General features: G+C 38.1%; 8 protein-coding genes, 6 long non-coding RNA genes, 1 other non-coding gene and 4 pseudogenes across 20 annotated transcripts in view; 9 read left to right on the top strand and 10 right to left on the bottom strand.

Annotated features, from left to right (window-relative positions):
* LOC145220427 (uncharacterized) overlaps positions 1 to 5,700 on the bottom strand; it is a 5,723-nt gene extending 23 nt beyond the window's left edge. Inside the window, exons 1-3 of the long non-coding RNA XR_013858168.1 lie at positions 3,893 to 5,700; positions 2,431 to 3,555; positions 1 to 2,194 (exon numbers count right to left, since the gene is read on the bottom strand). The exon at positions 1 to 2,194 is cut by the window's left edge and continues 23 nt beyond it. This is a non-coding gene — a long non-coding RNA (uncharacterized LOC145220427). The remainder of the gene's footprint in view (positions 2,195 to 2,430; positions 3,556 to 3,892) is intronic.
* Positions 5,701 to 10,849: 5,149 nt separating this feature from the next.
* LOC145219676 (protein FAM200C-like) lies at positions 10,850 to 12,284 on the top strand. Its single transcript, XM_080087004.1, has 2 exons — positions 10,850 to 11,212; positions 11,517 to 12,284. Exons 1-2 carry the CDS (start codon positions 10,850 to 10,852, stop codon positions 12,282 to 12,284), a joined length of 1,131 nt encoding a protein of 376 aa, XP_079943130.1.
* A 4,430-nt stretch (positions 12,285 to 16,714) lies between these two features.
* Positions 16,715 to 17,264, top strand: LOC145219675 (uncharacterized; annotated as a pseudogene).
* Positions 17,265 to 35,416: 18,152 nt separating this feature from the next.
* LOC145220421 (uncharacterized) lies at positions 35,417 to 41,192 on the bottom strand. 2 transcript variants are annotated; one of them, XR_013858156.1, is made up of 4 exons: positions 41,131 to 41,192; positions 36,477 to 40,337; positions 36,176 to 36,281; positions 35,417 to 35,832 (listed from the first exon to the last, which is right to left on the bottom strand). It is a non-coding gene; the product is annotated as an uncharacterized LOC145220421 (long non-coding RNA). The 2 variants fall into 2 exon arrangements; XR_013858155.1 differs by lacking the exon at positions 41,131 to 41,192 and adding an exon at positions 40,599 to 40,660.
* A 21,505-nt stretch (positions 41,193 to 62,697) lies between these two features.
* LOC145220370 (uncharacterized) lies at positions 62,698 to 64,510 on the top strand (annotated as a pseudogene).
* A 3,673-nt stretch (positions 64,511 to 68,183) lies between these two features.
* Positions 68,184 to 69,970, top strand: LOC145220390 (uncharacterized). Of its 4 annotated transcripts, none has more exons than XM_080087629.1 (4): positions 68,640 to 68,703; positions 69,348 to 69,454; positions 69,529 to 69,630; positions 69,826 to 69,970. In XM_080087629.1, exons 2-4 carry the CDS (start codon positions 69,361 to 69,363, stop codon positions 69,951 to 69,953), a joined length of 324 nt encoding a protein of 107 aa, XP_079943755.1. In that variant the 5' UTR covers positions 68,640 to 68,703; positions 69,348 to 69,360; the 3' UTR covers positions 69,954 to 69,970. The 4 variants fall into 4 exon arrangements, with proteins under 4 accessions (XP_079943753.1, XP_079943755.1, XP_079943756.1 ...); XM_080087630.1 differs by lacking the exon at positions 68,640 to 68,703 and adding an exon at positions 68,710 to 69,054; XM_080087627.1 differs by lacking the exon at positions 69,348 to 69,454 and having other exon boundaries at positions 68,184 to 68,703.
* A 5,937-nt stretch (positions 69,971 to 75,907) lies between these two features.
* LOC145219673 (uncharacterized) lies at positions 75,908 to 76,933 on the bottom strand. Its single transcript, XM_080087003.1, has one exon. The coding sequence runs from the start codon at positions 76,880 to 76,882 to the stop codon at positions 75,908 to 75,910; it is 975 nt and encodes a 324-aa protein (XP_079943129.1). The 5' UTR covers positions 76,883 to 76,933.
* Positions 76,934 to 78,192: 1,259 nt separating this feature from the next.
* On the bottom strand, positions 78,193 to 78,945 carry LOC145219672 (zinc finger BED domain-containing protein 5-like). The gene has a single exon (XM_080087002.1). It carries the CDS (start codon positions 78,943 to 78,945, stop codon positions 78,193 to 78,195), a length of 753 nt encoding a protein of 250 aa, XP_079943128.1.
* A 267-nt stretch (positions 78,946 to 79,212) lies between these two features.
* Trnas-gga (transfer RNA serine (anticodon GGA)) lies at positions 79,213 to 79,286 on the top strand. The gene has a single exon. It is a non-coding gene; the product is annotated as a tRNA-Ser (tRNA).
* Positions 79,287 to 79,402: 116 nt separating this feature from the next.
* LOC145219671 (uncharacterized) lies at positions 79,403 to 89,574 on the bottom strand. The gene is made up of 3 exons (XM_080087001.1): positions 86,408 to 89,574; positions 83,458 to 83,515; positions 79,403 to 82,990 (listed from the first exon to the last, which is right to left on the bottom strand). The coding sequence occupies exons 1-3, from the start codon at positions 87,019 to 87,021 to the stop codon at positions 82,301 to 82,303; spliced, it is 1,362 nt and encodes a 453-aa protein (XP_079943127.1). The 5' UTR covers positions 87,022 to 89,574; the 3' UTR covers positions 79,403 to 82,300.
* A 5-nt stretch (positions 89,575 to 89,579) lies between these two features.
* Positions 89,580 to 91,203, top strand: LOC145220411 (uncharacterized). Its single transcript, XR_013858142.1, has 2 exons — positions 89,580 to 90,067; positions 90,309 to 91,203. It is a non-coding gene; the product is annotated as an uncharacterized LOC145220411 (long non-coding RNA).
* An 11,017-nt stretch (positions 91,204 to 102,220) lies between these two features.
* LOC145220373 (uncharacterized) lies at positions 102,221 to 103,904 on the top strand (annotated as a pseudogene). The gene is made up of 2 exons (XR_013858121.1): positions 102,221 to 102,626; positions 103,105 to 103,904. The product of XR_013858121.1 is annotated as an uncharacterized LOC145220373 (transcript).
* An 851-nt stretch (positions 103,905 to 104,755) lies between these two features.
* On the top strand, positions 104,756 to 105,612 carry LOC145220417 (uncharacterized). The gene is made up of 4 exons (XR_013858149.1): positions 104,756 to 104,820; positions 104,877 to 105,006; positions 105,326 to 105,381; positions 105,449 to 105,612. It is a non-coding gene; the product is annotated as an uncharacterized LOC145220417 (long non-coding RNA).
* A 2,109-nt stretch (positions 105,613 to 107,721) lies between these two features.
* On the bottom strand, positions 107,722 to 108,481 carry LOC145220412 (uncharacterized). The gene is made up of 3 exons (XR_013858143.1): positions 108,399 to 108,481; positions 108,196 to 108,319; positions 107,722 to 108,076 (listed from the first exon to the last, which is right to left on the bottom strand). It is a non-coding gene; the product is annotated as an uncharacterized LOC145220412 (long non-coding RNA).
* Positions 108,482 to 111,015: 2,534 nt separating this feature from the next.
* Positions 111,016 to 111,617, top strand: LOC145219670 (uncharacterized; annotated as a pseudogene).
* A 1,637-nt stretch (positions 111,618 to 113,254) lies between these two features.
* LOC145219669 (E3 SUMO-protein ligase ZBED1-like) lies at positions 113,255 to 114,367 on the bottom strand. The gene is given in 4 exon segments (XM_080087000.1): positions 113,255 to 113,461; positions 113,534 to 113,816; positions 113,818 to 113,974; positions 114,040 to 114,367. Coding segments are annotated over 4 exon segments (975 nt in total).
* A 6,811-nt stretch (positions 114,368 to 121,178) lies between these two features.
* Positions 121,179 to 121,666, bottom strand: LOC145220387 (uncharacterized). Its single transcript, XM_080087623.1, has 2 exons — positions 121,555 to 121,666; positions 121,179 to 121,494 (listed from the first exon to the last, which is right to left on the bottom strand). Exons 1-2 carry the CDS (start codon positions 121,656 to 121,658, stop codon positions 121,179 to 121,181), a joined length of 420 nt encoding a protein of 139 aa, XP_079943749.1. The 5' UTR covers positions 121,659 to 121,666.
* Positions 121,667 to 125,711: 4,045 nt separating this feature from the next.
* On the bottom strand, positions 125,712 to 127,556 carry LOC145219668 (general transcription factor II-I repeat domain-containing protein 2A-like). The gene is made up of 2 exons (XM_080086999.1): positions 126,437 to 127,556; positions 125,712 to 126,043 (listed from the first exon to the last, which is right to left on the bottom strand). Exons 1-2 carry the CDS (start codon positions 127,554 to 127,556, stop codon positions 125,712 to 125,714), a joined length of 1,452 nt encoding a protein of 483 aa, XP_079943125.1.
* Positions 127,557 to 140,936: 13,380 nt separating this feature from the next.
* LOC145220431 (uncharacterized) lies at positions 140,937 to 141,638 on the bottom strand. Its single transcript, XR_013858172.1, has 2 exons — positions 141,538 to 141,638; positions 140,937 to 141,235 (listed from the first exon to the last, which is right to left on the bottom strand). It is a non-coding gene; the product is annotated as an uncharacterized LOC145220431 (long non-coding RNA).
* Positions 141,639 to 144,179: the final 2,541 nt, after the last annotated feature.

Below are 144,179 nucleotides of genomic sequence, written 5' to 3'. Positions count from 1 at the left end.
TCAGAATAAACAAACAGCACTTTGCGGAGATAATTTCAAAAGCAAAACACAGCGGACACTCGGACAAAAAAACTAACCACAACCCATATTTGGCAGGATCGATTGTAAAAGAAATTAAGAGCAAGTTTCAACCTGGTGCAAAGTCTGTGGAAAAACACCCAACGCACCGCACGTCACAGAAAGGTTTGGCAGTTAATTACGTAAAAAATAAAGCCGTTCTTTTACAGTATACAACAGGTTTTCTAAATTATCGCATGCAGTACAACTTTGCCCAAAATCAAGATGTTCATGCAACAGTACTGGCAAGTGTTTCCACATTTACGCGGTAGAAATGTCAATCGGAGTTTCACTTCGAGACAAAACAACTATTCTCTCTCCATGTTACGCAAACGGTCTAGAAGAGGCGAGGGAAAGTCTGGGAGAAAAAAAACGATATGATTACGACACCCCATTATTCAACGCCTATCAAAGAAAAAATAAATTCTGAGTTCAGTAAGCCAGCGAAAAGTCCAGCAGCATCTCATATTCTTAAGAAAAAAAATCATGGTGGACAAAAATGACACCGATGCTCTTTTATTGGACGAGCCTCAAACAGAACCTCATTCTTCCACAATAAACAACCAAAGCTTAAAGGATCAAGCTGACAAATCGTTAGATGTAAAGGAAGAAAGCAAAATACCATACCCGTGGGAAAATGTTTCAGATATGCTCAACAAAAAAGTTGAAAACCGACAACTTTGGAACAGTATAGAGCTGGTTAAAGAAAGTTGCATTACAGAATTTATTAACGAGTTAACTTACAATGCCTTAGTTGTACCCTCCCACATGTTCACTGCGTTGGAGCATAATCGCTTAGACCAGTGTTTTTCAACCTTTTTTGAGCCACGGAACACTTTATACATTAAAATATGTTTGCGGAACACCAAACGAAATTTTGATGCAATGAAACAACTATAGCCTCAGGGTGACACTAAAACGCTAAATCGCACATCACGTAATCACTAAAACGGATGAAAACGCTCACATAGCGCTATTAAAGTCGGGGGAAGTTTTACGAAAACGTATCATTGAAACTAGTACCTACATACAATATTCGCCTAGCACTGACTGTTCCGTGATTCATCGTTTTCCGCGCAAGCAATTATGCTGAACGTCAGAAAATTTGTTGAATCTCGTGTCGACTGAAACAGCGTTTAAATGTTATATTATTTTTAAAGATCACCCAAAGCTAAATTGCACCAACGGTCAGCAATTTACCCGCGATTCAGCTATTTCATTATTAGACAACGAGTACACAACAATAAATGAAGACAATCACTACAGAACATTCCAATCGGGGATGGCGGATAATTATTTTCATAAAAGAAAACCTATTTCCGCCTATTGTATAAAACCAGTGATTTTCGACCGGTGTTTGACATAAAACAGTATTCAAACCACAGAAGTCTAAAACATTAGAATCGTATATTCAAACCAGCAAATTTCTCGCGGAACACCTGACGATCTTTCACGGAACACTAGTATTCCGCGGAACACCGGTTGAAAATCACTGGGTTAGACTACATCATTGGATTTATTCAGCGATATGCCCCGGTTAATTGGGATATCTTCTTTTTTCCACAAGGATAAAAAACATCGGTCAAAAAGTTTTGAGATTCATAAAATCGTTTTATGCTGCCGCTGGACTTCTGCGTGACATGGTTTCCTGGTCCGTAATTCGCTGTAACTCCGCACCCCAACAGCTTTGATTGTGGAATTCATGTCATTGTCAATGCCTATTGTATTTTATCAAAATGCCCACTTGCCTCATTCGATTCAACTTCTGCAAGAAATTGGATTGTACACACGATGTTGACAAGAAAAGTTTCATCCACCCCCAACCCAATCGTCAAGTTGACAGCACGAGAAAAAAAATTTGTGGGGCAATAACGGCGAAAATGTTTGAGCCTAAGGTACGCATGTGTTGAATTTTAAACTGCAAAACCATTAATCGCGTTTTGTTGGTATAGGTCATCACTGAATCAGGCAAATTTTTTCTGGCCGACAACCTTCATCCCTCCATTAGTGGCTGGTCTGATTGTTCAGCGCCTTGGTGCAAAGGAGGTTTTACCGACAAGGAGATTCAATACATGTGTTGTGTGTGCCGAAGATGGATTCACTCAACATGCGGAGAAGTTTCGTCCGCGTCATTTTTCTATGTGTGTAAATTGTGCAATTAATACTTCCCAAAATCGGCCACAGCATGTTCAATAAATACATTTCGTTTTGTGTTGACCAGGTGTTTTATGCAAGCAGTACATGGTTGCAAACTACCTACCCTCAAACTACCTTTTTTATTTACATATAGAATATTTTGGATCGTTTGTAACTAGGTTTAGAATAGATTGCTCTAATTTAAAAAACGATAAACGACACGTTAATAATACTTACTACAAAAAGCCTTTCCGCTTATCTTCTGCGCAGTCAGGCTTTTCCCAATCGACAATCACCCAAGTCAGGTCATTATATTGCAGTCAGGCCTTTTCCAATCGACAATCACGAAAGTCAGGTCTTCTCTGATGACGGTTTACGCAGTCAGGCCTTTCCCAATCACCCAAGTCAGGTCTGTTATATTGCAGTCGGCCTTTTTCCAATCGACAATCACGAAAGTCAGGCCTTCTCTGATGACGCTTTACGCAGTCAGGCCTTTCCCAATCGACAATCACGAAAGTCAGGCCTTCTCTGATGATGCTTTACGCAGTCAGGCCTTTCCCAATCGACAATCACCCAAGTCAGGTCTATTATATTTTGTTGAACTTTTTAGACTTTATGACAGTGCATTACCCAGATTTAAAAAAGAAGGCAGTCAAGCAGCTTAAACTGAGAGTGACCAATTGGCTTCAGCGTCAAAGAATAAGAAAATAAAAGCGCTCCCAATATGTGAAATATAAAGCAAGGATATCACTAAAGGGACTGCCAGCACCTTTTGCTGCAATTTTGAAATATGAACAATCTGAACATGCAAAAGATTGTAAAAAATGTTAAAAAACACCAACTTAACATTAAATCCACTTAAAATGGTTTGCGGCGACATTTTTTCCAGAATCATATGTAAGCTGGTTGCCGCTCATCTGTAATCACAGGAATGACAATCAAAGAACTCAATGATTTTTCAACAATGCAAGAAGGCCAATACACAATCATGATGAAAGAACAAAAAAGACCTGGTTGCATAGTCATATCCCAAGCCGAACTAGATTCACTGTTGGCCACTTCCAAGCACATTTGGAAACATTTAAAAAAGGCCCGGAGCCTGACCAAAAAGCTTTTCCTTCCTTTTCAGGACAAAAGATGGGATAGAAAATTACTCCATCGCAGTTTAATTCATTTTTTCAAGAAATAAATTTTCACAACAAATTTCGGTTACACAAGTAAGGAAACTAATTACAGCAATGAGAAATTAAAGCAAGGATGCACAAGAGGCAGTAGCTCGTGCAGAAGGGCATTCCATTTCCGTTGCTGGACAATTTTATAATGTCAACCATCCAAGTGAGCTGGTTTCAAAAGCACGTTAAGCTATGGAAAAAATAATGCGGTAATAGAAAACACACATAGATATCTGCATAAATCTTGCAATTAATCTAAGATACCCCATCTCATCATTGAAATAACACATACTTATGTATACATGGCAAAGTTGTTTAAATTCCCAAACTTACAGGTGTCGAGACTGTGCAACAGGTGCTCCCAACAAAAGCAGTAATTAATTTTTAATCTCTAAACATGGATCGTTGTAACACTTTAACATTTCATAATTGTTTATTTTTTATACATGAACATTGCAGGTACATATTTTACAATCAATGACTACTTTTGTAAACTGATTAACATTTAATAAAATAGAACCAAATACCTGTGTTCTTGGCGATATTAGCAAAAACCTTGCAGTTTTTCAGATTCAGCACAGTTAGATGAAAGTGACGCATCCAAGACAGATGGAAATTAAATTTATGTCACTCACTATTATAAATGACAGCACTTACATTGCACCTTTTTGAAATCACAACGTAGATCGTTATATCACTTTGACAGTTCATGATTTGTTATTTTGATTTTGTTAAGTTGTACATTGATAAATTTTAATTTAGTATAGTTTCGTCCCTCATCATTGTGGTTTCGTCTCTCAATTGTCAAAGGAACATATAAATTACCAAAAATGACTTTTGTCACCAAGTTGTACGCAGAGATCCATGTTTTTTATATACTTATGCGGACATGGAATAAATCTATTAAGCGTTTGGCTGTCCCGTCGAACCACAGTTTGGCAAGTCACGTATTTGGTAAAAGCACACCGAGCGTTAGCAAAAAGTTGTGTTATACATCAAATTATTTGACCCCTCCCAAAATTTTTGGCTGCCTACGCCACTGTTTTTGACCACACTGAGTTAAAATGATATATATGTACATATGTATATAGTGTGTATTTAATGTTTGTGCAATTTTCGGATAGGAGTTTTGTACTGTGTTTCAAATTGCTATTCAGACACAAACAGCAATAGTACTCGTTTATCTGTCAAGTACATACTTGGTATGACACAAGTAAATAAAAGCAAATAATGGTGTATTTCATAGGATTAATGTAAATCTCATATTGTATTAGATTCTGAACATTTTAAAATGACAGATGAACTTGGTTTCCCTCAGCAAAAAAAGTGGTGAAAAACCTATAGCCTTAGTATTTTTTTATGCCTGTGTATCACTTTTCAACAATAGATTGCTCTTTAACTGTGTGTGACTTAATCACTGGTGAATTTTCAGTGCAACTCTGATTTGATGATTACATGATGTTCTACCAAAGGTTCCCCCGCCGCACTTCTTCCAGCCGCATGATTGCATGCAGTCAGATAAAAAAAATTAAACCTGACAAAAATATTTGGGAAAAGTATCGTTCAACACAGACAGGAAGATTGTTTTCGGACGGTTGCTGAAACGAATCAATTGTTCAGGAAATAAAAACCAACAATAACGTTTTTTGCACTTTTGCTTTAAAAAGGCACCACGTGAAGTCGATTCAGTCAAAACGCGAGGATTTGGATCTCTTCAAATGTTCTGGACATTGTGTCTTCACCGATTGTCCGGTACAGTTTTCTGTCACCTTCTCGTCAGAGGAAAAAGGAAAAGTATTCTTTCAGGGCAACGTCAAACACAAACCAAGGGAATTCGCTGCTCGTGTTACTGGCAACGATAGAATAAAACTGGTGGAAACGATGCAGCACACTCTTCCTAGGGACGCGTTCTTCAACAACCTTCGAAATCTTACGAAAGCAGAATATGACAGTAAATGCAGCGACAAATGTCCAAGCAAAGCAGCCCTAAAGAAAATCCGTACGGAAGCCCGTAAAATAAAAAACACTTCACGAAAACGAATAACTGGCCTTACAAGAACTCCTCAAAAAACCTGAAAGTAACCTCAAAGCAGTTTTTATACATTTCACGAGATGACAGTGTGTATGCTGATGCTGCTGGCAGCATCATCCTCGGTGAAACACACTATGAAATTGTTGTGCGCCACCCAATATCTGGAAAGCCACCACTCGCCGTTGCAACATTTGTTTCTTTTCGGCACAACATCCGCTCTATCTAATTTTTTGAACACTTTTTGCCATGCCGTAGCAAAAGTTTACATGACGGCCATCCTTGTCGAAGACAGTGCAGCACCTTCCCCATGGAAAAACATCAGAGATCTCGCGATCGATCTTACAAAAGCAGAGGAGGAGATGCTCGACGACAACAATTTCATCGTCGCAACGAACTGTCCTCGGGACACCCGGGTCTGCCTACGGGATCACAGGAAACGTTCCGAGGAACCGAGCTGGTGTTTCCGTTTGGGCGGGTTTCATTTGGCCAGCAGAACCTGCGGGTTCCATTACCGTCTTATGCAACCGGACGTACCCCGCCAGGCTCGTGCGGTCGGTTGCGATCCTACGGCAGGACATACCCAAAACGGAATTCAACCACTATTCAAATAACAGGACAGGCCCCCTATTCACACACCTCAGCAAAAATTTGTTCCAATCATAAATGTCCAGGGCAATCACTGGGTTACTGCGCCCAATGTATTTTCAGACAATGACCCCACTGTTATGATTTACGATAGTGGGGTGGTAATACAAGATAGAAGAACAACTCCCCATTTCAAAACTCATTACCCGTAACAACAAAAATATTCACCCTTTAACTGCTGAATTCTTTTTCTTAAAATTCTGTATTTAGACATGGTCATATGTTATGAAGTTTTTAGAAAAATCGGTAAGAGATGGAACATAACTTTCTCTGGGAAAGCTGTTGTGTATGAAATTTTCTAAAAGTTGAAAAAAAAATTTTTTGATGACGTCATCATCCAGAAAATGACGTCATTTTGTTTGTATTTTTTTAGGAAAAATAGCATTTGCAAACGTTTTTCAACATAAATATCAGTTTCAAATTGTTAAGCAGATCGTTTAATAAAAAAGTCAAGTGCAATTATTTTGATGACGTCATTAGTTAGCGTGTGACGTCATAAACGTAAATTTTGGTTTGTTTGATTATAGTGCTGGACATCAAAAAAATGTTTTGGGTCTTGAAACTTGTGTAAAAACATTTTTATTTGTCATTTTTACAGTTTGCGGACTAGTTATTGTGTTAATTAGTTAATTATACCCATATTGCTGTCAAAAGTCATTTGGAAAAGCAGATTGTTTATTAGATAGCATTGCACACGAAAAGTAGGATGCACAACACAAATTCAAAGAATGTAACGGCAGGGAACCATAACATGCATTTGAGAGTCCTTTGCATTGTTTTTGTTATATTTCCTGTTCATTGAATTAGTGAAATTTCCCATCGTTTGCAACATGTAAATGCACTCCAAGAGCCAGTCACAACTAAAATGCAGGCCATCAGATATGGACTTTTGAAATTAGTAGTGCTATTACAGCAGTAATTTTCTTCTAAAATAGTGGTTGTCAATACCTAAAGCAAAGCTGAATTGATTTATAAACCTATATTTGCAAGCATGAACCAACAAATTTACTGCTAACCACTACCTAGTTTCTTGCCGTTTTCGGTTTAGAACATGTCAAACTGTACACAAAGTTAGCCGCAATGTACCAGCAAAACCCTCAAATAGCCTTCCAAGTAACTGTATGGTAACCACCCAAGCGTAAAAAAACGAAAAAACGAAGTTAGAAAACAAAATTCAAAAATATCCCTTTTTTTGTTTTTTTCATTTTGTCCTTGGTGTAACTAATTTTTTTTAAATACAAACCTATCAATTTTTTGACGTAAATAGAAGCCATTGTACATAAGCTTTCAAACGCACCTCAGTTGGGAAAAAAATTCGTACCGGTTTGATTTCTATCGCGATTTACACATGACCATGTCTTCGAGCCAATTTGTTGGCTCGCCGTAGTTAAAGGGTTAATTGTGTTTTCCCCAATGTATCTCGACAAAGAGCAGGATCAGGAAACTACGGTCCGTTCGGGATAGCATTTGCTGCTGCGATTTGCATCGGTATGCAACCTGACGACGCGGTGTTTGAGGAGGTGAGATGATTGGAAAGTGTCTGGAAAACTGAAAAGTTTCTCCGAACGAAATAATTTCTGGACCGGCAATTACAAAGCGCATCAGGGACTCCTTTGAGATTCCAGTTTACTGCAAGTGTAGGTTAGCTGACAATAAGCAGTTTTATACTGAATGCGACAAATGTAATGAATGGTACTACCCTGGCTGTGTAAAGGTAACAGTTCCAAATAATACTTGTGACAAAAATGTAGTCTGGTACTGTGACAAATGCAGTGTGCAAAACGTTTAAATAAAATTGATTATTTAATGGTTAGTATTAGGGCTGTTATCAAACAAATAATTATTTGATTATTTGAAATTAAAAATTATTTGAAAATTTGTCAAATAATTTTTACCAAATTTCAAATAATCAAATATTTATAAGTTATTCCTAATTATGTTAAAAATATCTTTGTTTAAACAAAGTAGCAACCTTTATGCGAGTCACAAATCCCAAACGGCATTAGAAATAATGCTTTTTCCTTTATACCTTGCCAAATACCAGACAGACGAGACAATGAGACTGTTGCGTCATACGCTCTGCCATAATGAAGGCAGGTTAATCAATTAGTTATGCCTATGTTGCAAGGTTGTTGAGTTAACAGTTGTTGTTATTGTGGTGTTGTTGTAAGTATGGCACAGTGGAAAGAACTGTCTGGCAAACGATCAGATGTTTGGAACCATTTTTTGTTAAATACTGATGAATCGATGGTAAAATGTAAATATTGTCCTGCTTGCTTCAATCTAAAAAACTCCAGCACGTCTCCATTAATTTACCATCTGGAGAAGAAAGAAAAAATTATATCAGCCTGCTGTCAAAAGAAAGATCCTCGTGAATTAGTTCTTGCTAGATTCGCTGCCTTTTTACAAGCTTGAGAAAAGCCGGGATATTCAAGCATTTTTCAGGGATTTGAACATACCGTCATCGAGACAGGGCATGAGAGCAATGTTTGTGACCTATGCTCAAAAAATTAAACGTAAACAGAAAGATGATCTCGAAAAGATAGCACAGAGGCCAACGCTTTTCTCTCTCTCTCTTGACGAGTGGACATCAACTAAAAATGAGTATAGATACGAGTGATGGCTGGCTGGTCAAGCTCTCCGATTGTGATCATCACCCTTTTCGGGAGTATCCCACCCTCTATTAATTTACGAAGATACCCACGAGCTACCCGTAATCGCAAAATTAGACAACTTGAGCTCCTGTACTCTCGGAACCACATTATTAGTGCGGGCACTGGCTTTATCTCACATAAATCTGAAGAAGGATAATTCACAGTTTCAGATAAAATCTATAAAATCATTATCCAAAAAACTATCAACGCGACGTTCCGGATATTTCACTTTGTTGATGAACTCGTTAGCGTCCTCCTGAGCGTGACAATGCCAAGCACTACTAACATGGTTTCGGGTAGAGTTATGGAAATCATTATACTTCATACATGGAGCACTGATGAATGCGCCAGTTGTGCCACGATGAATAGGCTGCCGAAAGAGCACACATAATTTGCACATGGGCCATCGTAGGAGAGGAGAATACGCTAGCCACCGAAAGGGCAGTGCGAACCAACCTTGACCCCCCCTAACCGAAAACCTGCGGACGCCCTTGAAGAAGGGTAATGTGGATGTACTTGATGAGCATGAAGCTGATGGTAAAGAGTTAGTTGATGTGGAGGGGGACACAATTTATGAAGAATGGGATGATGAAAATGCTCAAATAACTTTGGAAGAATCCATGAATGACAATGAACCTCATGACCTCCAACTGGGCGAAAAGGTTGAAAAAGTCATCAATAAGATTCGCACGGTTGTTAGACTCTTTCGCAGAAGCCCTGTAAAGAATGATGTGCTGCAGTAAAACTGTCAAGCAGAGTTTAACAAAGAACTTAACCTTATCACGGACACCAAAACTCGGTGGAATTCATTGCTAAAAATGCTATCTAGATTCTTAGAAATTCGTACAGCTGTTGACAAAACCATGAACGATTTAGATCATGGATCAAAATGTTTGAATGAGAATGAGGTATGTTTGGTAAAAGATTTAAAAGAAACCCTTGAAATCATTGAATTAGGGGCAACAGCTCTCGACGTGACACCCCGGTACTTAAAAGTGGGAAGATTTTTGAATTTATGATTGAAAAACTAAGTCAGGAAAGTGGGACAGATCGGTGAGGAGATGAATACACTGTTGCTGCCAGGCATAACGTATTAACAGAATTTTTAGCTCTTCCGGCAGTTTTTTATTGTAATATGCCAACGTTTCGATGTCCCTGATGAAGGTGTTTCGTATGGGACATCGAAACGTTGGCATATTACAATAAAAAACTGCCGGAAGAGCTAAAAATTCTGTTAATACGGTGAGGAGATGTTGACTGCCGTGTTTCGGAGAATTGAGTCGAGACGAAACAAAAACCTCTGCGGTTTAATAAGATATCTTGAATCGCCACAAAACTACAATCAAGTCATTCAACAGTCTAGATTAAAATACCCAATAAAGAAGGACCTTCCCAAATTTGCCAGAGATTTGTTTGTCAGGTTGTTTTCAAATGAAGTACTTGAAGAAAATAATGAAAAGGAAGATGAAAATATCGAGCAAACTACAGCCAAAAGAATGAGAACAAAGGCAGAAGAGTTAAATGACATTCTTTGTACAAATTCAGCATTGGATTGTAGTACCATTCAAACACATGTTTTAACTCACATTAAAAAATGATGTTTTATGAAGCGACGCAGGAATGCCCCAAAGTCCTTAAAACCTTAAAAACTTGCTTGGACACACTTCCACCATCTTCAGTTGAAGCAGAAAGATGCTTTAGTGCTGCTGGACTCTTTATTGCTAAGATAAGATCTTCCTTGAGTGATCACATGATTGATATTTTGTGCTTTATGCGCTCTCAATTGCAGCAATAAAATGATAAGGGTATATTTACGTCCCGCAAAAATTTGTCCAAAGACAGTTGAAGTTATTCGGCGAAGGGTTTAGGGCAGGGATTCTTAACCTGGGGTCCATGAAGCGAAATACAATTATTCCGAAAAACCATGTATTTTCCTCTGTCCATAAGGTTTCCACTAAACCAGGCCACAACGGCAGCTAAACATGCACATGGAGTAGTTTGAGCAATTGCAAAACCGCCTTTGTGATGCAATAATACATAATGGCTACTCTACTATTGTAAGTTTGGCATTGTAGTGTATGTGGATTCTGCTGTGAAAGGATCATTTAGCAGGCAAGTTAGTAAGTTGAAAAATTTAGCAGATCATAGAAGGAATGTCGAAGAAGAGAAAGTATAATGAAGACTATGTTGCCTTTGGTTTTACCTTCATTACTGGTAGTGATGGCAGCGAAAGACCGCAATGTTTTCTCTGCGGTAAAGTGCTTGCCAACGCCAGTTTAAAGCCAGCAAAGCTGAAAGAGCACCTCATATCTGTTCATCCTAAAAATGCAAGGGATAGTGTTGATTCTTTTCGTTCCAGGAAGGCTCTATTTGAGAAAGCTGGGACTTTGCCAAAATACGGGTTCGTTACAACACAGAAGCCGTGTCTCGAAGCATCTTACAAAGTTGCTTATAACATTGCTAAGCAAAAGAAAGAACATATGATTGGAGAGACATTGATAATACCGTGCGCCCTGGTAATGACTGAGCTGGTTTTGAGGAAAATATAGGTAGTTTATGTACAGACGGAGCACCCGCAATGCTCGGAAAAACATCAGGATTTGTTTCTTTGGTAAAGAAGGAAGCTCCTCACATCTCTGTAACTCATTGCTTTCTCCACCGGCATGCATTGGCGTCAAAGGTTCTACCACCGACCTTGAAGGAAATTTTGTACACTTGTGTGAAGGTCGTCAACTTTATTAGGGCGAGGGCTTTAAATCATCGCCTGTTTAAAAGGCTTTGTCAAGAAATGGGTGCAGAACATGAAGTTCACTCTTGAAGCGTTTGGTGGAACTGAGAAAAGAAGTTTCACTTTTTTTGAGGGATAAACAAAGTCCACTCTCCGAGAAGTTTGACTCTGAGGAATTTACGTATGCTTTAGCTTACTTGGCAGATATTTTTAGTCACATGAATGATGTGAATTTATCGATGCAAGGACCAGCTGTAACAATTATGGACGTCACCGAAAGACTGCAAGCTTTTCAAGCTAAGCTTCCACTGTGGAAAAGGAGATTGGAGACAGGCAACTTTGCAAACTTCTCAATGCTCGAGGAAACGCTCTCTCAAGACAGAACCAGTAATGGAAAAGCCATCTCTCCTTCACTGCTTGCAAATATGTCCGAAACTTTGGATAGATTCCAGCAATCTTTCAAAAGCTATTGCCCAGATGATTTGAATTATGAAACGTGGATTCGTAATCCATTTCTTGCGGATTTATCTACTGTACCTGATGACGACCTTGCCAAAGATGACCTTATTGAGTTGAGGACAAGGCAAATGCTAAGAAGTGAATTCAATTCAAAGAATCTTGAAGAATTCTGGTGTTCCTTGGCACAAGTGTATCCCTGCCTCGTAAAGAGAGCCATGGCTGCTCTTGTGCCGTTTGCTACAACCTATCTCTGTGAGGCGGGATTTTCAGCTCTTCTTACCATCAAAACGAAACAGCGAAATAGGTTGGACGCCAAGGATGACATGCGTGTTGCTTTGTCAAAGACCACTCCACAATTTCGTGCTCTCGTTGAAGACAAGCAACAACAACCTTCTCATTAAAAAAAGTTTCGCTCTGGGTTTAACTGTTGTACGTGCTAGTGTTTCGCCCATCACTATGTTGATTAAAACCGAATTTCGACATTTGCAATATGCTTCTTGCAAGGGGGTCCATAGCCCTTTAAAGTATGTTTTAGGGGTTCGTGATCCAAAAAAGGTTAAGAAACACTGGTTTAGGGTGTTTCTAGATTGAAAACTGCAAATCAGTTAAGCAGATGCATTAAAGCGAGCAGTTATAATGAAGTCAAACAAACGTCTGAATAACACCCTATTAAATAGTGGTGGTAATTTGCTCAGAAAATGCAATTATTTTGAACCTAACCAATAACTGCAGCATTATTCCACTAATTTATCATTTAGGTAAATTCAAAAAGCTTAGATGTAAATGTGCCAACAATGAGCGCAATCCCAACGCATATTTTGAATTTTTAAAGAACCCCAGTTCGATAACGGAGTGAAATAATTTTGGAAAAAAATTATTTGATTTGAAACGCAAAAATTATTTGATTATTTGAACAATCTGAAAACCTGAGCTATATCTCGATATTGCAAATGTGGCGAAACCGCAGGGGAATTGACAACTTCGCCTACTTTTACATGAGCTTATAAGCAACAGAGTATTTATTTCCCTGACGTTAATATCCAGAATTGATACATCTAATAAAGGGATTTCCTCGAAAAGCTGAAGTTCTCTTACGCCTTCGTGAGCACGTACGTGTGCGAGCAAGCATTTTCTTTCCTTGTTAACGTGAAAACGAAAAAAGGAATAGGCTTACATGTGAAAGTGATCTTAGGTTGGGCCTTTCGGAAACAAAACCAAAACTCACTAAGATTGTCGACGGAAAGCAACAACAAAAGAGCCATTAAATTTCGTTTAACTTCCCTTTTCTGATTCGTCTTTCGTTTATTACGTTTAAGGCCGTTTTTATGGGTCGCAAATCTGTATCATATTGGGGTTCGACGAAAGTTTGCAGAAAGTCGTGTGGGTTCGGCATATCAAGAAAGGTAAGTAACCACTGCTCTATGGTAACCTGAAACATAACAAACGATGAGTCAATCAGAGATATAGAGGTTACGATCACCACAATAACCAAAACATTTTTTACCGTAATAAAACAGTCAAATGCTTGGTTACATTTATTGGTTAGCTTTATTATTTTTAGAACTTCAGATTTAAACGCGAATAAATGATATGCGGTAGGGTAACAGAACGAATCAACAACACATCTGCTCCAACGAGTGTAATATGATATTATGATTACTTAACCTCCCTACATGGAAAAATCTTCTGTCCAATCTATCCTACTGTTGTTGTGCAATGTTGAAGCTAGAAGAGAAAATGACACCAACAGTCCATAGCCGACAACTAGAATGTTGACCAAGGTTTATTAAACGATAGACAGACACGACAAGAAATGTAGAAGTATGACGTAGGTAACTTATCTGGTCTTAGTGTCGGTGAAACTGGTATTAGTGTCGCGGTGAAACTGCTCTTAGTGCCTGTCTCTCTGTAAGCGTCTCGGTTACGTTAGCAAACGCGAATGTATATTCAAATGACAACGTGTTGTGTTAAATCTGGGCAAAAGTCAAAAACAAATCATTATGTACATGAACAGTTTGTAAAGACATAACAACACACATTTTATTTCATGGGATGTATAAGATAATACGTAGCTGGTAGTATTTCTGGCCAAAATATTTTACCCAAGGAACAGTGATAAGGTTCTCTCTGTCAAACATGTTTGCCACTAAACATTCATTGTATGTCTTTTAAATGTTTTACTAACTATTTACAAATATTACATTAATGACAATTCAGAAGTAATGTTGACACAGTTTTCTTTAGTGTGATGAGATTTCGGAATAATGTGCGTCGACATCGGGCTTCTTAAAACTTCTTTTCAACCGCGTGGATCAACGTGTGTCTTTTCAGAACTCCACTACGAGCAAAGCTTTTTGCACAAACATCACATCGATGAGGTTTTCTGGCGGGTGCGTGTGTCAACATGTGTGTTTTCAAATTTCCACTTTGTGCAAATCTTTTTTCACAAACTTCACATTGATGAGGTTTCTCATTGGTGTGTATCAACATATGTGTTTTCAAATATCCGCCTCGTGCAAAGCTTTTTCACAAACTTCACATCGATGAAGTTTCTCATTGGTGTGTATCAACATGTGTCTTTTCAAATCTCCACCTTGGGCAAATCTTTTTTTACAAACAAGACAGAGATGACCTTTCTCTTCGGTGTGTCTTAACATATGTCTTTTCAAATTTCCACTTTGGGTAAATCTTTTTTCACAAACACTGCATCGGTGAGGTTTTTCATTGGTGTGTACCGAAATGTGTTTTATTAAAGTTTCTCGATGGCGAAATCTTTTTTCACAAACATCACAACGATGAGGTTTTTCGTTTCCGTGTGTTATCATGTGCCTTTTCAAAATTCTTCCTTCGCGAAATACTTTTTCACAAACAGTATAACGATGAGATTTTTCGTTGGTGTGTCAACATATGTATCTTTAAATGACTACCTTGAGCAAATCTTTTTTCACAAACATCACATCGATAAGGTTGGTATGTGTCAACATGTGTCTTTTTAAATGTCCACTTTGGCCAATTTTTTTCTCACAAACATCACATCGATGAGTTTTCTTTCCAATGTTAAGATTTGACTTCTGTGTTTCCAAATGTTTATCATTATTACTATTCTTTTCACAAACATCCCAAGTGTGGACGCAAGGGTGATTTTTGAAAGCATTTCATTTTAGGTGGTTGCTCAGATTCCGAATCCAGGGTTTTCATCTTTTCTTATTAGTTAAACAACTAAACACTAAACATCTAATGTTTAAAACAAGTCGACAGTTAACTCTTTTGGCAATTAAAACAACTAAGTCAACTTTCGTCGTCCCACTTAATAGAGAAAAGATCAGGCCCGCCGTTGTTTGAACGGTTCTCCTATTGGATGTTAGAAACCTAAGCAGATCCAGATGGAAAGATTTTAACAACCTACTTGAGATGCTCTTGCACAGAAAATATCAAGTACATGCTACACTTTTCGATGATTGTGACGAATTCACACTAGCGTAACGGTTCTATCTTCAGGGGTAACCAGCCAAATACCCGCAATATTTTATGGCTTTTCTAGAACAAAGGCACAGAGCCGCGTTAAGCAGGCTAGAAAACTAGCTTCGGATAATACCTACTACTTTGGTTCAATATGCGCCAAATTTATCCTGCCCAATCAATATTATGTTTTTGACCGTTTTTGTGAAACATTACCTATATCTTCAAATATTTAAATGAAGTTTTAGATTCTTATGTATTTTTGCGTTAATATCTAATTACCGTTTGTCCCTACATTCTATTTGAAAAAAAACTTTAATTATTATTCTTCGTAATTCTTTTCTAATAATTCTTTTGCTAACAACGAAATAAAATAACAAAACAACAATGTAATCAACCTTTCCGCTAGTGTATACATCGTCGCACTCACCGAATAATGTAGTAGGCCTTTTCACGCACTTTTAAAGTCGACTGTTCTAACTAACCTATATGTTGCTGTCATGCGAGTGGAAATACCAGGACTTTAGGAAACCTCGCTTGTGATAATAAGCTTCTTTCGCCAAGACTGTAACAGCAGAAAACCCTAGTGTTTTGCTTTATTATGTCCACATCAGCCTATGTATTATGAACTGCAATCGACTGCTCATTTGATTTCCCGCGGTGTTTCAATGCCATTGCTGATGTCGCAAAAATGTTGCTAATACTGCAGGATCTGTCACATTATTCAGTTATTTTAGCTTGTAATAGAAAGGCATTTGCAGAAACAGCTGGTGCCCAAACAAAAACATCACTTTTGCTTTAGAGACCTTTTTTCATTTTCTTCTAGATATGGGTGTTAAAATGTTACATTATGTGTTTGTCGCAAAGCAAAAAGATTTAGAATAGGTATCAACTAATTAGTGAAAAGGTAGATCAAACACATAACGATACCAACATCCTCCTTACGTTCTAATTCTCCACATGATTGTCGCACCTTTTTTCCCGTTTGTTTGATTTGCGTGGGTAAATTGTTTGTTACTTGATACTGATGTTTTAAAGCGTTCTAAAGCAATAGGTCTTACACAATCTTACTGACGGTAAAATATCGTTTCAGTAAAGTAATGTGCGCTCTTACAGGAAGTTATAGTTAAATGTCAGGGTTCTACACTACAGATTAGGAGTACACGTTGGGGCAGTGATTCTCAACTCGTTTCAGGCCATGGACCACCGCCCCAGTCATAATAATATCGTCGACCATCTTTTAGCAAGATCGAAGTACGCTTACAAACTACTATTTGGGTTTGAAACAAAATTGTTTAAAACCGATTTTCAAGAAATGAGATACAATTACTAACTGCTAACATTTTGATACTCTTTTAACATGTAATAATATGTAAGTGCTTTTGGAAACTTAAATATGTTGACTCACACCAAAGAGAAATCTCAGCAATGTGTAGTTTGTGAGAAAAGATTTAGTTCGGCAGGTTATTTGAAGACACATTTATTGATCCAGAGTAACGAAAGACCGCATGAATGTAACATTTGTAAAAAAAAGATTTAATCGCCGCGAAAATTTAAAAACGCACATATTGACTCACACGCGTGAGAAACACCACCGATGTGATATATGTGAAAAGGTATTGATCACGGGCGGGTTGTTAAAAAAACACATGTTGACCCACACCAATATCAAAAAGCATCATTGCGACCTTTGTAAGAAAAGATTCAGGCGCAGTGGGGATTTGAAAAAACACGTGTTGACGCACAGCAACGAAAAACACTATCGATGTATTGTCTGCGAGAAAAGATTTGGCTTAAGCGGAAGTTTGAAAAGGCACATGTTGACACACACGAAAGAGAAACTACACCATTGTGAGATTTGTGAGAATCGATTCTGTCGTAGAGATACATTAAAACGGCACATGTTTGTAGTGAATTTGTGACGTATTTATACGCTTGGGTGGTTTTCTACTACGTAGTCTTTCTTGTACCTCTCCACCTTCTTGGAGGTCATTCTAGTTACGCGCGCATGCTGTGCGGTTGTGCTTTTGGCTCCTGGCAATAAAACACTACATGGTGTCAGAAGTGTTGGATTTGCAATGGAATTTCCAAGCAACAAACAAAAATGGATTTTCACAATGGAAACGTTGCTGAGAATTTTCGGAAATGGCGACAAACGATTAAACTGACTTTTTCTGGTCCTTTATCGGCAAAATCTAATGTGGAGAAATGTAGTTATCTTTTGCTTTACATCGGCCAGGATGGACGGGACATTTACAATACATGGGAACTCAGTAATGATGAAAGAAAAAATCCGAAGGTAATTCTTGATAAGTTCGATGCATATTGCAAACCTAAACGAAATCTAGCTATGGACCGGTATACATTCTTTGTAAGAAATAAAGAGGATCGTGAAACAATTGATGCTTATGCAACCGAGCTAAAGCTGTTGGCAGCTAACTGCGAATTTTGGGACATTAAAGACAGTCTTATTAGAGATCGCATTATTTGTGGCATTAGAAATGATAGAGTGGTTCAAAGAATGTTACAGGAACCGGACATGCCGCTAAACCAATGCATCGACGTGGTTCGGGGAGACGAATTCGCGCAGAGGCAATTAACTTCTTTAAACAAGGACGAAAGGTCTCCAATTGATGCTGTGGGGATGGTACCTCGATATTCTACACGTGCTCCCCTCAAGCACTGTTACAAATGTGGAACAAGGCATAGTCGTGAACGGCGTTGTCCCGCACAAGGAAAACGCTGTTTCAGCTGCGGTGAATGGAATCATTTTGCAAAGGTGTGCTACAAGTATAGTCAAGGTGAGATTTCATCTGTTGAAACATTTTCTACCACGATGGACCAAGTTTTTGTGGATATATTCTTTAATGGACTACGTTTATCCATTAGATTCAAAATAGGCTCTGGGGCACAAGCCAGCATCATTTCTCACAGTTATTTCAAAACAGCAATGAAGGACATTCAACTGGAAAGAACAAATGTGACTTTAATCGCTTATGGCGGATCAGTAATCCGCCCTGTTGGAAAAGTTAATTTAACATGCACGTACAAGAATAAAGAAATCACGGAAGTGTTTTACGTTGTCCATTCAAATTCACCACCAATTTTGGGGTTAAGACCAAGCATAGAGTTGGGCCTAATAAAAATATTGATGCAAATAAATAAAAATATTCCCTGTCAAACTCCCGACTATCTGTGTAAAGAGTATTCAGATGTGTTTGAAGGTATTGGATGTTTTTCAGAGCCTTACCACATTATTTTAGACAACAGTGTTCAACCGTCCGTAAGTCCACCAAGACGTATACCGTTTGCTATTCAGGAAAAAGTGAAAGACGAACTCGACTACTTAGTGAAAAAGAAAATTATTGAACCTGTATGTGAGTACACTGACTGGGTAAACGCAATTGCAGTTGTTAAAAAGAAAAATGGTAGTGTTCGCCTTTGTTTGGATCCACGTCCTCTTAACAGAGCAATCCAAAGAGAACATTATCAACTACCAGTTATTGACGACATTTTTAGTAAATTATCTGGTGCCAAATACTTTTCGATATTAGACGCACGATCGGGCTATTGGCAAATTCCGCTCGACTCAGTTTCCTCAAAACTTACTACTTTTAACACTATTTTCGGAAAATACAAATTCTTAAGAATGCCATTTGGTCTAAAAATGGCCCAAGACGTTTTTCAACAGAGAATTGAACAAGCCTTGCATGGTTTACCCAAACAAGCTGCCATAATCGACGATATATTGCTATGGGCGGACACGTTAGATGAAGCAATAGATAACTTGAGAAACAAGGTATTAAACTAAAGAAATGCAAATTTTGCTGTCCGAAAGTAGAGTATTTTGGACATGTGATCGGCCAGAATGGCATTCAGCCCAATCCGAAACGTATTGAGGCAATATCAAAAATGAAATCGCCAACATCCGTAAAGGAACTTCAGTGTTTTTTAGGAATGGTTAACTACTTGCGCAAATTCTCGCCGCAGGTTTCCGAAGAGACTTCTGTGTTAAGACAATTACTCCAACACAAGCAATGGTGCTGGGAAACAGAACACGAAACAGCTTTCAACGCTATAAAGAAACAAGTTACTCAAACTGGTAAAGTACTTAAATTTCACGACTCTAATTCGCCATTAAAAATTCAAGTGGATGCATCGCAACATGGTTTGGGCGCTGTCTTGTTACAAGACAATGGTCCTGTCGAGTATGCATCCCGAGCATTAAGCGAAACTGAACAAAAGTACGCACAAATTGAAAAGGAAATGCTAGCAATAGTTTTTGGGTGCGCAAAGTTTCATCAATATATATATATGGCCGACATTTTTCAGTTGAATTCGATCACAAGCCTTGGGAAATCATCTTCAAGAAACCGATTTCGACAGCCTCTGCTAGACTGCAGCGAATGATGATAAAGATTCAAGATTACGATTTTGCTGTTTCGTTTAAACCTGGAAAAGATATCCCGATTGCAGATGCCCTATCTCGAAACCACCGTCAAAACAGTGACGAATCGGACCAATGTGACAACAATTTGCATGTTAATTTTATAGATTTGCCATCAGATGGGATTCATGATCTCAAAGAAATTCAACGCGCTGTTGAGATGGACCCATGCATGCAAATGCTTAAAAGGTATATTCTTCACGGTTGGCCCACCGCGCGAAATTCATGCACCCAGCAGACACGTGATTTTTGGGGATTTCGAGACGAACTGTCTGTAACAGAAGATGTCCTGTTAAAAGGTGAGAGAATCGTTGTTCCTTCGTCTCTGAGACAACTTGTAACAAAACGCATTCATGGTGTACACATGGGAATTGTAAAGTGTACAGAAAAAGCACGAGATTTGTATTTCTGGCCCGGAATGACAAATTGCATCCGCGATTACATTGCCAAATGTAAAGTTTGCCAATTGTTTCAAAATAAGCACCCAAAAGAACACTTAGACCAGGGGCGGGCAACATACGGCCCGCGGGCCGGATCCGGCCCGCGACGGGATTTTGAGCGGCCCGCAGACAGTTACCGGTCTTACATGATAGTTTGGCCCGCGGCCACAGTCTGTCGCAATTCCCCACTACTTGCTTACTACGTCAAATTATAGTTGTAACGGACAGTAACGCTCCCCAATAGCAAAAAACTTTCCCGCCGTTGTTACCATTAGTTGTAAAATTTTTAAACATTTTGCATCCTAAACCAACCCTCTTTAGCCGCTAAATAAATAATTCAGCTCTTTACGCCACTTATCGAAAATTAAGCACTTTTGGATCTCCTAGGAGGCACCACGTCAGTAGCTCTACCGCCTGCTTTCAGGTAGAACTACTAACACTGTAATTTGGCTGGCCCCTGGTTAAAAATTGTTCGATAGGTGGCGCAACGGAGCATAGGCGGTTATGGTGCCGACCGACTGTTGTTGCTGTTTTCTTTTGTTTCGATGTTAAAGTTAATGATGTCCATTTTTACTCGTCACCTGTTCAAGCGATTTTCTCTTTTTATAGTTCAATTTCGTGGAAAATTTCACGATACCAAAATGCACATCTAACATACGACACACGTGTAAAATAAAATAGACTATGGTGATTAAATTGTACCTATTAATGATTTAAATCAGAGAGTCGAAGCGCTTGTCATATGGGTTCAGGTTCGGTTCGGGTTCACTTGGTTTTGTTTTTAGGGGTTCGGTTCAGGTTTTTAAAAATGTTTATTTTTGGGTTCGGGTTTTGTTCCGGTTCGGGCAAATTATCCAGTCCGAACCGGAAGTTTTTTTATTGTTTGAAACTCCAAAATAATTTTGCCCGTGCACTGTTATTTTTGACACGCCCTATAAGTGTTGTCTCGTGAATTCTGTAGTGCGCTGTTTTGAAAAAAAATCACAAAACATGAAACTGACTGCATTTTTTACTGGCTCGGGTCCTACGCCAAACAAAATATGGGGTTCAACTCCGGTTCGGGTTTTTAGAATATCGTAATTAGCGGTTCGGATTCGGTTCGGGTTTAATGAAATTAACCGCTCAAACCGGTTCGCGGGTTCAGTTCCGGTTCGACTTCCTGATTTAAATGATTACGATGAGTAAATCTCAATTCTTATCAAATGTTGATTAGTTATTCATAACTTAAATTATTTGATTCAGCTAAACAAGCCCAAAACGAATTCATCAATTTGATACAGTCCCATCTTGTGCTACTTTAAAATAAAATGACTGACCCGGGCTCAATATGAAATATATTGCGCCACCTGGTGGTAGACTGTGTACACCTCTCTGTTAGCACCTGTTTTGCCTACTTAACTCACAATATCAATTAAATGCTGGTTAGCCTAAAGCCCTATGAAGCCCTTACTGTTGCTGTAAGTAACAAACGTTATAGTCACGATTCGATCTTATACATCGATGTACTAATACAGAAATCGACCTGATGCACGGCTGCTCAACAGACGATTCCAGTCACATATATAGACATTAATTAGCTGACAAATTCAGCACACACTTAAATCAGTCTGTATATTTCTTATGCGAAACACTTTGGAAATCGATTTCGCCCAAATATATGGCATCGTCAGTCCTAAACAGGAAACAAATAAATCACGATGTAAAAAGATAAAAATGTAAAAGAATAAAAACGGATACAGGTATTTTGCAGTTAAACCACACAAGACCCTGCTGCAACGGCTACAACAGCAACGGCTTCTAGTTTTTCAGTGATGTTATTTCTTTCGTTTTCGGTGTTATCTACGTTCATTGTTGCTCTTGTATTTTCGGGCTTTGTTGTTCTGCTCCTCAACATCGACATTTAATACTGCCACTTTTCCTTTGTTTCTAGATCGATAATAAAGGGTCACTGACTCGATGGCCAGTGTTTGGCCTTTCAGTGATCCCGTTACGCAATTGCGAATTTTCCAAATATTATTGCAATGTACTTTACTCTAATGCAGTGGTTCTTAACCTTTTTTCCTTGCTGCACCCCTTTCAAATCACTAACCAGTTTTCGCACCCCCTTTCAAATCACTAACCAATTTTCGCTCCCCCTTCTGTAATTGCTTAAATAGAATAGACCTAACCAACCTTAATGATTCAGCATCCCCGCACCCCCTAGGAACAGTTCTCGCACCCCTTGTGGGTGCGTGCACCCCAGGTTAAGAACCCCTGCTCTAATGGGTGACAAAATAAAAGAATTGAATTGAATATTGGCTAATCAAATATTTTCTTAGACAATCGCCGAAAACAATCAGACGTAGTGAATAATGGAAAAATTGCAATAAGAGTTGAAGAGAACCCGGCTTCGCGGGCGCAAATTTAAAGAACTAGCGGAGTTCGTACAAACTCAGCTGACAAATACAGGACCAAACCGGTAAAAAAAGGGTATTGTTAAATTATGGCAATTTGGGGGTCTTAAAACAACCACTGTTAAATTCTGACTGTAAACGTAACCTTAAAGTATTTTCTAACTTTTCTTTTTTTTCCTTTTAAGCTTAATGAATGCAATGAACTCGCAAAGGAAACTTGGGCGAAACGATCAAACACGGGTGGGAGTATATTTTCATCCTCCCCAAAAACTTGTTTAGTTTGAATCAAAAGTAAGCTTTTACAGAACTGACGATGCCAATAGGCGAAATATATATTCTTAACCAGCGTTATCGACTGATTCTGTTTCTTTGGAAACCTGTTTCCATAATTAGAGTTGTACTTTCTAAGCTTAAAAGTAAGTCATGTGCTTGTTTTACCCTTAATTTTTATTTCACTTTTTTATTAACACTTATTTTCATTTTGACAGAAAACTGGTGAAGTGAAAGTTATAGGATTCAAGGAGGTAGGTTTGGGCATTGTCAAAACTGCATGTTATTGATAAAATTTAGAAGACTATTTTACTAGGTTCGAGATGGTATCGTCGCTTCAGAATGGGCACGACATTTGCTTCGTTTGTTTGTTCAATGCGTTGCAGGGCAATACCTGGTTGGACAGTGAGGTAACTTTCATTTTCGTATACCGATTAATTCTATTGCTGGAAGAATACTGAAAAAATTATAATTGATGATTATTTCCAGGTTCATTCAAAACGACAGTAATATGTTTGTGTTAGATACATTCGTTGTTGGATGATGTTCTACTTAAACGAAATCTTTATTCCAAGGTACATGTTTAGCGGTATACTTTGAAACTAACTTTTTGAAAAACAAAACAATACGTTATAAAAATTTTGCGTTTTTTAGATTGACTTTACAAAGTTTAATTCCATCATTGGGTTTTATAATCTACACGGAAATCACTGGAACTTGTTGGTAAGTTGGTGTTCGTTTAAATTTTGTTTTGTCTTTCTTCTGTTTTTATTAACATAACTTGTTTTAGCACATAGACATGCTTTTAACAAGTGTCTCACTAATCGACCCCATGCGAACTAAAGCTGTGGAATGTTGGAAGTTAGTGGTTTTCTTTCTTTTTTTCCTGTATACAGAATATTTTAACACGACGAACCTGTTTAGAAACTACTTGAATTTACGAAATGACACACGTAACAAGAAGCCATGGCGACCGTTGTTGGTAAAGCATTCGCGCCAGAGTGATGGAAAAAAAATGTTAAGCAAAGTACGACTGGAACACTGCTTAATAAAGCGGCTCAGCGAAAACTGCGAAGAATACGACGCTCGAATCGTCAATGCAACCGGTTTGAAAAATAATTTTTAGGCATATTTAACCGAAAATTTAAAAATTACTGTTATTTTTTGAATTAGAAAATTACCAAAACATTTGTTGTGAGTGTGGGAAAACGGAAGGTCCCGAAATTGGATTCTGGGTACGTATGTTTTTCAAACAAACTGTCTTCTTTATATTTCAAGTTATAACTTACGTTAATTTTTTCAACAGATTGGATGCGACGATTGCAACAGATGTTTTCACTCCAACTGCCTGGGAATGGCAGAAAAAGTTTACTATGATGCTGTCAATAACAAACATTGGAAGTGTATAGCGTGTTAACTAGAGCTGTGTTTAATAAATTTGAAAACTCATACAAGCGTCTTTTTTCGCACTTAGCTTTGGACATTGCTGTCGATAAGGTGAGAAGTTTGAACTTCTATAACTTTTGTTAGACACATAGGTAGTTAATGAAATTTTGCACAAACATAGTTGTATACACCAATAATAAATGCTGTAAATTTTATAAATCGATCGTTCGTAACAGTGTTTTATTTTAGAAAGTTTTTGGTAGGTCGTTATGACGGACAGCTGCTCGTTCTCCAGTAGGACAACCTAAATTTTGATCATGATATCTCCTCTGTACTGCTGTTTAGAACCCAGATAAAAAACAAATTGAAGAAAATGAAAGAAACCAATCATGACTTAAGTGGTGGTGTTAGCAAATCAGGTGCTGCATTCAGTAAGGCATTATCACCATGGACAAAATCTTAGCATCAAGACCAAGAAGTGTGGTAAGTTGTGTGGATTTTGAAAATGAAGATAATACCTGTTTCAGCATTTTGATTGACACAATTGACCTAATGTATCGAAATATTTGTTAACATGTATGTTAAAAATTGGTTTCAAAAAAACCTTTACGAAAGGCTGGGGGCTGGTATAGAATTATTACATTGTTTATGTTAGGCATGTGGATCGGGGGGGAATAGAAACCATTCCAATTCCTAAAGATACTAAGGTGGCACCAGCACCATCTCCACACCAACCAGACTTGACTGGGGACAACATAAATGTTACTGAACCACCAGAGGAAGAGGAGACATTCTCTATTTTGGAATCAATAGGTAATAGACATGAAGGTTTTTGTCAATGTGCATTTGCTGAATATCTGCTAAAAAAATTGAACAATTTGAACATATTTATGCTTCATCAATACATTAACAAGATACTTCAGGTAAATTGCTGCACTTCCTTAGCAATGCCACATTTCGGAAATAATAAAATTTAAAGTCTCAAAAATCGAAATGGCCACTTTCTAATTAACCTCAGAATTCGCATTATTGACGCAATAAATTTCAAGCAGGTCAGTCTCACATAGGTCAGGATTCGATGCCTTTTTCCGACATTTAATGAAACACTAGTGTGATTCAGTAATTGACCAAAGGTGTATGCACCGTTGTTATGCTTGATCTTAAATGTCTTGAATTGTTTTAAAATCATATTTTTTGTTTGTTTGTTTGTTAGTGTTTGTAACCGTCACTTCATTGTTTTATTTTTTTCGTTGGTGCCACCCCTTAATTACGTTTTTTGCTACGGCACCATCGCTGCTTTCCCTTAGGGGTGATTTGTTTGTAAACCGTTGATTGTGCTGTTCCGCATGCCATCGGGCGTCGTTAGTCGACGATAGGGTTTTTTCTCTGTACGCCGTGAAACGTGGAGGTGTTGGTAGTGGGTTGCCACGTGCCTGTCCTAACATTGTGTTTTTACATTGTTTCAAAATGTAAGTCCGCGCCTATAAGCTAAACCAGTGTTATACGCAGGCGATCAGAGAATAAGGCCCATCAAGTCAAAGAACCCATTCAAAGAGTCGGAACCGGGTGCTCTTTTCGTCGAAGTGTGTTTCATATTTGTGTGACTGTGTGCTTTGGGGGCGCACCTCTAGCGCCTAATAATAATCGACGCAAGAGTACAAACCCTGCGTTCGCGAGCGAATGTTATGCAACAACCCTGTTATGGGCAAAAAAGGCCGATATGACGTTTTGGATGTTGATGGCGCTGAAGAGCCCTTTTTTTTGAAGCAGCTAACTGAAGTTTGTAGGACGAATTCAGGTCGGGGGGAAAGTAGCGAAACTTTGTTTGCTTGGTGGTTTTTGGCACCTTAGATAGGTTTTGTGGTATACAGGAGGGTATAATGATGTCTACTTGTCAACTGTTGAAAAATATAAGGCAAGAGTGGACAGATGGAAAATGGTTACATCTCTTCAACATGCACGCAACTGTCCATCTGCTTGTGTGGTTGGAAATAAAAACTATGTTATTGGAGGGTAAGAATTTCCCTAAGGGATGATCGACGATAGCGGTGTTAGTATCGGTAGTGGGTTGCATAACGTTTTGTTTTCAAATTGTTTTAAAATATAATTCCGCGCCCGTAAGCTAAACCAGTGTGCGGGATTAATTGGCTTCAGTGGTGAGCCGTTATTGCAAGATTTTAAGTAAGCAGAATTGTTGCATAAAGATTTGGCAGGCCTTCCGAAATAATTCATGAGCGTTATTGCAAAAACATAACACACTGTAGGCATTCTACTGGCAAACAAATGCGAGCCTCCTATCATAAGTGTAACCCGCCCACGAGCTTTGACAGATACCATTGCCAAAGATAAAGGTGAAACTTTGGATTAGAAGGATAAAATGGTGGAAAAAGGTTAAGTACAAAACGAATTACTCAGTTTATTAGTGCATCTCCAGAAAATATAGCAAAATTTGTTTCGAAAATTCGGGGATAGCATTAAGTAATCAGCAAAGACTTGCTAGGTGTGTATGCGGTGAAGAGCTCGAAAATCCTTCAAGACAACCCAGTTTTATTGCAACATATCAACATGCTCCTAATTTCGGTTTATTTTACGATCCAGTGTTCTCTCGCGTTTCCCGTTTCTTTAAATACTGCGCCAAACCAACATTTTCCAGTTTCTACTCTGTATTCTGTTATAAAGCGCGGGGTAATATTCTAGGTGTTTCCTCAACTGCTGCGTCGTTGAAACCTTGAAAGTCGGTTGTTTTATGTTAGTTTCTAACAGTTGTTTAGAGTTCCTATGCTCAGTTCCCCCACCATCGGTTGTCGGAAGTCTTATCACAATGGGGTTTTCCACATCACTTCATTTGGCATATAAAATCCCTGTATGAGGATGAAACAGCGCTAATTCAAACTGCAGCAGGACTTTCTCAAACAAAACGGTGTGTTTTCCCACTTTAATTTGCACGTAGGCCTATGTCAATCCAGGGTGGATATGGTGGCATATTGATGAAAAGCTGCACAATCCACGATATGCGGACGATGCAGTCCTGCTTGCTGGATTCATGCAATTACTTTAACGATCTTTCAAGCTGGTGGAAATACAATGTGAAAAAAAAAATGTGAAAAAAAATATAAAATATGTCTGCTTATGAACATAAAGAAAACAAAAATTATGGTGGTAGCAAAACATTCCATAACAAGTGCTATTGTAACTTCCTCTGGAAGTATTTTAGAACAAGTCCACAGTTTCATCTACTTGGGAGCAAACATAAGTGATTCTGAAAGTGAGTCGCAAGAAATCAGTCGGTGGCTAGCTGGAGCAAGAACAGTCACACACAATCTTTACTCTATTTGGAGAGATACAACCATCAGAAAAGGCCTAAAGGTTTGTCTAATTAAATCTTTGGTTTGTTTTTTTGCTACTCATAGGCACTTAAGAGCAACTGATCGCGCCAAGCTTGAACGTTTTGAATTGTACTGCTATCGCTTGCTAAGAATTACAAAAAAATAATGAAGTACAACGGACACACAAGGGCGTCCGCAGGTTTTCGGTTAGGGGGGTCAAGGTGGGTTCGCACTGCCCTTTCGGTGGCTAGCGTATTCTCCTCTCCTACGATGGCCCATGTGCAAATTATGTGTGCTCTTTCGGCAGCCTATTCATCGTGGCACAACTGGCGCATTCATCAGTGCTCCATGTATGAAGTATAATGATTTCCATAACTCTGCCCGAAACCATGTTAGTAGTGCTTGGCATTGTCACGCTCAGGAGGACGCTAACGAGTTCATCAACAAAGTGAAATATCCGGAACGTCGCGTTGATAGTTTTTTGGATAATGATTTTATAGATTTTATCTGAAACTGTGAATTATCCTTCTTCAGATTTATGTGAGATAAAGCCAGTGCCCGCACTAATAATGTGGTTCTGAGAGTACAGGAGCTGAAGTTGTCGAATTTTGCGATTACGGGTAGCTCGTAGGTATCTTCGTAAATTAATAGAGGGTGGGATACTCCCGAAAAGGGTAATGATCACAATCGGAGAGCTTGACCAGCCAGCCATCACTCGTATCACCTATGCTCCCCCCCCCCTTTCAGAAAATTGCCTATTTTTGCATGTTCTCGCTTTTTCATTTGTCATCCAACAATTTTCCAGGGGGGGTCAGCTGACCCCATTTGCCCCTATGTTCGGACGCCCTACTACACCAGGCATATAAATAACCATGTCAAAGTTACTGAATTTTATTTGGCGGTTGGTTGCCAACGCTGCCCAAATATGGCTGCATCACCTTTCTGGACGTGCTTGTGACCAGAACAGGAAATGGAAAAGTGCCCACGACGGTGTATCAGAATCCTGCACACTAAATGGGCAAGTTTTACGCCATTACATTCCAAGCGTGCGTGCCGACTATCAAGTTCTTGTATGGGGTGCATGCGAGTTGGTTATCTTGTGCGTTTCATCAACAGCTGCATTTCCCTTTTTTTAATAGAAAGTACCATCCGCAGCGGGTTCGAGAATCTCAAGAAACTGTTAAGTGAGGTTACCTTTTCTTGGGCCTGTTTCCCATTACGCACGACGCGCAGAGGCATGTTAAGCACATTTCCTAAGGCAAAGTACACGTCTACGCCTTGTGCTTGTAACACAAAAATTAAAATCATATTTTCAGGTAAAGGATCAAACTTCAACTCGACCGTGTGCGCCCATTTGCAGAGCAACCCAACACACAAGGTGAATTTCAATAACCCAGATGTACTGGCGTCGTTTAAAGATTATACTCGGCTGCAGCTTTTGGAATCCCTTAACATTCAAGAACACAGCCCCGAGCTAAATGTTGACCAAACTTCGACCCCATTGTACCTTTTTCTCACGTGACCATTTATCGCCGTGATCCACACGTTGTTACCTGCCATTGTGTACCCAATTAGTGATATTGCGGTAACCACCGCTGTAAACAATCGCCAAAAGAGGTTGGAGGCAGTTGCAGACCAGCATGAATGCCGATATCACAAGAAACAATACAATTCTAAAAAGAACAAAGCAGGTGTCAAGTGGTTTTAGCCTGGTAAGGGTGTGGCTTGTGTCCCATAGAAATACAACAAAATTCCCTGGTTAGCGTTTGCACGGTCTCTGTTCTAGTGCTGGCCCTCGAAAAATTGAAACAGACAAACTTGCGCAATTTTTAAGAGCGTAGTAAATATTTGTCAACAAGCCAGAAAGAAAACAGTGTCAGTGAAAGCCTTCAAAGGTGTGTTGAGAAAACGTCCTACTTTGACCAGAGACAGTTTTTCAAGACAGAACTTGTGGCCACGTACATCACAAATTTACATATCAATTCAACACTTTATCAGGTCTTTGGAAGCGACGCAAATGAAATTAATGGAAAAAAGCGCATATTCATGTAGCTGCTTTCAGGAAAAGACAGGAATTTGTGAAGAACATAAAAAAGAAACGTCGACAAGTACGTAATGGCCCTACTTACTGCAGGATCTATGGAGGAAATAAAGAAGTTGTTTACCACATGACAATTTTGTTTGCAACGAGGGATGCGCTTCACGCAGAGGACAACTGGAAGATTTTGCTGACAAAAAGTATTTGCAAATACTAAGAACAAGGTACAGTGAAACTAAGATTCCCACCAATAACTTTCTTAAAAATAATATTTTGAAAATTGCGCTTTGTTCAGGATTACTGGAACACATTTGCGTCTAAAATTTATTCCGATTTGTTTGTAACGAAATAGAATTTTAGAATGCAAGTTGTTATCGAGCAGAGTCAGCAAGTGTTGAAAAAAGATTCAGGTGTCAAGAAAGGTTTTCCCGCAGCAGTTTGTACAGCTTTATGCCACTTGTTCGACAGTACAAAGATAAGGCCTGAGTAGGAGCAAAAAAACAACAACAGAGTCGTCGGAGCCTGAGAAAAAGTAGCTACTACAACAAGAATTACAAGCAATATATGCAGGCCTCCGTAAATAACAACCTTTGGCGTTGTACAATTAACAGGAAACAGATTTCAGACAAAGAGCAAGATAGACGTACATGTTACATGCTGTGCACCCAAGATTTATACCAAATTTGTGAATGAATTCTAAAAATTATTCGGACTTTCTGCAAACAGATTAATGGTTAACTGATTCGCACATCGACACCGTTTCGTCGTTGACAATTGTAGAATACAATTGACCAACTTTCAATTTCGGCTGTACTGACCAAGTCAACCATTTACTACGATCCCATCAACAAAAAGCTTCGCAGTGTATTTGGGATTATGTCAAACTACAACGAACATAGCTAAGGAATCATTAAAGGATCTCGATTATCAACCCATACACACCCCCTTTCTTGTATCAAAAAATTTCTCGGAATCGCTGAAATGAAAGGGACACAGGCTGATGTGATCTACACAAGTAAACAGAACTACAAGCAGGCTTGCTGAAGTACAGTACATAAGAAATAGTCTGCTTTACGAAAGTAATATCATCAACGTTGCTGAAGCATTGACTCACCATGATGGAGAATTAAAAAAGATCCACAGAAAGGACAAAGAAGGTCTACTATCAGGTATGCTAATAGCATATATGCACAAATCAGTGTTTTGAAGACATGTTGTTTCCTGGTAATAATTTTGACAGCACTCCTGTGCGTTTTGAAGACGTGATAAGAAACACTGATGATAAAGATCTTGAGAGTCCTTCACCCGGAACGATTTATGTGGCCCACGTACATGTCTGCAACATGCTAAATGCGAACAGGAGCATATTTTAATTACGAAGAATGAGGACAATAAGTGTGACTTGATTTATGACAGCGATTGTGCACCTACAATAGATTTAATGATCAATTCGTACAAACGCACTCTGCAAAAGATTCCGGCGAAGAACGAGAGTTGTATGAAATAGATGCTAAAATCAAATAGACATTTTACAATTTGTATAGAGGATCAACATAGTAAAGATAATGTAGAAAATTCTGAAATACCTACCATCTTCCCCGAGGAATAACCCGCCGCAGTTTTTAGACCGTGCAAGGCAACAGTTTTACGAACGACATCCAATTTGTGGTATTTATAATTTTCTTTGTGATGACCTGGCACACCAGCTGCGAATGTATTTACTCCGTTATTTTACGCAACCAACAGACAGATGAATTCCGCTAATTACCAATATAACTTCTCTGCTTCCTTCTGTTTTGTAAAAGTGGTTTCTTGATCAAGGAAAATAATACGATTTGCTGTATTTGTACAAGCGTTGGTCCGCCCATGTGCTTTTAAAGGTGTACAACTTACAGATTTGGTCGAATTGGAAGTTTTTTTACCAGGTTTCTATATCAGTCTTTGAACTAGTTCAAATACATGATGAAGTAGTCGCGCGCCTCTAAACTGTTTTCTAAATTTGTACGAAAAATTTACACAAAATGTCTTACTGGTTTTAATAAATTTTGATTATGTATTAGCTATTTCATCACACGCCTATGAAATACTGCTGCAGAAATACCAACAACTTAAATCAGCTATAGAGCTAAAATTGGTGACACAAGCAACTATTGAACGTATGGAATGTTTGTGTAAGTATTTACGAGTATTACGAGAGTCGCCTGTTTTTGGTTTTAATTCTGGTCGGTATGAATTTGATTTCACATACGAAAACAGCGCCGTTTTGTCATGAAAAGCAACAAACAGTTTTGTGTTCGACTACAGATAGTTTCAAAGTTCCTTGATGTAAGCAATTTTCTGTCTCCAAAGCTATGATTTTTATCTAAAGGCGTATGACGCTCAACAGCTAAAGGTTATTTCCCCTGTGGGAAGTGATGCGATTAACCGGATTACGAAAAAAACAAACAAAGTGCTTTTACACTTCCCCAGCAGTTACAAAATTGCTATGACGCTCAATTACGGTTACGGAGCAGGATTTTCTCAGTTTTGTTGAGAATAGAACCAATACTCTTTCAAAACAAGATAACCACTTACAGCGCCATGCTTCGTAACTGTCGTGGGTATGGTGCAATCGCTCACGTGTGTTGAAAAAACATTAGCAGCGCACGCCGCCAGATCGCTTGATTATGTGTTACGTTGCAAGTGCCAGGAAGAGAGTGGCGGAAAGCTAGTTTTTCTGCTTTTCCATATTAACTCCTTGACACTCTAGCCGTCTTCGTACTTGTATCAAGGGCCTGTATAGCACTTCTAAATTTTTCGGTGAAATAATACCTCTAGCGTCAGACGAGCTGCTCGACATACTTTCACCATCTCTGTCAGAACTGCTTTTCAGATTTTCTTTGCATATTTTGACCAGGGGCGGCTCGTGTGAGGGGGCTGCGGAGCTACAGCACCACCTAGATATTTATACTTAATATTCCTACCACAATATTACAGATAATTTTCATTAATTTTTTTTTCTTTAGCAATATATAATAAGTATAATTTCCACCTTGATCGGCATTTTTCCCCTTTTTTTTAAAAAAAAATCATTGTATTAATATGTTATTTATGGTGGAGCTGCAGCTCCAGTTTCGTGACGTTTTCAGTTGTGCGCATGCGCACTTGGAAAAGCTACATACCAGGCGAAATAGGCGACAGCGGGCTGTGGCTCGCGCAGCCCCTCCCGTGACGTAGCGCTAGTTGTGTTGTCTGTTTCGCGTCAGTGAGCTCCAAAGCCAAACCCGTGTACTACGTTCTTAAGTTCGGCAGTGAGTACAGTTAAATAATTATTTTGCCATCTTATAATTTTTTTGTTTGAAGGTTAGTCGTGACTTTTTAAGATGACTGGGGTTTAAGTTTTTGCAGTCATCATTGAATTAAATAAGTGTATCTAACACCTTAAAAAAGAAAAAAAGGTCATCTAACACATTGAAAAGTCACGATTAACCTTCATAATAAATAACTGAATTGAAAAGTTTTAAGAAAATATGGGATAAAACATCTGCTACTCCAATGCCATGCAGGAATAAGCAACAACAAGAAATACTTAGTTTTAGTTCTTAATTCTACTAAAGAAAAAACAAATTTGTGTCTGTGAAGTTAAATGCCTCACTGAAATATCAAATGCAGAACAACCAATGGCAGAAGCAACAGGATTTTTAAATACCTGAGTGAAGACAATTTAAAGTTTTGGTTTCTTAACACACCATGTGGACAAGTGTAATTATGTGTACTGATATAATGGACATGTACTGTTTGTCTGAACAGTAGCTGCTAAATTGCTTCACAGGAAGCGTTTCTTAAGAATGAACATTCTACAGACAAGATAGTAGTGACCACCAAGCACATCCTATTGTTGACAAAGAAACGCTAGTTACTGAAATGAATGATTACTTTGAAAGTAATCTAGATAATGTTTCGACAAGTGAAATTACTAGGATGAAAAATCCTTTTTGCTGTTTCCATGAGTCCTTCTAAGGCAGCGGTTCCCAACCTGTGGGTCGCCTGACAGTTTGCCTGGGGTCGCCTAAGCTAGTGATTCCCAACTCGTTTCAGTTTATGGACGAGCCGGATCCGGCCTCGCAAGAGTAGTGTTAATATACACCTTTAAAAATACCTAAAGCTTGAGTTAACTGTTGAAAGAAAATTAAATGTAAAAGTATTTACGCAACAACATGTAGGATTAATTTCACTTAATTAGATCCAACGGCAGTTTGTTACATAACAAACCGTACTGAAACTATCAATGCCTTCATTATTGTGCGCGAACAAACGCCTTCCTATTGTTAATTGTGATGAAGTAAATGAGTTTTGTCGCTTTAAGACAGGGGCGGGCAACATACGGCCCGCGGGCCGGATCCGGCCCGCGACGGAATTTTGAGCGGCCCGCGGACAGTTTCTGGTCTTACATGATAATGTGACCCGCGGCCACAGTCTGCTACAATCCCCCACTACTTGCTTACTACGTCAAATTATAGTTGTAATGGACAGTAACGCTCCCCAATAGCAAAAAAACTATCCCGCCGTTGTTACCATTGCACCATACATCCATTGTTACGACATAACTGCCAACCATGTGTGTGGCCACGGTTTCCTTTGTTTCCACACGTGTAGCCTAGTTAGTGTTTCAGCAGTATCTAAGTTTGTGGTTTATGCATTAAATTTGCTGTGGTGAATAATTTTATGTTATATCAGTTAGATTGTTTGGACTGTATTGTAATTGTGACGTTCTTGATTGTATTTGGTTTAGGTCAGTGGTTCTTAACCGGTGATCGATCGAACCCCAGGGGTTCGGCAACGCCGAATCAGGGGTTCGACGAAGGTCTTTTTGAAGTACAATACAAATACTCGTTTTTGTCAAACTTTAGGGTCTATAGTCGCTAAAAACGGCAATTTGTATTTGCTTAATATCGAAACACTGGAAGGTTAAACTTAGGCATGTTTTAAACTGCTCTAAACAGTTTTTGTGGTACTAAAAAGAGATTACCAGCCTAATAACCATATGTGTCAGACTTTTTGTACGCCTATTGTGTGCCAACAATGCGAACAAAACAGGCACAACAAGCATCACAATATAGATTATGACATCATAAACACTTAAGACTGATCTCCTCGCTGTGCAGCTCAATCTATGCACCGAGCTAGAAATTAATCTGGGCTTTTTGGGCGCTATTAGATGGTAAATGCATGATATAAACCAAATATTTTAAAACAAAAATAAGCAGGCAAATGGCGGCCGTTGGTAAAAGAAGATTCTGCGACGCGGCCGTCCTAGCAAAATGGTTGTGCAACCCTGCACTAAGGTTTTCTTTTCTTTTTTTGACGTAACAAAGAGCATTGTTCGCGTTGTTCGTAAGCAGAAAAACAACGAAATTTTGTTGGCAGCAAAAACTTATTACTTCATCTTTTTCATGTTAGTGTACAGATGCTAAAAATACAATGCTTCATTTTGGTAAAAACTAAAAGTTGCCGGAATTAAAGCAATCCTGAAACAAGTTGCTTGTATTATGATGTCAGAATTTAACAAAATGACAAACACACTGTAAATTTAAATACAACCCTATAGGTGGTAATTGCCACCTAAAACGGTGGTCCCTAAAAAGTGGAACTGACCACCCTAAAACATAGCGTGGAAAAAACCACCCTATACCTTTCCACCCCTAGAGTGACTACGTTCCACCTTTAAAGTGTGTACTAAAGGGTGTGAATTTCCACCTCTTTTGAAGCATGTTATTCTCCACCCACAACAAAAATACGTCATGATATTTTATTGAGACAATGTCGCGCCATTTACATACAGATAGGCGAACTGGATCAAGTCTCGAATTGACATGATAAAAAAGAACCAAGGAAAACAGGGAAGTGAAACGTAAAAATACACATAATGCATGGATACATAGCACAAAAAGGATTTTTTAAAAGCACTACAACTTGGAGCCATTTAATGACACGTTGAAAATACATATTTATGTCTGTTGGTATCTTCAAAAGATAACTCAAACGCTGAAAAGTATTGTTAAGCACTTGTGAAAATTAGACATCAAAAATCCAAATGCACACGCATGACAATTGCATCATCAAAAAGCAATCACAGTTGCACATCCAATATTTTTGTGCATAAATCCCCAGTCAAAACTGTTGGACGATATGGTGTGTCCAGCTCTTCATCCTAAAAATGCATTAATGAATATAAACTCAAAAAAGATATATAAATATAAACTCAATATAGTTTTGCTGTTCATTAAGCACTACACATAAGCATTAAAGGAACAACACGGAGGACTTCAGAGGGACCTTAAAAACATTTAATTTATCTTCACATAAACATGCGCTATTACTGACAATAACACTACACTAACGGCGGTTTATTACCTGATTTCTAATGACTGAAAATGGGAAGTGAGTTATTAATAGACAACAACAGCAAATGTAACTAGCACAACGGAGTACAGACCACAAAGTAAATAATACAATATTTACTTCACAAAATCTTTAGAAATGAAAATGCATACCTTTTCCTACAATTGCTGAAATCACTTTTTTCTAATTGTTGGTTCCATTTTGTGATACACCCAGGTGATTTTCTTGGTTGAAAAATCGTTGAGCCTCACCCAATACCTGACAAAAAACGGTTGTATGAGATTGAGAATACACATAAGAATATGTTTACAAATATGACTAGAGACAAAAATGTAGTACAACAGTTAAATTTTGACGTTAAACTGGCGACAAAAACAAAATTATATTCACCGCCATTTTAAAAACTAAACATTATAATCTCACATGGCATTAATTAACTCATGGAATACTCACCTCATCCAGAAATTGTAACGCTGGGTATTTTCAATTAGGATTTACACGGCCAAGGTTCCCTCACGCACTTCATTTCTTTAAGATGTGTAAGTTCGTGTAAGAACTTTTCTTTTACTACGTGAGACTTGTTTCAGGCAAGCAACAACCTTTTTCGCTATTAACCACACATTAGCACGAGGACGCAGTATTTCTATAGTTTCTATACCTTATATCCTGTATATGCGACATATCTACAAATATATTAAAACATTACTATAATATACTATCCAACTACGAACTTTACATAAGCACATATACTATCTTTCATTTCTCAACAAACCTACTACAAACTGTGGGTAATGCGATCTATCACCAGACTAACGAGACAGCTACTTCTTCACTCCCGCTACAAAGTTTCAAGACAAAAATCCGGCGCTTCACTGCCATGGAATAGCCTCCTGTTGTGCTGAAGCTTTGGTGCCTATTGTTCGCTCACTATTGAATTATGACCTCCTTTTACTATCAACCAATCAGAGCGTTGTCTTAACTTGAACGTTGTTGGCGCGCTTACTTCTCAACGATTGAACAGCGCAGTGGCATTGCGAGTGCGAATTAATGTTATTACAATTTTGCTGGATTTGTTAATTGGAACCCTTTGTCCGCTTTCCTTGTTTCAAAAATTCCATGACATGTGTTTAGCATTTGCCGAAATTCAAATACTGTCTGTATGTAGCGACGTTTCACAAACGCGACGCTGCCACAAACATCTTGACGTTGGAATATTTTTTGTGATGATTAAATTTAACAACTGAATGTTGCTAATTTAAATGTTAATGTCGTTTGAGTATGCGTGGTATTCCCCACGTTTAAAGGGTGTGAAATTCCACGTTGAAAAAATCATGTATTTTTGTGCCAGAGGGTGGAAATGTCCACCTTAACCACCATACGGTGGAATATTCCACTCTATGTGTTGGGGTGGAGTGGCTTTCTCCACCCTTTCAGTATCAGAGGGTGGAAATTTCCACGCTTCAAACCTCGCTATGTTGGTGTTGGTGGAAAATTCCACGCTTAGGAGTTTTATTTCCACCTTTTTTCAAAATATGGTGGAAATTACCACCATTTTTAACAAATTTCCACCCTGAGGTGGATTATTACAACCTCCAAATTTTACAGTGCAGTAACTGTTGCCACTACGTTTAAACAAAAACTAATTATGACCCACCAAACAAAATGGGTTAAAAACCTAGGATGTAACTTGGGGTTCGACCAAAGGCTGAAGAATATAGTAGGGGTTCGGCCGTTATAAAAAGGTTAAGAACCACTGGTTTAGGTGGTCAAAAATCCGTTTTATCACTGGATAAATACGCGATTAATGTATCGATTCAGGAATCCGGCCCGCCAAGTACTTCATTTTCCCATATCAGGCCCGCCGACTGGAGAAGTTGCCCGCCCCTGCTTTAAGAGATTCCATAATTTTAACACAATTTTACTATCTACAGTAGCACGATCAGACTCCAAAAAACAATTAAACTCTTTTTGGTCCCGGAAGGACGCTTCGTGAACCACTGCCTGGAACGGCTCTGCGTTAGGGTATGCAACCTATGTGGCCCTCGCAAAATATTTTAAATCTTATTCGGCCCGACGTAAATAAAAAATTGACCCATGGTCAAAAGCAGTGGTTCCCAACCAGGGTGCCAATTGCAATGCTCAGGGGCGCCACGAGATATTGATATTGCAATAATGCGACCCATTCTTTACTTTAACCCGTTAAGTGCGGAATTTATTTCTAACCGAGTATAGTGTGTATTAAGTTTTGCAGTTTTCCCAGCTTCATTCTGGAGAGTCGCTTCGTGGGTAAGTCGCTGTCGGTAAGACAATTCGCGTTAAACTTTTGTTTTCTCGCCCAAGAAAAAAGCAAAGTTAAAGAGATTTCGACTCGTTGCGTTTCCTTCCATAAAGAAGTTTGAATAGCATAACGATGGAAAATTTAAGCTGATGCACAAGCAGATGCCTCTCGACGCATATAATAATTGAAAATGAATATCTTTGCGTTGGAAATAAGTTGCAGTTTTCCAGTCATACCTATGTGAGAGTGGATTTTCCGTATTAACGAACATAAAAACTAAAAAACGAGAACGATTACTTATAGTCGAGGAAGAAATGCGATCGGTTTTATCGAAAGTGCCTTCACATATTAAGGGACTTTGTGCAAGAATCCAAGCCCAAATTTCACACTGACTTTTGAACAAATACATTTATTTACGCGCGCTATACTGTACAACTCATTCTGTGTTGCTTCACACAGTTATTCAAATTACAGAAGTCTCATAATATTGATCCAGTTTTGCCAGGGTGTCGCAAACTATTTGTTAACAATTAACACAAGAATAGTTCTCAACATTTTTTCCGCCATTTTTCGTTAATTAGAATTTAAACTATCAAGTACAGTACAAGGGTGGATCTTTGAAAAGACTTAATTGTTTTCACTAAAAACTTATTATTACGTAATTTTTCTGCTTTACATATTTACCAAGTCAGCACCAGCCAACTGAAAAATATTCTCTAATTTATAACAGTCAACGTAAACTGCCTATGATGCACCAAAGTATTAGGAAGAGAAAGTGTAATAAGGAATAAATTTTCGAATATTTATAAGTCAAATTTACGGTACATCCTATTAATTTTATCTTTGGGGTCACCGCAACTTTGCAAATGTTATCAAGGGGTCACCACACTAGAAAGGTTGGGAACCGCTGTTCTAAGGCAAACAGATCTTTTTAACACTGAAAAGGATGCAAACCTTTCACCATTATTTCCAAAAGACTTGCACTTGCAGTGCTAGTACTACATAGAAAAACAGTTTCTTAGTTGTCACTTGGAATCAAGAAAGAAGCTATCAATTATCATGCCCAAACTATAACTTTATGATTCATTTTGGTTGTAAAAAAGAAGCACAAGGTTCAATAATATGGTTTAAATTTAAGTGAGAGTGTTGTAAATTTTAAAGCTTCGAGGAGTTTTGCACTTAAAAAAGCATTAATAAGCTATTTGCCAGCAAATAAAGCAGCAAGCATAGCAGTTAAGAATCTGAAAGACAAATAATAGTCTTTACACAAAAACTTGAAGAAAATATGGTAAAATAAACAAGTTCTGATACAAATGTAAAGTGGTTGTTAAATTTGTCAGTTATGATACCAACAAACAGCTGTATGGCCAGTTTTTGTGTGTGACTATAAACTGTGAAGTGGCATAAAATATGTTGAAAACGCTGACTGTGACTATAAGTTATTTAAATGAAACATGACCATTTTTTTAAATGCTGTCTAACTGAAATACTTTAACCTTTTTTGACTCATTACTTTTTGTTCTTATATTTTTTTTCTATATTCTTGTTGTGTTTTACCGTATTTACAACCGCTTCGTTTCGAGTGTGTGTCACGTGTGTTTTTGTTCTACGTTATTACTGCATGTTATTGTGTTTGGTCCGTCGCTGTGCAAGTTAACAAAATATACAAATGATATTGTCTGCTGTTTACACTCGTGTACATTTTTGCGTAACAAAAATTACGTCACAATGGAGCTGCTAATTAAGATTTGTATTACTTGTTTTTCTACACAAAACGATGGCTAGAAAACTAGAAATGTAGCTTTTCTATATATTGCCAACTTATATATATGTTCAATAATAGCTAAAATGTGGAGCAGCACCCTCAAAAATTTTAGACACGAGCCGCCACTGATTTTGACATCACTTGGTATTGGTACACCTGCACTTCCAGTCGTCCATCATTGGCGTTAATAAACGGCAAAAACAGGTGGAATATCATCTGGCATCAAGTATAAAAAAGGACCGAGCCACTGTTGCTGTTTCAGTTTCGTCAGCTTCGAATAAGAGTAAAAGTTTTTGTAGCATGCGTCGTCGGTAAAAATGCTTGAAAGTTTTAATGATGCCTTGATCTAGTTCGTGCTAGTTTGCATCTGTTTGTTTGCAATAACAATTGCTTACTAGGAAGGTGGCTTTTCTCTATATAATGGGAGTTTTATGTTATATATAGGCTAAAAACTAGGAGCAGCACCCCAAGTATTTATAGACCCGAGACGCCACTGGTGTTAACAGTGTCACAAGTGCAAGTAATTGCATACCTTTTACATTGGATGCATTCAAACAAGTTATTTTCACGTCTGTATTCCGGCTGCAGTTAGGCGCAGCATGGTATCAGTCTCATTTGAGCTGCGCACTTCGCTTTGCAGCATGCAACAAAAAAAGAGTCTGGATCAACAAAATTTTTGCATTTGTGCCACGGGGATTGTAAATTCACAAAGGCTTTTGGTTTGCTGTCAGGGAATTTGCAAGTGTGGGAAATCTTCTTGTCTCTTTAAGCAGTCACTGGTTATGGCCTTTCACAATATTTGCATGTTATTACTTGTCCGTCGTACGTTACATACGGGATATTTTAGGTTGAATTTGTTCATTGTAACAATTTTCATTCATGAAGACCCTCGTTATCTTTTCTGTGTACGATTTTTTGACAGTACCATATTCCTCCCAAGTTTTGTCAGCGAAAAAATATTTTTAGTACGAGCTCCAGACAATCAAATAGCGACAAATAGAACTAAAAGGCTGCCCGCTTTACCTCAAAGTTTGGGAGTTTATTAGTGTCCAATATGTACTTACATATTCTGTGAGTGACGAGGAAGGGGAAAGGTTCCACAAGACATTAGTGAAGTGGAAAACAGATATCAAGGAAGGTGGGATGATATGGTGGCTGATTACTGCTGGTCTATTAAGCGTGACGATGTTGATGCCAGACATTGCCAAAAGTCACAGAAGAGGAAGTTAAAAGTTTATATCTGCCAACTAACTATAGTATTAATTTTTTTCTGTTATTGTGTTAATTTCTGTTCTTTGGCAGTGTGTATCTGCAAGATGTAAACTTTATTGGAACTAATAATGTAATTCATTTCTAATAAAATATTTAAAACAGTCACTGCTTAGTTTGTTTTGTGGTGGAAGCACTGAAATTGGCTAGAATGAATTGAAACAATACTTAACACCACAAGAAAGTTTTTTTTGTTGGCTAGTGATGTGTTGTTAAGTTTAACAGGTATTAACAATATTGTACCTAAGCGTTGAATGCAAGAAGAGAACGACTGTATCTGGCCGCCACCCACAAAGCTAGGCAACATACAGGTAAACGTAAAAAACGACATTGAACCACAGCACGATGGGGTGTCACTCCCAAGGTTTGTGCCAAGCAAGTATTAGTGATGCACAGTTTCTGGTTGGCCGAATATGCTGTTTTCCAATGTTTCGGTTTCAGCCGGACGAACTTTTTGATTGTGGAAATTAATACCTAAAACTTTCATTTTCGCCAATACGAAACATCATAAACCAACTATTTGGTGTATCTATAAAATACGAGCCACGTTGTGCAAAATAATAAAAGTTTAGTGATGCTCACACATTGTGAAAGTGACGTTGGTTTGTCATAATTGAGCGTACTTGCATCAACACACGGTTCCGTTGAAAACAAACATCCATAGAAACTGGGATTTTAGGTTTTAGGTAATACAGAATTCGGTTTTGGCCCGAACCTTTTTAAGTGGGTTCGGTGCATCACCAGCAAGCACGTTGTTTGCAAGATGTATGCAGAAAGGAAGCAAACACCACTTATTAAGCAAAGATTTTCTTGTACGAACAGGCCAACAAGATATATTTAAACCATTTTAACTAACCACACTTAAGCTTAACGTGCAGTCAAACTGGAAAATAATTAATTCCAGTTGTTCGTATTGCGAACAGACGATCCACAACGTTACTCTGGGTGGTAAAACGCCAGTCAAATCAGCAGCACATATTCAGATAATATTTATATTGGTTTGTAGACATTAAAATCGGCGTCGGATTTGTGCCCTGGTCGATAGTGGCACTTCGGTAATCGCAATTTACAAGCGCGTGTGGGACATGTGCTAGTGTAAATTGCGAGTAAGACCAAGACTGTCAGGGCAACAGACAATGCAACCTACCAATTGATATTACAATATTGAAGAGGATTGTACTTGGTTTAGACTTGTTTTTCAGTGAAACTAGTTTTACCTTTGTTACGAGTACAGTGGGACAAGAGTTGCTGCTGCTTCTGCTGAGTTCACGAAGCAAGCCGAATCGTGTTTGATCCGATAAGCAACAGCACCGATATATCTGGGGCAAATTAGACCTCGTCGTGGGCAAACAGAACCTTCCCATAAACACGACAGTCATGATAGAGAAGCTTTCCAGTGTATCTTGCGAAAAAACTATAACTACTCCATATGTACGTGTAACACTGTGTGTAATATATTGACACACTGTAAAAAAGTTTGTTTGACACAAGTTTTACCAACACACTGGTTCCGAATACATCTTTTATGGAGTTCTATTAGTCTCACAAAAAAAACATATGTTATAAATGTTCACTCTCTGGATTTTGTGGATGTTCACAATAGCTTGTGGACTTTTTAAGGATATTTGTTTCTATTGATTCCAATGAAAAATTGAGGCAGGTTCAAGAAGGTAGAATAAATATGCATGGCATTTTATAACAGTGCACTTTAATGCAGTACTAATCTATCGAATGGTCAATTAAAGAGATTTAGACGGTTTCTCAAAACCCTCGAGTCGGCCGATGACTGCTGTAGCTGCTGCAGCCTCACAACCTTCTTCATCTACTTCCAAAAATTCTTTCACCACTTGGAGATATTTTGCTGAGGTCCGCTGCTGAGTCAAAAACGTCTTTTATTCCAAGTTTGCCAAGAACCTTTATTAATTCTAGCCTCTGACCAATTGTAAATATTGGGACTACAATTTTCACCTTGACCTTTTGAACCTTAGATGCCAGATCAAGAAAAACTTGTGAGTTCCTTGGCAAAACAATGATCCTTGAAATTCACCAACATACGGGAGTTCAAAAACTTTTCAATTTTAGATTTTTGTCTTTTAAGTATGGCCAGTAGCTAAAATACGACATCATCTTGACTGGGTGGGATTTAAATCAACCAGTGTGAAACTTTTGTGTTTTGTTTGTCAAATTGGTTCAACCAGTTGTCTTTCAAGTATATACTGGCGCCTTGCACATCATCACTTGACAAAATGTTCTTGATTTTGTGTTCTCTTCTACCCATCTGCTGTTTGAAAATCCAAACCAGTTACATCACAGCCGTAAAAACGTGCTTGTAAATAATCTCTAGAAACTCATCACAAAGCCTGTACAAAGCACCAGGGAAAATGCTGCTTTGGCTGTATCTAAAGTCCCACGATTCTTTGAATTGTTTATGTTCTCGTTTACATTCAAACTTTCCTGGTTAACATTTGTGCCTAATGTATCTTTGTTAAATCCAAGACCTTTTAGTAATTGTTGTTGGGTTTCTCCATCAGCTCCGGCCAAAACCATCTGTTGTATTCGCCACTCACGCGGCCACGCCGTAATTCGAATAAAGTAAAAACGTCACACATAGTGAAATGTGAATACACTGTTGCTGCCAGGCATAACGTATTAACAGAATTTTTAGCTCTTCCGGCAGTTTTTTATTGTAATATGCCAACGTTTCGATGTCCCATACGAAACACCTTCATCAGGGCAATGACATACATTGCAAACACAAGTTATTATAAAGCGAAAAGGGCGGCGAAACACACACAAAAAAGGCGATAGAAATAACGCAGTGCGCACCAATGGTCGTGTGATAACACCTGGCTCAATGGTGCAAAAGCGACCGATAAGTTATCGGCATTAGAACGTCCGTTTTAACGTTCATCGTGTTGGTGTGAGAATGTATGTTCCACGACTCCAGGAAACCTCGCTTGTGAAAATCGGTTTCTCTAGCTAACACCTGGGCAGCAGAGAAGTTTATGGTGTGACCGAGGGTAGTAGCATGTTGTGCTAATGCCGATTTTTTAGCATCTTTTTTGGCTACATCCCTCTCGTGTTCTTTACGGCGCGTATTCAGATAGTGAAATGTGGTAGGACGCAATCATGCGTGTCAATAATAAATCATGCGTAAAACAATATAAATGACGCTAATGTTACGGTTACGGCAATAAATAATGCGGTAACAAAATTAAATGTACAATAACACAACACCATCTATAGTGCACTAAAAATTATGATTAAAAAAGTATGAGTATCTTTCCGTCAGAGTGGAAAAAAGCTACAATAATCCCACTGCATAAATCTGGACCAAAACATAATGTAAAAAATTATCGACCAATTTCGCTCCTACCCTCCCTATCAAAAGTTTTTGAAAAAATTCTCCACAAACACATGATCACTTATTTGGAATCAAATAAACTTCTGAACCCCAACAATTATGGATTTCGCAAAAATCATTCAACCATCACCAATCTGCTTTACACAACCCACAATATTCACGCTTGTCGTGACCAAGGCATTGACTGTCGAATAGTTTTTCTTGATATCTCCAAGCTTTTGATCGTGTTTTGCACCACGGTTTGCTTCATAAGTTACAACAAATTGGGATAAATGGCAGTTTGCTTCCTGTACTAAAATCGTACTTGACTGGTCGTGTACAACAAGTTCGCCTGAACAACATTCTTTCAACCTTACAGCCTACCAATGCCGGGGTCCCACAAGGTTCAATTTTAGGTCCCTTGCTTTTTTTGATTTATGTTAATGACATCTCCAATAACTTACCTCTAACATTTCACTTTTTGCTGACGACACTGCCCTTTATTATTCGGATAAATCTCCAAATCAACTTTAAACAATTTTACAGCGAGATCTCAACCACCTCGACAAATGGGCTTCCACTTGGGCAATTAACTTTAATCCCTCCAAATCCAAGGTACTATCGCTTTGTAAAAGTTCAAATTTTCCTCAAATTTTATTCAAAGGTGTAGCTCTGCCTGAAACCCGTGCACATACATTCGCTACATATGCCACAAAGCACAAATCAAAGTTAACCGATTGCGCAAAGTATCTAACATAGTCTCCCGGCATATCATCCTGACCCTTTACAGGTCCTGCGTTCTTCCTACACTTGAATATGGCGATATTGTATTTGATAACTGCAACCTCTCTGACTGTGAATTACTGGAAAATGTGCAACACCAATCGGCTAAACTCATTTTAGGGTGTATGAGGACAACCTCATACAATAAAATATTACAGGACCTTGGTTTGACACCCCTCCGTGTTCGTCGCAACGTTCACTCTCTTATTCAATTTTACAAAATTCTCAATCGCATAGGGCCATCATATTTACAAAACTGCATTCCTGAATACATTAAAAATTCAGTTAAACATGACTTGCGTAATCCCCTCAAAATCCATCCCATTGCGTGCCACAGAAATACCAAATTCAACTCATTTTTTCCCAAAACTATCCGCTTGTGGAATGATCTCCCAAATGAAATTCGATCGATAAAATCTGTCTCAGTTTTTAAAAATAAGGTTAAAAAACTTTTCTTTACGCATCGGGTCAGAACCTTGCATCTGTATGGCTCTTGTCCAAGGACAACTGCCCTTTATTGCATGCTTCGACTTAACCATAGCCCACTCAATATCAATCCCAGGCACTTTCGGCCTTGTGCATGTCAGGCCGTAGAATCCACGCAACATTTGTTTCTCTATTGTCCACTATTGGTTCGTCATCGCACAATTTTGTTCTCTACTGTTTCGAATATTCTGAGAGAAAACGCTAAGTTCAACGCATCATTTCTTTGCAATCTTTCTCCTGGGGCATTTATTCGTTTCATGCTATTTGGTCATCCTGATTTAACGGACGCTCACACACTGTCATTATTCCATGCTGTTCACAAATATTTGCGTGCCTGTAATAGATTTTGATTTCTGCTGCCGTTTTATTGACGTTTAGCCTATTTTGTTCGCTTTTCTTTTGTTTCCTATTATTGTCGTCCATCGTTTATCTGAAAATACGTTTATTTCTCGTATGGTGACACGACAAAGGACAGTTTTCAGTTTTCGGACTGTAGTCTGATTGTCGTAAAATAAAAAAAGTATGATTAAAAAAGATGTTGGTTTTGCCATTAGAAACCAAACAAAAGATTTCTTGCAAAATAAAGCGATCGCAATTTACAAACTGTTGTCCATTTTCTCTATTTTATGTGATCCAGCATTTACCGACATTTTGTTGTGAAAATCTGATTTATTGACCTCTTTTTTAATTGCCCTAACTTACCCTCATAAAATCTTATTTAAATTACATGTCTACTTTACCCTGTTGTCATGATTTGTCGATCCTATGTTTTTGGCGTGTGACATTGTGTGGTATTACTATATACTGCAATGTGTTTTGATGATTCATGTTCAGTGTCGTTGTTTCCAGTCCCATTCAACGGCACTTAGGTGAGACATGTTTTGTTTTGCCCTGTTACTCCCAGCAAACTGGAGTGCCGTTGAATGGCTACACTAGCCAATACACCCGATATCTCGTCACCAGTTGCACTGATGAGACCTTGTAGGTCGAAACAGTGTGCACTGTTCGGCAGCATATCATTTATTGGTTCTCTGCCTTTACATTGATTCAAGTTAATTCACAAGTCGTTTTATACCAATCGTTTATATATATATGAGTAAACGAAAGTATGTATTTACAGCCGATTTGTTTCACTTTATTGTCCTTTTCCAACGATGATTTCTTCAGTGTGAGTCAACATGTGGCTCTTTAATCTGCGAAAGAATCGTTTTTCACAATCCTCCGTATGTTGTCGAATAGTGGCATACACCATTTGCGCGATCGATATGGAAATATATAAGTGTGCAGCCTTTGGTCAATTTTGTCGACTCCCATCTCTGTTCTTGTTGTATTCAGCCACACACTTAGGTTTGATCTTTTTTTTCTGACACTCCAGATACATGTACAGTGTCATGCCACGCACAAACAAGTACAGCACTCTCCTTCATGATCGTCTCCCCTTTTCAGTCGAATTTGTGCTCGATTGGCTGGGCATTCCCTTTCTATTGTAATTTACTGTCCCGCAAAAGTTGGTGTATTTTCTGTTTAAATTCTTTTGCTAAATATGGGTTTGCAATAACTGTTCATGTAACATGATGATTTTTTTCAAAATATGGTTGGCACAGCTTCCTGACTATATTGTGTGTTTTACTCCCTGTTGTGTCTTCGTCTTCATGTTTGCCGGTATACAAATCCCATTTTAGAACATAGCCACTGGTTGCCTCTGCACGAACAAATGCTCTGCAGCCCCATTTGTGGGGCTTATTTGGGTTGTACTGTTTGATTATTGATCGGCCTTTGAAGGCAATTGTCATCTCATCTAAAGAAAGTTCTCTCGGTGGCTTGTAATATGTTTCAAACTTCGGAATAATCAGATCGAAGACTTTGGGAACTTTGATTAATCTGTCATAAGTGGATGAATTTCTAGGTTTTGGAGCTTCATTGTTTTTGAAATGTAGCATAGAACGGAGCAATAGAAACCTGTCTCTGGGCATCACTTTAGAGAATGAAGGTATTTCTGTTACCCAGAATTTACTCCAATAGTCAGTAATTTCAGATTTGGAGCAAGTGCCCATAGTGAACGTGTCATGAATGCTTTTATTTCTGCAATGTCAGTATTTCTCCAGTTTCGGAATCTAGAGTGAGGTGGAATGTTTGGATCATTCAAGGCTTGTGCTGCATATCTGTTGGTTTCTTCAGCCATGAGATTCCAAAAAGACTCATGCAAAAATCGTTCCAAAAACTGTATCAGAGAGGCTTGTTGATTGATATTTGGGCCACAATACCCAGATGTTTCAGCAAAGGGGGGTTATGGTTGGGGTAAAATCAAAACCAACAGATTCCCACAACAACTCAGGTTTGTTGGAACTGCTTTGTCCAGATTTTTGTCGCTTTGATAATGTAGCTTTTTTCTGCATTTTTGGTCGCTTTGAGCCAGCAACTGTTACAGTTGAGGAAGGTACTTATAGCTGTGAGGGACCAGTTCCCTATCTGAAGTTACTGAAGTGTGGTAATATCAAATAAACTACTGCTGTCACTAGCGTTTGACAGTGAAGTACAACTACTGGCTGAATCACTGTTTGCTTGCAAAAGTAAAGCAGCTTCATTTGCAGTATATTTTCTTTTATTCATTGTTTGCACTTTGCAGTTACACAGAAGCCAAAATGTAAACAAAAAAAGCCACAACAAGCCGGTAACGCAAAAAAATAGATTTGTGTATCTTCATTCTGGCATGTAGTCGTCGATGTATAGGCGGCCCTTGATGGTAGTAACCTTGCTTAAAGCAACATAACCCATACCTTGTGTAAACATTTTTCCCATATTTACAACAATTGTATCCACAGTGCCCCTTGAGAAAGCTTGATGGGATATTGGTGCCGTACATAGGTTTTTGTTCCTGCCTTAATTTGGTGGCTTGTTTGGGGTTTAATCAAAACTGCTGAAGAAGAACAATAGTTAAATTTTGTGACTTTTTCTACTTGATCTAACTGAAGGGTTGTCAAAAACAACTGTAATGTTATCGGGTAGATCAAACCGTTTTGGGCCATCGATAATTTTTTCCACTGTTCCCATAACTCCATTGAAAGTCCATCTGCAACATCAATGTTAGCATTTATCATTATTCTCGCACCAACAGCAACATTTAGTTTATCTGGTAATGGTGGGTGGTCTTTTTTACAGTACTTTGCTGCGGTAATGTTGGCCTTTGTTATTTTTTTACCACATCGACCGCATACAAACTTGTGATTGATCCTTAGAATTTGCACAACATATTTTGATTGTGTTTGTCGACTTTGTTTTTGTGCCATACAAATGGAGAGCATCTTTCGGATAGTCATGGTGCTAGGTAATCATTTTTGGTTTTGCTCGTAATCTATTTAGGAGTGTAGCAAAACCTTCATCTTTCTTTTGTCTCATGATTTGATGTAACTCAAATAGTTGAAATTGAGCCCACAAATCAGGATGGAGAGAATCAGGCATATGTTTTAATAATGAAGAACGATTTTGGAAAAAATCATGAACAGCTAAAATAGACATGTTGCCAAATGATGAGTCTTTGGCTGATGTGCATCATAAGGTTTTGAACCATTGCAACCTGCAGAAAAAAATCATGAATGAATGAAAATGATACAAACACACATCATGATTCACATATTTTTGGAAGCTTACCTCATCTGTGACAAGAATTTTCAGATGTGCCTGTTTCACTCGGAGTGATGTAAGTTTTTCTTCAGAGAGTGGCTTATACTGCTTGATTGGTTTCACAATGCTCAAAGCGGAATAAATAGTAGTTCCACCTTTGTAAGATCAACAATTATGGCTTCGAGTTTGAAAACCGACACATACCAATGTTGAAAGCAGCTGTTCCAGTGATTGTCGTCAACAACACCATTGCATCATCTGGTGTGTCAGAAAAACTACCTGATAACTGGCATACCTCATGATGGATGCACTTCACCAGCAAACTTTATCCAGTTTCTGCCCCACCAGTGAGAAACAGACGGAATGGTTCCCTTTGGTGTCCACTTTTCACTGCCAAACACGATCTGCCGATAAAATTAAAAACATCTTGTTGTTGGTTATTAAGATTGTTTTTTATATTGTATGCATCAGAACAGGAAATTTTGGTATTCGATGACTCAAAAGTACTATCCTTAGCTTTAACATCTGTGTTATGCTCATTTTTTGTTGCTGGTGCTGGTTCTCTATGTTCAATGCCTTCCTCTTTTTCTTCATATCTTTGTTGCTCTGTTGTGGGTACAATTTGTGCCCAAGCATCTTGGAGAGGTTCTGCATTATCGGGAAGAGCATTCAATATTTCGTCGATAGTAGGTTTTTACATCCTTGTCACGGCGAAATTTCGGAAACCGAATCACAGCCAGTTTCCCATGTTGTTAGAAATTTGAAAAATGTGTTGTTGGTTGGTTGGTATCGGTATCAAACAAAATTCGGCAAGGCTTCGCGTAGTCGCAAAATAATTCGGTCTTTAGACGATGGCAATATCGATCTCCATTGTCCATTGATTTGAGGGTTTTTAATGGTAAGCTAAATTTTGCAACAAAATCATATGGTAAGTGTTTGTAAAATTGTGACAGGTTGCAACTTTGCAAGACAAATATTTACACAACACTGTTTGCAGCAGTTGAAACAAACACAACCGTCCTTGAAGATTCTTGACAAACCGGTTGCCCTGCATGCTGATTCCATTAAACTGATTTCACGGTGTGTTAGATATTTGTTTCCGATCAATCGAAGTTCATGAAATGCATCCAAATTTCCTTCCAGTGCTTCTTATTGTGCCTGTTTAATTAAATTTCCAAATTCTCTTTCACTTTTTGTTACATAGAAAGTATATACATGATACAGCTTTCGGATCTAATACAAACTGAATATCTATATTGGCTGTCCATGAACGGAGTAAATGTGGGTTGTATGCATTAACCCAGCACTCTGCTGGATCCCTCTTCAAGATAACTGAACTTTTCTGCGTTACAATACAATGTGCGTGACGATACTCAGGAAATGAAAGTTCAGCATCCTGTGAAATTTAATCCAGGTGATACATGTTAATGAGAAATACTTGCAATTTTTAGGCCGTAATACCTGAAGGAGGGCTTCAGCATCCTTTTCAGCTGGGGGTAGGTCAGAAGAAAGTAGGCTGCAGACTTTTTGTAAATTTTGTGTTGCCTGTGTTAATATTTCATTTTTTTTTTTTTGTTCCGGCAAATTGTTGTGGATATAAATGTTTTAGAACTGATAGGACGGGGAAAATTGAACCTAAAAAAAAACTTTTCGATAAAGTTGTCAAACACATACAAACAATATTCACATCATACCTGCATCCTTTTGCCACCTTTTTGGCATGATTTGGAATGCTTTTTACTGTGTGTCTGTAATTTTTTCCAATTTTGGGTCATCATTTTGGTTAGGAATTTTACATGTTACATATTTGTCAAAAAAATCAGTTAAATTTTTTTAAGGGGTTACATAAAGTACAATCTTTAAACTCGGGCAACAAGTCTTCATGTTCACTTCTTCCTCGGTTGCGACTAAGTGCACCAACTGATTTTCTACAAACGTGTATTTACATTTTATGTCAACAGCAATAACAAACCGCGTTAAAACAAAAACTTCCTTAAGTGTTCTGTTAAAATTAGTATGGATAACCAGCAATTTAATTCATTTGTTGCAGGAGAAATGATGGATGAATAGTGATGTTTTTTTAATATTTGGTTGGTGCATTTTATCAAACATGTTCATCCATCAACTGTTAAAAATGTTTTTGTAATTTTGAATGGGCCATAAACGCCATACACACAATTTTAAAGCAACATTTCTCCAGTTGTGTTGTTCTTATGTTGTCCCTGCCTCCACGAACTAGTCAATCTCTTGATCAACTTTACAGAGGTCTTCTGGCAATTGTATTTGATGCATTTCTTACCTCTTGATGTTGCATTTATTAGACACATAACCATCACAAACAGATCACAATGTGGATGGCGAGCACATCCTGTCAGTGTGTTAAATGACAGACTTTAAATCTGAAGGGTCACTGATCGACCAAACCCAATGGAGAATTCAAATTCATGCGTTGCTTCAAAAGCTGCCAATTTGTTAGTTCCGTCTACCACTGAATGAAGTTTGGCCGATTCTTCTTTCGTAAGTGTGTCTCATCTACTGCAAAAACACACATATTAGATGAGTCCTCTTCCAAAAAAGATTTACGGAGATGGGAAGAGAAGAAGAAAAACAACAAAGTTTTGACAAGTTTACCTCATTAACGAAGTGTTGCAGGCAAGAAAAAAAACCGAAAATACAGAAAAATAAGACAAAACAATTTCTACCTGAAAATAAACAAACATCAACATTCTTGTTTTGTATGTGGTGAGATCCAATGTACACAATGTAATGAAGAGTGTGCATATATAGAAGACCAACAATACTATTACTGTGACAACTGTGTAGCACATAAGAACAAAAGCAATTTATTTATGCTCCAGTAAAACAAAAAATAGTGTCGTTTTTACCTAACATGTGCATTTTACTGTTTTGAAAAATTTTCAAAGGTTTGGTTACCATAGTTTGCAGCAGGCATGACAAATCACCTGAACTTGCAGAGAAAAAGGCAGAGCATTTCACATTTAATGAGACAAATGGGAGGTTTCTGGCCAAGGTTAGTTTTGTTCACGGAAGGTTTGCGAAAAGAACGGTCTTTACCTTCTGTCAGATAACCAAGAAAGAAAGTCTGAATGCTGATTTCACGGAAACATAACATCACTGTCCGTGAACAGATTTGCGGATTTTCCAAAGTTAAATAGTCCACTTGCGCTTTTCAACAATCCTATTAGTACACAGCCATATGAGATAACTTTTGAAAGTGTGTTTCTAATGAGAGGTTTCCGATTCTCCAATATAGTGCCATAAAGTTATACTGCACTTCATGTTTAGAAGCACTTACATTTATTAATGTGTCTTTTTAGCAATGAATGATGTCAAAAATAGAAACAAACTTAGAACCAATGATTTCCACCAATACCTTCGAACAACCAGCATTATCGTGAAAACGCAAGCATTGGCAAAAGTAAGCTTTTCGACCAGAGAAGTCGCATTAGTGTTGATTTGGAAAATATACAAATAAATGTAGTGTTTGGATTTTCAGAATGTAATTTACCGGTTTGTGGAGTCTAGTAACAGTTTATATAAGCCAGTGGTCCGCGAAGTAAAGGGCTAGGATCAATGCTATATTTTTGCAATAATGATGAACAGCCAAATGAATCTTTTTTAACTATGACCGTATATGCAAAATTCGAAAACTGGTTGATTTGATCATACCTAAGTTTGCAACCAGAGACAAGGAACTCTCGTTGGATGAAATAACCTTCAAGAGCCGCTCGAACAAACCACGCAAATTGTGCTACAAGGCATGTTGTGGCTGAAGCAAAAACAGGCTATGTATTGCAATGGAGTGTGTATGCAGGAAAACGTGAAGAGGAAGATGATGCTGCTGTCAGCAAAACGCGCACAACATTGTAAGGAAACACTGTGCACCATCACCACGTACACAGAAACAGCTAGTATTCAAATTTATACTAATAGTTGACTCAGAAACATGCCTTAAAGTCAGAAACATCTTAAACAACCCAAGATTTCGCTCAAAAGGGACAAAGATCCACTATACATGGAACAGAATTAAATGATGGTTTGTGCTTTGGTCTGACAGCAAGCGCCTAACTCTGTTGTCAAACATTTATAGGTTAGGTTCTAGGCCAGGGGTGGGCAACCTTTTTTACTGTAGGGCCAATTATAAATGTCAAAATTGGATCGAAGGCCGCACATGTACATAACACAAAGTGATTTTGCTTTGTTTCTTACCAAATATGCTTAACTACAAGTATAATTCGTATTTGATTTCAGCCACATTTTGCCAGATCGCAGAAAACTAGTGCATCAAATCACGTGGTCTCTCCGGATTAATCAGCAAACATCTGTTCTTTTTTCCAAATTGCTTTTTGTAATTTATATTTTTCCCTTTTCGTCGACCCTATTAACCTTGAGTTAATCAAGCGTAATGACTTTGGTACATTGATTTCTAATCCCCGTGTGTCCAATTTCTTATCTCTCGGGTTTCATCATCTGTTGTTCAATCAAGATCGCTATCGAATTTTTTGAGTATAAATATCGGACCACAAACATTGAGATTCATTCTAATTCCGATTCTAATTCCGATTATAATTCCAAGTCTCATTCTGGTCAAAGTGCGAATATTATATTCTGTCATTATTCGCTTAATGTACGAATCGCTCGTCAACTTGATGTTACGTTGAACTTGTAAAAGTAAGTTATCTGTGTTCGTCTGTTTGTTATGTTGCTTGTAATAAAACTCGTGAAGTAGATACTTAAGTCTGTGCTATGCTCAGTTATTAATCGGACCCAGCTCAGCAAACGCTACAAAATTGGTTCGCCCTCTCGTGATTTAACGAACACGCAACTTTTAACCTTCTGAAAAAATAACTGCGCATAGTCATTTTTAAAAAGTAACCTTTCTGAGAAATTAACTGTCAAATATGAAAGCAACTGAAGCAATAACGTATCAACTAAGCATAGTTCTAACTCTGTTAATCATGTCAAGTAAGTTTTTCAGGAGTTTTAGCCAACAAGGCTGCATCTTATTCTATTCTGGTTTGAAGGCCAAAGAAAGATACAAAATTCAAAGGCTAATTCGGTAAGTTTAATTCATAAGTTTTACTTTGTTGTGTACATTTTATGTTACTAAGTCACGCCTAACGATACGTTATGTTTATACATTTAAGTTTAACGCATGATAACTTACCTATGGGGTCATGTTACAGCATATATTTCACGCCACTTGCCTTGCACTTGCTAATCTACTGGTGAAAAACTACTGTACCGTGTCATTAACTCTAACTTTTACTAAGAAATATGTAAAGGGTACGTTTGATACGATTGTAGAATAATCTACGTGTCTGATTTAACGTAGAAATCCTCGACTCACTGAGGTATACAGCTTGCGGGCGCTGTATTTTAAACAAGGCAACCACGTATCTCATCATTTTCTACAAACCCGCAGAACGATACAAGGTCCTTGAAAACATAGGGTGTAGATTGTTTTATAGTTCGTTTTCATTCTTGCACGAGCATAATTTCTAGTTTGGCCCGCTCTTCAATATTTGACAGGTCAGTTCGCTTCACTAACCATTAGCGCCGCAACGTCGTGGCAGCTTTAACGTCTTGAATTTCAGAATGAGAATCTTATTGGAGTTGAATTATAGTGATACGAAATGTCTAGGCCTATGCTAATACGGCTACGAATAGCGAAGCACTAACAAAAGGTAAGAGATTCGATTTATTGATTTTGAAACTCCGCCGGACGCGGATAATTTACTGACATGAATATATCTGATATGACTACCCTAAACTGACATGAAACTATGCCGATTATGTCTTTAATTATAACGGATACGGCTAAAACTTGACATGAAAATTTATCGGACATGGAAATTATGCACCTTTGATGTTATATGTCGTAATATTAAGGACAGACTATAAAAATGATTTTAGATTTGCTTATTGTCCACCGTCCCAAAACGATAATACACTTTTTATTGATTAATTGATCAACGTGTCGAACGGAAATAAAGCAGAAGTTTAAAAACGGTAAAACAGGTTATAGCAGACGCTTTTGGGCACCGCATTTTATTGCGGACGCGTTCTAATAACGCAACCACGCTCCTTGAGCGGACGAGTTTTCATCTCGTGTTCCAACAAACAATAAGTCGCTAGGCGCTACGAACGCCTCAATGCAAAACAGTCCTATCGCAGGCTGTAAATAAAACACCTAGCATTTGAACGGTAGGCGCAAAATATCCCAAAAAAAAACTTGTCAAGAGTTTACCTACCGAGTTCTTTTCGCATTGGTGACACACAACAAGCGACTTGACCGCGAAACGCATGCACAACCACTTATATTAGCGTCGCGTGTCCAAAGCCAAGCCATTTGCCAATTTTTACAAGCCAATCACAAGAGCCCACGCCTAAAAAAAAACGTAAAAAAACCTTAAATCTGCAAAGTACTAAGACTCGTTTGATCTTCTCTTACAGAATTCGAAACTTTAGACACGTGACGAAATGCAAATCAATTATCATTGTTATATAAATCCTAGATGTTGTGTCATGTGGGATTAAGGGTCGTAAAAACATCCAATATGTTTTTATGTCCCGCTTATATTAAATGTCATCATATCCCTTAAATGTTAGATGTTTTGTAGGGCTTAGTTAGGGACCTTCAACAAAGCGGTTTGTAAGATTTTTCAGACAAAACAAGGTGAACAACGGAGATTCGACCGGGAGTTGAAACAGCGTAAAACACATCCGGCAAATTAACGGAAAACATTATTCGACGAGGGAAGTTCTGCATCAAATCACGTGTTCAAATCACGTGGTCTCTCCGGATTAATCAGCAAACATCTGTTCTTTTCTCGAGATTGCTTTTTGTAATTTATATTTTTCCCTTTTCGTCGACCCTATTAACCTTGAGTTAATCAAGCGTAATGACTTTGGTACATTGATTTCTAATCCCCGTGTGTCCAATTTCTTATCTCTCGGGTTTCATCATCTGTTGTTCAATCAAGATCGCTATCGAATTTTTTGAGGATAAATATCGGACCACAAACATTGAGATTCATTCTAATTCCGATTATAATTCCAAGTCTCATTCTGGTCAAAGTGCGAATATTATATTCTGTCATTATTCGCTTAATGTACGAATCGCTCGTCAACTTGATGTTACGTTGAACTTGTAAAAGTAAGTTATCTGTGTTCGTCTGTTTGTTATGTTGCTTGTAATAAAACTCGTGAAGTAGATACTTAAGTCTGCTCAGTTATTAACCGGAGTCAGCTTTGCACACGCTGCACTAGCATCAGGCGCATTAATCAGCTCAAAAATATGTAATAATTGGACCCGTTTGCCAGTACTTTTGAAATCCAAGCGTCTCTGTGGGCCGCACAAGCTTTAATAAAGGGCCGCAGTAGTGGTGGGATTCAGCCGGTTCGCACCAGTTCTGTTACTGGTTACTGTCAATAGACTTTTTGTAACAGAACCGGCTCAAAAATACGACTTTTGTGATGTAACCGGCTGGCAAAAAAATTGAATCCCACTACTGCCTAAGGGCACTTAAAAAGAAATCAGATCAAAAGCTTTACAAACACAAATCTTAACAGTGTAAAAGCCAGATTGTGTTGTTGCATTACAAACCAATCAGGAAAATGGTACATGACAACTATTACGGTCACTACTACTGCAGTGGCCCTGTCAGGTCTTTCAAAATCAGCCTGAAATTTTTTTTCAAGACTGTGCAGTTACAATGCTAACAAGATACACATTTACCGGAAGACGACCAGTAGAAACATCTGGGGATCCCCAGAAATTTTACCATGAACTGGGAAGGGTGGTGTTGCCCAAACTGTGTGGTATGCCGCCTAAATTTCAGAAAAGTGCCGAGAGGAAGGAGCCACAAACAAATGTGTACGATGTGACGTTCCACTTTGTGTGGTTTTTTGTTTCAGTTTATATCATAAATTAAAAGATATTAGATCCACAGACTGTAAGTTTATATTTTTTGCTACATATGCATGTTGCTGTTTCTATCTTTCACTATATGTATTCCTGCCAATGTTTTTATTATTGTTAACTTTTTTGTTCTCATTGGTGCAATTTAAATTCACACATTCCTTTATCACGGTTTTGTGCAAGAGTTAAATTAATGTTTATTTTGACAACTAAAATTTTAGCATATATTAAAAACATACTTCGTTTACCCAATCAAGTCAGCTTCCCGTGTGACAACATGTGTTTTTTCAAAGTTTCACCTCGATTAAATCTTTTTCCACAAACATCACATCGATAAGGTTTTTCATTGGTGTGTATCATCATGTGCCATTTCAAGTGTCCATTTTGACTAAATCTTTTATTACAAACATGAAACATCACATCGATGAGGTGACTCTTTAGTGTGAATCAATATGTGTGTTTTCAAAACTCCACTTCGGCAAAATCGTTTTTCACAAACATTACATTGATATGGTTTCTCTTTAATGTGAATTAACTTGTGTGTTTTTAAATCTCCACCTCGTTTAAATCTTTTTTCACAACATCACATCGATGCGGTTTCTTATCGGAGTGTGTCATGTGCGTTTTCAAAACTCCTGACTGGGTAAATTGTTTTTCACACACAAACATCACATCGATGGGATTTGTCTTCAGTGTGAATCAACGTGTGTGTTTTCAAAGCTCCACTTCGGCTGAATTGTTTTTCACAAACATTACATTGATATGGCTTCTCTTTCGTGTGAATTATCTTGTGTGTTTTTAAATCTCCACCCCGTTTGAATCTTTTTTTACAAACATCACATCGATGGGGTTTTTCTTCAGTGTGAATCAACGTGTGTGTTTTCAAACCTCCACTTCGGCTAAATTGTTTTTCACAAACATCACATCGATGAAGTTTCTTATCGGAGTGTGTCAGCATGTGTGTTTTTGAAACTCTTGACTGGGTAAATTGTTTTTCACAAACATCACATCGATGGGGTTTTTCTTTAGTGTGTGTCAACATGTGTCTTTCCAAATGTCCACTTATGACAAATCTTCTCTCACAAACGTCACATATATAGGCAGGGTTGCCATCGACATGAAACCAAAAATAAGGACAACCGAAAAATTAACTTTTCATGCGAAACGAAACAAACGTTTTTGAACAAATATTTGCATGTATACGAGCCATGACATATCACATGCAATATTTGGACCAGAAACAATCTGTTCCAGCAACTCCTTGTTAATAAAGAATACTTCGTGCACCTCACAACAGCTCAGGTCTAGGTTTACTTTTATTTATAGCAGGGATTTGACTGTCATTTCACTAAGTTTGTTCCTTGTAATTGTTGAAAATAAGACAAACAAAAGGACGCAAGTCAAAAAGAAGGACATTTCTTAGAAATAAGGACAATAAACGTTTCTAAGTAACCCTTCAAAATAAGGACAAATCTTAGAAATAAGGACGGTATGGCAACCCTGTATATAGGGTTTTTCCATAGTGTATATCAACATGTGCCTTTTCAAAACTCCACTTCGGCTAAGTGTTTCTTCACAAACATCACATTGGTACGGTTTCTCACTGGTGTGTGTCATCGGTGTGTTTTCAAATTTCCACCTGGGCTAAATCAGTGTCAATTTTTTCTATAGAGAAGGTTGTTCCCGAGTCCAAACCCTGGGTTTTCACATCCCTTCAGTTTAGTTAATAAACTTATTTTCACCGTTATTACGGTTGTTTTGTCGATGACCTGTTTAAAACAAAGAAATATTACTTCCTATATTGCATGTATTCAGTTGATGCTCCTGAAACTGAGTTAATTGGGGACAAATGCCACCACATTATTATGTTTTCCTCTATTTACCCAAGATCAAATACAAAAAATATGTTCCATGCCATTTGTTGTAAATCTCTCGCAGTCCACTTTGCTGAAACAACTTGACCCGACATTTTAGCAAAACACTCTAATACTCACAGTTACAGCGGAACTAAATGTTGAACTAAAAACAGGGCCAGAAACACACTGTCCTTTCTGAGACTACACATAACCGGCTTTGGTCGGTCTGGATTTTTTACCAAATCGCCACCTCTACCATCCATCTACAGCAGGGGTTGGCAACCTTCTAGGCGACGCGTGCCAATATACTTGTCGTTTTTCGAAATAATAGTGGTGCGTGCCAGCAGATATCAATAATAAAGAGAAAGCAGGGCGTTTTGTGCAAGAAAGGCTAAATTTTAAGACAATGCCATGATAAAAACTAAAAACAAGCAGTGTAATAGGTTAATTTGTTATTTCATATAAACACGCAAATCGGTTGGCGTGCCATGAAAAACCACCTCGCGTGCCAGGGGTTGCCGACCCCTGACCTACAGCTTGTGACCTCAAGATCATGTCGCTTATCACCTGCGTTGAACCGTAAGAGTCTCATTGAAAAGTAAGGCATGTCACAATCAATAGAAAGCCTGTCATGTCGTTGAGATAATCATTTTCTATACAGGTCGCCCTACAGCCCGTTACTCTATGTTAGGGCTGGTTTGTTATGTTGCAAAGCCTTACTCATTACCTGACTCACTGGTAAAACCTTGTTCCCCATCCTACAAAATCAGTACACAACTTCAGATTATAGTGCATTGGTTATAGCTCCGCTGTGTTTGACGCTACAATCCCTAGTGCGCACGGTGCGCATTGATGCGTGTAACATTAGCAAAGCGAGGATATGGGTAGTTGTCGTTAGGTAGACATAAGCAATGTGATTGTGTTTGTGCAAGCTTGGACTAAAATGGTATAAACAATCATTGACCTGATTAAGTTGTAATGGCGTCAGTTTTTACAATACAAGCATATTTATCATTGCCACATTGTACAGCCTTACTTGGTTCAATTGAACTACTTCGTTACGCCAACATGAACATATCAGTACATTTGTGACACAAAGCTAAAAGGTTTGCATGAACTAACAGGACAACGCACCAAGATGAAACCTGTGCCTTTTTTCTTTTAACAACAATTGGTGACGGGTCAATGCACACGTGTTGCGGTTGCGTTTATGTCAAATCGTTCGCGTACTAACAAAGCCAATAGCGCACAAATAGAGTCATTTCAAGCTCATCTATAACAATGAGAAAAGTTACATGCATGCTGTGATTCATAAGTCATGTCCAAGTACATTCTGATAAAATTTGATTGAACACATTACTTTTAGTTTGTCATTATCTACTAAACCCAAAACACAGCTCACATATTCAATTCTGTCCCTTTTTCTGGCTGATGTTCACATCGAGGTGTTTATCAGTTTCACCAATGCAGTGATCACATTTTAAATTGCTTTTATTAAAGTTGTCTTGTTGTCTACATCAGGGGTCCTCAAATAGTGGGTCGCGACCCAAGACCCAAATTTGCGTGTTTATATGAAATAACAAAGTTGACGGTGATTCACACCGAAGCACACGTTTACAGAAATTATATCAATATTTTACTGAATTATAAGTTATATACACGCACGCAGCTTTACATGGAATATACATCGATGAATTAACATAACTAATTAATTTTGAAAAGTGTTATTAAGCGAATAAAATATATATTTTACAACACAGAAAATGGTCGAGTGCAGATTTCACATGCACTTACTTAACAGAGGAAAAGATGTCAGTCGGGGCGACCGCGTGAATGTCATTTTCGTGACTGGCGTTCGATCGACTTGTTCTGGAGGAGTGCTGTCGCTGCAGGCGGTTGTTGGAGATCACTGGAGCAGGAGAGCGTGTCCTGATGCGTTTGGGAGTCAAAGGTCGTCTCATTTTCGGTGATTTGTTGGTCTGTCTGGTGTTCTGTCTTTAATCAAGGTAGATGAAATCCGGTGACGCGAACGCCGAAATGTGAATAGAATGAATGAGGTATTCTTGGTGGGAGATCTCCTCGTCCACAGTAGAAGCCCATGAAATCTCAGCAGCCTCGTATGTGACCAATATGTCGGCTTGCTCAGGAAATGAGTTTGGCAAGTTCGAACCTCTGGGGTACCAGTTTGTAACGCCTCCTTCTCTGGGGCCCGTTAGGCGGCAAGTATGGCGTCTCAAGGGAATAGATAAGTTGATGACCGAAGACTCGTCTTCCTCAGGACGTGACCACAATGGTTTTGAAGGTGCTGCGTGCTGTGTTACAGACAAACGATTGACCTCGCGTCTAGCAACAGCAGAGAGCGACGGTGTACGTCTCTCGGCTCGGATAATGTCTTCTTCTTCGTCTTCACGATTTATAGCTCGTCTATGATGCCTGGAATAGTTAGAAAGTCTTGCGAACCTGGCGGACCTACGTCGAATCAAACCCCTTATCTCAGCTCGTTGCATCTCACAATCTCAAATGGTTAGGCACACACAGAGCTGATATATACTCTGTTTATTCTTGAATAATTGCATCATTTTCGCAGTAAAAAATAGAAGTTTTCACGGTGAAAATAGAAGCCAAAAATAGAAGTCCAATAGAAGCCCCAAAATAGCCGGCCGCAAACATCAAAGTCCACGCTTATATAACAATGCGAAACATAAGCCGGTGTACGAATTCTTTTTCTCATATTACTTATATTATTTATTTTAAGGCAGCCATGTAATTTACACAGGGTGGAAACGACGCGTTCTACACGAATCACGACTGCGGAAACACTGCAAATGCCGGCGGAAATATGTGTCAAAAGGGAATAAATACTATGTTTACTGTTAGATCTTTCTGGAACCCGAAAAATGGCTGAAAATAACTTATGACTACCATAGAAACGGAAATATAAACATTAGTCTCTGCAGAAATGAGGGTAACCACTTCCTTTTCGTGGTGTGAAACGTTATTGCGAAATAACATGTTACCGTTATCATAAACATTGCACAATAATGTTGCAACCGTTACACTAGGAAGGAAGTGTTTAAAATAATTTCAAAGTTTGCTCTAAAGTTTACAATTACAGGACATATCGACTTAAGATATTGCCGGTTTCTATAGTAAACATCAACTTCACTTAACATCACAGGTTAAAATATACTGATTGAGGGTTCTAGTTGATAATAATCAAACATGTGCAGTTCGCTTTTGCAATGTAATTTTGCGCAGATGATTGTTGGCTATGAATTTTGGTTTGCTTTATGTTGAGTAATTCAGCTGTGGTACGTTTAGAAAACAAAATCTTTTCAGAGAGCAGTAGAACATAATAAATCATTTTGTTCTTGCAGATAAACAAAAGTCAACTATGGCGACCCAGAAATTAAATTTGGAGCATACCAATCTGCAATGAACAGATGCTTCGGATCAGCTTCAATTATACGAGAGATCTAAAGTACAACAACTTTCCAAAATAAATGAAGGAGACCAGTTTCAATGTCAATTTTCAGGAATTAGCACTTTTTCTAAAGAGGATGCCTTCAAACGAAACAAATTGACTCGCACCAATAAAACAATCTTTCAATGTGATGTATGTGAAAAGTTGTTCAACCGCGACACAGGCTTGAAAAGACACATGTTGACCCACACAAAAGAGAAACCCCATCGATGTTATGTTTGTCACAAAACGTTCAGTCTTCGCTCAGATTTAAAAAGACACATAGCAATTCACTCCCCCACGAAACATTATCGATGTGATGTGTGTGAGAAAACGTTCAGTCAAGGTGGAAATTTGAAAAGGCACAAGTTGACTCACACTAATGAAAAACAACATCGATGTGATGTATGTGAAAAAATGTTTAGCCAGGACCAATATTTGAAAAAACACATGAAAACTCACACAAAAGAAAAACCACACCAATGCTGTGTATGTGAAAAAAGATTTGGTGCAAGAGGAGATTTAACAATGCACATGACGACCCACACGAGAGAGAAACCCTATCGATGTGGCATATGTGAGAAACCATTTAGCCATCGAGGACATTTGAAAAGACACATGTTGATACACACGAGAAGTAGACACTGTTAAGTTACAAGTCTTTTTTTGGCAAGTATTGCAGCATCACACAGTTGGTATCCCTGCCTCGTTTTGTACATTTAAAACAAAACGGTTTTTGTGCCATCTTGTTCAGCTAATGTAACGACACTGCGCACGTTATGAAGAGAATCGAGCAAGATGAGATGTCAGGAACTAGGTGTGCAAACCAAAAAATCGTAATTGTTTTAAACGACCAGGCAATAACGAATAAAATGTAATAATCCCATACCCGGTATATGGCACTGAACTGCACCTGTTCCCCTACGACTGGCTCATCGCAAACTTTGTGTACAAAGTCAGGGTCCAATTACAGAACATCAAGACGATTTATAGCCGATGTGGTGTAGAATTTGTCTGGCACTTTCTGTTGAACGCTGTAACAACGCGACACACGCCGCCAAACGTAAATTACAATGTTCGAAATGAGACGGTTTTGTTTCGATAAGTTATTTGTTACACTACCGCTTAACGTAATTGGTGATCACTAGCCAGCCTCGATCATAACAACTAAAGACTTTTTGGAACGGCAACGTTTTAACTTCTGGGTGAAAGGCGATAGTGTTCTGATTTTACTCTACCTGGACACAAAACATGCCGTTTGTTAAATGTCGTTTGGGAAGACCGTTTTTGTCATACAGCATACGAAACATTGTTGCAGTATTGGGTTACTCAGATACAGACAAAACCGATCGGTATTTTAATTTGGCAAAATTTTTATAATAGGTCAAAAATTGTTTACAAACTGCATTGTCGTGGTGTTGTAGAGGTTGCACTGTCAGTAAACTTTTCATTTCACACCTTGTAGCCTACTTTTTACTGTTGTACTGTTGCCCATTGTCTACTTACTGTCAATCATAAACCATTAAGTGAAATAATTAGGTTGATATGGTGTGTTGAGCGTTTAAAATTTTGGTAGGTCCCAAGTCATTTCACGACAGCTGCAGGTTAGGTGCAGCTCTTGCTTCGGTTTTAGATACTTCGTGTATTTATTGTTTAAACCAGTGTTTCCCAACCTAGGGTCGCCTGAAAATTCTGTTTTGTAGGGTAAATAGCTGAATTGCAAATAACTTCGTTTTAAAGGTATTCATAATAACCATACTTTTGTAAAACTGTTTGAAAGTAGACATGGGCAACAACTATCGAAGCAAACAAAAGTTCCTAATCCCTTTTGACGAGATCCGCTAAAACGCAAATAAAATTTGTTTTGCGTCCTATCAGAGACGATATAAGCAGAAAAGTCCGATCGGACCCACAGCCATGGAAACAGGATATAGGTCAGTGTTTACAGCACTGCACGCTTCTTCCGACTTTAACATAAAAATCAACCGAGTTGAACAAAATAATTGTTCTGATTTGCCCCGTTTATCCGTCATTGTATTCCTAACAAATGATAGGTGACCATTTGAGAACCGTACCGACTAACCGTCAAAAGTTTTGAAACGTGTTTTTGATCTTCGTAATAAACTAAAAACAATTTTGAATCTAAAATCCAAAGCACAGTTTTGCGCACTGTTCGGCGACAAAAACCAACTTCACAGAATTGCTTACTTGGCTGACATCTTTGCAATCTTAAATGAGTTAATATGTCTCTCCAAGGACCAAACGCGACACAGGGTTGCCAATTTGGCGGTTTGGCGGCCAAATACCTCAAAATTGGCTTTTTTGAATGTAGTTGGCACCAAAAATAGCAACTGGTGGTTTGGCGAAAACTTTTGTAAAATTTGGCGGTTTATGTAGTTGGTTGGCTTTTTTAGCCCTGTTTATTTTGGGCGTTTTTGCTTTTTTTAAGGTTTGCGCTTCTGAAACCACAAATTACGGCTTAAATCCGTTAACTGCGCCATTATAATGGGTAGGCTCTGTTTCATTGAATTCCCGTATATGTTAAACAAGCCCTTTTCGACAAATCAATGCTACAATTGCACTAAAAGAAAAAATATTAATTGTGGGTTAGGCAGAGCTTATTGGAAATCATAAAATTTGTGTTCCGAAAAACGTGTCAGCGCCGGCAAGTAGCATCGAGTTTATTTAGTTTAAAAAGTTCAACAATGTCATGTACAAATGGAAACAATCGTACGACAGCGAGCGAAAGTAAAAACGGATATTGTAAGGTTTGCCACTGTACTATTGGGTCACGGTTAAGCATTTTAAAAAGCACGAGGAGACAGTAAAGCACAGGAAAAAAAATACCACTTGTCATTGTGCCATTGTCTTTTGAAGCTACCGTAATACACATTTTCTGGATGAATACCCAAACACAAAGCGGCTGCAAACTTTATTAAAAATGGACAATTTTCAGAATCTTTTGATTTTTTGGCAACACCAGGAAAAACACATGATGGCTGTTTATGTTCACATGCAACAAGTTTAGATAAAACGAACTGATGATCGTAAGGGCTATACTAAGCTTTAGGGGCGCTGTCATACACAAAATAGAGAAAGGCTTTAATCCATAAGGTAGTCCATGGGCCCCGCAATCAGCAAATCGTGAAGTGAATACATTTTGAGATCCATGAAAGCTTTTTTCGAATGTCGGCGTTAAAAAGTAAAGGGCACAATTGGTGGACACGCTAGAAAGTAAGGTTGGGGCATAGCGGTTAAATATGGTGGGATTCAAATAGAAAAGAAACGCTTCCAGTACTTATGCTTACACTCTTAAATACTGCACACTTTAGATCAGGGGTGGGCAAACTACGGCCCGCGGGCCGCATGCGGCCCGGCAAAGGGGTATATGCGGCCCGCCTTGCTAATTTTAAATGTTAGCAAATTAATTTTAAATGTTAGGGGGGGGGGGGGGGTGCGACATGCCGATACCTATACCGCGAGCAGTATCTGTACCCGTACGATACTTTGGAACTAAACACAAATACTTTTCACGTGCTTCAGCCTGTTGTTTCTGCCACGTTATTATGCTAATCGTCACTTGACCAAATTTCTTCGTTCGATAAATGTAAATATAAGTAAAAGCGTTTCACGTTTTCAAATACAGCTCACTTTGCACTGTTGACGCCAAAACTTGGGTCACTTTGGATCAAGTGCTTTGCAAACGGATTTTAAACACGGCATTAAAATCGTTAACACAGACCTGCACAACACCCAAAGATGAATATTAAAAGCGGGTCGCATTGTTTAATGTTGGCGCATGGAATTTATTGACAAAAAAACGTGGTTCAGCTTATGTTGCAACAAATGCTTGTTTTTTTGAAACAATTACAATGATGGCGTTTCAACCAATGTTTGTACAATCATTGAAGTGACAACAAACGTATTTGCACTAATATTTTGCGCTAAATCAGGGGTGCACAACCTGCGGCCGTAAACTATTTTGCCAAATATTTTGATTTTCAAACTGCAAAAATAGATTTCGTAGGGCTAGAAAAGAGATTACCAGTCTAGTAACCATATGTGCCAGGCTTTCTATTCGCTAATTGTGTGCAAACAATGCGAAAAAACAGGCACTGCAATCGTCACAATACAGCTTATGGCGTCATAAACTGCTCCGTTCAGCTAAACTTATGCACAAGTTAGAAATTATTAATCTAAGCATTTTAGGCGACTTTAAATGGTATATATATATATATATATATATAAACCTAATTCTCTACACCAGTTATTTTAAAACAAAAAAAAAACAAGCAAACAATTGGCGGCCGTTGGTGAAATACTATGCGGCCCAATTACATTCTAAACTTTTGAATGCGGCCCTTGCACTGAAAAGTTTGCCCACCTCTGCTTTAGATATATTGTGTTTAATGAAATCTAGTGAAAGAGTAAAGATTTGTGCAAACCAAACAAAAAACAAGGAATGGCGTAGATTGACAGCAGGTCACTGCGATGCCTTGAACGGACACGCTTCAAAAAGATGTCCTTGTGACCATAAAAACAAACAGTAGAAGGTGACCAAGTCCACGATATACGCAATATCTCTACCCAAAAGATGTAGCCGTCATAGGAGAGTGAATTTGTCGCAAAACGTTGCCTTCAACGGAAGTCGAATAGTAGATTTTTGTTTGGTATGCTTGCGTACTCAACTAAAGAATTTACGCTGTCGTACTTTCTAGAACTGTGACAAGCATTTTTACGGTTCGATAATGGCATCTTGATTTGGCTTCCTACGTGTGGGTCATACAGTGAATTTGTGTATCCTAACAGATTAATAATTTGGCAGTCGGGGCAAGGCCATTGTTATGCAATCAACATCGTTTAAGCTGTGGTTGCTTAATGAAACATTATTTAACCTAGCGACTGTAGCGGTCACGTGCTTTTAAACCATCATTTTGACACTTTGGTTTGGCTAAGCATTAAGTAATGGAAAATTTTAACTTTGCAACCATGACTTTTCGTTCCATGGAATTTATATGCTGCTTTTGCGACATATGGTATCGAGCGGTGTAACTTTACTGTTCCATGTGTTCTCATGATTCAGTAACTATTGGAAGCACATATTCAGTGTCGTTGTTACATGTTCCCGTCTTCCTCATATGTTCCAACAGCCTGACCATAAGACAGGCTGTTGCGTAAACCGGGTGTTTCGAAATAGTTGTGCAATCCATTGCAGTGCTGCAAATCTTTGCAAGCGTTTAACTTAAACAAACTAATAACTGATGTGAGTAAAGGAAGGGGTACTGTTCTGGAATGATCGCACGAAAAACGAGTATCAGTTTAAAAGCCAATGTTTATCGTTGATCTCTCTTTCTTTTCCATCGTATCCTTTCCTTGAGATAAATGAGACTTGATGTGTGTTGCGTAACCAGAATAAAAGACAAGAACTAAATTGATCTTTTGTGGATCATGTCGGCTCTATGCAGCAAGCGTTGATAATCGTAATAATGAACTTACTCGCTACTGCAGACGACCGATACGAGCCACGAGAAGCAGAAGAAGTATCAAGCTTTCAAGCAAACAATAAAGCCTGGTTTACACGAGCTTCTTCGAGCGCGAACGTTTTGTTTGTTTTATTGTAACTTGCGTAACGCGCGTCACGCTTGCAACGCTCAAGAAGCGATAAATTCTCGAGTCACGCTTGTTGCGCCAGACTGTCGTTGTGTTGTCGGGAAACTAAAACAGGCAAGATGGACCAGATTTCGGATGAGGATTTCATCCTGCAAGTTGAAAAGCACGAAAATTTATACAACGTGGCAATCCACTCCTATAAAGACAGAAAAAAACGTGAAGCATCGTGGAACAGGATAGCAGATTTTTTTCACCTGGAAGGTTGGTAATTATACAACCAAGTTTAACCAGTTTGAAATAACTAAACTTTCTGATGGCAGTTTGTATTTGCATGGTTGTTTAAAATAAGAGACACATACAGCTGGTTGAATAGTGAATCAGCTACCTTTACAGAAATCCAGCAGTGTAGCAACAAGTTGAGTAGAAATGTGTTTTAGGTTCAGACAGGGTAAAGAAATGCATTTTACGGTGGAAATCAATCAGGGATAAATATTTACGAGAAAAAAAGAAAGTAGAAGAGGCTTATAAAAGTGGTTCGGCAGCTTCATCTGGTTCAACTTGGCCACTTTATTCTGTTTTAAGTTTTATATCTCCATATGTTCAGCCAAGAAGGTATTTAGTTGGGCCAAAAATTTTAGTATTTGTCTCAAGAAACTGTTTACAGTCTTGTATTGTTGTGCTGTCAATCAATCTATGTTTTTATTGTAAATTGTTATAACTTTTGATAAGATTGATCTATAGCTAAATAAATGAAGTTGGAAAGTTAGACCTAAATTTTAACTGAAAAATTAGTATAACCCACTGAGGCTTTGCTGTTCTTGGATTTGGCTTGCAGCTTGGAAAAGATTAAGGACCTGGTTTTAATAGTAAGTAACTTGTAACAAATATTTTGTTGCAATTTTCAGCACTTCATCAAACATGGTTGATCTGACAAACACCATAGAGGTTGAGGCAGAAAATTTTATAATTGAAGATAATGACACATTGTCATTGTCAACAACTAGTGAAACAGGTTTTAAATGAAAGCACTGTAAAAAGCATATACCAGATGATTATTGAATTTGTGTTAACAAACATATGTTGCAGATTTTGTTGAGTATGCACCTGCACCAAAAAAGAAAAAGAAAAACAAACCACCCAATGAGTTTGAAGCAAAGCTGCTTGAATGTCTCAAAGAACCGCCTCCAAGTAAGTAACAAAGTGTTTTGGTTTTCACCTTAAATGTACTCTTTCAACATACTGTTATAATTGATCATGTTTTAAATCTCTAACTATTCGGGTTTTTTGTGGCACTATATGAATATGCAGTCAGAACCATCAAATACATATTTTTGCATTTTAAAATGTTGTGCAAGTGTAAAATATGGTCTTATACTTTTGTAGATGTCAACAATGATGAAGATCAACTTTTTATGTTGAGCTGTGTGCCACAACTAAAGTTACTTCCCAAAAATCAAAAAAATAACTTTAAAATTGAAGTCTTAAAACTGCTGTCTGCTCTAAGTGAATAAAAAACTCATAAACTCAACTTATGTTCAAACAAATGGTGTATGTTTATATGTTACAAATAATACACAAGTTTAGAGCTTGGGGAAATTTAAGCAGCATCAGAAGCAAATATTTGTCTTTAAATCATTTCGTTTTGCCATGGCAATGAACCAAAATCACTATTAAAATATTGCATTAGGTTATGCCTAACTTCTTCAGCTCTGTTTGAATGTCGACGTCCAGTACGATTCAATGGTCGCCATGCTGACTGTGGTTGGGTATCATGGTCACTGTTCTCGAGTACTGTGGAATCATTAGAGGTTTCCTGCCTCAAAAAATTGTGTAAAACAGTGCAGGCCTTGACAACGCTGTCTGCCCGACGGGGAATGATCGATAATGGCCGACGAAAAACACGAAAACGCGACGCTAGAATACCGAACGCATTTTCAACGATTCGCCTTGCCCGCGAAAGTCTATAGTTAAAAACTCTCTTATCACAACTGAGGCCGGGGCCAGGAAAAGGACGCATAATGTTGTACCGCAAAGGAAACGCCTCATCGGCGACAAATACAAAAGGCATTTTATTTTTTAGTCCAGGCAACAATTCTTCACGGGGAAGATCCAATTCCTCGTCGATCAGCTTACGTCCAAAAGTAGAATAGCGCAAAACACTGCCGTCGCTCTGACGGCCGTACGCACCAACATCAACGACAATAAAGTTGTAATCGGCATCTGCCACAGCCAGCAAAACAATACTATGACATTTTTTATAATTAAAGTACAACGATCCACTGTTAGCTGGGGCTTGTAAATGGACGTGTTTTCCGTCTATACTTCCAACACAATGTGGAAACTGCCAGATTCGTTCAAAACTGTTTGCCACTTTTTTCCACATTTTCATGTCGGGAGTCGGCATATAGATTGGCTGCAACGTATTCCACAACATTTGGCAGGTATGCGGCACGATTTGAGAGATGGTCGATTTATGAACACGAAATGAATAGCCAATGCTCTGGTAAGAATCCCCTGTAGCCAAAAATCTAAAAAATCTTTTAATATTAAAATCAATGCCGATTGGAGAAGTATAGGCCTACTAGTATAGGTGCCAATTTACCTCAACGTAATACCCAGTCGTTCTGCTGCTGAAATAGGCCTCCTCATATTAGTGGTTTGCTTGGTTATACTGGTTTCAATCATTGCCAAAAGTTTATCAAATAAAGACGGAGACATTCTAAAATATTTCTGAAATTCTTCCGGTCTCTCATTCCGAAGTTCCTGTACCAGTGTATGAAACTCCCCTTTTAAACAGTAAAAACAGTTATAAACACACATTTGCTATGCACCTTTTTATTGTGTTAAGTTACCTTTCTGGTGGCGGCGTTGCAAAATGGGATGCACCCAAAACCGCCTCTGCCGTCGCTTGGCCAACAAGTAGCAACAACTCAAAACTTTTTTACGTCGCACATACCATCTGTTTATTGAAACTTGTGCATTCATGTTTTTGTTTTCATTCATTCATACACATTAACACCTCAAAAATACCATACAAGATCATATGTGAAAATATAATGTGACACGCCAAAGTTACTACAGTCACGCTTGACTTAACATAGTGTATACGCACTTCGCTTCGTACGCGTCATACGCGTCTCTTTTCGCACGCGCGAACATTGTCCGTGTAAACCAGCCTTAACACGCAGCACACGGGCGCGCACCCTCGTCCCCGCACGACTGTTTGCAGTAGTGCTTCGTGAACTGTGCTCATTGTATATATAAAACTTAATTTGAGTCAATTTGGCATTGGGTACACGTCGGCGCGACTTTGGCGCAATGGATCGAGTTGCATTTACGTTAATAGCATTCCCCTGCATTTTTCCTTAGCACGTGTAGTTGGTTAAAATGTCATTTTTATCGCTTTGGTGTGTCACATTGCAATGTCGAATTATTTTGCACGGTTTTAACCTACGAGGTTTAGTTGTAGATGATTCAGGCTTCCTTTGCGTGACACATGTCACTATAATTAAAATGCCTGTCTGAGAAAGAATATTTCAAAGAAGCGGAATCAGTCCATAATATCTAAGAAAATATATATTTTGCCTATTGGTATCGTTTCTGTAACACCATGCATTAAAACAACAATAAAAAGGTAAAACAACAGCGAGCAAATACCAACGACACAGAAAAAAAAACACTTCACAGGTAGAGAAGCGCTGACTGTGCGCGTTGGGGTCTGGCAAGCAACATTGCAGCTTTGCGAGCATGTCGCTCAGCGCGATTATCGAGGCGGGTGAAGTGGGAACCAACCGTAATCGGCCCCAGTTCCCAGTGGTCGTCGCACTTTGGAATCAGAGTGGTCCGACATTTTTTGTCCACAGTGGACTTCGCCCAGCCTCCAGTAATGAGTTGAACAGAGCAGTTAACGTGGAAACGCCAACTTTTCGTATTCCTGCAATGTTGATTTGGTTCCTCGAAGCGAGTGCGGAACTCGACCTGTATCTTTTAGATTGATGGAAAGTTATCTGGGTTAATGGGAGCATTGTTCAGAATAACCTTGCCCAATCTACGCTTGTTCGTTCGCCATAGAGATTACAGCATGCAATTCTCCTGTCGTCTTCTCGTGGAAAATCTTCCTTCTACACTTTCGGGTGGTGCATTCGAATTTTCGCGTCTAGCCGTACCCATGGCACCTGCAGGCCGATTTGCCCTCTGTAGCTCGCCCACGCAAGCTAGGAATTTCCTCCAGCAGCTAGTTCTTCCTCCGGAGAACTGCCGAGAGGGTCTGCTGTAGTTTCACTGCAAGAAAGATAAACTTCATTGCCATGCTTTGGGTCTCCGCTAGGGTCGATTCTTTAATCTCGTCCAATACATTCCCAGTCTTTCTCATCTGTTTTATTTGCTCGCGAATACGGTTCACAATCTGAAGTCGCGCAAGTTCAAAACTGGACTTTACTTGCCCGCCTGAAGTCTTGTCCCCGAAGTTCTGGTACTTGGTAAGCATGTCGCCCCGTTGTATCCACTTCTTCCAAACTCTGGTTGTAAGCCAATGTGGATGAGGCCCACGTTTGGTGGAGCAAGTGGCGCCGATCACAACAGAAAGAACCATCACAAGGTTGCTCAGTTCCACGTCTTACAACCCCACTACTTCAAAAAAGTGCACAGCAAGGCGTCGCCAAACACGACCGCACTTACTTTAGGATGTGGAGTTGCGTATCGCCATCCGTACTGCAGATGACCCCTGTACTAAATCCCCGGCTGCTTTGAGCCGGTTCCCTGTTTGAAAATCAAAGTGACATTATCGCCGTCCGATAAACAAAATCAGACCGTTTTTTTTTTCGTATGGTTTTGGGAAATCAGTAAAAACTTAAGGAATTGGGCCGTACGCCTTGCAACCCATATATTGTGGGGCACGCCTCGCTGTTGTAGGGGCTATGGGAATTGCCCTAATAATTAAAACTTTTACCGGAATCAGTCCGATGATTACCTCCGAAGAGAACTTTCGTATGGCCTTAGGAGGAGGGTCTGGACTTATTCAAAAATAGTGTTCGGCTTATCATTAAGCCGCGGCGGTGAGGGGTCATGTCGCATATTTTAAATTGAAGGTTTCACTGCCACGCAAAGGACAGCTTCCCCTTCGCAATGCATCATAACGAATGGTATTCATGACCTACCTACCTACCTACCTACAGGGCCATCAATAATCGAAAGATTTTTAGGCTCCCTTTAATAGCCTGAGTCTGCTTTTGGTACCCGCCTGCTTACCTAGTTGATGGATTGATAGTGAGAGAGCTCTTGCCCCTTCTGTTGTTGAATGGGACTCGAAGGAAATCGGAGATGGTGTTGCAAAGAGCGCGGTATTTCTTGAACTCGTTGATCCGCGCTCTTACCAACGAGTCCTCATCGCTTTCGTAGATGAAAGCGGCATCCTAGATGTAATGCCTCCTTCTGGGCATCTGGCATTTACGTCGGGTTTAATGACGCTGCCCGCAGGAGTTGGGTTAGTTGGCTCAGTTCTTCTCTTCCAGCAAAGGTGGTCTATCACCACCTGCAAAACTGCGTTCTGATCATATTCGTCTTATGGCGGCAGATCGGCAGGAGAGGAGACAGCGTCCCGCCTGGTAATCCGCAAAGGCGGCATTCCGGAGTTGCCCCTCTTCTGCTTGTACTGGTGACTGCCTCGCGGGTTGGGAATGTTTGGGTGCGGAGTGCACAGGCTTGGAGAAAATTTCTGCCCGGCATTATCTTCGCTCCCGTGGGCCAAGCATTGGAGTCTTTGTCAAGGGGTGCATATGACTTCACAAATGCCTGCAAAAACAAAGAGCTCAAATCAAAGCCCAACAAACTTCCAATAGAATGGAACGTGCGTCAAAATTTAGAAATAAAAGTAAATGTTTGAAGCTGTTGATCATTGGTTTAGCAACGTTTAAAAAAGTTGTCGAGTTGTTGTTTCTTTGTAATACCTGAAATAACTATTTTTTTGTTACAACACATTTTTGCATTGCACACAATAATGGCCAGGCACTGACGAACAATTGCTTTAAATGTCATTCTGAATGACACATTTAAATCATAACATGTTTATATACCATTGTTACGTCACTTTCATCGGTAACCAGGGTTGCCATACCGTCCTTATTTCTGAGATTTGTCCTTATTTTGAAGGGCTATGTCTTAGAAATGTTCATTCTCCTTATTTCTAAGAAATGTCCTTATTTTTGACTTTTTGTCTTATTTTAACAATTAGTAGTCAAATCCTTGCTACAAGTAACATTAAACCTAGACCTAAGCTATGTAAAAGCATAGAGCGAATAAATGATAAGCTGCAGACAGTGTACACTGTTTCGACCAATAAGGTCTCATCAGTGCAGCTGGTGACGAGAGATCGGCCGCATTGGCTAGTGTAGCCATTCAACGGCACTCCAGTTTGTTGGGAGCACAGCTGCACTGATGAGACCTTATAGGTCGAAACAGTGTGCACTGTCTGCAGCTTAGACCTAAGCTGTTGTGAGATTCACGAAGTATTTTCTACAAACAAAAGTATTTTTTACAAACAAGTAGCTGCAGATTGTTTCTGGCCAAAATATTGCATATGACATGTCATGGCTCGTACAAATGCAAAGATTTGTTCGAAAACGTTTGTTTTGTTAGTATGAAAATATACTTTTTTGGTTTTAAGTCGATGGCAACCCTGTCGGTAACAGTAACGGCATGTAGAGCTGCACAACAGTGCGTGACCATTACCTCAGTATTTTTCCATTACGTCACTGCGGTAACGGTGTTTTTGTTTGAATATACTGTGTTACCGTTACCATTAAAGTATCTATTAAATATATGTCTTGATTAATAGATACGAAGGTAGTTTGCCCGAGAATTGCTACGTCATGGAATATGGTAGAGCCTTCTTTTCTATCTCTGGTCCAATTCAATTCAATTTTCAATTTATTTTGTTTTCAACGCACAGAATAAACGTTACAATTTTTTCACAATGAACAGAACAAATAAATGCGTTGCAACAAAAAAGGATCAGCTGGAACCACACGTGGTTATGAATTTTAGCTGACCCCGACTATTTGAAGTAATGTGTATAATGGTCGGTAAAAAAATAAGAAAAACGCAGTTTGAAAAGATTTTTATCTCTTAGCGCAGGTAATATTGTTACTGACGTACTGGCAAATAAATAACTAAACATGAAGCACTGTGAGTATAAATAAACCACATGATGAACCAAGAGAAAGAAGCATGACAGTGTAATACAAATCAGCAAAGTGGGTTTAAGGCAAATTTGTCGTTCTGCAGACAAAAAAGGAAAAGAAAATTGAATTAACTTATCGGGCAGGGTAATCAGTAAAGAGCGTCGGAAACGAGATAAGAAGTAATTAACGCAAAGCACCCTGTGGAATGTAAACAATACACCTCGTGGTGCTGCATACCAAACATACCAGGCAGGTACCACGTGCACAGTACTGCGGGTTTGTGAACTTTATTTCGATTGTTGCTTTGAGTAAGAGGTCACAAAAAAGACCTTCAGATTGCGCTTAAACGCTGCCAATCCGTTTTTTTCATTGGTAATTTTGTGAGGTAAATCGTTCCATACTCTTGTGCATTTGTACCGAAGAGTATGTTGGCCGCGACTGGTAAAGGCTCTGGGAATAAAAAACTTTTGTTGGACAGCATTTTTCATCATGTCTGCCGCATTGTGGATCGCAATAGTGGCTGATGTTTCATTCTTTTTGAGCAAGATGACTCCATTTCTTGTCCATATGAATTTAAATCCATTTTGCCTTTTAAATTGAAGGCATTGGTAGAACATTTTTTTGTTTGCCTTAGTTAAACTTTCATTAATGTATATCTGTGGCTGGTGTGCATCTGCTTCAGAAACCCTTGCTTTGAATAATTTCGACCGATTGGTGAACATTTTATCCCTGATTTTTCTACTTGTGAATTTTGCAATTATAGGTGCGGTGTGTGTGTTTTGCTCCTTATTGTGTACATACCCAAGTCTGTGGGAGACGCTAATGTCTTCCTTCTTAAGTGTGATGTTAAGGCGTTTAGCAACAGCAATGACAATTTCATCTGTGCATTCGTTATCAGTGTGTGGCACTCCTTTTATTTCCAAGCAGTCTCGTCTGCCGTATTGTTCCAGTGCATTTATTTCATTTTTACTTTCTTCTATGTCTTTTTTCATCTGCTTCATTTCCTCTTTTAATAGAATGTTTTCTTTTTTAATGGTTTTCAGTTCTTGTTCAGTGCTGAGTAGCTTCTTTTCAATAAAATCATATTTACTGGACAAAAATGTCTGGCTCTTTTTAATAATTTGAAGCTCAGTCAAAACAGAATTTAGTTTGGTGGACATTTCGTCTTTGTTTTGACTAATTTGTGACAGCAATACATCCACTTTAGCTGAGACGCTACTCACATTCGAAGTTGCATTTTTCTTTGGTGTTACAGGGGACATTGTACAGAATTTTTTTTCAGGTTTAATTTACACATTCAAATCTTATTCAAATAGAATCCATCTTTAATTTGCCATGGAACTCCATCACTGAATCTGCGTTCAGCTCATCTTAGATCACAAACTTCTGCTATTCTTGTTAGGTTATGGATGTTATTACTGCTACGGTTGCTGCATTTTTCTGTTTTGAAGAGTGAATTTTTGCTTCCCAACTATTTTGATGCGCACTTAGGATTTCTGAGTTCTGCCAAAAGGGGTCACTTGCGTCATTTATTTTTAAGACTATGGCCTGTTGCCATCTCCATCTGTCCTACTCCCTTTGCGTCATTTGGCATAGTAGAAGCAATGTTTTTAGGGAATAATATTTTGACCAGCGTTGTATTGCCTGCTCCAGCGTCTCCTTCTAATAATTAGATGTTTACTTAGCTCAATGTCTTCTGTTCTTCCTTCAAGTGCTGCGTAGATTAATGCTAGTTCGACTTCGTCTCTGTTTAAGATTGATTCTTATGTTTTTCCTACTTTAATGTTGTCTAGAATTTGGTTGAACACCTTCATTGCTATTTGTCCAGTCATCGGTTTTGCTTGTCTCTTCTTTAGTTTGTTTAAGATGTTTTGTAAATTGCTGCTTGATGTTTTTGTCCAACTTATGTAACCTCCGTTTATTTTGATTTGAGAGTATCCTAATACGAATTTGTCTGTGAGGTACTTGCTCCAAATTTTTTAAAGCCATCTAGTATATACTGATCTTCATTACTGTACCTTGCACCCTTTTCACCCCAATGTTGGATCCATCTTTTTAATGATTCTGGTAATTCATCCCATTTTGTTTATACATATAGTTTACATATTCTACTTTATTTCCCACTGGTTGTAAGTATTCTGTTCTTATGTCCATATGTAGTATGTTACTAATTCCACCCATTCTCCATAGTGAACTGCTCTCTCTTGTTCTTCCGGGCTCTAATGAAGTAACCAGCCCACGGGCTGCTCCAACTTGGCCATTCTCCATCTCGAATGGCCCTATCCATATAGTGCAGTGGTTCTCAACTCGTTTCAGGCCATGGACCACTTGCCCAATTAAAATAAACTCATGGACCACTTTATTTTTGAGAAAGAATATACAGTATACACACACAAGCATTTTGGCTTTAAATGTATTTTTTAAACAACTGAAACACACAAGAACAGAATTTTGAGTATACGATACAAAAAATTAACGACTTACTATTCGCTGTAACATGATTGTTTTTTAAATGAAAACTTTAAAATTATGTAAAAGTATGCATTTATCATTAATTTGAATAATTCGGTTTTTACTTGAAAACAGACTTTTGGATTCTCTTCTCACCAACAAGTTTCTCAATGTTAGGAGCGGTGCTTGATAATGCACAACAAATATCACTTTCCACTGCTAGCCGATTCCTCTGTTTCGACTTGATGTGCAATAAACATGAAAATCCACTCTCACACATGTATGTTGATGCAAAAGGCAAAAGACTCTTAGCTGCATGTGAAGACAAGTTTGGATAACTGCCGATCATACTGGCCCAAAACTTTTCCATAGTAGACCGCTGGTACACGTCTTGTGCCGCCAAATCATTCTTGAGCTCCAAGAACTCCTCCTGCAGATCTTCTGGGACACTCTTAACATCTGCTGTAAATGGAATTCTGATAAAAGATAAATCATCCCTTGTCATGTCTATCTCCGGAAAGTATCGCTGAAATTCGTCCTGTAGCTTTCGTAGATGAATTACAATTTGCATTTGAATGTGTTTCTTTTCTCCTCGTATCGCATCCACAGCTGGAAATTGAACTAGGTTGTTTACTTGAACTCGCATGATCCATAGTTCCAATTTTTCAAAAGCCTTGATAATGCCTTGGTGAGAAAACAGATTTGCACCTTTACTCTGCAACTGAAGATTCAGTTTGTTTAAGATTCCAAAAATATCAACGAGGTATGCAAGTTCTAATTCTGACTGTGTCAGCACATTTCGTAAATCGTCTTTTCCTCGATCCTGGAGAAATAAAGTTAATTCTTCTCTGAGATCAAATATTCTTTTCAGCATGTTTCCTGCTGACTTGTTTAATCATTTACTTAAGATGAACATAAATTCATAACTGGGATCAGCCCTGAAGCGTCTATGCAGACCAGCGATCACGGCACACTCATATATAAATCACAGTACGCCAGGCCCATTGAAGGCGCTATACCGAATCAGCCGGTCACCAAGCATTCACCACCATATGGCATCCCCTACTACGAAGCTGACATGTGCAGCATACGAGGCAGGCAACGGTGCTTGTGATTCGACTTTCGGCGGATTCTCCACTGGGCCTGTGTAGCTCAGTTGGTAGAGCGCGAGTCCCGGAAAGACTCCTGTCGTGGGTTCGAATCCCACCGCAGGCTAGATTTTTCTAGCCTACGCCTTGCCATATGGTGGTGAATGCTTGGTGACCGGCTGATTCGGTATAGCGCCTTCAATGGGCCTGGCGTACTGTGATTTAATCATTTACATCCAACTATTTCCCGTTTATTAACAAATATTGCGGATGTCCTGTGGACCACCAAAAAAGCCCTCATGGACCACCAGTGGTCCATGGACCACCAGTTGAGAACCACTGATCTAAAAGATACAGGGCGAGTTCCGCACTCGCTTCGAGGAGGGCCGAACCAAATCAACATTGCAGGAATACGAAAAGTTGGCGTTTCCACGTTAACTGCTCTGTTCAACTCATTACTGGAGGCTGGTCGAAGTCCATTGTGGACAAAAAATGTCGGACCACTCTGATTCCAAAGTGCGACGACCACTGGGAACTGGGGCCGATTACGGTTGGTTCCCACTTCATCCGCCTCGATAATCGCGCTGAGCGACATGCTCGCAAAGCTGCAATGTTGCTTGCCAGACCCCAACGCGCACAGTCAGCGCTTCTCTACCTGTGAAGTGTTTTTTCTGTGTCGTTGGTATTTGCTTGCTGTTGTTTTACCTTTTTATTGTTGTTTTAATGCATGGTGTTACAGAAACGATACCAATAGGCAAAATATATATTTTCGTAAATATTATGGACTGATTCTGCTTCTTTGAAATATTCTTTCTCAGACAGGTATTTTAATTATAGTGACCTATGTCACGCAAAGGAAGCCTGAATCGTCTATGACTAAACCTCGTAGGTTAAAACCGTGCAAAATAATTCGACATTGCAATGTGACACCAAAGCGATAAAAATGACATTTTAACCAACTACACGTGCTAAGGAAAAATGCAGGGGAATGTTATTAACGTAAATGCAACTCGATCCATTGCGCCAAAGTCGCGCCGACGTGTACCGAACGCCAAATTGACTCAAATTAAGTTTTACATATACAATGAGCACAGTTCACGAAGCACTACTGCAAACAGTCGCTAGGTTAAATAATGTTTCATTAAGCAACCACAGCTTAAACGATGTTGATTGCATAACAATGGCCTTGCCCCGACTGCCAAATTATTAATCTGTTAGGATACACAAAATCACTGTATGACCCACACGTAGGAAGCCAAATCAAGATGCCATTATCGAACCGTAAAAATGCTTGTCACAGTTCTAGAAAGTACGACAGCGTAAATTCTTTAGTTGAGTACGCAAGCATACCAAAAATAATCTACTATTTGACTTCCGTTGAAGACAACGTTTTGCTACAAATTCTCTCCCATGACGGCTTTTGCATATTACAAGCAACTTTATCAACAAACACCTTGTGTCGTGTGATATTCCGGCTACATCTTTTGGGTAGAGATATTGCGTATATCGTGGAATTGGTCACCTTCTACTGTTTGTTTTTATCGTCACAAGGACATCTTTTCGAAGCGTGTCCGTTCAAGGCATCGCAGTGACCTGCTGTCAATCTACGCCATTCCTTTTTTTTTTTGGTTTGCTTGTGCACTGATATCTTTACTCCTTTACTAGATTTCATTAAACACAATATATCCAAAGTGTGTAGTATTTAAGAGTGTAAGCATAAGTTTATGTGTCAAACAACTACTGGAAGCGTTTCTTTTCTATTTGAATCCCACCATATTTACCCGCTATGCCCCAACCTTGCTTTCTAGCGTGTCCACCAATTGTGCCCTTTACTTTTTAACGCCGACATTCGAAAAGAACTTTTGTATGCTTCGATAGTTATTGCCCATGTCTACTTTCAAACAGTTTTACAGAAGTATGGTTATTATGAATACCTTTAAAACGAAGTTATTTGCAATTCAGCTATTTACCCTACGAAACAAAATTTTCAGGCGACCCTAGGTTGGGAAACACTGGTTTAAACAATAAATACACGAAGTATCTAAAACCGAAGCAAGAGCTGCACCTAACCTGCAGCTGTCGTGAAATGACTTGGGACCTACCAAAATTTTAAACGCTCAACACACCATATCAACCTAATTATTTCACTTAATGGTTTATGATTGACAGTAAGTAGACAATGGGCAACAGTACAACAGTAAAAAGTAAGCTACAAGGTGTAAAATGAAAAGTTTACTGACAGTGCAACCTCTACAACACCACCACAATGCAGTTTGTAAACAATTTTGACTTTGAAAACAATTTTTGACCTATTATAAAAATTTTGCCAAATTTGTGACTTTTTTTGACAAGACAAAAATTAATCGCCCTACTAACCATATGTATTGTTTTGATACAGACAGAATTCAGGTAATCGGAATAACCGTTAAAATTTCTCAACAAAATGAAATACCGATCGGTTTTGTCTGTATCTGAGTAACCCAATACTGCAACAATGTTTCGTATGCTGTATGACAAAAACGGTCTTCCCATACGACATTTAACAAACGGCATGTTTTGTGTCCAGGTAGAGTAAAATCAGAACACTATCGCCTTTCACCCAGAAGTTAAAACGTTGCCGTTCCAAAAAGTCTTTAGTTGTTATGATCGAGGCTGGCTAGTGATCACCAATTACGTTAAGCGGTAGTGTAACAAATAACTTATCGAAACAAAACCGTCTCATTTCGAACATTGTAATTTACGTTTGGCGGCGTGTGTCGCGTTGTTACAGCGTTCAACAGAAAGTGCTAGACAAATTCTACACCAGATCGGCTATAAATCGTCTTGGTGTTCTGTGATTGGACCCTGACTTTGTACACAAAGTTTGCGATGAGCCAGTAGTAGGGGAACAGGTGCAGTTCAGTGCCATATACCGGGTATGGGATTATTACATTTTATTCGTTATTGCCTGGTCGTTTAAAACAATTACGATTTTTTGGTTTGCACACCTAGTTCCTGAAATCTCATCTTGCTTGATTCTCTTCATAACGTGCACATTAGCTGAACAAGATGGCACAAGAACCGTTTTGTTTTAAATGTACAAAACGAGGCAGGGATACCAACTGTGTGATGCTGCAATACTTGCCAAAAAGGACTTGTAACTTAATAGTGTCTACTTCTCGTGTGTATCAACATGTGTCTTTTCAAATGTCCTCGATGGCTAAATGGTTTCTCACATATGTCACATCGATAGGGTTTCTCTCTCGTGTGGGTCGTCATGTGCATTGTTAAATCTCCTCTTGCACCAAATTTTTTCTCACATACACAGCATTGGTGTGGTTTCTCTTTTGTGTGAGTTATCATGTGTCTTTTCAAATATTGGTCCTGGCTAAACATTTTTTTACATACATCACATCGATGTTGTTTTTCATTAGTGTGAGACAACTTGTGCCTTTTCAAATTTCCACCTTGACTGAACGTTTTCTCACACACATCACATCGATAATGTTTCGTGGGGGAGTGAATTGCTATGTGTCTTTTTAAATCTGAGCGAAGACTGAACGTTTTGTGACAAACATAACATCGATGGGGTTTCTCTTTTGTGTGGGTCAACATGTGTCTTTTCAAGCCTGTGCTGCGGTTGAACTTCTTTTCACATACATCACATTGAAAGGTTGTTTTATTGGTGGGAGTCAATTGTTTTCGTTTGAAGGTACCTTTCTCAGAAACAGTGCTTACATTTATTTTAGACAGTTGTTGACGTTTGGATGTCTCAGATAATTTCTGCTGATCACAAGCATCTGCACATTGCAGATCGGTTTGCTTCAAAATTAATTCCTGGGTCGCCATTATTCATTTTTGTTTATCTGCGAAAACGACAAAATGGTTTTTATGTTGTACTGCTCTCTGAAAACATTTTTTATTTGGGCGTTAAAATCAGTTGATAACAATTTTAACATATAGCAGTCCAAAATCCACAGCCAACAGTCAAAATTACATTGCAAAAGCGAACTTGTTTCATTATCATTATTATCAACTAAAACCCTCAATCAGTATATTTTAACCTCTGATGTTAAGTAAAGTTGATGACTACTATAGAAACCGGCAATATCTTAATTCGATATGTACTGTAATTGTAAACTTTGGGGCAAACTTTGAAAATATGTTAAACACTTCCTTCCTAGCTACAGTTGGGCATACAAGGCTTTAGACAAGTGCAACAAGAAAAACTATGTGACAATTGAGGATGAAGCGAGTTACTTTGTCTGTTCGCTGATAGTCTATTATTTACCATCATTTTAAACCAGTTCTACGCTTACCAGTAATTCGTCTGGATTTTGCAAAAGATTACATAGAAATAGCCGAAATCTCCCGTACCTGCAATCATATAACACTGTTCGCAAACTCAGAAGATCTATTCTTAGCGAAGCTTTTAGTTAAATATTCGAATGTTCTGACAATTGCCTTAATAATGCTACACTGATTTAACACCTTGAAAATATCCCCTTGGTACAGCATACAACAGAAGGTTGAAACTAAAAAGAACTATCAACGTCTAAATCTAAAAGAACGAAACACTGCGGGTTGTCACAAACGGAAAACTGAATTGCTTCCGACTATAGTCGCAGCTGCACAAACGCCACACGGCAAACTACATCTAGTAGAAAGAACATGTTTCACAAATCGTTTATTTTTCAATATAGTTGCTGCAGACCAAAGTTTATGAAGTCTGTACGTTATTCTTTTCTATTACAGTAAAACTTTAAACACGTGGGTGACTACAACACAATTTCTAGAGTGGACGAATACATATTTGTTTTGTTAAACACTATTCTACAAACCGAGCACTCTAATACCCCTGCGTGAGCTTCGCGCATAGCATCTGGCACATCCAGCGCACAAACATAACATTGAATATCTTGAGATGGCCTAAAATTTACACCTGCAGTAGTATTAAAAAATATTTTAAAATAAAAGCACTGGAACTTATTTAAGTCGCCCAACAACGCATCAGTAAACACGAGTGCATTGACCTGTAACCGAAAGAAAAAAGGGCAGGTCGTTGAGCGCCAGGTCCACTGTATGATGTGTACTTTTATAAAAGCAATTTAAAATGTGATCAGTGCATGGATGAAACTTTTCCGTTATCGTCATAGTTAAGCTAAGTAATTTTACAACGATAATATTTGTCTTGTGTTATGGGAAAAATAAAACACGCCCTTTGCTTGGCTAGTACGCTAACAATTTGACGAAAACGAGATGGGTTATGTTTTAGCGCAATCCAGGGTTTATGGAGATCAGTGGGAAAAAGCGACAAATCTGTTAACGATTTATATGTTGAATAATTACATTGTATCGATTTTCGATCCACTTTCAACCTGGTACTTTGATTTGCTTAAGGATTTCAAAGCACTCTGGGACCCGTTTTCCAATACGTATCTCATGAACATACAAGGAGTTTTAAACCAAAGGAGATACTATATAAGGGTATTGTACGAAACAACTCATCGGACAATGTGTAGAGAAAAATATGACTCATTATTTTTTATTAGAATTAATTGCGTTGAAAAAACAGATTTGTTAACCACTAGACGTGCCTTGAAAACTCACCCAAGATGCCACGGTCCATTTAGAGACCGCTGCTTTAATCCGTCCCACATTGCATGCTCTGGTTTGCAACAGGAAATTGAATTGCTTCCTGTCTGACAAGAACGCCTGCATTCGCCGCACAACGATTGACTTATTATGTGTGAAAAAGCAAAGGAAGGTTTCGGGTTGTATGTGACATTAAACGTAAAGTGTAATGTTGGGCTGCGCACTGAAAGCATATTTCCAAAATGTTTCCGAATTCGAACCACAGGCTTTTTCAGCCAATCACAAGAGCGGAATTCTGCGGGTTGTAGTTACGTCACGTCTAGGTTGCTAAGCGGTTACTTTAACTTCTTAGATCAGTGGTTCCCAAACTTTTTCATATTTTTTTCAAAACGGTCCCTTTGCCATTATTTCGAGGGCTCGCGGTCCTTAAGCCTAAATGTGTATTACATAAATACGAAAGTTGATTGCACTATTTTAGCTAGTTATGCCAAATTTGCGTATAACAATCATCCAAAGACAGCATGTGACATCACAAACAGGACAAAAACATTACTATTGTGCGCGAACAATTGCCTTTCTGATAGTTTTCATTTATCTCTTACTGATTTTCTGTGCTATGTGGGCTGAGCAAAAGAAGTTCTCGAATAATCGATTTAAGGCAGCAATGCAGAAAATGATTGTACGAAAATACAGACCTTTGCACTTGTTTACTGTGCAAGTCTAGGCACTTGATTGAGCTATATGTGACGTAATTTTGTTTGTGTGATATCATGTGATTTAGACAATGCTAGAATATCGATATATTCTTAAAGGTTATGCGGGCTATAAAAGCCCGCGTGTCAGCAATACTTAGTGTTACATCATTGGTAATTGGCCAGTCAAAAAGCAGTTTGAATTTCATTTAGGCTACTTAAAGTAAGGATTGTTAAGTGTGAAGCCTCCATTAAGTCTTCAAAGTAGAAGCTTTTTTGAGCGTCACGCTTGTGCTTTGAAAAAGATGAGACTAGATTCAAGTGGGACATACTAGGAAACAAACACAAATACAATTGGCTGAAATTGATGACGATGAGCTGGATTTATTACGAAATCCATTCACTTTGTTGGTGGAAAAAGTTCCCGATAAAAACTCAAAAAGGATTCTTGCGCAAGAGAATTATTAAGGGAAAAATCGATCACTGAATTTTGCCCATTGATGTGTAATTCCTATCCAAAAGTGGCAGACAGAGCTATTCGAAGTATCCTTCCGTTTGTCTCCACTTATCTATGTGAATCAGGTTTTTAAACTCTTTTGCAAATGAAAACAAAACAGAGAAACAGATTAAACGTGGAGAATGATATTCGCTGTGCTCTTTCCAACACTCTTCCACGCATACATGAGTTTTGAATATATTCTTTGAATAAAACATTTTTCAGTAAAGGTCATAGTACAAAGAAGAATATTAAAGGCTATAAAGATTATAATAAAGAGTTTAATTTTAGTTCTAAGAATTAGATTAAAATGTTAATGTAAACGATATTTTAGCAAACTAAACTTGTACTGGGGGAGGGGAATTTGAATGGAATATCTACTAAAAGGGGGCACAGGACAAAAAAGGTTGGGAACCACTGCACTAGAGCGAAAAAATAAAAACATACTTCGTGACGTCATCATTTAAATGAGGTAATTTACCCAATCAAGTCAGCTTCCCGTGTGTCAACATGTGTTTTTTCAAAGTTTCACCTCGGTTAAATCTTTTTCCACAAACATCACATCGATGAGGTCTTTCATTGGTGTGTATCATCATGTGCCTTTTCAAATGTCCATTTTGACAAAATCTTTTATTACAAACATCACATCGATGAGGTTTCTCTTTAGTATGAATTAACTTGTGTGTTTTTAATTCTCCATCTCGTTTAAATCTTTTTTCACAAACATCACATCGATGCGGTTTCTTATCGGAGTGAGTCAACAAGTGTGTTTTCAAAACTCCTGACTGGGTAAATTGTTTTTCACAAACATCACATCGATGAGGTTTTTCTTTAGTGTGTGTCAACATGTGTATTTTTAATACTCCACAATGGGCAAATCTTTTCTCACAAACATCACATCGATGAGGTTTTTCGTTTGTGTGTGTCAACATGTGTCTTTCCAAATGTCCACTTCGGACAAATCTTCTCTCACAAACATCACAAATATAGGGCTTTTCTGTAGTGTGTATCAACATGTGCCTTTTTAAACCTCCACTTCGGCTAAATGTTTTTTCACAAACATCACATCGGTAAGGTTTCTCGTTACAGTGTGTCAACATTTGTGTTTTAAAATGTCCACCTTGGGTGAAGCTTTCATTACAAATATCACTTTGTTAGGGTTTCTCACTGGTGTGTATCATCAGGTGTGTTTTCAAATTTCCACCTTTGCGAAATCTTTTCTCACAAATATTACATCAGTGAAGTATCTTATCAAAATGTGTCAAAATTTTTTTTTTGAAGGTGTTGTTCCAGAGTCCAAATCCTGAGTTCTCATCCGTTCAATTCCGGTAATTAACTTGTCTAATTGATATTGTGATCTAAAAACAAGATTTCGTTATTTTCACCGCTATTTCGGTTGTTGACCTGTTTGAAACAAGGAAATAGTACTTCTTATATTGCATGTATTCAGTTGACGCTACTAAAACTGAGTTCAGTTGGGGACAAATGCCACCACATTATCATGCTTTCCCCTATTCACCTAAGATCAAATATCAAGCAATAAAACATATAGGTTGCCATTTGTTGTAAATCTCTCTCAGCCTACTTTGCTGAAACAACTTGACCCGACATTTTAGCAAAACACCCCAATACTCACAGTTACAGCAGAATTAATTGTTAAGTAATATCAGGGTCACAAATACACCGTAGTTCTCTAACTACACATGTAGAAAGTAACTGTCACCTCTACTAACCATCCACAGTTCGCTTATCGCCTGCGTTCAACCGTAAAAGTCTTATTGAAAAACCAGGTATGCCACAATCAACCTAAAATAAAGAAAGCTTGACATGTCGTCGAGATAATAATTTTCTATGCAGGTCGCCCTACAGCTCGTTTACTCTATGTTAGGGCTGGTTTGTTATTTTGCAAAGCCTGAACGCAACTACGTACTAATTGAATCCAAACATAAAGTTTGTGTGATATATAAAACAATTAATTCGTTTATGGGGGCGTGCAGGAAATTCGATATGCAAACAGTCGCATCGTCTAAGGTAAAAGTATTTAAGTTTAGTAATAACGTAGCATATTAAGCATGCTTAAAGGGAAACATTCTCGAATCTGACGCAACATATTATTAGACCACTGGTGAAATATTGAACCTCTGTGTTGTTAACATAGTAAACAAATAAATTGTCGTAAGGTAACAGACGCACAACAACTTTGTCTTGCTACTGTAATGGTCTTGGTAGCTCCTGGAACGTGTACGTAAAAATGAAACATTAACCAGTTGCGCAGCTGCGACCTTAGAATTTTGTATATTCTGATATTAATGGACGAGAAATTAACTATAACACGTAGTTGGTTACAACTTGTACTGTGTAGAGTGCATAAGAAAAAAAACACAATATACTTGCTCAAACAAATCGATACAACAGCCCCCACATCTCTCTAAAAAAGCAACACTAAAAATACAGCATTTGTATCACAGAAAAAACTTTACCTATAACCTTTCTCACTCCCCTCTTACGAAATCATTCCACCGTTTAAGCTAATGCCACTAGATCAGGGGTTCCCAACCTGTGGTACGCGTACCACTAGTGGTACGCGAAGGGTTTTCAGGTGGTACGCGAGTAGCTTCTGTTTTGTTCACAAAAACCTCGATTTGCAACTTTATATTTTGTTTATCTGGTTTTGTTCACAAAAAAACATTCCCCAGGCCTATTGTCATTGTTACGTAATAATTCCTGTTGTTTCGTATCATTACGATCTTCAAAATACAGGTCAGTCAATTCTCAACAAAAAGCATAGTTGCCATGAAAAGTCGAACAACGCTGTGGCACAGTGGACGTTAATTATGTCAAATGATTGCTCTTGATAGATATCATCTACTGTTTTGTAGCTTAAGCTAGCGTTGAATGAAATATGATTCGAACAAATTAGTTGTTCTGCAAGAAGTAGTAGTACCATAGAGCACTATGGTGGTACGCGTGGCAATGCAGAGCGTCCAAGTGGTACGGGATCGTAAAAAGGTTGGGAACCCCTGCACTAGATTGATAATAGCTTCGCTGTGTTTGACGCTACAATGCCTGTTGGTCTGTGCGCATTGATGCGTGTAACATTAGCAAAGCGAGGATATGGGTAGTTGTCGTCACGGTTAAGTAGACACAAGCAATGTGAGAAAAAAGAAACTTAAGCTTACATTCAGCGCTGGCAGGCAAATGTTTCGTCTGGTAGTTACGCAAATGTTTCGTCCGGAGGCCTTTCATTATGTCACGTTTGTGTAAGCTTTACCCAAATTGTACGAACAAGCAATTTACCATTACCCGCTTTATAGCACCTCCACACCTGCCACAGTGTATATAGCACATTATTCAATCAACATATATCAATCAACATTACGTTTTTAAAAGGAAGCAACTGATGGTTAAGGAAAACAGTAAAGTAAAGGTAATTTTTTAAATGATCATCTGTATACAGTGTTTATTCTTTTGCAAGATCGTCAAAAGCTGATAAGCTTATATGCGAAGGCTAATTACTTGGTTTAATTGAAACTACTTCGTTACGCTACTTGAAGATTAAAATACGCTAACATGACCATGTCAGTACATGTGACACAAGGCTAAGAGGTTTGCATTAACTAACACAACAACGGACCAACATGAAACATGTGCCTTTTCACCCGATTCGTCAACAAGTGCTCGATTAGAAGCGCTTGTGTTATGAAAAAATCCCCGTTTCTTATCGGGCGGTGTTATAATTTTAGAACATGTGTTATAACACAGCCCGATTTTATCGGCAATGGTAGTGAAGCATTAAATTTATTTTTTATTGAAAAATATTATATTTTCTGTGGAAATAATCGCAGGTGAAATGAGTTTTACATGAAATTGGCAGTTAAATGTGAACTGTTATGACAAAAGCAAACGCATTTTAAGCAGTGAAATAGCAGCAGTACCAGATTCTCCTCGATTGTAAACTGTAAAATACAAAATGGGCCAAGGTTGTTGTATCTAATAGGCATCCATGTTTTGATAACAAATGGAGTAATGAAAAGTGACAGTTCAGGGTGGGGGAAGCATTTCTAGTGCTTCATGAAGCAAACTAAGGCCTAGCACACTATCAAATGAAGGACTTGGGACATTGGATTTGAAAAGCAATGATACATGGTAAGTGGTTGTCAATTGTCATGATATGCTTGTCATTCTCAACTGTTTCTATTATTTTAGCAGATGGTAATTTGTTATTTGTTAGGCATGTTTAAAAATATGGTAGCTCATCTCTAGTGTGATCCTGGTTTTGTAAAACATTGGCTTTCATTTCTACTGGCCTAACTCAAGCATTTTTGTGTAAACTCCTACTTGTCAAATTAAATGTTGCCTACACTTTTTCTTTTATTTTTTGTTGCAGTTCAACATCTGGAAAACTGAATAGAAGCAGAAAATAGCAGCAGAATCATTCCAAAGGTAATTCAAGATTGCCTTGGACAACATGGAAGAAAGTAATTGATTGTGGAAGAATGGTGTGGGTGAAATGAGCTGACTGAAGTGTCAGCTAAATCATTGATGGATACAAAATGCTTCTTGCCTCACTTGCAGGGGAACATTTTATTTTAAGATATTCACCACACTCTTCAGTTTTACATGAATCGAAATATGTGTGTTTTTTGCCGCTGTACTACCCGAAGGCAGGTTTATTTAACAATTCTTGTGCCCAATTTAAAGCAAACTTGTTATGTTAGATGTGTTCAATGATTTGCTGGTGTTATTTTAATCTCGTACCCAAATTAAGGCAAACTTGTTGTGTTGGTTAGATGTGTTTAAACATTTGTTGGTATTAACGCTGTCTTACCTACATGACATAATCATGGCGTCGTTAAAAAAGCATCTCTTGGGTAAATATTTATACATTTTCACTTTGATGTAGACTCTTTCAGTAAAAGTGATTCATCAGACAGGAATGAAAAACCTTTATTTTCAACCAGTAATCTCTATGATAGCTTGTTTGATACAACCTCATCTTTCACATGGTAGCTGGTTTAATTTTATTTCAGTAACTCGCAACACATTGCATTTTTAGCTGAATGTTGTTTCACCTTTTTTGTTTCTCAGTCTGTTCACTTGATGACCCCTTTTTAGTGTACTCATTGTAAATGCAGGTTTTTGCTTGATAAATCAATCTTCTAATTATTTATCCTCTTCACATTTATTTCTTCTTTCATATAACTGTGGCACCCAATATGAGTATGTTATTGTGTGGAAATTGGGTTCATTTTTTCATTAATAAAATGTTGCCCTTAACTGTGCATTTGTTATTTCATCATTTTAAGTACTAGTATTAACTGGTTTAAAATCACAAAGGCCTTGATGTAAACAAAAACGGTTTTCACAGGTCAGCTCTAAACTACATCTAGTAAACGCATAAAAAATATCTTTAGAATCTAACCACCACATGATAAATGAGAGGCGTACATCATAAGCGAACGAAGGGCATGACCGCTTTAAAATGATTTTTCGCGCTGACGACCCTTGTAGCATATACAGGCTCCAGATCACAAGCGGTATAAGTTAAATGAAAACGGTTTTTACAGGTCAACTCTAAAATACATCTAGTAAACACATACCAAATATCTTTAGAATCTAACCACCACATCATAAATGAGAGGCGTACATCATAAGCAAACGAAGGCCATGGCCGCTTTAAAATGATTTTTTTGCGCTGACGACCCTTGTAGAATATACAGGATCCAGATCACAAACGGATTAAGATAAATGAAAACGGTTTTCAAAGGTCAGCTCTAAACTACATCTAGTAAACGCATAAAAAATATCTTTAGAATCTAACCACCACATGATAAATGAGAGGCGTACATCATAAGCGAACGAAGGGCATGACCGCTTTAAAATGATTTTTCGCGCTGACGACCTTTGTAGCATATACAGGCTCCAGATCACAAACGGATTAAGATAAATGAAAACGGTTTTCACAGGTCAACTCTAAAATACATCTAGTAAACGCATAAAAAATATCATAAGAATCTAACCACCACATCATAAATGAGAGGCGTATATCATAAGTAAACGAAGGACATGACCGCTTTAAAATGATTTTTTGCGCTAACGACGCTTGTAGAATATACAGGCTCCAGATCACAAACGGTTTAAGATAAATGAAAATGTTTTTCACAGGTCAACTCTAAAATACATCTAGTAAACACATACCAAATATCTTTAGAATCTAATCACTACATCATAAATGAGAGGCGTACAAGCGAACGAAGGGGATGACCGCTTCAAAATAATTTTATGCGCTGTCGACCCAGTAGCATGTACAGGCTCCAGAACACAAACGACATAAAGTATTGAAAACGTTTTTCACAGGTTAACTTTAAACTAGACCTACGTCGAGTGAACGCATGCAAAATATCAATCAATCATTATCATTACCCTAAAATCAATAGGCGCTCATCATCACTATACTTTGAGATTGTATTCTACGCGCTACAAGAAATTTACATGCTATAGGCCTACATGAAATCGACAGCACTAGCGGTCGTGCCCTGCGCTCGCTTATGATGTACGCCTCTTGTTTTTGATGTTCTTCTTAGAAGATAAAGATATTTGGTATGTGTTTACTCAATGTATTTTAGAGTTGACCAGTGAAAACCGTTTTTGTTTACCTTAAACCGTTTGTGATCTGGAGCCTGTATATGCTACAAGGGTCGTCAGCGCAAAAAATCATTTTAAAGCGGTCATGCCCTTCGTTCGCTTATGATGTACGTTTGTCATTTATCATGTGGTGGTTAGATTCTAAAGATATTTTTTACGCGTTTACTAGATGTATTTTAGAGTTGACCTGTGAAAACCGTTTTCATTTATCTTAATCCGTTTGTGATCTGGAGCCTGTATATGCTACAAAGGTCGTCAGCGCATAAGATTATTTTAAAGCGGTCATGCCCTTCGTTCGCTTATGATGTACGCCTCTCATTTATCATGTGGTGGTTAGATTCTGAAGATATTTGGTATGTGTTTACTAGATGTATTTTAGAGTTGACCTGTGAAAACCGTTTTCATTTATCTTAATCCGTTTGTGATCTGGAGCCTGTATATGCTACAAAGGTCGTCAGCGCGAAAAATCATTTTGAAGCGGTCATGCCCTTCGTTCGCTTATGATGTACGCCTCTCATTTATCATGTGGTGGTTAGATTCTAAAGATATTTTTTATGCGTTTACTAGATGTAGTTTAGAGCTGACCTGTGAAAACCGTTTTTGTTTACATCAAGGCCTTTGTGATTTTAAACCAGTTAATACTAGTACTTAAAATGATGAAATAACAAATGCACAGTTAAGGGCAACATTTTATTAATGAAAAAATGAACCCAATTTCCACACAATAACATACTCATATTGGGTGCCACAGTTATATGAAAGAAGAAATAAATGTGAAGAGGATAAATAATTAGAAGATTGATTTATCAAGCAAAAACCTGCATTTACAATGAGTACACTAAAAAGGGGTCATCAAGTGAACAGACTGAGAAACAAAAAAGGTGAAACAACATTCAGCTGAAAATGCAATGTGTTGCGAGTTACTGAAATAAAATTAAACCAGCTACCATGTGAAAGATGAGGTTGTATCAAACAAGCTATCATAGAGATTACTGGTTGAAAATGAAGGTTTTTCATTCCTGTCTGATGAATCACTTTTACTGAAAGAGTCTACATCAAAGTGAAAATGTATAAATATTTACCCAAGAGATGCTTTTTTAACGACGCCATGATTATGTCATGTAGGTAAGACAGCGTTAATACCAACAAATGTTTAAACACATCTAACCAACACAACAAGTTTGCCTTAATTTGGGTACGAGATTAAAATAACACCAGCAAATCATTGAACACATCTAACATAACAAGTTTGCTTTAAATTGGGCACAAGAATTGTTAAATAAACCTGCCTTCGGGTAGTACAGCGGCAAAAAACACACATATTTCGATTCATGTAAAACTGAAGTGTGTGGTGAATATCTTAAAATAAAATGTTCCCATGCAAGCGAGGCAAGAAGCATTTTGTATGCATCAATGATTTAGCTGACACTTCAGTCAGCTCATTTCACCCACACCATTCTTCCACAATCAATTACTTTCTTCCATGTTGTCCAAGGCAATCTTGAATTACCTTTGGAATGATTCTGCTGCTATTTTCTGCTTCTATTCAGTTTTCCAGATGTTGAACTGCAACAAAAAATAAAAGAAAAAGTGTAGGCAACATTTAATTTGACAAGTAGGAGTTTACACAAAAATGCTTGAGTTAGGCCAGTAGAAATGAAAGCCAATGTTTTACAAAACCAGGATCACACTAGAGATGAGCTACCATATTTTTAAACATGCCTAACAAATAACAAATTACCATCTGCTAAAATAATAGAAACAGTTGAGAATGACAAGCATATCATGACAATTGATAACCACTTACCATGTATCATTGCTTTTCAAATCCAATGTCCCAAGTCCTTCATTTGATAGTGTGCTAGGCCTTAGTTTGCTTCATGAAGCACTAGAAATGCTTCCCCCACCCTGAACTGTCACTTTTCATTACTCCATTTGTTATCAAAACATGGATGCCTATTAGATACAACAACCTTGGCCCATTTTGTATTTTACAGTTTACAATCGAGGAGAATCTGGTACTGCTGCTATTTCACTGCTTAAAATGCGTTTGCTTTTGTCATAACAGTTCACATTTAACTGCCAATTTCATGTAAAACTCATTTCACCTGCGATTATTTCCACAGAAAATATAATATTTTTCAATAAAAAATAAATTTAATGCTTCACTACCATTGCCGATAAAATCGGGCTGTGTTATAACACATGTTCTAAAATTATAACACCGCCCGATAAGAAACGGGGATTTTTTCATAACACAAGCGCTTCTAATCGAGCACTTGTTGACGAATCGGGTGGCCTTTTTACTTTTCTCATCAATCGGTGACGGGTCAATGCACACGTGTTGCCATTGCGTTTATGTCAAATCGTTCGCGTACTAACAAAGCCAATAGCATACAAACAGAGTCATTTAAAGCTCATCTATAACAATAACAGAGAAAAGTTACATACATAAGTCATGTCCAAGTACATTCTGATACATTTTGATTTAACACATTACTTTTGGTTTGTTATTATCTACGAAACATAATATAACACAGCTCACGTATTCAATTCTGTCCCTTATTCTGGCTGATATTCACTTCAGCTTGTAGCGCGGTGTTTATTCGAGCTACATCAAAAACAATTGACACAATGTAAGAATACGCCGCTTAAGACGAGAGCGAAAGAAAGAATGCATTCTGTCCGGTTCGCTGTTGGCATGCAAGACTTCGATAATCAAAAATATACATGCCGTTAGGAGTTGAGTTTATTTCGCTTGGTGAAAGAACACATAGGGACACAATTGCACTAAACAAGGAGACAGTCTCGTTTGTGTTGTTTTAAAAAGTCGTCTGGGGTTTAAAAAAAAATTCATAGATCCATGCTTATCATCATCCTTTGTACCAGAAAAGGGCTGTTGTCAAAGCACTTAAAGACCAGGCCAGACGCTTGACGACAGACCCAGCATTGCTTCAGGCGGAGTTGCACAGGGTAAATGAGGCCCTGCGGTTAAATGGCTACCCGAACTGGATTCTCCGTGATCACAAAAAGATTTCACGGAAAGAGATCCAGTACAAAGAACGTGCCTTCGTCACCTTACCTTACATACCAAGGTTAACAGACATAATCCGTCGTATGTTGACCGATTTCGGAGTATCGGTTGGGGTCAAACCAGCAAACACCCTACGTCAGATGCTGTCGCACCCAAAAGATCCTCTAGATGCTACCGCAACTAGGGGTGTGGTGTGTGCTATACCGTGCGGGGAGTGTGACGAAATATACATCGGTGAGACTGGTAGAAGTCTAAATACGCGCCGGAAGGAGCACGAAAGGGATGTGGGCAAGAAGGATGCGAAGAAATCAGCGTTGGCAAACCATGCAACCACTCACCATCACAGCATTAACTTTTCTGCTGCTCAAGTGTTGGTGAAGGAAACTGATTTTCACAAGCGAAGTTTCCTAGAGTCTTGGAACATCCATTCACGCGCCAACACAATGAACGTTAAAACAGATGTTCTAATGCCGATAAATTATCGGTCGCTTTTACACCACTGAGCTTGTTTTATCGCTACGGTGGTGCGAGTTTGCAGCCGCGCGATCTTGTTATCGCTGTTTTACATGTGTGTGGTTTGCATTTTGTCGCTTTAAAAGAAATTTGTCCTGCAAGTTATGTCATTATCCTGATGAAGGCGTCTTGTATAGGACGTCGAAACGTCGATTGTTTACAATAAAACTGCTGGATGAGCAATACTTGGTCATATTTGTGACACGAATGATGTTGAGAAGATGAGCCACTTGAAGGTGGTTTGGTTAGGAGAATGAAAGCAATAATTTGTTGATTGTCCCACGCAGTCTGCTGATATCTCGATCGTGCCCAATAGGACAATAAGAGCGAATTGAATCCCAACTACCTAGAGCTGTTGTGTGCAACGTTGCCGTTAAAGAGAAAAATACACAATGACTGGCTGACTAAATCAACTAAAAAGTTAAACAAAGTATATAAAAGTATAGACAAATTTGACATGACGTAGGTATAAACTTCTCTGGTGTTTGTATGGTTGAAACTTACCCTCAGTGCATGTCTAAGATAAGTCAGCAAACGCGAATGTATAGTCAAGCGACAACGTGTTACTATAACTCGGGGCGAATAACACGCAACTGGCAGTATTTCTGGCCAAAACATTTTACCTAAGGATCTGTTCATAAGTTTAATGGTTTAACTGATGTGGACTTCATATCACTGATGATGGCATGAGCATTTGCCGAAACGTTTGAACAATAAAGCATGTCGTTTTTGCGTCTAATTGGGCCGTTATTTTCACCATTAAATTCATTGTATGGCTTTTAAAGTTTGACTAATTATTTACAACCATGGTTCGAAATCCAAACTCACAAAACTAATGTTGACGCGATTTTTCTTTTGTGTGAGTCAACATGTGTTTTTTTAATGTTCCCATTCGACTAAATTCTTGTTCGCAAATATTGCATGGATAAAGTTTGTCAACAATATGAGTTATCATGTGTGATTTCAAATGTCCAACTTGGCGAAATCTTGTTTTACAAATATAACATTGGTGAGGTTTCTCGAATCCTCATGTGCATTTTTACTCCTCTTTGGCCAAAGCTTTTGTTGTAAACATTGCATCGATGGCGTTTTTCACCAGTGTGAGTCAACATGTGTTTTTTCAAATCTCCAATTTCAACAAACTGTTTTTCACAAACCTCACATCGATGTGGTTTCTCTAATGTGGGTCAACATGTGTCCTTTTAAATGTCCAAGTTGACGAAACCTTTTTTCACACACGTCACATCGATGTGTTTTTTCTCCAGTGTGAGTCAACGTGTGTGTATTTAAATTTCCAACAGTACGAAACCTTTTTTTTACAAACATTACATAGAAGTGGTTTCTCTCCAGTGTGAGTTAGTATGTGTCTTTTTACAAACAGTGCATTGATGTGGTTTCTTACCAGTGTGATTCATCATGTGACATTTGAGGTTAAATTTGCGTCTGAAGCATTTCTCATATAAGCCATATTTGAAAGGTTGTTTTTCTGTCTCGTTGCAATGATTTTGTAAGTTTGCAAGTGAACAAAATTTCTTTGCAGTACTGAATACGGTTGATTTGACTCCAAATCGTTTTTCTTCTTTATTTTACCACTTATTAAACAAATTTCTCAGTTGAATCAGGATGTCGGCTTCTAAAGAAAAACGTTCAATAACATTTGACGAAGACAAAGTCCCTGCTGACAACGGAGGAAACAAGCGTACATTTCAAAACACTAAAAAAGACTACATGTAAAAAAAGATTTTGCTGCTTGGAAAATAATTCTAAGCTATACTTTTTTGCAAAATTAAGTTCCTCTATGAAACAATGTTTGGAAATTTTAATTGAACTAGCATAAAGAGCTTCAAGCACGGTTTTAATCTAGGAAACTGATTCTGAGCAAAAGCTATATCTGACTTTTCGACTTTCTTATAGAGTTTGCACTTGAGTAAGATTGTTGCTCTCCGGTTATAAAAGAAGCATCTGTCTGATAAAAGGCGTCACCTGGTAATGTATTTCATAAACACAATTGGTTTCGCCTTGTCGGTTGATGTTGTACTTATGCATGTGTACGAACGTTCAGCTGGGTATACATTTATAGCCTATGCGAAATTTGTAAACCAAATCATCTAATAGCACCAGAAGCGCGACATGTCGTTGATTCGTTCGCTGTATTTAACTACTTCCTAAATCTCACGCTCGTAATGCCACAACCAAACACAATATCGCCGACTTAACAACTTTTTAAATCTTGCCACTTTATGCTTGCAGTTGAAGTACCTGAGGCCATCAAGCACTCCTAACTAACTTTTCCTCTGATCATGGCTTAATGTTTTCAGACATTTTGTAAAATATCATCAGTGGATGTGTAAGTCTTGGCAAAAAAGTCTCTATCCCTCTGTAGCTTAGCCAACGAACTTCAGCCATTCTACTTTTAGATAATACATTGTATTGCCCGTGTGGTGCGTCTAACACTATGTGCATAACTATCAACCACACCACTGTATCTCGGAACTCAAGAACATTTTTTATTATATATTCGTTGAAACTCTGCAATTAGCATCTACCTTTGGTTTACTATGAACAAATATTATTGCGGGCTAATGTCTCCCAGTGACATAAGGCTTTATATGTTAATTGCTTTTGCTATCGCCCTCCATCTCTGGTGCAACTAACACTGGAGGTTCATGTGACATATGTGACTGCAGATCGCATAAGGCTCAAGTTTGCTAACTCCAATCACGAAAAGAACGACATTACACATACGTGCATTAGTTCTTTAGACACACTGTGTGTCAAGAAAACATTTTTGTCAAATCGTATAAAGCAAATGGTGCGGCTTTTGGAAAACTTTATCATAAAGCTCGTTCGCACTACACCGATTAATTGGTCGAGTTGCTGGTAAACGCAAACAATGTTCTATGATGTTCAAAATAAGCCAACATACCAAAGTCATTAGTACAAGCTCCAAATAAACGTCTGAACATGGTACGTGCCGTTCGGCACTGGACTAATCAATGGCCATAAAAGAAAAATTGTCATGCCTTCTATGATAACAGTGTCTCTATGTGCCCGATTTGGTAAACACTTCCTTGTCAACTTACACATCAAAAGTCCAACACCCGACTATTACCATGCCACGTAGATTAGTTTGAGTCTACAAAACATGACCCATCTCGTTTTTGTCAAATTATTAGCGTACTAACCAAGCAAAGGGCGTGTTTTATTTTTCCTATAACACAAGACAAACAATATCGTTATATTTTCAAACAAGACTTCATAAAAATAAGCTTAACTATGACTTATTAACTCTTGTCGAGAACATCAAAGTTACATCCATGCTGTGGGCCGTGTAAAATCGTTTTTATTAAACATAGCAATTTTAAACTCTCTTGTCTGCATTATACAATGGAAACCTGACGCTCAACGAGCTACCTTTATTCTTTTGGTTTCAGGTCAATGCACTCGTGTTTACTGATGCGTTGTTATGTGGCTTACACGAGTTTTCCAAAAACTTTGAGTTATTTTTTCTGTTTGAATTCTACTACATGTGTGAACTTTTAGCCATTTCAAGATGTTCCATGTTTTGTTTGTACGTTGGATGTCCCAGATGCTTTGCGCGCAGCTTACGCAGTTGTATTAGAGTGCTCGGTTTGCAGAATAGTGTTTACCAAAACAGATGTGTATTTGTCGATTCTAAGAATTTTGTTGTAGTCATCCACGTGTTTAGGGTTTTACCGCAACGGTAAAGAATAACGTACAGACTTCATGAACTTTGGTCTGCAGCAACTGTATTGAAAAAAAAAAAAAAGAATAGGTTTGTGTTACATGTTCTTTCCACTACTTGTACTTGTGGCGATTGTGCAGCTGCGACTACAGTCGGAAGCAATTCAGTTTTCCATTTGTGACTACACGCAGTGTCGAAAGTAAAGATATATGTTTCGTTCTTTTGGATTTAGACCAGGGGCGGCTCGTGCGAGGGGGCTGCGGAGCTGCAGCACCCCCAGTATTTTTACTTGACATTCCTATTCCAAGTTGTTATACAAAACAATCTTTACATATAGTTTTTATGATTGATCAGTGTATACTAAGAATAATTTTTATGGCATTAATCGGCATTTTATTAAAATAAAAATAATAAAAAAATTGTATTATTTAAAAAACAAACAAATATAATAATATGTTATCTATGGCGGAGCTGCAGCTCCAGTTTCGTGACGTTCCATGACGTTTTCAGTTGTGCGCATGCGCACTTAGAAAAGCTACATGCCGGGCGAAATAGGCGAGAGGGGGCTGTGGCTCGCGCAGCCCCTCCCGTGACGTAGCGCTAGTTGTGTTGTCTGCTTCGCGTCAGTGAGCTCCAAAGCCCAACCCGTGTACTGTATTTTTAAGTTCGACAGTGAGTGCAGTTAAATAATTATTTTGCTATCATTAAATTTATTGTTTGACTGTTAGTCGTGACTTTTTGAGATGACTGTAAGTGGGTTTCATTTTTTACAGTTATCATTGAATTAAATAAGTGTATCTAACACCTTGAAAAAGAAAAGAGGTCATCTAACACCTTGAAAAAGAAAACAGGTCATCTAACACCTTTTAAAGTCACAATTAACCTTTATAATAAATAACTGAATTAAAAAGATTTATGCAAGTATGGGACAAAACATCTGTTACTCCAATGTCATGCAGGAATAAGCAACAACAAGAAATACTCAGTTTTAGTTCTTAATGCTACAAAAGGAAAATCAAATTTGTGTCTGTGAAGTTAAATGCCTCACCGAAATTCAGGCAATATCAAATGCAGAACAAACAACTGCAGAAGCAACAGGAATTTTGAAATACCTGAGTGAAGACAGTTTAAACTGTGCATTTCTTAACACACCATGTGGACAGTATTTGCAACCAAGTGCAATCATGTGTATTGGTATAATGGACATGTACTGTTTTTCTAAACAGTAGCTGCTAAATTGCTTCACAGGAAGTGTTCTTAAGAATGAACATTCTACAGACAAGATAGTAGTGACACTAAGCACATCCTATTGTTGACAAAGAAAAGCTGGTTACTCAAATGAAAATGTTTCTGTAGATCTGATGTTCATAATTACTTTGAAAATTATTAATCTAGAGATGATGTTTTGACAAATTAAATTACTAGGATGAAAAATCCTTTTTGCTGTTTCCATGATTCCTTCAAAGGCAAAACAGTTCTTTTTAACACTGAAAAAGATGCCAATTTTTCTGAGGAACACCAATATTTCCAAAAGACTTGCACTTGCAGTGCTAGTACTAAATAGAAAAACAGTTTCTTGGTTATTAAGGAAGAAGCTATCAATTATCATGCCCAAACTATAACTTCATGATCCATTTTGGTTGTAAAAAGGAAGCACAAGATTTAGTAATATGGTTTAAATTTAAGTAAGAGTGTTGTAAATTTTGAAGCTTGAAGGCGTTTTGCACTTAAAAACGGAATTATAAGCTATTTGCCAGCAAGCAGAAATTATAGCAGTTAAGAAACTAAAATACAATTAATAGTCTGTACACAAAAATTCAAGAAAGATGTTTAAATGAACAAGTTCTTCAAGAAAAAAAAATTAAATGAATTTCTGAAACCAATGTAATGTGGTTGTTAAATTTGTTAGTTATGATACCAATAAAAAGCTGTATGTCTAGTTTTTATGTGTGACAATAATCTGTGAAGTGTCATAGAATATGTTGAAAACGCTGACTGTGAGTCTGTGACTAAATATACTTAAATGAAACATGACAATTTTTGTTTTCTAACTGAAATACTTTTTCGACCCATTTATATATATTTTTTCTATTACTTTTTTTCTATATTCCCTTGTGTTTTACCGTATTTACAACCGCTTTGTTTCGAAGCTGTGCCATGTGTGTTTTTGTTTTTTCACATTATTACTGCATGTTATTGTGTTTGGCCCGTCGCTGTGCAAGTCAACAAAATACACAAATGATGCCGTCTGCTGTTTACACTCGTGTACATTATTGCGTAACAAAAATTACGTCGCAATGGAGTAGCTAATTAAGATTTGTATTACTTGTTTTTCTGCACAAAACGATGGCTAGAAAACTAGAAATGTAGCGTTTCAATATATTGCCAACTTATATATGTTCAGTAAAGGCTAAAATTTCTGGGGGCAGCACCCCCACAAATTTTAGGCACGAGCCGCCACTGATTTAGACGTTGATAGTTTGTTTTGTTTCAACCTTGTGTTACATGCTGTACCCAAGGGAATATTTTCAATAAGTGTAGTAGCATTGTTTAGGGCAATTGCTAAACTAAAAGCTTCGTTATGCATACAGTGTTATACAGTGTATATGTTTGCAGGTACGAGAGACGGGTTGTGTTTGCTATATGGTACACAAGAAATTGCTTTAAAACTGGTATGTTGCATTTTGTGAAAGCATATGCAGCAGGTTTGATTTCATGTGATTTGTTGATTGGGATTGACAAAAGTGGTCACTACAGCTGTCGGCTATTACTATGCAATCTTTTGCAAATATCCAGACGAACTACTGGTTAGTGTAGAACTGGTTTGATGGTGAATAATTGACTATCAGCGAACAGACAAAGTAACTCCGCTTCATCCTCAATTGTCACATATTTTCTCTTGCTGCACTTGTGTAAAAGCTTGCATGCCGAACTGTAGCTAGTAAGGAAGTGTTTCAAATAATTTTAAAGTTTGCTCGAAAGTTTACAATTACAGGACATATCGACTTAAGATATTGTCGGTTTCTACAGTAAACATCAACTTCACTTAACATCACAGGTTAAAATATACTGATTGAGGGTTCTAGTTGATGATAATCAAACATGTGCAGTTCGCTTTTTGCAATGTAATGTTGCGCAGATGATTGTTGGCTGTGGATTTTGGACTGCTATATGTTAAAATTGTTAACAACTGATTTTAAAGCCCAAATCAGTTGCGGAGCTTTTTAAAAACAAAATGTTTTAAGATAGCAGTACAACATAAAAAACATTTTGTTGTTTTCGCAGATAAACGAAAATGAATAATGATGACCCAGGAATTAATTTTGAAGCAAACCGATCTGCACTGTGCAGATGCTTGAGATCAGCTTAAATTATCTGAGAGATCCAAACGTCAACAACTGTCTAAAATAAATGAAAGCACTTTTTCTGAAGAGGGTGCCTTCAAACGAAAACAATTGACTCTCACCAATAAAACACTCTTTCAATGTGATGCATGTGAAAAGATGTTAAACCGCAGCACAGGTTTAAAAAGACACATGTTGACCCACACAAAAGAGAAACCAAATCGATGTTATGTTTGTCACAAAACGTTTAGTCTTCGCGCAGATTTATAAAGACACATGGCAATTCAATCCACTACGAAATCTTATCGATGTGATGTGTGTGAGAAAACGTTCAATCAGGGTGGAAATTTGAAAAGGCACAAGTTGACTCACACTAATGAAAAACCACATCGATGTGATGTATGTGAAAAAGTGTTTAGTCTGGACCAATATTTAAAAGACACATGCTAACTCACACAAAAGAGAAACCACACCGATGCTGTGTATGTGAGAAAAGATTTAGTGCGAGGGAGGATTTAACAATGCAGATGACGACCCACACAACAGAGAAACCTCATCGATGTGACATTTGTGAGAAACCATTCAGCCGGAGGGGACATTTGAAAAGACACATGTTGATACACACGAGAAGTAGATACTATTAATTGCAAGTCTTTTTGGGGCAAGTGCTGCAGCATTGGTGTCCCTAGTTTGTCTGCGTCGTTGCGTCCATTTAAACATAAAATCTAGTTTGAACTGAAATCCACCTACAGTAACAGTTTTCCGGTGATTACTGTTCTTTACATCAATACAATTTAAAACCCAGAGTATAAACCCTAGGCCAAACAGAATCAACCGTACTTTGTACACAGTATTACACGGAACATATATTTTACCAAAAAGTTTTGGCATCTTCAGTTCCTGTAAGCGAATACAATACTGTTAAAAAGGGAAGGAATAGTAAAACAGTAAAAACAATAAAATACTAAAACAAGCTGCCAGTATAACATCCAGAGTGAACGCCGAGCTATTTACTATCGGACTGTCAAGTCTGCTGCAGGTGTGTTGCAAAACAGGCGGAAGTACAGAAAAAGATAAGTGAGTAATTGGGTTGAGGGGAATGCGTGGAAAACAAATTCAACGAACACTCGGTAGTATCATGCGCTGGATGTTTATTTTGGCGTTAATCAACGCCAACCACTTTGCTTCGGCCATATCTAAATTTTGTAGCACAGGTTGTTCTACAAAAGTGACTGAAAAAACATTGTGCGATGTTTGGTTTTTAACGAGCGCAGACATATGCTTTTGTTTGGCCAACGTATCTGTCGCCACAAAGCGTGCATGTCGCAATGTAAATACCGTGGCTGTTGCAATCCAGGCATTGCCTTAACGTATAAATTTCTGTTTCCGTCTTTATCTCCTTCACAACGCTTATCATCGACGTGCTGTTTTTGTAGTTCCGCAAAGAGCACAGTGTCCGCAGGGCTTTGAAATACCAGGTTCTCTTGTGGTGGCGTTCGATGCAAGTTGCCTGTAATTAGTAAGTATTCTGCCTAACGTTGGGGGTCGTTTGTAGGTGACCATTGCGTTCGGTGTAGGTGACCACAGTCCAGCCTACCAACCGATAAAACACCCAATACAACAAGATGCACACAACTGTGGCATTTTTGTCTTGAAGGTAAAGCTCAATAACATAAAAATCCGTTGTTACAGAAAGCATTTGTTCTGTTTCAGATTGCTGAATGCTTGTTTAATGCTCCAAAGTTGGACTCCACCATTCCATTTCAAGTGTACTTTCCAAGTACTAAAAGGGCACTGCAAAAGAGCAGAAAACAGTTTGCAGAAAACAATTTTAATTATTCAGGTAATCACTTTTGAATTACGCTTTAATAAATGCTTAAAACTTGACAGCTGCCTGATAATCCTAAGTGTATTTTTTATATTGTACAAACATAAGGGTAAAATAATATACACAAGTACAATGTAATGAGGTTTAACGTTGAAATTAGTCATGAACTACACTCATTAGCCCAGTCCCCTTTTGGTTTCAAGGTTAGGGGACCCACGCGTTGTACATGCATTCTAGGGTCAGATTATGGCTCTATATGTTTGGCTAAATGTGTCAGTCCAGCCACATTCAAGGGGGTTTCCATACCTTTATGCTCATTTCAATTTTTATTCAGATAATTTAGCTAATCTATGCAGCCAGTGCGGAAAAGGTTCACAAATTGGAAAATGGGTAACTATTCTCTCTACCCAATATGCTAATTTACGAAACTTGTAATAAGTGTATACCACTTTTTTAGATTGGATGTGACAGGTGCTGGAGGTGGTACCATGCAAGATGTATGGGAATTCCAGAAAGTTTCGCTACATCCGTATTTTGGCCATGTCCTATTTGTATTTAACAGCTTTTTGATTGTTCATTTTCTTTTCTTATTACCTGTGAAATAAATGACAAGAAGACATTAGTAAAGATAGTTTTATTTTGTGCGTGCAAAGGGATTGCCAAAAAGGAACTAAGCTTGCTAAACCCTGGGGGAGGGGGTTAATGTTCAGCTGTATGTTCATAAAAATTGCAAGTGTTTTTGCTTCTGTTGTCAAGTTTCCATCTTGCAGTAAGACTGATCCTTGCACTAAACTTCTGTGTCTCTAAGCTCTGAACGGAATTTACCAAGTTTACCAGTTCAAACCTTGATAAACATCATGTTTTTGCATGTTTCTTGTGTTGACAAAATAACTGTTAGTTAAAAATTAGCGGTCCAGCGTAAAAAACGTCAAACTGGATTGACCTGTCACAAAATGTAAAACTTTTTCCCCTGCCGTTCAACCACAAACCAAAACCCGACTAAATAGTACAGGAATTCCTGTAGCAAATTTTTTTACCAAGTGGAGCTGTAATCATGTTGAACACGTTACCAAACCCAAAACTTGACTAAATAACACAGAAATAACAGCAAAAGTAATTTTACCACGTGTGGAGCTGTAATTCTTGGAAGAACTTAGCAATAGTCCGTATACCCAGTGATGTTCAACATGTTCACCGGCAAAAGCTAATTGTTACACACCAAACAAAATGGTTTAAAAATCCAGGATGCACCTTGTTGGGTTCGACCAAAAGCTGAAGAATATCGTTGGGGTTCGGCCGTGATAAAAAGGTTAAGAACTACTGCTTTACACTCTATGTCAGTAAATTTTCGAATAAATAAGTAGCGAGTTGTTAAAGACCAATTGTTTATTGTGTATGTTGTCTTGGTCTTTCCTGAGGCTTTAATATAAAGGCCTGCTAATCAAAATTTTGGGCTCAAACGGGCTTCTTAAAAACGATTCGGGTTCGGCCCGGGTTTCGGGCTTGTACTTTCGCCGGTTTACAACTTTCTACTACACACGAATCTGTACTGTAGTCCTCAATTTTACGACAGGTCCTTATTTTGCAGTTTCGCGCTATTTGTGCGACTCAATTTCAGAAAAAAAACTTATGGAGGTATGCGGTAAGTCCAAGGTACAAAAGCCGTTGCATACGGCAACTAGGGCCATGCGCTGTTGTTTGAGCCGATTTGCAAGCGGAAACCGACAAGATTGCGCCCGTTTGTTGCTTTAAAAAATTGCCCGAATGGGAAGCGGGCCAATTTGTATCGATGCTCGACGAGGGATCGCCCGAAACGCATATTTCGCCGTGTTTGCACTTCAATTTTGACAACCTAATAACTAGTAGCTTCAAACGGTGAAATCCCGGTCTTAAAATAAAGCATTAAAACGCGACATTGAGCAGACAATCGGCACGAAAAATATTGTTTAATACGCGTAGACCAGAAAATGACACATAAAACGATAGAAAAGGTATCAAAAACATAAAAACAAACGAAAGCAAAATCTAATCAATGCCAAGCGCACGGCCATGCTGCCATGTGCGGCGATGCGCAAAATCTATTTCTTTGCTTGTTAGCGAACAATATTTGCAACAAGCACGCAGACGAAAACAAGAAGTACTTTAACGGGTGGTTTAATGGCGGTGAAAATGAACACGGGTCGGCCTCTCGTTCCCTGCGATGGGCAAGCAAATTGTTGTTACAGTTTACTGGATTAAAACAAAGTTAATCAAAACTGTTTGTGCTGCTGCTGATGGCTGTGCATGTTGGCAAATGATTTCACTGTATACAACAAAACTTACAACAACGTCACTTACTTTTTTTTTGCTGGTGTCATGGGTTGCAATTTTATGGACCTCACTTTCCTCAGGTGGACAGTCGACCTGTTTTTCTTCTTCCTCAGGTGGACACTTGACCTGTTTTTCTTCTTCCTCAGGCGGACACTCGACCGTTTTTTTTTCTTCCACAACACTAGAAAAGCCGGTGTGTTGTAACAACACACCAATTTTGAAGCCGTATACAACACACGACACACCAAGCCGTGTTGTCAGGTGGTGTGTTGTTTGGAGGTGTGTTGTTCAACGACAGGCCTGCCGTGTTGTTTGAAGCTGCAGTTTTGCGACACACCTGGTGTGTTGTTTGAACACACTCATACAACACGCGTGTTGCGTGTTGTTTAGAGCTATAAAGCATGACACACCAAATACCGTTTTGTATTTTATTGTTAACAGTACCGTATACCAACGAAATAGCGCATTTATCGAAGAAACAGAACATAACGTTTAACAGAACAAACGAAACAAAGTTATGGCATGAATGTAACGGTGGGGGAAAAACACAGGTAAAAAATACACACAAAACAAAAGTTCAACTGCATGTCAGATGCTATATAATTGTAATGTACTCAACAAGGCATATGTCATATGCATAGTCATGGCATGTTCAATATCACTACAATAAAAATAACAAGTATTACAATAAAAAATCGAAACCAAAAGAAAACCTGTTCATTTCATTTTTATTGACAACAACACTTGGATAACCAGGCGATGTTGCAAACTGGTCCTGTAAAGTAAATAACCAGTTATTAAACAAGGTTTTACTGCCAGTTAATGTGATTGTAATAGTTAAGGTTACATGAAATCAAAGTTTGTTGGAGTTACTAATGGATCTAATCAAAATACCTGTGTTTCAAAGATGACAACATTTCTTTTTTTGTAGCAATTTCCTTTCACAAACACGCAGCGGCATATGATTATCCAAAGGTTCCCCTATGGCACTTTTGAGAACATCAGTTACGTTTACCATCTGCAAAACAGTAAACACCATATATATTCAAAATATGCTGCAGAAAGAGGCCGATTACTTAAAAGGCAATTAAACTCACACCAAATGTCCCTTAAGATTTCTGGTAGCAAGTGATATTGAGTGTCCCTTAATGTTGATTGTATAAAAAACAAGTAATGTATATAAAGCAATGTATAATGTATAAGTAATGTATCCATCAACAAGAACACTATGATATTATGCTATTGCATAATGAAAAAAGATGTATTTTCTCAAATGTAACTACCTCATACATGTTTACTTGTTTGCAACTCAGCCATAAAGATTTGGTTTAATGCCTACCACATGCTGCCTTTGTAACAGAATTAATTCCATCAAAGAATTGGTTGTTCAATAATCCATGTTATGCACAGTAAGGCCAGATGCATCATTAGGTTTTGTACAGGACTCTGCAACAAATTATACACTTGAAATACGTAATCATTAAGCAGAAAGTTCTGTTATAAAGGAATTGATATTGTGGAAAGTTAAATTCTTTACCACTTTCAAGCACTTACCAACAGAACTGTAATAATTTGGCAAAAAATGCAAATAGAGGTCACTTGAATGCATGTTTTGTATGTGTTCTACTTGATAGAGATACCAAGTTGTTAAGAAAACCACTTCTTGATATTAAGTCTCTTAACAATTTACTTACTTTAAGTCAATCAAGTAAAAAAAGAACTTTGCAGCCGTTTCGTGCGTTCCCGCCGTTACGGTTGAGTGATTTCAAAGTCAAAAGGAAAGAAGGAAAGCAACAAAACAACACGGCGGCGTGTTGTACTGTGTTTCTGGACTTGAAACGGATCATCTTGACCTTGAATCGACACACCTGGCGTGTTGTTCGTCCCGTGCGGCGTGTCGTTAAGCGAATACACATCGATTATCGCGGTAACAACACACCTGCCGTGTTCTTAGAACACACCGATAGTGTGGTTGAAACACACCGGCGTGTTGAAACAACACACTGGTTTTTGTAGTGAAGTGGACAGTCAACCTGTTTTTCTTCATCGATTGTGGCATGGACCTTACTCTCCTCAGGTGGACACTCGACCTGTTTTTCTTCTTCCTCAGGTGGACAGTCAACCTGTTTTTCTTCATCGATTGTGGCATGGACCTTACTCTCCTCAGGTGGACAGTCGACCTGTTTCTCTTCTTCCTCAGGTGGACAGTCGACCTGTTTCTCTTCTTCCTCAGGTGGACAGTCGCCCTGTTTTTCATCTTCCTCAGGTGGACAGTCGACCTGTCCTTCTTATTCCCCAAGTGGACAGTCAACCTATTTTTCTTCATCGATTATGACATGGACCTTATTCTCCTCAGGTGGATTGTCGATTGTCTTTTTCGTCTTTTTTGTAGCAAAGTTTTTACTGTCCTTGATTGAGCCGAAATCGTTTGTGTTCATTTTCGATTTCCCTTTTGGTTGAGAGGGGGCTTTTAGGTTTAAGCGTTTTGCCTGAATTTTTTGTCTGAGAGCTCTCATTGATGGCGTTTGAGTGCTGGCATTTTCCATTACGGGCTTTGCCGCAGAATTAAAATAATCCCAATTTCCCACCTTAAAGGTCAGACAATCAATAGGTTTTGATGGAAAGATTTTTGCTGCTAAATGCACTTCTTTAACCTGATTTCTCGCCAAGTGGGGTGGTTGACAAGGCGATCTGATTTGCCAAAAAATCACAAAGACACTGGTTTGATTTATTTACTTGACCATGTTTTCCAAATGCAGGTTAAGGGGTTGTTAAAAAAGCCAAACACTTTCTCTCTGCTTCATCTGTTGCACACAATTGTGATTTACTTTTGCCCCTTTTCTGAACTAAAACCTTCATTACCCCTTTTTTAGCGGATATTTTTTCAACACCTTGACATCATCGCTAACTATCGATTTCCTTTTCACTTTTTCAACCTTGCTCGCATCTTGTTCTTGGTTTGATGCTTGCCCTTTGCCAGAGCCCAGTACCCCACAAACTGTCGAGAAAAAAAGCACGTTCCTTTTGCATATTATGCGACCAGGATACGTTTTACAGCTTTGAAGGTCGGCCGCTGGGTCCCCTGCCCTTTAAAATGAGCTCCCAAAACGGCCAAATACCAAAAAATATCATTTCCACTGGCGTCCCCTATAACAGAGGTATTCTACTATAATGCCAAAACTTTCGTAAAAATCCGATTAAGGGACTGTTTTCGTGTAATATTATCTGCCCTACGTCAACCGTCGTCCGCAGGCGGTAACTAAAGTGCTAGTAAGCATAAGACCCAGCAGGCATCGCGCCGTCGAAATGAGGTTCGGACCAGATGTCGTTTCCACTAAGATTTTTTGGTCGAAAATGCAACAAAATTTAGGAATTTTGACGTCTAACAACGACGTCAGTTTTTCGACTTTTACTGACGTTGAAATCGCGTCTATTACCGACGTCATTTTACATACATTCCAAGGTCGAAAATGCAACAAAATTTAAGAATTTCGACGTCTAACAACGACGTCAGTTTTTCGACTTTTACTGAAGTTGAAATCGCGTCTATTACCGACGTCTTTTTGCAATACATGTTAAGGTCCTATTTGAATAAGGTGATAAGGTCTCATGTGGATTGCCTAAGTACTAAAATTTAGCTCAATAAAATTTTGTAAAATCTGCTCCGCTACTGGTTCAACATTCAACTGATTCAAGCTAAACACAATTACCGCCATGACTATCAAGGAACTTCAAGCTCGAATGAAACAAGTAATGGAATCTTTAAGTCAAGTTAAAAAAAAACAAGCTAATTTGATTGAACAATCTAACTCAAATCATTCTGCTAAAACATCTTCCAGTGCTGATCCAAAAATACCAGATGAGAAGCTTGCTGCTGTAGGCAAAAAGATTGATGGTTAAAAAGCTGGATAAGCAACTTACAAATACTGAGGAAAAATTAGATGATTTGGAACAATATGGCCGCAGAAATTGTCTGCTCTTGCACGGCTGCAAAGATGTGCCCAAAGGAAGTTTCTGGCAACTGGAACCCTACATTCTAAATATCCTAAACACGAAGTTTAAACTTCCTTTTAAAGTGGAGAAATGTGACATTGACATTGCTCACATTCTCCCTTCGAAAAAAGGTACACCACTGATAATAAAATTTGTGAGAAGATCGGTCCGTCAGGAGATCTTTAGCAACAAAAGGCAGCTGGCTGGAACGGGACTGGAGGTGACTGAAATCCCTCACTCGAAGGAGATTAGAACTGGTGCGAAAAGCTAGAGAGAAGTGTGGAGCAACATCTATGTCTCATACAATAACAAGAAACAGGTGATCAAATGCTTAGATGACATAACACGCCCGTAATTTATTACGGGTAGTTATTATGTCTGTATATATACTGTTCATTTATTATAGTAGCTAATCAAACCATTTAATTTATTCCATTCAAGTAGCAGTGCTTAAAACTGCATACCTAATGTATTTGAGCTGAATGTTCACCTAAGCTTTACAGAGACTACTATGGAAATTGATCAATCATCTTGCAAAAGCAATCCAAAATTATAAGTGAAAAATGAAAAGATCTGTCCAATAATCTTTGTAAAGATAACAATGAATTATTGTTTAATGTTGACTCTGATGAGGTACTTTTTTGTATGGATAACAATGTTTACATTACACCTACTGAAATACTCTCGCAAATTACTGGTAACCAATCCAACCTTTTACTGCTGTAAGTGTTAACATACGTTCACTAAATAATCCAAATAACTTTGCTAAGCTCCAATGTCTACTTACTAGCCTGGGGCGCAAATTTTATTCTAACTCCAGAGTAAGACACAAAGGCGGTGGTATTGGCTTTTATGTAAATGTATTTACAGTCCAGTCAATCGGAAGGATTTGAGTGTAATGATTGAAAATGTTTTTGAATCTTTGTTTATTGACGTTCATATAGGCGCACAAGTGACAACTTTTGGCACTGTATACCGTTAACCAGGACAGGATCAAAACAGTTTTGAATGTTTTTTTTAATATCTAAATGTAAACATTTTAAAAATTAAAGAATCTAAGGTGGTGGACACATATATAATGGGTGACTTTGACTTAAACCGTTTGGACATAACAAATCAACAAGTTACAACATTTACTGATCTAATGTTTGATAGCCATTTTCTGCCTTTAATTAACAAACCAACCAAGGTAACTGAGGTTTCTGCAACAGTATTGGATCATATTTGGACCAATGTAGTAAACATGCACATAAGCACCGACATTCTGCTAGATGATGTCTGTGATCACTTGCCCGTAATATTCTGCGCAAATTATGGACAGAGTTCAAAGTAGAATAACGGGGTATTCTAGAATAGTTGATGCGAATCTAGAATATCGAATCAAAGTCTTATATAAATTTGGCTGTAAACTGAAAAAAACAAAACCAGACCTGTTTGTCTGTGTCAAATGAGAAAAGACGTGTTTTATTAAAAAAACATTAATGTAATACAAACAATAAACAAAACATGAAAAAAATACACAATATATGATAGTTTAAAAGTCCAGTAAAAATTTGTTGCAGTGCAGGACATTTAACTCCTAAGTGTTTTCTAGTGAGCCGAGACCTTAATTTGCTCGATGTCAGGCCAGCACTTGAAAAAGACCGTTCTGATGATGCAGAAGTGGCAGGAATAGCCAGATACTTTGCAGCAATGCTGCTTAAACTTGGCATGCCATTTTTGTTTGCTTGCCACCATTTCAACACATCTGTTGGGTCAGTGCCGGATTAAGGGTCTGCTGGCCTGTAGGCAATTTTATAAGTGGCCCGAAAATCCTGGTTGCCAACAAAAAATCAGAATTATCAGTGTTGCCAAATCATTGTCGCAAAGATTGTTGTTGTTTAAGTGGCCTGGATTTTTTACTGGCCTGCAGGCACCGTGCCTACTTTGCCTAATGGTTAATCCGGCACTGTGTTGGGTCTTAAGATGTTTTTGAAGAAGCATATCTTGCCACATCATTGTTGTCTGTGTCGTAGTTAGATTCATCACTACTTGAGTTGGTAGTTTCCATCCCAAGTGCAATTAAACCTGCCATTTGGTCAGTTTGAGGTGTGGCTTTTGTTGTGGAGGTTGAAGGTTGCACTGTTTCCACGGAACACAACACCTCAGATTCGATCGAAGCCTTCACCTTAGGTGTTTGTTTGGTTTTAGTAAAAAAACAACAACAAAAGAAATGATGTTAGTACCTGCACTGCATAACTCCTTTTAAAAAAAAATCTTTTTTAAGCTGGATGTAACCAGGTGGCCTTCTGATGTACAGCAATGCTGTCTGTTTGGAACAAGGAGAACCGCTGTGAAATCGGTTGCCATCTGCAGAAAATATTGTTAAACTTTTGACTTGTTCCTGGAAAACAATGATAAAAACTATTAACTTAATTGGTTTCAAAACCTCAGTTAATGATTGAACCAAGATCCAATGCTGGTCACGCAGTTCCAGGTGACTGGACATGTTGAGGGGGATCACTGACTGATCATTCAGGACTTTGCAAGTTGCACAATCTTTACAGCATCATGTAAGTGGAATTCCACCGAGTTGCCACATCCATAACAAGCTCGCGTGGATTGTCTTTTTGTATGGCTTGCAGCGCTTGACTGGACTTAGATGACTTTTTAAAATGTTGCACCAAATGCCTTGCAGCCCCTGTAAAAGTAGTAGTGTTTGTAAAAGTATTTTGATTGCAAAATGATCAAAGTGTTGTGTATTACCTATAGCTGATTTAACTTGAGGAATATTAAAGCCTTCCTTTAAACACAGTTGCAGTGTGTGGGCCGCACATCTAATGTGTTGCCATGCATACTTCTCCATCAAAGCATTGCAAGCTGCAACAATATTCGCTCCATTGTCAGTGACAATTCCAACTATTTGAAATGGTGACACTTCAAATCCTGACAAAATTTCTTCAATCCACAAAACAATATTTTGAGCTGTGTGTGCTTCATTGACTTCCTTTGTGTTTACAAGATTTGTGGCAATTACAAGATTCTCAGAATTGTCATCAATGTAATGGGCAGTGACACCAAGGAACGATATCATTTTTAAGTTATTCCAACGGCCGGCAGTAAGGGAAATGTATTTTGAGGTCCGCAGCATATTTTTCATCTGAAGAGTGTTCACAAACATTTCACTAATTCGCCTTGTAAAGGTAGCACGACTTGGCATGTCGTACCCATGTGCCAACTCCTTTATTAAAATTTAAAAATGCTTTCTCTCCACAAGATTTATTGGCCTTAAATCACCAACAATAACAGTTGTTATTAACTTGGTAATTTTATTGCCCTCACTAGGAGTGACTTTGTGGTGGGCAAACTGAGATAACTTGGTTTGTCTGCTGGTAGATGGTTGTTGCATTGCACCAGACTTCCCACTTCTAAACAGTATAGATAATAATTGCTACCTTGCAAAAAAAAGTGTTCAAGTAACTAAACATACCTTGAAGACTTGGTTTTGTCCATCAAAGTTGGAACAAGCAGTGGGTGTTTAATTTTCAAATGTTTTATTAAACTTACTGTGCTTCTGCAATACACCAGTTAAATTTTGCAGTGTTTACACACTACATGATTATTCTTGTCAGGTGATGAAAAATGTTCCCAATCGTCAGATGTTTTTGCACGAGGCATAGCTACTTTCTTTTTTGTCTTATCTTCAAACTGTCTCAAAGCTTCCGATTGCTGCCTCACTGATGATTGGCCGTTGTTAGCAATAAGCGAAAAGCAATTGACCGCCGACAATCGATAAACGCACAAGCGTAATCACTTAACCGTAACAAACAAATGTTCCTCCAAACCACACAAATTGTCTTTGATGCCTCTGTCATAATTACATCTTGTCATACAATGTCCAAAAATACAGTAACAAGTTGCCACAGGTCGAGATGGCTGTTTTCCAAAGATGACCATTTTTTCCGGATGGAAACAATTTGCCGACATGTCTGTCAAAAAAAAGCAACAAATCAAAAACAACATCACTTTTAAAACTATTGCCTCCACAATATGTATGAGTAATAAAGCATCAATTTCAACTCAAAAAAACAATCAGACAACTGCAAAATAAAAAAGCAATGCGACAAAGAAACTTACATGTGCAGAACAGCGCCACCCTGGCTGACGCCCAACCATTTTCTTCCACACTAAAACGACATTTTGTGCAAATTTGCTGCCGAGACAGCAATCCATGCGTTCTTAAAGAGCCCCGGCACCGGAAAATTATTTTTTAATATGTTGTTTGTCGTATTTTTATAAACACGATTTCAGATTTAAAACCACAAAAATCGAAGTTACTAGTCAAATATTTACGTTTTAAATCTAAAAACACTGACACCTTGCGGATATTTTGTCACTGAGCTCAAACGCCATGTGACGTCACCTCGTACCAACTTGGTTTGCAGTCGGTGGTTGTTAAGGTTCTGCGACGCCAATTACGTTAGTCAGTTTAGGTATTTTGGTGTTTAAATGTTTTCATTTTTATACTCAAGTGTGCAAAAATGCCTGCAGTGTGTTCTTTGTCTGGTTGCAATTCAAGAGGAAATCAAAAGGCCAGCAATTTGACACTTTTTCGCTTTCCAAATATAAAGCGATTGCGGTCAGCTTGGATTAAATTTGTTAACGTGAAAAAAAGGGATCAACGAAATACAGTGTTCTTTGTAGCCTACATTCCACAGATGAATGTTTCACAAATAAAATGCAGCAGACAGGAGTATGGCAAAAATTCTGGTGTTAAAGCCAAATGCCATTCCATGTATTCATTAGAACAGTCTTCTTCAGCAAGAAATGGCATTAAGAGCGGTTGTAAGAAAAGTAGCATAAGGTATGCTTTAATTAATTGTTTTCTGACATAATCTCATTTAACATGATAGTCTTTAATATTACCATTATGTCATACTAATTTAGTTTATTGTCATGCCATTTACTTGGTAATAACAAAAAAGTGTGGTTATGAAAAAAGGTGTGATAATATCAATATATTTTCATTTGGGAACCACCCAATCTAAGCTATGAACCAAAATACATTGTGTGTAAAGGAAAACTTCTTAACAAACAGCAATGATATGGAAAAAGAAGGATTCTTGGGATGCATTGAAAACATCACAAGCAAAGGATTGTTTATTAAAGCCTTTGTGACTGACAGGCATCCACAAATCATTAAATACATTAGTGAAGAATCGTCAGAAACAAAACATTATGTTTGGCATGTAGCTACAAGTATGATAGAAATAAAAGATGAGCATACACCAGTATATTTGTGTTTATGGTTTTCAATTCAGAAATCCAAAAGAAACTGACAGCACTTTCTAACAAAGCCTATTGCAAAGAGTTGGGACCTTGGGTGAAAAGCATATGCAACCACATGTATTGTTGTGCAGCAACATCACAAGGGAATTCACAACTTATAGTTGACAAGTGGCTGTCAGTCCGGCAACGTAACTCTGAAGTCTTCCCCAGCACCATTCAACAAATTTTAGTAGGCAGTATACCTGTAACGCATAGAGGTTGCTAGTTGCATGTTAGTAGTTAGTACAGTAAAACTTACGCGTGACGGGTGTTAATTACCCTCATCATGATTTCCCAATTGACGTTTAAATCGATAACATGCTGCTTCTAATACACGTTGAGACATATAGATTCAAATCCAGGATATGCTTTTATACAAAGCAGATTCGACTCAGAATATTCGTTGAACTTGGCTAACTGCTGTTGCACTTACTAATTTCATGGCAGCAAACGCATGATTTTCTCTCCTTATCACATAGTTAGTACATAAACACCTACAATAATTCTGTTACGTGGAAAATACCTTTTGTCAACAACAAAACACCTACCTTTTTAAGCAAACAGTTGTTATTTATTGCTTAACTGTCAACTAAGTATCTACGTTAATTTTATCAGTTGTAAACAATAGAAAAATGTACGCATCAAAGCTAAAACAAGCAATAAAAACAACAGCTGACCAACGCCATTGTTAGAAGTTGGTACGAGGTGACGTAACAATCGCTGCTACATATCAAACCAAGATGTCGCTCGAGAGCTCGTTGTTTGATTGAATAAAATGTAGAAAAAGTCACATCGCCGCTGCCGGGGCCCTTTAAGAAACTGATACATTTACTAATATCCTGCAAAATTCCCATCTCCGCAAGTTTTCCTTACGCCGAGACAGCAAACCATGCGTTCTTAAGAAACAGAGGAATTTACTCCAACTCTGCAAAATTCCCATCTCCGTAAGTTTCCTCACATTTATTTCATTGACCTCTATTATACAAAATAATTCATTAAGTTCATCAACAAAATGAATAAAGAACTCGTAACGTGTTTCATTGTTGGTGTTTTTCTTCACTAGAAGAACCGGTGTGTTGTGGCCAATTTCGAAGCCAGTTAACAACACACTCGACGTGTTGACTACGACTGCAGTTTCACGACACACCTAGTATGTTGATTACACTACCTCATAGAACACGATTGCTGTCTAGAGCTACACAGCGCAATATGCCAAATACTGTGTAATTTTTATCCACACACACAAATCTTGTAGAATGACCCTCCTCCATCTTCGTAAAGAATTATGCTGGGATACTGTTGGCTTTTTTCCAAGATGGTTCTGTTAAGAATTTAGCCAATTATGCAACCTGTTTCGACAAACATACAAATTGTAATAAACTATTTTGCTGTAAGAGTCACAGGGAAACAGAGTATTTTAGAATTATATGTCGTTTTAATAAAATTTTCTACCTTTGCCAAGAGAAAATGCTCTTGCTCTGAGCTTTTGAGCCACTTCTTTCTCTGCGTATTTTAGCAGAGCTAGCATTTGTTTGCCAGATGTTTCCTCATCTGGTTCATTAATTGCTTCATTTGTTCTTATAAGGCTGCAAAACAACATATGTTGAAAAAGTTGCCAGGTAATAAAAAAAATATATATGTAAAATTGTATTTACATGTTGAACATTTCTTCCTGCTTTTCTTGGCTATATTGTTCTAAATCTAAAATGGTGGGGGATAAAAGAAAGCTCCAAATGCAATAAGGTGTTCGATGTGGAGTCATGTTGTCCTTTTGTGAATTCGGACACTTTGGCTAATATCTTTCTTTAGACGAGCCTAGACAAAAAATATGGTTTACTTATCCTGTAAGGTACTAAAAATTTAAACATGTTCAAACACAAACATGTCGATGCAATGCCCCTGGGTGGATAAAAGGATCTTCCAACTGAGAAAACACTTTAATTTGGTGTAGGCACAGTTTGTCGTATTCGTTCGACAAATCATGCTTCACGGTTCTCGTCTTAACTTCGAACGGACCACTGGAATCCTGTTGTTTTCCACAGCTTCCAATATCTCTTTTGAGAACGGTAGATATGGAATATGCGTTGGCAAGCTTCCATCTTTATTTTGAGTGAACACAGTCATATTTTCAATGTTTCTTGAGCATGATGGCTGTGTCTGCATTCCACAACTTGCCTATGTGGATGTTTTATTCTATGTAATTTTTTAATATTGGCAACAACTATTGCAATAACAAAGTCAACTTACTTGACTGAACTCCATGATGGCTTTCATTACTTTCAAGCACTTTCCGATCGGCCTGTAACATTTCGCAATATAAACTGTCTAAAGAACCGTGAGAATAGGAAGATAACTTATTGATGCCAAGTTTTTCCAAGGTCTATTCTGTGACCTCACCAATTGTATCATCATCAATTCCTTCTTCTGAAAACACAGTAACCCAGAGAAATGCATTATTTGTAGTTGAAAAAGGTCTTTATGAGTACAAAACTACAAACAAACTTGGCATGACAATAGTGGTTGATTTCGAAGTTGTTTCGTGTAGAAAGTTACAGTTAACACAGTAAAGAGCTTTAGCGGCATGTCTGTTGCGGTTGAATCCTTTCAAATGTTACAGTGTATTTTTTTCATAAAGTTGTGAATCTGTTTATATGTACCAAAAGCAAAATTTTAAAACAACCGCTATCACCACCACACACGAATGTTTGTCGAAAGTAATCTGCAGCAGCAACAACAACAACACAGCATATGCCAACCCGTTATTCAAGACGTATAAAGTGAACCGGTCTTGCTGCCATCCATCGACGTCGCCGACATCCCAGACTGCTTTAATCCGCTGGAAACATCACGGGTTACGGCATTTCTGGAACTCGTCCTCCAGCCCATTAAAACATGCGCTACACAATCACACTCGTTAATGTCAAGAGATTGATAGCTTTCAAGCACCGGCTGTTCAGCTTCTGAACGGGTAACGGTGTTTTTTTCGTTGATTTAAATTTCTCTTTCGTAGATTAGAGCCTTCTTTAGCAAACGAAACAGAGTTACGGTCAAATAATAATTTTGATTATTTATCAACCGTCAAAGCAAGTTGTCAATGACATCGCACTATTTTTTTTTAAATTTGAAGTGCAAACAAAACACTAAGGTGTTTTAAGAACTTGTAATTTTATTGGGATTTGGTCAAACATGAGATCAAAATTCGAAAAGAAAACAAAGTGGGTCACATATTTTATTGTATGTCAATGCTGAGAAGCTTGTTGCTGCATATTTTCTGCAGGTCTTGCAATCCTAGTTAGTTCTCAGTTTAACACACGCAGCAGTCATATCTAGGCTAAGACGATCCCTGGCACTTGATTTTATGAAATTTCACGTTTTAAAAAAACTGAACAGCGTCAACAAAGTTACAACCAATCGTTTCAAGTTGTACGTTTAAATAAACATATCTGTTGCCTAACAATTGACTCAACTATCTGTATATTAAGACAATAGGCAATCTGGCACAGGGCTAAAAGTTAACTGTTGTGTTGCGTTTTATTCTTGGAAATCTAATAACCCAACCTATGGTAATAAGTGTAAATTTTTGAAACTACAAGTTGGTCACTGGAATTCACGTGGTGGGTCACTTCGTAACCCGCGGGTCCGTGGTTCGCCATCTCTGCCCTAGGTGATGATGATTTAAAGAGAACCCCTCTATCCATCCAAGACAGAAAGTAATGGTGAACTGGTAAAGAGGGTGAACTATGTGCTTCAATGCAAATGAACGAAAGTGCTGTTTTTTACCTTATTTCTTACACTCCAATGTATGTGCAGCGAATGCAAAGCTGACTCCGGTTAATAACTGAGCATAGCACAGACTTAAGTATCTACTTCACGAGTTTTATTTCAAGCAACATAACAAACAGACGAACACAGATAACTTACTTATACTATTTCAGCGGACATCAAGTTCACGATCGACGCATACGTTGGCGAATAAAGACAGAATATAGTATTCGCACTTTGACCAGAATTTTAACGGTTGAAAGATAGAATGAATTTCAATGTTTGTGGCGTGGTATTTACTTTTAATGTTCCAATTCATGATTTCAATTAATACAATTTAATTACCACCTGCTGTAGATGTATTGGTAAAATCCTAAATCTTGAACTGTGCCTCCGCTTGCTAAAACTAAACTCATTCTCTGAGTTTGTGGCTTTTGTCATATTGCAAAAGAGGTTCTTTTTTGCGCACTGGTAAAGATAAAAATAAGAAGTAAATACTTCCGACTCAAAATCAGCAGATACGAAAAAATGAGGCATATATTAGGACTATGCAGGTATTGTCCGTCTTAGCATACAAAATATAATAGACACTAAAATCATTTGTAGTTGGCTCGGTGTACATCAGCACAAAACAAAATCTAAGGGGATAAATCTTGAGTCGCCGGCTTGCTCGTCGTCTTTGAAAACCTGGTTCAGTGGATCCAGTGTGGTGCACCTTCGCCGTGAAACGGGCGTTGTAGCATTTTGAGCTGCTGACGATCGGCTGAATCGACCAGGTTGCGAAAGGTCGTGTTAATTTTGCAACAAACCGCGTTTTAATGAATGGTTTGAAGTACGACTGAGGGGCAAACACCGATCGGGTTTTGAAGTTGAGCCAAGCGCCGTCCTTTTAAACCTCTTCCGCCATCTCTCTGACCGCGTGGCGATGAGACATAGTTCGTCACGATCGCAAGTCGCCCAGTAGACGACCTGTACCGATTGTAGCCGTCCTCGGTCAGCATGGGAAACACCAGGATGTGCAGTCTCTTAAAACTGGTGGGCGCAGAATAAGCAAAGCTGTTGTGTTTAGAAAGATCACCTGTGCCTTGGAGCTCAAGGTAGCAGCACAGCGCAGACGTGGTGTTGTAGCAACTGTGGGAAAGATAGCAAGCGTTATCATACTATATATTTCCGCTGCTAGTATTGAGTTACATCCACTGGCGTCTCGAATCCCGGCGAAAATCGAACCAGCTAACGGTCTCTTTGGGGGTGTTGGTAATATCTGCGAGGATAGGTCGTTTGGTTGACGTTTCCATGTTGCTTGCTTCTGCTGTGCGTTTGTCTGAAAAGAAATCAGATAGTGTGCATATTTTGTCGACGTCGTTGCGCTTTTATTTTGCAAAATTGCAAAATGAATTAGTGTTGTAAAGAATAAAAGACAGATTTAAAGAACGCTTGAATACACTTACCTTTTGGGTCATATGATTTCAGTCTATTTTTAATTGCTTCCTTCATGTTTTCATCAAACTGGATTTTTGTTTCTTTCCATTGTTTTTTGGACATGTGGATTTTTGTCTCTGTCATGATTTCTATGTTGTCAGTACGACTAAATTCCTGTTTATGTTCTTTTTCGTACTTCTCGAGATTATCGTTGATTTCTTTTAAGATCTCCCCCCACTCGCAATCCTTCTTAATTCGCTTTGCCACTTCATCAGTTTCGGCCACACTGGTCACCATTATAAAACTGCGCTGAATTGACTCAACTACTCCAAGGCGTTTTTCAATTGCCTTTTTTACGCTTGTTACAATTGCCTCGCTGTTTAGGAGTTTGTATTCAGCATATACCGCATCAGCTCAAACAACAGCAAGAGTTCCGAATGTTGCTGCCGAAGCTGGTGGGCCGGTAAGTTTAAATTTTAACACTTCAATCTTACGTTGTAGTTTGCAAACCAATATCGGGAATGATTCTTTTTTTCGATGTTTGAAAACAAGTGGTTAATACTTTGCGCTTAAGGCAATTAGTATGTCATTTCACATTAGTTTGAGTAAGTTAAAAACACAGCATTATAGAAACTAGTACAGCAATGTGTGTGTTTTTTTGTAATTTTGTCATAAACCTACCTTGCCGTTTCTTTCATGTGTTTTCTTGCTGCTTCTACACGATCTCTGCTGGATCTCTCAAATTGTCAAATTTTCCTGCAACAGCATCTGTATGACCCTCTGCAGCTGCAATTGCCTGCTTTACCCCTTTCGGTGCTTTGCTCACAGCGGTAGTTATTAATTTTCTGGCATCCGTCACTGTGATCGGTTTTGAGAAAAGCGTAGCAGTTTTTTATTTGAAATGCTATTCAATGTGGAGCATGGCATTTTATATCCTGTTTCTGCATCGGAATAGGCCGGAATAACAGTCTTCAGGCTTGGGTGATTTTTTAAGATAGGCCCATACATGCTGTGATTTCACCTGTAGGGCATTGCACTTCTCTGATGTTAAAACTATATATCCATAGCGTTTTTTTTTTCTTTCTGTTCTTCTACAAACACTGAAAGGTATCCTTTTGACGTGGTTTGACCAGGGGCGGCTCGTGCGAGGGGTCTGCGGAGCTGCAGCACCCCCAGTATTTTTACTTGACATTCCTATTCCAAGTTGTTATACAAAACAACCTTTACATAGTTTTTCTGTTTGATCATTGTGTACTAAGAATAACTTTTATGGCACTAATCGGCATTTTATTAAAATAAAATTAATAAAAATTTTGTATTATTTAAAAATTAAAATAATAATAATAATAATAAGTTATCTATGGCGGAGCTGCAGCTCCAGTTTCGTGACGTTTCATGAAGTTTTCAGTTGTGCGCATGCGCACTTGGAAAAGCTACATGCCGGGCGAAATAGGCGAGAGGGGGCTGTGGCTCGCGCAGCCCCTCCCGTGACGTAGCGCTAGTTGTGTTGTCTGCTTCGCGTCAGTGAGCTCCAAAGCCAAACCCGTGTACTGTGTTTTTAAGTTCGACAGTGAGTGCAGTTAAATAATTATTTTGCTATCATTAAATTTATTGTTTGACTGTTAGTCGTGACTTTTTGAGATGACTGTAAGTGGGTTTCAGTTTTTACAGTTATCATTGAATTGAATAAGTGTATCTAAGAAAAAGAAAAAAGGTCATCTAACACCTTTTAAAGTCACAATTAACCTTTATAATAAATAACTGAATTAAAAACATTTATGAAAGTATGGGACACAAAATCTGCTACTCAAATGTCATGCAGGAATAAGCAACAACAAGAAATACTCAGTTTTAGTTCCTAATGCTACCAAAGAAAAATTAAATTTGTGACTGTGAAGTTAAATGCCTCACTGAAATTCAGGCAATATCAAATGCAGAACAAACAACTGCAAGCAACAGGAATTTTGAAATGAAGACAAAAAAAGAGCGAAGACAATTTAAAGTGTGGATTTCTTAACACACCATGTGGACAGTATTTGCAACCAAGTGCAATCATGTGTATTGATATAATGGACATGTACTGTTTGTCTAAACAGTAGCTGCTAAATTGCTTCACAGGAAGTGTTTCTTAAGAATGAACATTCTACATACAAGATAGTAGTGACACCAAGCACATCCTATTGTTGACAAAGAAAAGCTAGTTACTCAAATGAAAATGTTTCTGTAGATCTGATGTTCATGATTACTTTGAAAATAATTAATCTAGAGATGATGTTTTGACAAGTTAAATTACTAGGATGAAAAATCCTTTTTGCTGTTTCCATAATTCCTTCAAAGGCAAAGCAATTCTTTTTAACACTGAAAAAGATGCCAATTTTTTTGGGGAACACCAATATTTCCAAAAGACTTGCACTTGCAGTGCTAGTACTAAATAGAAAAACAGTTTCTTAGTTATCATTTGGGATTAAGGAAGAAGCTATCAATTATCATACCCAAACTATAACTTCATGATTCATTTTGGTTGGAAAAAGGAAGCACAATATTTAATAATATGATTAAAATTTAAGTGAGAGTGTTGTAAATTTTAAAGCTTGAAGGCGTTTTGCACTTAAAAAAGAAATTATAAGCTATTTGGCAGCAAGCAGCAATTATAGCAGTTAAGAAACTAAAATACAATTAATAGTCTGTATACAAAAATTCAAGAAAGATGTTTAAATGAACAAGTTCTGAAACCAATGTAATGTGGTTGTTAAATTTGTTAGTTATGATACCAATAAAAAGCTGTATGGCTAGTTTTGTTTTGTCACAATAATCTGTGAAGTGTCATAGAATATGTTGAAAACGCTGACTGACTAAATTTACTTAAATAAAACATGACAATTTTTGTTGTCGAACTGAAATACTTCGACCTTTTTCGACTCATTTATATCTATTTTTTCTATTACTTTTTTTTCCATATTCCTGTTGTGTTTGACCGTATTTACAACCGCTTCGTTTCAAAGCTGTGCCACGTGTGCTTTTGTTTTTCACATTATTACTTAACGTTATTGTGTTTGGCCCGTCGCTGTGCAAGTAAACAAAATACACAAATGATGCCGTCTGCTGTTTACACTCGTGTACATTATTGCGTAACAAAAATTACGTCACAATGGAGTTGCTAATTAAGATTTGTATTACTTGTTTTTCTGCACAAAACAAATGGCTAGAAATGTAGCTTTTCAATATATTGCCAACTTATATATGTTCAGTAGAGGCTGCCCCCACAAATTTTAGGCACGAGCCGCCACTGGGTTTGACTGGCCTCGAGTTCTTTCATTCTCATTCCGGTTACCACCGATGAACGGCAACCAACACTGCACACAATTCTTACAAAAATATCTCCACATAAAGCATCAATTGCACCTTTTTTTCAAAGTTTTCAAATAGTTGCGTGGAGCTTCAAAATCTCCTTGTTCGATTTTGCCACATAGGTTTTTATCACCTCACCAGGAAATTCGCAACCCCTGAGCCTGTGACGAGACTGTTGTTTGAAGTATTGTTCGCGCTTTTCCTTCTTTCGTTGCCTCTTCATCCATTCTTTTACATTTTTTTTCATTTGCATCATCCGCGCAAATTTTAGGATTCTTCAAATCCATGAAATGTAAAATGTTAAGCAAAGTGGCTAGGTAAGCATACTTTGTGCTTTCTGAACCTTGTTTGGTGATTTGTTGGCTTAGACGTTCATAAATCAGTTCTGGCTTGTTGAAATCATCTATCTAGACCAGGGGTGTCCAACTCAAACTCGGTGGCGTGCCAATTTTTGCCCTATAATTTAGCGCCGTGCCAACGTCGGATAAACTATCTTTTTTATTTTTTTAAGGCATACACTTTGTAAAGAACTAAACTTTATTTACATTTCAAAATTCAGCTCATTCAGTATTTCATGATTATCAAAAACTGCTTCTTTGCAAGCGTTTGTCTTCTGCCAGTCTTGAAAGGTTGGCCTTTAACGGTGTAGTAGCGATCCTCATTACTGCATCTAAGTGCCCGTCAGTTAGTTGGCTACGTATTTTTGATTTATTGAGTTTCATTACAGAAAATCCTTGTTCGCATCTGTATGTGCTTCCAAACTGAGTAATCCAGAAACGAGCATTTTTTGAAAGAACTGGATAGGTTTCTTCCTCCAACCGAGAGTAAAAACGAAGCAACGATTGTTCCTGGTAAACGTCTTTTAAAAGTTCGTTTGACTTGAGATCTAAAAGTTCCAGCTGAAGTTTTGCGTCTGTAATTTTATCTACTTTTAAACTAAATGGTCGTTGAAACAGTGAAAGACTTTCCTCTCGCTCATTTAAATCTTGAAAGCGCTTTGCAAAACTTTCACAAAGATGTGCGCAAATTTCAGAATATTTGAAAAAGTCGGGAACAAAATCAATTTTAGTTTTTGTAACAAATGAAGACATGCATTCAAATTGCATCATTTGTCCACTTGACAGTTGTAATTGAAAGAGATTTAATTTACTTTTGAAAGCCTTTACTTCGGTAAACATTTCAGAAAGCAGCAACTCCCGACCTTGAAGCTTAATGCACAATTTGTTCAAGTGTTGAGTTATATCAACTAAGAAAGTAAGGTCTAACAACCAAGCATGATCTGAAAGAAGCATTAAAACATTTTTACCATTTTCGGTTAATAATGTTGGTCTTCTTTCCCTCAAAAAGATTCGTATTTCTTCTAAAAGAGCAACAAAGCGTTCCAACACCTTTCCTCGACTCAACCATCGTACTTCCGAGTGATAAATGAGATCTTTGTACTGTGCGTTTACCTCTTCAAGAAAGGATTGAAATTGCCGGTGTTTTAAACCTTTTGCTCGTATTTCGTTTACGCATTTTACTATAACTTCCATTACATGCGTCATTTTTAAAGACTTGGCACACAGAGCTTCTTGATGAATGAAACAATGTACTGTTAGAATGTCCTGCTCAAAATTTGATTCTCGCAAGTGCTGCTTAAGAAGTGCCACTGCACCATTTACTTTGCCCGTCATAGAAGGTGCACCATCTGTTGTGAAACCGACTAATTTTGAAAGCGGTAAGCAGGGAACTTTATTGTGGAGCAGTTGCAGCACTCCTTCTTTTACATCCAAACCACGTGTAGTGCCACGAAGAGAAACAAGCCCAAGAAGATCTTCGTGGATTGACAGGTTTTTTGTTACACCGCGGATAAATACTAATATTTGGGCAGTGTCAGTCATGTCAGTGCTTTCATCAAAAGCTATGGAAAAACATTGAAATTCACCAGTTTTCGAAGACAGTTGTGCTGTTAAATCTTCACCGATATCTTCTATTCTTCTTGCAATAGTGTTTCTCGAGAGACTTATGTCTTCAAAAAGGCGTTCCTTATCTGGAAGCATTACTTTTGCAACCTCCTGAATACAATCTCTAACAAATTCGCCATCTGTAAAAGGTCGTGCAGAACGAGCAATTTTTTCTGCAATGATATATGATGCAATTACTGATTTTTTACTTCGATCGACAACCTTTATGAAGGTATTTTGCTGTGCAGACAAAGAGCTTTTCAACTTTTTGACCAAGTCCTCCCTTGACTTTCCAACATATTTAACATATTTTTCTTCATGCACGGTTTGGTAATGTCTCTTTATGCTAAATTGCTTTGAAATAGAAACACTTTTTCTGCATATCAAACACAATGGTTTCTCCTGCTGTTGAACAAAAAGGTAGTCATACGTCCAAGAATCGTTAAACAGTCGTAGGGGTTCATTTACTTTTCTTTTGCTCATTTCTTCGACACAAAAACTACAAATGGTGCAAATTTCCGGTAAAACCAGGTCAACAAGCAAGTACACAGTCGATATCAACAACCCAACTGGCAACCGCAGTGCATGATACTTTGTAACATAAGTCAAATGTGAATGTCAGTGGTAATTGCTGCTATTGATTTTGTTATAAAGTTGTGAATAAACAATAGAACAACAATCGCCTTTGTACCAATTCTTAGTTTTTGGCATGTGAGATTCTGCTAGTGCTTCAGACCTCGCGTGCCACTTTTTAATACGCCGCGTGCCACATTTGGCACGGGTGCCAGGTGTTGGACACCCCTGATCTAGACAATGGACCGTGATCTGAATTTGTTTTTTGTACACGACTGCTTGTTTTGGTGTTGTCTTTTCTCTTTTTTTTTACCCTAATAGTGGAAATTGTTTTTTTCATACTGTTCTAAAAATGATTATAGTGACTTTTGTGACAGTTTGCTTTTGTTTTTTAAATCCAAGTAATCTTTCGATTGAATGCTTATGTCCTTCTGAACATGCTGTACATGGCTTTTAAAATTCCAAATTGGTCTTTTACACAAGGTACAGCAGTAGGGGAGATGCGGGACCATTGGGCATGAAGGACCTTTGGGCCATCATGCGTTTCTCTCAAACTGGTCGCTGTAGCGAGTTCTCAGTCATGCGTTAAAGTACTTGTGTTGCAATAGTTTTAAAGCTGTAACAACAAGGTCAGTCACTTACAGAAGAAACTGTGAGCATAACTAATTAGTATTTCTTAAGTTGATCTGTGTAACGTAGTTCAGTCAGATAAGTTCGTAATGGCGGCAATACAGGACCATTGAGCCAGTTGTTCACAGGACCTTTGGGCATGCCTTTGACTTTACACCTTAATAGCGTTAATACATGCGTTGTGTTTGTGGGTTTTAAGTATGAATTTTTGTGTTAGGCCTATGTATTTATTTTGCATATTAAACTGTCAAAAACCTTTACACAAATGAATTGTTATGTTAATAGAGTCTGATATTAGTGTAGAGAGCATGAAATCACGTTTTTGAAGAAATCTGAAATTAAACAAGGATATATTTTCCCTGATAATGAAGATGAGATGTGGCTTCTGTCGGCAATGAAGACATTTTATGCATTCTTTCAGACCCGAGGCCCGTTGCTAACACCAAGCGACTTTCAAGTGTTCTAAAATTTGACACTGACTTAAGCAGATATGACTTGTGAACTGTGATTTCTTGTATTTGTGGGCTTATAAAGCTATTGATGCTGGTAGTATTTGTTTCTTTTGATTAATATTAGATTTCTTTTTCAATAAAATTGTTCTACTTTTAAACACATGCGTGGTTTAATGGTCCAGAATATCACATGAAAATACTGGCCCAGAGGTCCTTTATGCGAGGCTCAATGGTCCCCAAGGGTAGGGAGGACCTTTGAGCCATATTTTTTGTAATTTTTAAAACGGAATATCTTGCCAACGCATTTCCAAATAAGAAAGTTATGCCCTTGTGTAAGTGAAAAACTGAATTTTGGCCCAATGGTACCAAATCTCCCCTACCCCTCAAAGGTTGAGTATTCAGTTGTACCCATCTTTTTCTGGAGACTATCATAAAAAAATCTTTAGGTTCAACTTCAGGATGTTTCTTGCGATGGTGTGTGACATTTGTAAAATTTTCACCACAGATGTGACAGGTCCTTCGTTTTTTATTCTATTGCTTTATAATAAGGATAAGAAATATAACATACATGTATAACTTTCTAAAATTAAATTATTTCAACTTGTCTAAATACATAATACACTACTTCCATTTCCAATACAATAGGATTTTCTTCACACCTTTTCTTTTTTGTTTCTTTTCCCAAAGATGAAGCTGATGATGCATCAAATAGGTAAATCTTTTGTTGTTCAGGTTTTTTTGATGTAACAGCTATTTTGCTTCTGCAATTGCAAAGTTACAATGTCATGTGACATAATACAGCCATCAAATTACAAACAGAAATGATAACTTTGAAATTAGTTGCATGTTAAGAAGGAAAGGAAATAAACTTAATGTAAGTTGTACAGATTATACTGACAAATCTTGTAGAAACATAACAATTTAAAGCGGCACTTTTGTTGTAAAGAAGCTACTTTATTACTGCATTATAATACGGAAAAAATATATTATACACGTATAACTAGAGTAGTAACTAATGCTATGCAAAAATTTAACGACAACATGTAAACAAAAATGCACAAGAGTTTTGTTTTGTAATCTAGACACCTTCGGCAGACGTGGACGGTATGTTAGAATTTAGTAAATGCAGTAACGGCAAAATAAGCAATTAAATTGGTGTATACAGGACGAATACAAAGGGATCTGGGCAAATATTGCGAAACAATAGATTTGAAAAGCAAGGTCGAAATTGGATTATGCAAATTAGGTAATGAGAATTGACTACCGAAGGTGCCGCCTAGAATAGCCTGTTACATCGTCAAATCCCTGAGGTCTTGAATAACGTCCTTAAATGTTGTGTCAACCCTATTGTTCCCGACTGAGTCGATGTGATATAGCTTTTTTGATGTTAAATTATGTGGTGAGGGAGAATTTGCTTGTCTTTTTTATGCGGTTTCTGGCTTTACAGATGTGGTACCGGGTGAGTGTAAAGATGTATACTAGGTGTTCTGTAAATATTTCAAGGTTGGGTGGGATGTCAAGTTTCATGGTTATGTCTCCGCAGAGCATGGTGTCAGTGTGTGTAAGTCGGTTTGTAAATGGTTGTATGTAATCATGTACCGGGGAGAGTACGGGACATGAGGTGAAAATGTGAGTGGAGGTCACTGGGCTCCTCCCACAGAATTGGCACAACGTGGTTGGGTCGAGAGAAAATTGAAAGAATTTGGGGGATACGGGTAGTACATCCCAAATAGTTCTGTAGTTGAACGACTTTAAAACGTTGGAGAGGATAGGGTGGTGGACATTGCCCCAGCGACGGTCGTGGGACGCTTGATAGCCGCCCGCGCCGGGGGTATCCGTTTGGGAACAGGTTATTAACCGATAAAGGGAACGGATGGAACCACGGACGAGTTGGTCGAAGGTAAAATTATATTTATCAATGAGAGTTAGGGTTTTGCTATAGAAAGGTGATGGACTAACAGCATAGGGGTGGTTGTTGCGCAAGCTCAGATCAAACCGGTGGGAAAGCTGTAGTTCGATGTTCGACCATGGCCATACCGGGGGAGGTTGGGGTGTCGTTCAATCTATGTCTACAGTAGGAAAATGTAGGCTGCATAAAGAAAATATCGCAGTAAAGTGGACAGTTCGCCACGTTGTAGCCTCCTCTGTCAAAAGGGAGTGCCAGCGTGTCAATGGGTATAATCAGTTTCGTGTTGTTCGTCATAAACACCTCGCACGCGCTATTCACCCTTCGCCTAAGGGAGTTGGGGATGGCCTGGTAGGTGAGTAGGGGTAAAAGTTTGGATTTAGAGATTAATGAATTGGCACTCCAGGTGAGTATGTGCCGAGTGTGGTAAGTCATAGAGGAACGGAAGGTGCGATAGTGGGCACGCCAGCTCTCGGCTACCCTACCGGCGTGGCCAATAACGGTCCCCAAGAGACTGATGTGAGATGTCGGCGTAACTGGGGCACTTGATCACGTGTCTCCCAGGCACGTCGATGCCACGGACGCTTGTGTCTGCCATAAGGGCTAGTGAGAAAGGGGTTGCGGCGATTAGGTAAAGGAAGAGACTCAGGGGGTCCCATTGCCTCACTCCTCTACCCACAGTGAACAGCGGGCTTTGGTGTCCATTAACTAGAACATTCGACTGCGCGTTTGTGTTGAGTGACTGCACTACTTTTACAAAGTGTTCAGGGAAACACATTTTAGTCATAACCGAATAAAGCCATCCATGGTCAACTGAATCAAACGCCTTCTCGAAGTCGAGCGAAATAGTGAAAGCATCTGTGCCCCGCTCTATCGCATCACAATAGAGATCTCTCAGCAAGACAGTGGCGTCGGCAATTCGACGGGCGGGCGCAGCAAATTGGTGGGGGTGCAGAACCTTATCCAAGAGCGCGCGCGCATGCGATTTGCCATAATCTTGGTATAGATTTTAAGGTCAGTGTTAAGCAACGAGATCGGGCGGTAGTTGTTCAGCAGTGTTGTGTCGTTTTTTCTTATCGATTAGGATAACTGTACCACGTTTCATCTCGTCCAGGACGGCTCCCGACGAGTGTATTGTGTTAATGACGTCAGTTAAATCCTGGCCAATGACGCGCCAGCACGAGCGGTAAAACTCGGCGCTGACGCCATCGGGTCCAGGGGATTTCCCCAACGACATTTGCATAATTGTGTTTAGCACTTCCTCAGCCGTTATGGGCTTCCCTAGTGTATCATCATTCGAGTCGAGTTTAGGGGTGACGTGTTGCAGGAAGTGCTGCTGAGCTGCAGTACATGTAGGGCGTTTCGTGTAGAGTTTACTGTAAAAAGTGTGGGCGATGTTAAGCATCTCGTTAGTGTTTTCCGTGTGGCGACCGGAATCATCACACAGTTTAACAATACCAGTATTAGATCTATGTTCAGTGAAACGCTGAAAGAACTCCTTGGTACCGCGGTCAAAACGCTTAAGAACATGCTAAACTTGCTGCTTTATTTGGTGGCAGATAGCTTATAATTCCTTTTTTGAAGTAGAAAATTCTGCAAGCTTTGAAAATTACAACACTCTCATTTAAATTTAAAACATATTATAAAATCTTGTGCTTCTATTTTACAACCAAAATGAATCATAAAGCTATAGTTTAAGCAAAATAATTGATAGCTTCTTCCTTGATTTCCAAATGACAACCAAGAAGCTGTTTTTTTTCTATTTAGTGCTATCACTGCAAGTGCAAGTCTTTTTGGAAATAATGGTGTTCCTTAGAAAAGTTTGCATCCTTTTCAAGAACCGTTTTGCCTTTGAGAGACTCATGGACATTGCTGGCTAACTGGCTTTTCCTTTAAAAGTTTCAGTAACTTTTCTAACAACAGGATATGTTTGGTGGTCACTACTATCTCCCCTGCAGAATGTTCATTCTTAAGAAACATTTCCTGTGAAGCAATTTAGCAGCTACTGTTCAAAGAAACATAACATATCCATTATATCATTACACAAGATTGCACTTGTCCACATGGTGTGTTAAGAAACCAAAACTTGAAATTGTCATCACTAAGGTGTTTCAAAATTCCTGTTGCTTGTGTTGTTTGTCATCACTAAGGTATTTCAAAATTCCTGTTGTTCTGCATTTAATATTGCCTGAATTTCAGTGAGGCATTTAACTTCACAGTGTGAGTAGTTCTTGTGGTTGCTTATTCCTGCATGACATATTTGGAATAGAAGATGTGTTATCCCAGTTTTCTTAACTTTATATTCAGGTCTTTATTATAAAGGCAAATCGTGACTTTTAAGTGTTAGATGACCTTTTTCTTTTTCAAGGTGGTAGATACACTTTCTAATTCAATGATAACTGCAAAAACTGAAGCCCACTTAAAGTCATCCTAAAAATTCAAGCCAAACTTCAAACAAATAAATTAAAACATGGCCAAAAAATTGTTTAACTGTACTCACTGTCGAACTTAGAATATAGCACACGGGTTTGGCTTTGGAGCACAATATAGACCCGGAACAGACAACACAACTGCAGCGGTCGGTTCACACGCTACGTGATTGGTGGAGCTGCGCGAGCCGCAGCACCCTGTCGCCTATTTCGCCCAGCATGTAGCTTTTCCAAGTGCGCATGCGCACAAGTGCAAAACGTCATGAAACTAGAGCTGCAGTTCCACCATAGATAACATATTAATGCCATATTTTTTTTTAAAAAGGAAGAAAATGCCGATCAAGGCGGAAATTATACTTATAAAAATTATACTGTTGTGGTAGGAATTTTAGGTGAAAATATCTAGGGGGTGCTGCAGCTCCGCACCCTAGTACGAGCCGCCCCTGTTCAATTGGAATATTTTTCAGTATTGCCGCTTCCAAAAACAAATGCATATAACGAGTCTGGTGAGTGGCTTGGGTGGTAAGAAGCTTTTTAGAATTATGGATTTTTCCTTATCCGTCCATGTGACCGAATTTCTAAGTTCTTCATGTAATCTTGAAATATCTCCAGTGTTTTTCTCGGCGAAGGTTATTTTAAATATTGAATTTTTCCTGTTAATTGATCTGCAAGCGACGAGTGCATCCTTGTATTTTTCTAATGGATTTCCAGGCTCGAAAACAAACATAAAATTGTCTACCCATTCCTCGCTTACAACCTGGATATGTAGAGATCGGTACTCATCACAGTATTCTTGCGGCATTTTTGTTGTTACGTGAAACTTTTGTAAACTTTAATAAATAATAAAATGCGAAAACACCGATCACTCGGGGATTGTTTGTATTTATCGGCCTGTTTTCGTTAACGAGAGCGGAGTTTGAAAAAATTAAAAGTTGATGATTTCTATGCGCGTAGTGTCACGTTAGGGGAAGTACCGCTTTTAATGAGCTGGCGTCGGATGAGCGGAAGCGAAATGTCAAAATAGGGGAATTCCCTTACAGGAAGGGGAATCCCTGAAAATCAAAAAAGTCAATCAACTCCTGATTGCCTGGGGGGAGGAGAAGTCCCGGCGATGGCCGGCAGGCGATCAGTGGGGCTTGATCTCAAAAAAAGACAACACAAAAAAGAAAAAAAAAAGGATCTGTGACGCAAACCCGCTGGCGCCGCTCCCTGTAGGGAGGGCGAGGGCGCCAGAGAGCAGGAAGAGACCGAAAATTACCAAAAAAAGTTAGTCACCAGAGGAAAAGAGTTACGTAAAAACTTTTTACTTATTTCGAAATGTTATCTTCAAATTGTTTATTGTTGCGTTCACGCCATTATTGACTTGTGTTTTTTTTTCTGCTATAGTAGGAGTGAAGGTAAGTGCGTCAAATAAGTTTCTAATTTTGCAGGTTGTAGTTATTTCCCATTTTGCGTTCCATGTGATGAAATGAATGGGCTTCAAGATGTTGGCAATTAAATTTTAATGTTTGTTCTTTCAGATAAGCGTATCAAAACTGGGTGTTATGAACAAACGGACTAACTATAAGCGATGTGGCAGTCGCTGACGATCAGTTGTTCCGATGAAAAACGTATTCAAATCATATCAGCTTCTTACGGACGATTATTTCCCCGAACAAAGTAAGCAATTATCTTATGTAAGCTTTGCTAAACAAATTACACAAATATTTTAAAGGCAAACACTTTCTGTTGTTGTCATTAATGCAAACTTAATGTATTAACACGTTTTGTTTCTGAAGAAATTGGTGTTTATATTCTACTATTTTGCTTTGTATCCATGTCATACATAGTTTGCCTGAATTATTTGCCTAAAAGTTGTTCGTTTGCGTTAAATATGATTTGAAACCGTTTGCTTGATTAGGTTTCGGTCTTCACATCTATCATAGTTTTGCTAAACATTTTTTTTAAGGATCTGTTATGGATTGTCACTCACTCAACCTTGCAATGATTCACGCGGAGTGGAGGAAGTAATGAACTGGTGTCAAGATAAACCTAGCTGCTTCATTCCAACAAAACACGATCCTTATACAATCGAAGAAGAGTTGTCAGGTTTGGATGGGCGTATTTAAGAGTCGGTTCTGTGCGAAATATTTCAATAATGTTTCCAATTATTGGTTTCGAAATGTGGAGATGCTGAAGGTAATTTCGGAAATACTGGACTTCCAAGGAAAGGCGATTGCAGTTGACGTCGGGAAAGTTTTCAATTAACTGTGCCTGGTCAACTTGTTTGCAAAGAAGTTTGTCCTCCATCTACCGAACTTTTGCCAAATTTTCTTTAGAAAATTGGTTGACAAGTTCACAGTTTGCCAAGCGGTATATTTCTGTGTAAATATTTTTGTAATAATGAAGGGGAGTCAAATTGATATCTTGCGAACATCGACGCTTTCTTGCAACAACCGATTCAGATATTTTAAGTTGATTCGCTGAATCCACTACAGATTGTACAAAAGCTTCCTCATTTTTGTCGGAAGCACTCTCCTCTGAAAACGTGTTTACCAGTCTCCCAATCATTTCCTGAACTTCGGCCACAGTTGTATTTCTAAGTTGCATTTTAGTGTGAACTGGATGAACGGGAATCAAAAATCTTTCCATTAGACGCAGCATAAAGTAAGTCGAAAATTTTTCCAGGGAAGCAAGATGAGAGCGCGCATTTGAACGTGTAACCACATCTATCGAAGTTTCGGATTGCAAACTTTCAAGCCAATCTAGAATTTTTTCATAATTCTGCAAAAATGATTCCAGAGCAGGCAGGCAGGCAAAAAACCCACCTGGTGGGGCACAATGGACGAAGACTCTTTGGCAAACACTCATTTTCATTGCCAACGTTGAAATTGGAAAACATTGCCAATCTTTTAGGGCAGGGGTGTGCAACCTTTGTTACTGTCGGGCCAAATACAATAGCCAAAAGTAGATCGCGGGCCGCACCTATGTATAACACAAGGTGATTTTACTTTGTTGCTTACCAAATATTCTTAACTACAACTAAAATTCGCATTCGAATCTAGTCACATATTGCCTGGTCGCAGAAAAATAGTATCGGGCGCATTAATTTGCTCAAAAATATATAATAGTTGGACTCGTTTGTCAGTCAATTTGAAATTCAAGCGTCTCCGCGGGCCGCACAACCTTTTTTTAAGGGCCGCATTTGGCCCGCGGGCCGCAGGTTGCACACCCCTGTTTTAGGGAAGGACTTAATAAACTTAACCACACTGCTAAGGACAGATATCGCAGTAATTGCTTCTGTGTGCAAATTCAGAGCTTCTTGTACAACAAGATTCAACTGGTGGCCGGCACAGTAAATAAATGTGGCTAACGGGTTTATTCGCCGAATTCGTGCCTGCACGCCACTTATGTTCCCTCGCATGTTTGCTGCACCATCACATGACTGTCCACGGCAATTATTTATGTCAATATGATGTTCATTCAGAGCACCAATAATTACTGCAACTAGACTTTCAGCGCTAGTTGATGCTGTTGAATACAGCCCGAGCAAACTTTCTTTTATTTCAAGTTGCTCAGTCACGAAGCGTAAGCACACAGAAACTTGTTCCTTGCATGAAATGTCCGTCGTCTCGTCGCTTATAATACTAAAAAACTTAGCATCCTTCACTTCAGAAACATTTTTTTTGGTAACAGCAAATGCACAAATTTGTATTATTTCATTTTGTATGCGATGACTCAGCCATCTGTATTTTTTATCGCCTTGCAACCAATCCTTCAACTCTGTGTTGTTTTTTTCTAAAAATCTAATTAGTTGCATCATGTTGGATTTGACATCTGCTAGGCCTTGCCGTGTTAAAAAAATCACGCTTTCAAAAAAAGCATGCAGAGCTTTTCTATTACTGGCAATACTTTTTTTCCTTCGATCTGAAATTCGATCCATCAGTGCCTCATCACCTGCATCGCCGGCTTGAACCGAGGCAAGGTCCTTGTGGTGCTTGCTTTCGTGATGTTTTAGCAGATCAGGCTTTCCTTTTTTCCAATTGTTAAATCCCTTTACCCAAACAATACCGTGGCCTTCCAAAAATTTTCGTGAAGCTGGTCCAACTCGGTTGTTTTCATAGGCCCATTTACAAACCTTGCACGTCAAACTGTCATTGACTGAATCATAATCAATCCAATGGAACTCTTCAATCCACGACTGTTGGAATTTGCGACCATGCTGTGAAGCTGGCTCTGTCTCAAACACGATTTCTTGCGCGGCTTTATCTACTACCACTTTGTCACTGCATACGGGCGCCACTGTAACATTTACCTCGGAAGTTTGACGGAAAAAGCTTTTTATTGTCGGCTGCTTACTCATGATTCTGTTATAAGGCTTGATTTTAAAGAATAAACTTTGGAACATAAACTGCAAATGACCGTCTGGTCATTGACTTACCTTGCGTCTATGACGTAACACTATGCATTCGTGTAAATAATATATTGTAGAGAGGGTAGTAAAAGAAAAAAATAGACGTTGTTTTTTCTGAATCCTTTGACCGCCTCTGTTTCATTTCATTTTCAAATTTGCACCATGCTTCAGCCATTTGAAAACATTTGTTTTTAGTAAGACAAACAATAAGGCTACATTAAAACTGACCAAACCATACAAATTCCCGCGCAATGCGTACCCAACAATAACACCTACTATCACAGTGTTTCAAACAAACTTTACACATAAACATTAAAACGTGGTATTTTACTTAGCACATGAATATCAAAACGTGGCAAATTCATGTACAGCTATTCGCACTGCAAATCAAATCATTAATTGTAGTGCAAAAATGCGCTTTCCAAGTTATCAGACTGGTATCAAAAATGTTTTCGGAAACACTTGGCACTGGGACGCCTCGGCCACGTCGAGACAGCGAAAAAACGTTTTCAAATCACTTTTCGTTTCCAAATCACTTTTTATTTTCAAATCACTTTTCGTTTTCAAATCACTTTTCGTTATCATTTCACTTTTTGTTTTCAAATCACTTTTCGTTTTCAAATCACTTCGTTTTCATTTTACTTTTTGTTTTCAAATCACTTTTCGTTTTTATTTCACTTTTCGTTTTTATTTCACTTTTCTTTTCAAAATCATTTTTTTATTTTCAAATCACTTTTCGTTTTCAAATTACTTTTCGTTATCATTTCACTTTTTCTTTTCAAATCACTTTTCGTTTTCAAATCACTTTTCGTTTCGTTTTCGAAGCAGTTTTAATTTACAAATCAACTTTATTTGAATTTTCATTTTAGTTTTCAAATTACTTGCCATTTTAAGTTAATTTTCTATTTTAATTTCATGTTTAGGCCACCATACAGGTACAGGCAAAACACAAAGGCGAGTTAGATTCGTGCACTTTTTGACAAGCAGTTGGGCGGTAAAACTTTTCCTCCCTTTTTCAATATATTTGTTTCAAAAAGACAAGCATTTTGGTATTTGGTTTGTTTAAATAATTTAGGAAATATTTGTTTAAAATTTACAATTTTTTTTGTAAAAATTTGGCATGTTTTGAAGATTAATGAACATTCAAATCAATTAGTTTGTCTTATTTTGCAAAAAATGGAATGGATTTCGAGTTTTTAATAAACAACAAAAATTGTTCTTATTTATAATTGCATTACTACCTTTTGTTTTTGTCACCTGACGTTGAATCGTCTCCAATCAGTGTCACAACATTGTTCGGATGCGGGTGGTCGTTAAAAAAATAAGGTGTTTGATGTGCTGCGTTCGGTAAAGGGTGTGTTTTTGAGTACGATCATGCCATATAAATGCAATTTTTGTCACAATTTTTTTGTAAATTTTCTTGCTTTCAAACGACATGTATATGCAAGTCATGCTGAAGATAAACGGTTCAGACTGATATGCAAAATTGACAATTGCTCGGCTAAGTTAAGGTTGTCTTTACGCAAACATGTAAATATGTGGCATTTTGGAAAACATTGGGAAATTCCCGAAACATGGTATACAGTATGCCAAGAACACGAAACAAAAAGTTTTTCGTTGCAAGATGATTTGTTGTCAGATAAGGTTGAGTCTCATGATCCTGAAGAGCCGGTTTTTTTATGGATCGTCATTGTTCTGGTAATGATGCCGAAAATTTCGAATCTTGTGTAACATCCTATACTGACCCCGAAGAGATAGCAAACAGGCAAACTAATATGGCATTGTCTTTGACAAAACTTAAAGGTGACTGCAACATGACTGAAAGTGCTTTGAATTTAGTTCAAAGATGGGCAGAGGACCTGCTTAAGTTTCAAATGAAGTATGTTATAGAGAGTTTAAAAGCTTGTAGCAGTTTTTCTGTAACCGAAGAAATAGAACAAGTTTTTGAAACTGGAATGGGTCTAGCAAATCTTTTTCATGGAGTGGAAAATGAGTATCACAGAAAGAGATTGTTGCCATGCTTTGTGGTTAGTTGCAGAAATATAGACCACAAATACTAACTTTTTTAAACCCACATTATTCTTAATGTAGGCTCCTAAAACAATTGTTTTGCATGAAGAGCTTTCTAATCAGTCTTCAGGAGGGAAATCTTTGCACACTATGGAATATGTCTCTCTAATTGACTTACTTCATACAATTTTTGAGCAGTCCAGTTTATATCATTGTGTAAGTTCTGTTTTTTTACAGACACTTTGTGAACTTTCAATGGACAACGCTCTTTTTTTTGTAGATACAACAAAACAAAGATATACGAAGTAGTATGTATGAAGGTATGTACGATGAAGAATATTCAAAAAGCCATCCATTGTGCCAGTTTGAAAGTGAATCTTTGCACCTGCTTTTTTATTATGATGGCTTTGAAGTGGTTAACTCACTTGGTTCCAAAACAAAGAAACACCACATCGGTAAAACCTATTGTATATCATTCAAATATGTTTGGTTTTTTAAACCTAAATGATTATGGTTTGGTGATCCTAGTTTTTTTGTTAATACATGTTTTTAGGTGGAATATATTTTTTGGTTGCTAATGTCCATCCAAAGTTTAATGCAGCTCTCAATCGGATTTTTTTAAACACAATGTTTTACACAAAGGATTTGAAACATCCTTCCATAGGATGGCCACGCATTTTAGAATCATTAAATCATGACATTAAAATTCTAGAAACTGTGAGTAATTTCTAGAAACTGTGAGTCTTAATTTTGTTTTTAGTGTTGGTCAAGAGATACTAAATGTAAAAGGTACTATTACTCAAATTGCTTTGGACAACCTTGTAGTTCACTCGATTTTGGGTTTTACCGAAAAGTTGTCTGGGTGTAATACGTATGTATCAAGATACTGTGAATGTACAGGCAGTGAAATTCAAAACAAGGTGGTTACGTACTTGAATAAATATGAATTGTATAATTTGTTTTGCCCATTGGTATTTTGTAACATTTTTTGTACACAGAACTCATACAAACAGTGTGTCATAAGGACAAAGGAATCATACCAACAATGTTTATTCGAAGCATCTGCTGTAAAGAAGCCTTAAGGTGGCTGTACACAGACTGCGTATTCCGTCAACGTGCGTAAACGCATGCGAAAAACGGTCCGTATTCTGACGTCCGTAAACGGACCGAATTTACGTTCCGAATGTGGCTGCGTTTGGTGGTATACACAGGATCGGAACGATGCGACGTTTCGCTTGAATGCGTCCTACTCCAAATCAGTTGTTTGGCTGTTCAAAGAAGGAACATGGCTAATTTCTTGCATTTGGGTTATCACGGTGGTGGTGTTTAAATATTGCTTAACTCGAACACACCGACCGAAAAGAGTAATTTAAATAGTTTACAATCGACATTATCCAACCTACCATTCGCATTTGCTGGTGTCAAACCTTGCTCAAATAAGATACAATAACATTGCTAGAGGAAAACAAATGTCACAAAATATTTGTATTTTTTTTCTTCTAAAAGACACTTTTAAAGCAGACAAAATAAAAAAGTACAAACACACAGTGCAAATAAGCAATATGTTTATGTGGTAAAATCGGGGATGAACAAACACTGTGTGTGTGCTTCATAGCTCCAAAGAATTTCAATTTCTTTTAGAAACCCTCCTGTACCCTCTTTCGATTGCCTCAAGCATTTTCTTATTTTGGAAAAATGAAAGGCAATCCTAGCATCAGTAGGTGGCTTCTTATAATTTGGCAGTGTGCTGGTTGTTGCCTGCAGGTCCCCTTACAAGTAACAAAAACATAAATGCAACAGTATGTACAAATTAGTTCAGAAGTATATTTGTTTAATCCACAAGTGCAATCTTCCATTTCATTTGACTTTTCTGCTTTGTTTTCATCTCTCATATTAAACACAAACCTTGGTTACAAATTACAATGAAGATGTGAAAAATAATACTATTTTTGATCAGAATTCTTTCCCTACAGTACTCTATTAGCACATTGTTGGAGTCCATGCATTACAAACACAATACATACAATTAGTTTATTACAAATACGGAGCATAAATCATTTAATTTACATACCTGTGGTGTTGTGTTTAAATCTTGAACCATTGGATTTTCTTTCTTCTTTTTATATAGGTGTCGCATATGTCCCTTTCTTTCACATTTTTTCTGTAAAAAAAGTAACAGGCAGGAGTCACATATGCTTCACAAAATGTACATTTGATAAGCAGAATAAGTTCTTCCCAATGTACAATAAAATGTTGTCAAAAAAATTTTTGGTAAAACCACAACATTACTATCACCATTAATAATGTATCCACATTGAAACAAAACTTAGTTAAATTACTTGTTAAACCAAACTCTGCTGAAGTTGAATTACAGCCATTTACAAGGAAGATTTCTCTCCAAAGCAGGTTACTAGTTTTTCTTGTTAAACTTGATTTCTTTAGTTGATATTGGTTAATCCAAGGATTCTACAAAAGAACTTATAATGATAACTTAAAGTACATAATTCACAGATTGTTGCAGAAACATCAATCAGTACTTAAGTGTATGTAAACAACAACTATGGACTTATGATTTCATAAGCAACATTTCTAAATATTAATACAACATAGTTCCGAATTTCTGTTGGCATATTTGCAGTTTTCTTTTTATGAAATTTTGCAATCAATGACATTAACTGCCAGAACTAAGGTATGAACTGACTATTTCCTGACCCCTTTGTTTCCCGGAAAGCTATTGTTACTTACATTATTAGCTTTTTGTATCCCGCTGTTGTTCTACATTCCAGTCGAGTTCGAAGCCTTTCTTTTTGTCGATTAAAAATAAAACCTTGCATATTACTTCACTTCACTTCTATTAGAAACAAGAGGGCTTCAAGTCTTGTGATTTGATCAAAATAATTGATACTAATCAACCAATCCAAAAATATCTCTCAGTTTTGCACTATCACTACACCGAAAATCGCATGCGTATGTCGAAAAAATAGAACATGTTCTATTTGTTCGGATGGCCTTGCGTTAACGTCCGTTTTCGGACAAAACGCATGGTTCGGATTCTGTGTATACACGTCGACGGAAGGCGACGTACCGAAATTTACGCGCGTATACGCATGACGGACGAAAACGGACCGAAACGGATCCTGTGTACAGCCACCTTAAATTTGGTGTTAAATGCAAATGGTCGTCCATTTTGTCAAATTATTTTCACCCTATAGACAACTATGCGGCAGATGTGCACCATGATGTTTTTGAAGGTGTGGTACCCTATGTGCTGAAAATTTTGCTTCAGGTTTGTATTATTACCCACTTGTAAATGAAAATAAAATATTTCAGGTTCGTGTTTAAACATTTTGTGTTTTTACTCATAATAATACACTACGTTGCTATAGGTTGTTATCAATTGCAATTTTATATTTTTAGCGCTACTTTTTATGAGCAGACTTTGATTTACTCAAAGTACTTTACTTTGGAAGGCCTAAATTCGAAAATCACTTGCTATGAATATGGTGTTGACAAAAAAAAACAACCAACCATAATTACGGAACACAAACTGTTGGACAAAGATTCAAGGACACTGCATCAAAATGGTTAGCAGACAAATAATACAATACTTATATATATAAAACAATATATTTAGCTTTACAGTACTGGTGTTTGGTAAGACATCTTTCGTTGTTAATAGGAATCTATGTTCCTGATGATGACAAGCATTGGGCGATGTTCTTGGCTTTGCTAAATGTTGTGGACATAGTTTGTTCTCCCAGAATATCGAATACGACATTGGTGGATCTGGAGATCACCCTTCAAGAACTTATCAATGAATTTAAAATGTTGTATCCTGACTGCACTATTACGCCTAAATTCCATTACCTTTTAATGTACCCAAGGTTTATAAGAAAAATTGGTCCACTTATTCGCTATTCATGTATGAGATTTGTGGCGAAACATAAAACGTTAAAAAAATATTGTATGCAGAGGCAACAACTATAAGAATGTGCCCCATTCAATAGCCCTTCAACATCAAATTTATCTAGCCTCACAGTTAAGTGACCATGACATTTTTTGCTTTTACAACAACCCTGTTAATAGTACTGTATGCAAGGCTACTGATTTTTTTTTGTCAATTAAGTGATTTTCCTACATCTGAGAATGTTACACAGGTTGAAAAATTTGTTGTCGATGGTGTTAATTATCTTGCAAATTTGACTGTGTGCATTGGTGTTTCAGCAGACTATGTGCCAGAGTTTATTTTAATTGATAATATTTGTGCAGATGCAAGTAATGAATGTTGGATAGTTGGTCGCAAGTTAAACACTGTATACTTCCATGAACATTTTCATGCATGGGTTGTTGAAATTGGTTCTATGTGTATGTACGTGTGTCAAAGCAAATTAACGTATCCACAACCCCTATCTCTTCTGTCACCATTTGGTGTATTTTTGCAAGTTGTCCTACCAAAATTTCGATTGGAACCTGTTGGGTGTGTGGGTGTTACACAATAGTTAAACATATCAGTGTTTGGTAAATACATTGCTTTTTTTGCAGTACAATGTCATTTACATGCTTTGTTAAAAGAAAAATACAATTAAAATTTAAAAATATCAAAATCAGAGAATTTGAGTTTGAAGATTTTTTTAAAGTAAACAACCCAAAGTTTTTAGGTTCAGTACCACCACCATTTTACCCAAATGATTTTGGGTAAAAAAAATTGCCTAA

The sequence above is a fragment of the Phallusia mammillata genome, chromosome 3 (genome assembly GCF_965637545.1).
Source record: "Phallusia mammillata chromosome 3, kaPhaMamm4.hap1.1, whole genome shotgun sequence".
Classification (NCBI taxonomy): domain Eukaryota; kingdom Metazoa; phylum Chordata; class Ascidiacea; order Phlebobranchia; family Ascidiidae; genus Phallusia; species Phallusia mammillata.
The sequence above is the reverse complement of the archived record's forward strand: the minus strand, read 5'-3'. Positions and strand labels throughout refer to the sequence as shown.

Excerpts from the sequence above, each read along its gene's own strand:
- LOC145220387 (XM_080087623.1), bottom strand. The coding sequence starts at position 121,658 with ATGGAAACGTCAACCAAACGACCTATCCTCGCAGATATTACCAACACC. Across the intron at positions 121,495-121,554 it reads GATTCGAGACGCCAGTGGAT|TTGCTACAACACCACGTCTG; the intron begins GTAACTCAATAC and ends TCTTTCCCACAG.
- LOC145219676 (XM_080087004.1), top strand. The coding sequence starts at position 10,850 with ATGTCGAAGAAGAGAAAGTATAATGAAGACTATGTTGCCTTTGGTTTT. Across the intron at positions 11,213-11,516 it reads TGATAATACCGTGCGCCCTG|CGTTTGGTGGAACTGAGAAA; the intron begins GTAATGACTGAG and ends TCACTCTTGAAG.
- LOC145219668 (XM_080086999.1), bottom strand. The coding sequence starts at position 127,556 with ATGAGCAAAAGAAAAGTAAATGAACCCCTACGACTGTTTAACGATTCT. Across the intron at positions 126,044-126,436 it reads AACATTATTAACCGAAAATG|ACGCAAAACTTCAGCTGGAA; the intron begins GTAAAAATGTTT and ends ATAAAATTACAG.
- LOC145219672 (XM_080087002.1), bottom strand. The coding sequence starts at position 78,945 with ATGCTGAAAAGAATATTTGATCTCAGAGAAGAATTAACTTTATTTCTC.
- LOC145220390 (XM_080087627.1), top strand. The coding sequence starts at position 68,562 with ATGGACCAGATTTCGGATGAGGATTTCATCCTGCAAGTTGAAAAGCAC. Across the intron at positions 68,704-69,528 it reads AGATTTTTTTCACCTGGAAG|ATTTTGTTGAGTATGCACCT; the intron begins GTTGGTAATTAT and ends CATATGTTGCAG. Across the intron at positions 69,631-69,825 it reads TCTCAAAGAACCGCCTCCAA|ATGTCAACAATGATGAAGAT; the intron begins GTAAGTAACAAA and ends ATACTTTTGTAG.
- LOC145219673 (XM_080087003.1), bottom strand. The coding sequence starts at position 76,882 with ATGTCCCCTGTAACACCAAAGAAAAATGCAACTTCGAATGTGAGTAGC.
- LOC145219671 (XM_080087001.1), bottom strand. The coding sequence starts at position 87,021 with ATGTTGACACACTGTAACGAGAAACCTTACCGATGTGATGTTTGTGAA. Across the intron at positions 83,516-86,407 it reads ACACACGGGAAGCTGACTTG|GTACGGGAGATTTCGGCTAT; the intron begins ATTGGGTAAATT and ends ATATGATTGCAG. Across the intron at positions 82,991-83,457 it reads AAAATCCAGACGAATTACTG|ATAATGGCGACCCAGGAATT; the intron begins GTAAGCGTAGAA and ends AAACAAAAATGA.